This window comes from Heterodontus francisci, chromosome 9 (assembly GCF_036365525.1).
Source record: "Heterodontus francisci isolate sHetFra1 chromosome 9, sHetFra1.hap1, whole genome shotgun sequence".
Taxonomy (NCBI): domain Eukaryota; kingdom Metazoa; phylum Chordata; class Chondrichthyes; order Heterodontiformes; family Heterodontidae; genus Heterodontus; species Heterodontus francisci.
The window spans coordinates 9416582-9560760 of record NC_090379.1 but is presented as its reverse complement, the minus strand read 5'-3'; the positions used below and the strand labels follow the sequence as shown (position 1 = coordinate 9560760).

At 44.2% G+C, this 144179-nt stretch overlaps 2 protein-coding genes across 2 annotated transcripts; both read right to left on the bottom strand.

Moving 5' to 3' along the window:
• Positions 1–42600: 42600 nt before the first annotated feature.
• hhipl1 (HHIP-like 1) lies at positions 42601–94001 on the bottom strand. The gene is made up of 9 exons (XM_068038525.1): positions 93593–94001; positions 77894–78540; positions 72056–72199; positions 66624–66952; positions 52416–52542; positions 49749–49894; positions 46639–46720; positions 45209–45291; positions 42601–43283 (listed from the first exon to the last, which is right to left on the bottom strand). Exons 1-9 carry the CDS (start codon positions 93878–93880, stop codon positions 42673–42675), a joined length of 2457 nt encoding a protein of 818 aa, XP_067894626.1. The 5' UTR covers positions 93881–94001; the 3' UTR covers positions 42601–42672.
• A 35952-nt stretch (positions 94002–129953) lies between these two features.
• Positions 129954–138547, bottom strand: LOC137373304 (G-protein coupled receptor 4-like). Its single transcript, XM_068038126.1, has 2 exons — positions 138460–138547; positions 129954–130921 (listed from the first exon to the last, which is right to left on the bottom strand). The coding sequence occupies exons 1-2, from the start codon at positions 138545–138547 to the stop codon at positions 129954–129956; spliced, it is 1056 nt and encodes a 351-aa protein (XP_067894227.1).
• Between the last annotated feature and the right edge of the window lie 5632 nt (positions 138548–144179).

Sequence of the window (144179 nt, the reverse complement as noted above, 5' to 3'; positions counted from 1 at the left end):
AACGGCCTACTCCTGTTCCCCTCTGTAGGGGTCTACCCAATTTGAGTTCTTGCAGACTTCATGGAAATCATGAAAATATGGGATTGTTGACAAAAATTAACTTCCAAAGTATTATTCAAAATAAAATGTGAAAAACTAATAAAATAGTTTCTTTTAAGACTTCTCAGTAGTGATGCAAAAGCACTTTACTTCCTATTTTATGTGATCATGCAATTTTTGAAAAGGAAATTGAAAAAGTACTCATTCAGGAGTAAGAATTCTTCTGGTCACTGGGTGCAGAGTTAAAGTGGTTTCGTCTTTTGGGTATTTCCACTGTAATCATAGGCATGTTTTAATACAACAAAGGAAGTATTTATGAACATATATATGCAGGATGTAATTCTATTGTGGTTGCAGGAAGAGGGAAATGGCAATAGGAGAGGCACATGGGATTAGGACGTCTTCTCATGTGGAGGATAAGTACCAGCAATATCAGAGAATCAGAACAGGCAGACTCAAAAATGGAAACTTGTGTTGAACTTGTGAGCTTTGCTTTGTAGAATGTTTTAGTGTTTGGTGAGAATGTTAATCCAGTGAAACCTGCGGGATGACAGTTGGCTGAACAGATATTGTAATGTTTTATTGCAATGTTAAGGTACAGTATGTGCTGAGTGTAACAACATTTGCAGCATCTGATTATTATCTTCTATACTTCGTTATCAAATTGCATGAATGCAATAATATGAAAAATATGGAAGAATCTGCAAATTTTGCTAATTATGCCATGACAAGCATGTAAAAAATGTTTAATTTCTCTGCAATTTGAGCAGGCCCACAACGATATGGAGCCAAAGGTTTTCTCTTGCCTGAGATTTTACTATGCTACCGAGGAGATCCAAAGGACCCCAGAGCACTTTTCAAACCTGACTACACTGTACTGCAAACGCAGAATGATTCCTTGAGCTTTGCAATGAATGAAGTGACAGTACAACTGCACCAAAGTGCAGTTTCCTAGCAGATGCTGTGCAAAAAAAACTGAACTAGAATGATACAGCACAGAAGGAGGCTATTCGGCCCATTGTGCCAGTGCCAGCTCTTTGGTAGAGATATCCAATTATTCCTGCTCTTTCCCCATAGCCCTGTAAAAAAAAAAAATCTTTTCAAGTATTTACCAATTCCATTTTGAAAGTTACTATTGAATCTGCTTCCAACACCCTTTCAGGCAGCGCATTCCAGGTCACAACAACTCACTGTGTGAAAACAATGTTCCCTCATGTCGCCTCTGGTTGTTTTGCCAAACACTTTAATCTGTGTCCTCTGGTTATCGACCCTTCTGGGTACTCTATGAAAACCCTTACGTACTCTATGAAAACCCTTCATATTTTGAACACCTCTAGCAAATCTCCTCTTAAGCTTCTCTGCTCTAAGGAGAACAACCCCTGCTTCTCCAGTCTTGTTTGTTATGCAAGTGCTTCCACTTTTTAAAATTTTTTTTTTTTGAGGACTTGTGTTAAAACTGAAAACATTCCATGGATGTGTTTTTTTTGGCAAGTTCCCCACCAGGACTTGAGATGTTGTTTGAAAACCACTGGTTCTGGAAACCATCTGTGATTTGGGCTCAGTAAACAACAGAACCCTTGGTGACCTGGAGAAAAATGGTTACAGAGAAGCCACATGTCAAGGTTTATGGAGGTCAGAAGGTCGACTCTCTGTTCGGGGTTTGAACATTGTTTTAAGTTTATTTGGGGTGTGAACTGTTTGAAGACAGTTGGTGTTTTCCTTCTCTACCTCTTTGAAGAAATCCTACAAAGAACCAGTGAGGGTGAGCAAAAGTCCCTGGTGCTGCATAGCTCCTGAGAAGCTGGAAAAAAATCCTTCGATTCAAGTGTATGCTGGTGGGAAACTCTGATGCCACATTTCTCCTAGAAAGCCGACTAGAATAATTCTCAACATCTGCAGAATGGGCTGCTTCTGAAATGATCCCGGTGATTCATCTCCGTATACCCTGATGCCAGATCAAAGAAGGAACAACTGACTTCCTTCCATATCTTCTTTTTTTTTTGTCAAGAATTAGTAAGTATTTGGCCAAAGTAGTCTTTTTGTGTCTTTTTTGTAACAGACCTCTGCAGAGAGAATTTTTGTATTTTTTCCGGTATGTGTGTGTGAGTACAATTGGGGGGATTTAAAAAGGGACCTTTCATATTTCAATCTGTGTGCTAACGCTTTGCTTTGTTACTGGTTAAGTCTTGTTTTGTAATAAACTGATAATTTTTTTGTTTATTAAAGGAACCTGCTTGGTGTATTTTATTCTATGATAAAAAGTGTACCGGTAACTGGGTAAACATTTAAATATATGTTGTGACCTATGAAGAAGTGGAACTAGAAAAGACAGTGCACTCCTCCCGCCTCAGTCATAACACTTGATATAACTGAAGCCCATCCGTGGTGCCATTCTAGAAAATCCCCTCTCCAAGACCTTGATATCCTTCCTAAAGTGCGATGCTCAGATTGAATGCAATACTCTAGCTGCGGCCAAACCAGTGTTTATAAAGGTATGAACACCCTCTCTTCTCCTGCATCCCCTTTAATATTGTACTGTTGCCTCTCTTCATTCTTCCTTTTATTTATTTATTTATGGGATGTGGGTGTTGCTGGCTTGGCCAGCATTTAGTGCCTATCCCTAATTGCGCTTGAGAAGGTGTTAAATGTATCACTTCACTCGTCTCTATATTAATTTCATCTGCCATTTGTCTGCCCACATCTATGTCCTTCTGAAGCCTTTTAGAATCCTCCTAAGTTTCATGTTATCTGCAAACTTTGGAATTATGTCTTGTATACTGAAGTCCAGGTTATTAATATATATCAAAGAAAGCAACAGTCCTAATACAAACCCCTGGGGAAGACCGCTGTATAGTTCCCTCAGTCTGAAAAATGACCATTCACCAATATTCTCTGCTTTTTTTTTTGTATCCACACGGTCACTCATCCTTTAATCCCATGGGCTTTAATTTTGCTAAAAGATCCATTATGTGGTACTTTGTCAACCTTTTGAAAGTCTGTTTACTGTTGCTTTTTATCTCTTTGCAGCTATCACAAAGAATTATCAGAATCCAGATTCTTTCTTTTCACCTCAAGTCCAAAAGAGGCATTTAAATGCTTCCAAACATGGTGAGTTGAATTCAAGTATGTTAGGAGCAGGATCAGGATGAATGTTGCTCAGTTTGAGAAGATAGAGACTGATCTTGAATTTAGTGCTAATCTGTCAGATTGTCTGCATAAGGTTGTCAAATATTAGATGCTTGGGCTGGGAACATCTGACATCTTGTCCAACTGCCTTGCTTCATGTGTGAAGTTGGACAGTGAGCATCAGAAGGCTGTTTTGAACATGAGAACTAGCATAGCCTCTCCCAGAATCTGTACTCCTGTGCTTTCATGTTACTGGATGCAGATGTTGAGCCCCCACACCCACCACCCAACAACTCCCCAAACATGAAGCACTGCTTCTCCTGCTACCCGGGTTAGATCAGCTCACACAGCACGGAGCATGGGATGGAACCTCGAACTTTCCCAGGCAGAATTGTTCCGTTTCATCATTGATAGCTGTGCATTCATACTAGAGCTATCGGGGGAACTCTGAAACTATGGCATATATTTTCTATTGTTGACACAACCTGAGGTGTGATAACCTAAGCTACTTACTGAGCCGACGGTGGGGTTTGCTCCGACAACGTGGGTCTGTTTACTGGATCCTCGTGACATTGCATGTGGTGAGTTTCCTCGCTGGGTTCAATAGGTCAGTCAACTCCTTCTTTTGATTTAAGGCTGTTTTGTGCCTCCTCTGTGGTTTTGTGTGCGATTGAAGCAGGGCCCATATCAATCTATAAGAAAGGTTTTTAAGTTAGACAAGTGATTGAAAGAAAAGGGGATAAAGGGATATGGGGAAATAAGGAGATATGAGAGCAGAGCAGACGTGTGGAGAACAAACATCAACATGCACTGGTTCAGAAACACGGCCTGCTTTTGTATAGTAATTGTTATGTAAACCTTTTGTGCGGGGAGATGGAGTTAAGGTACAGATCAGTTAAGATGTAATTGAATGGCGGAACAGGCTCGAGGCTGAATAGCCTACTCCTGTTGATATGTTCCTATGTTGAGGGATATTAGTGCTAAGCAATGGAGTGTTTTGCACTTTGCACAACTAGCATCTAGCACCCCTGGTCAGGTTCAGCATGGTAAGATACAGAGTAAAGCTGCCTCAATTCTGCACCAACCTCCTCCCCCCCCACATGCCCGACTCCACCGCTATTTCCCACAATAGTCCTTCTGTGGCCTTTCTCAGGGACTGGATTGAGAGTGTTCAACATCCATTGAATATTACATCGAACAGAGTGGGATCTGTCTGGGCTGGATTTGAACTCAAGGTTCCAGAGGTAAACTGTGACTAACCCCCAACCCTCTTTTATTTCGCTTTGAGCTAAATAATATAATGAAAGAACTGCTCTCACACATGCTGCTGTCACCTAAAATTTATGCACATCAATACATACTCTAGACTTTAAGGAATAAGTCCAAACAAAAGCTATTGTGACCTTTTCTTTTGGTATCTTTAGAATTTGAGTGGGTTCCGAAACATCAGCCTTTCAGCCTGAAAACGGATCATTTAAAACCACAGTCTTTTGTGGCTCCAGCGCGTTTCTTTCCTGTCAGAAAAACAAAGCTTCCCATCATTGACCATGTGCAGAACAGGGACTTGAGGATAGCCAGAAGGGGTAAGAGAAAGTCCGAGGAGTTTGTGCATCACCAAGTAAGATTGTTTCAAGTGTATTAAGCTGTTAATGCCTTAGTTTTTACTTCCTTCATGACCAGGTGGTTATGATTAGTAAAGAGAGAGCGAACTTACATTTATTTAATGCCCCAGGACATCTCAAAGTGCTTCACATCCAAGAAATACTTGTCAGTGTTATGTTGGCAAACATGGCAGCCTACTGCAAACAACAAATAAGAGGAAGTCTTAATCAATGGGGTATAAATTAGTATGTGATGCAGCTATTTTTCAGCCATTAAATGGATGTAGCGCTGACCAATTTAGCACTGGGGCAGCATATGTGTTCGGGCCACTGCTAAATTCATTGGGATCATTTTCTAGGCATCATAGGCAGCTACTTTAAACAGTAGTTTGGCCCCGTAGGATATGTTAACGAGGGGCCTAACGCTTATTTCAAGATCCCTCTGGGAAGTTTGTTTCAGATGAGTGGAGCAGGCGCAGGGCAGGGCCATCTGAATACTCATGGGAACGTAGAAATTGCTATACAATAAAGATCAAGGTCCATTTAGTTTGCCTTTTACCATCCTGGTAGTCACCAGATACAACAATAATGGAATTGTCGACTAATCATAGCAATCATTCTCTATCAATTAGTTTGCAACAGACACTAGGTAAGTGAGCGCACAAATGAGAAATCAGAGTGGGCAGTCGCTGGGTGCCTTGATGGTCACATGGGTGCAATTGATGATGCCCTGCACCTGGGGGAATCCAGCGATAGCAGCGAAACTCAATGCCCTCTATCCCTGTGAGGCCCGTGCTAATCACCGTGTCCTGTGTGTGCACCAAAAGTAAACAGAGTGGACAGATTGTGATGTTTATCAGCGTACAACACTGATTTGACATCCAACCTGCTATTTTGGATCTTTTCTTTCCTGTTAATGTCCTCTGTTAAACATGCACAACTGAATTTTTGTTCAGCTGCAGAAGAGAACCCCCAGCAGTGCTATTCATTGAATCATCATACAATCATAGAAAGAGGCCACTTGGCCCATCATGTCTGTGCCAGCCAAAAAACAATCCATCCATTCCAGCATTTGGTCCATAGCCCTGCAGATTACAGCACTTGAGGTGCATATCCAGACTCCTTTTGAATGAGTTGAGGGTTTCTGCTTCAAGTACCCTTTCAGGCAGTGAGTTCCAGACCATCACCATCCTCTGGATGAAAAAAAAAATTCCTCATCTGCCCTTTAATTTATCTACCAATCACTTTAAATCTATGCCGACTAGACACTGACCTCTGCTAAGGTGACTAGGCCCTTTACCTCCACTCTATCTAGGCCCCTCAAAATTTTGTACATTTCAATCAGATCTCCCATCAGTCTTCTCTGTTCCAAGGAGAACAATCCCAGCCTATCCAATCTTTCCTCATAGCTGCATTTTTCCAGTCCTGGCAACATCCTTGTAAATCTCCTTTGTACCCTCTCTAGAGCAATTACATCCTTTCTGTAATGAGATGACCAGAACTGCACACAGCAATCAAGACATGGCCCAACCATTGAACCACACAGTTCCAGCACAACCTCCTCACTCCCACACTCCACAACTCGGCCAACAAATGAAAGGACTCCACACACCCTGTCAACCACCACATCAACGTGCCTCACCACCACCAGGGATCTGTGGACACCCACTCCAAGGTCCCCCACCTCCTCCACACCTCCCAGCACCCTGCCAGCAATTGTGCATTCTCCTTATTTTTTTAACCAGTCTGCCATGTAGGACTTTGTCAAAAGCTTTGCCGAAATCCATGTAGACCACATCAACTGCACTACCATCCTCCTTGCTACTTGGTCAATCAAGATTCAAACGAGATCCTCTCCTAACAAATCCCTGCTGACCATCCCTGACCAACACATGCCTCTCTAAGTGACAGTCCATCCTGCCTCTCAGAACAGACTCTCAACAACCTGCCCACACCCAGCCAGACTGACCGGCCCGTAACCACTCGGTCTATCCCTCGCTCCCTCTCCAAACAGAGGCACAACATTAGCAGTTCTCCAATCCTCCAGCACCACACCTGTATCTAGTGAGCACTGGAAAATGAAGGTCAGACCTTCCACCATCCCCTGTCCTGCTTCCCCCAACAGTCTTGGGGTACATTTCATCTGGTCCTGATGATCCATCAACCCTCAAGGATGTCAATCCCAACAATACCTCCTCTCTCCTCATGTCCATCACATCCAATACTCCACACCTCCCTCCCCAACACAACATCTGCATCGTAGCCCCCCTGTGAAGACAGACAAAAAGTACTATTAAGAACAACACCAATATCTTCCGCCCCTACACACAGCCTCCCTCTTTGGTCCTCCATGGACCTTACTCTCTCCTCAGCTATCCTCCCACTCTCAAAGCATTGGTTACACATCTTCAAGTCCACCTTGATTCTGCCTGCCAACATTCCTTCATGCCCATTCCCCACCCTCCCAATTTCCCCCTCGATCTCACCCCTCCACCCTCCACACTCCTTTCAGCCCTCTGCAGCACTGAGCTCTCGGTGCTGGACACAAGCCCTCCCCTTCTGCCCCATCCCACCCCGCAAGCTCCCCGACATCCAAGGGGCTCCAGACCCGGCCGTCCCACCCCCCCCTCTTCCCCATGGGAACATGTCCACTCCAACCCCCCCTGAATCTTGCTCCCCCCCCCGAATGCTTCCCACCGCTACAACACCGATCCACCCTCAAGCAGCGGCCTCCAGTCCACCTTCGCTAAATCACTCTCCAGTCCAGTAAAATTGGCCTTGCCTAATTGAGAACTCCACCTCCCGTTCCATCTCTATATCCCTCCATAACCATGTCAAAATTGACTGACTTTTGATCACTGCTTGCAAAATGCACTCCCACCGCCAATCCCTCCACCTTCCCAGCTTCATCCTCCTAAATAAGTGCAAAACTGAACTCTCTCTTGCTGGATCTGCCACACATCGACCAAAAATGTTCTCCTGAATGCACCTTGGGAGTTCTGCTCCCCTAATCCCCCCACACCAAAACCATCCCAATCAATATTGGGGTAATTAAAATCCCCTACTATCACTGCCCTATTGTTCTTGTACCTCTCAGAGATTTGCCTACACATCTACTCTTCCCTCTCCCTCTGACTGGGGCCTGTAGTGCACTCCCAGCAGTGTGATTGCACCTTTTCTGTTCCTTAGCTCAATTCATAGGCCTCATTTGATGAGGCTTCCAAAATATCATCCCCCCTCACAGCTGTAACAGTTTCTTTGACCAAAATTGCCACTCCCCTTCCTTTCTTATCCCCCTATCGCATCTGAAAACCCTGTAACCAGGAACATTGAGCTGCCATTCCTGTCCCTCCTTAAGCCATGTTTCTGTAATAGCTAGGATATCATACTGCCACGTGTCTGTGCCCTCAGCTCATCTGCTTTCTTTGCTATACTATTTAAAGGCATCACCATCCAACTTGCAGATGAGATTCTTTTGACATCTGCTTGCTGTTACAGAGTAAATGGAAGTACTGTGTTTTTGGAAAAGTTGTTTAAGTCAGACGTGCTAGGCATTTGGAAGGAGTTATGTGTTTCTGAAAGGCGTCTGATTACACCACTCACTCTCAGTTATGAGGGCTATAGTTGCTCTTGGGTTCCAGCATCAGAGAGAAGAAGAGGGCTCTCAGCAGGAGGCCTTGCCCACCTAAGGTTTTCAGAGAGCACGTCTCCTACCTGCATCTGAGCCAAGAGCAGTGCATACGGTGGCTGTGCTTCAACAAGGTGGTCACAGACTGCACCACCTCTTGCAACTGGACCTTCAGTCGCAGAGCAGGGTAAGGGCAGTACTGTCAGTAGCCAACAAGGTGACTGTGGCCCTCAATATTTATGCCAGCGGATCCTTCCAGGATGGAACGGGTGGCATCACCAATATATCACAGTTTGCTGTCCATTGCTGTATCCAGGAGGTCACAGAAACCCTGTATGCCAAGAGAGGGGAATTCATTGTTTTCTTTCTAAACAGAAAGAAGCAGAAAAAGTGGGCATGTGGTTTTGTCAAGATAGCGGGCTTCCCTATGGTGCAGGGAACCATTGACTGCACGCAGACTATACGTGGCGCTTGCGGGCACTGCATCTCAACGTGGAGATGTACCAAAACTGTATCAAGTTCCGATGTCATTAACAAAAAAAATCTCCCTGGAGAACTCAGTTTGGGAAGTTTGATGTCCCCATTTCCAGATAATCTTAAATCCTTGGGCCAAGTATAGATTAATGCAAGAGCTCAGTTGATGTTTCTGTAATTACTGCAGTTACTGGTATCTTCCCCGGGCTTGTCAGTTTCTCCTGGACTGATAGATTTCAGACTGTAAGGGGTTGGGTTAATTTCACTCGGGTGCTTTATGTCGGAACTTGCAGCTGTTTCTTTCCCCTCCTTTCCCCCCCAACTCTTGTCACCTCTGATTTCTGTTTGTCCTGATCTCAGTCCACGTCCAGCCCGACACTACTCGACCAGAGCCCGAATTTTGGACCCGGAAGACAGACCCGACCCGACCCGAATCTGACACATATAGTCGGGTCCCGTCAGGTTCGGGTCTGATAGCCATGCTCTAACCTGGATAGTGGGAAAGAAGTTCAATGACCTCACATGAGTGGTCCAGGTCAGTGAATACATCTTCAAATGCCACATCCCAGTAACTGCACCTCCAACCTCATACAATACTGAATGCGCTAGACTCCCATCACTCACGACCCATCAACAATCTCTAACAATCAAGACTCATGTCTAACATTTAAATGCTCCACCTCATTCTTATGTACTTACCACTGCTGCAAGCCTCACATCACATGTTACAGCTGGCTTGAACTCACAGACAGTTTTTCAACCATGACAGGCACATCAGATACTCACAGAGCGCACCATGCTCACTGACAATCGTCTCTCTCTCTCTCTCGCAGGATAAGATGGCCAATAGCAGGAGGCAGCAGCAATGAGGAAGACATACCTTTATTAGCCGAGGCATAGAATATAAGAGCAGGGAGGTTATGATGGAGCTGTATAGAGTGCTGGTTAGGCCACAGCTGGAGTACTGTGTACAGTTCTGGGCACCACACTATAGGAAGGATGTGATTGCACTGCAGAGGGTACAGAGGAGATTCACCAGTATGTTGCCTGGGCTGGAGCATTTCTGCTAAGAGAGACTGGATTGGCTAGGGCTGTTTTCCTTAGTGCAGAGAAGGCTGAGGGGGGCCTGATTGAGGCATACAAAATTATGAGGGGGGTAGATAGGAAGAAACATTTTCCCTTAGCGGAGGTGTCAATAACCAGGAAGCATAGATTTAAGGTAAGGGGCAGGAGGTTTAGAGGGGATTTGAAGAAAATGTTTTCATCCAGAGGGTGGTTGGAATCTGGAACACACTGCCTGAAGGGGTGGTAGAGGCAGGAACCCTCACAACATTTAAGAAGTATTTAGATAAGCATTTGAAACACCATAGCACACAAGGCTAGGGGCCAAGTGCTGGAAAATGGGATTAGAATAGATAGGTGCTTGATGCCTGGCACAAATACGATGGGCCAAAGGGTCTGTTTCTGTGCTGTATGACTCTATGATTCTATGACTACATTGCATGATTTCCTGAAGTGAATACTTTTTTTCCCACGAGTGCTCGGGTTTGCGGCTCCTTCGCTTATTTGAAATCAGTGTTTGTTTTTTTTTAAACTTAATGATGTTAATTGAACACGGGTACATCAACAACTGGCACCTGTACTCGATCACTGGTCTAAAGCCTGGCTACCCGACCAAACCCGCATACAAATGTCGGGTTCGGGTCGTGTTGGGCATTTAAAAAAATTATAGGACTCTGGCTCGGGTCGGGTTTGGGTTGCTGTTGTCGGGTCGGGCCCGGGTCAGGTTTTAGTTTTAGTTTTTAGTTTTAGAGATACAGCACTGAAACAGGCCCTTCGGCCCACCGAGTCTGTGCCGACCATCAACCACCCATTTATACTAATCCTACACTAATTTCATGTTTCTACCACATCCCCACCTGTCCCTATATTTTTCCCTACCACCTACCTATACTAGGGGCAATTGCCAATGGCCAATTTACCTATCAACCTGCAAGTCTTTGGCATATGGGAGGAAACCAGAGCACTTGGAGGAAACCCACGCAGACACAGGGAGAACTTGCAAACTCCACACAGGCAGTACCCGGAATTGAACCCGGGTCGCTGGAGCTGTGAGGCTGCAGTGCTAACCACTGCGCCACTGTGCCGCCCATTAATTTTATACCCGAGCAGGCTTTAATCCAGGTCCTCAGGGCCAGACTCTTGGCATTGACCTCCATGGCTATTTACTCCCACTGCCTTTGCAGTGCATGTTTGGAGGGTTTTCTGCCCCCACTGTGGATAGGTCACCTCTCTCCTTTTTCAACCTCCTCCACTAGGGCCTCCAGCGTTGCATCCAAGATCTAGGAGCCCGCTCACTGGCCTACTGCACCATTACTCAAGTTTCTTCCTGCTCCTAGTGTGTTTCCCAGTCAGTTGAATGAGCTGCTGCAGCCAGAATGCACCTCCTTTTTAAGAGGTGAAGGCTGGCTTTAAGGAGTGCAGGCTAGCTTAATTTGGTGCGAGCCTCACATGAACTTGGGCCCCCTGCTGAGAGCGCTGCCACAACATGGAGATGAGTAGACATCATGAAGTTTGCGTGCTGCCTGCATTACTTCTGACTGTTGCAGGTGAATCACGCATCATAATCCTTTAAAAAAAACAAGAAATGCTGGAACCACTCAGCAGGTCTGGCAGCATCTGTGGAAAGAGAAGCAGAGTTAATGTTTCGGATCAGTGACCCTTCTTCGGAACTGACCCGAAACGTTAACTCTGCTTCTCTTTCCACAGATGCTGCCAGACCTGCTGAGTGGTTCCAGCATTTCTTGTTTTTATTTCAGATTTCCAGCATCCGCAGTATTTTGCTTTTATCATAATCCTTTGTTCGCTATCGAGCGTTATCAAATTTTTAGCCATATGATTCTATGAAAAGAGTAAGACAGAAGCTGAAATAAATCTAGAAGGAATGGTTTGGTTTGGTGAAAGCAGAGTCTTTTTTTACTCATTCATAGAATGTGGGCGTCACTGACAAAGGCAGCATTTATTGCCCATTCCTGATTGCAGATTATCTTCTCAAGGGCATTTAGTAAAATTGATTCAGGGATAAATATTGGCCAAGAAACCACGAAGAACTCCCCTGCTTTTCTTCAAAATAGTGCCATTGGGGTCTTTTACATACACATGAGGGGTCAGACGGCGCCTCGGTTTAATGTCTCATTCTGATAATGCAGCACACCCTCAGAACTGCACTGGTAATAGCAATTTAAATTATGTGCTCAAGTCTCTGGAGTGAAACCTGAACCCATAATCTCATGAGTCAGAGGCAAGAGTGCTACCACTGAGCCTTAGCTGCCAACATAAGCATGCCATTGCTGCTCCTCTGAAATGTGGATACCTGAAAGAGGAGAAAACATTTACTGATTTACAGGTTTTTGTTTTTTTCTAATATAGAATCTTTATATAAAGTTTTTGCTGTACGTCCATCCCTCCTAACATCAGGCAGCTTCAGGTAAGTGGGAACGATTACAGTTTAAATTGCTGGTGTGACTTTCATAGTTATCAGTACAGAAGGGTGGCCACATTGTGCCTATACCACATCAGAATCATGTATCCCACTCCCATGTCCCTTTTCTTTTCCTATTTTATATTTTCTTCTTCAACTGTTGAAGCAATTCCCTTTTAAGCATTTTGATTGAGTCAAAATTCTCAAAATAGAGATTTCACATTCTCTGGGTTACTAGTGCAGCAACAGACCATAACCCTGTGATGATGGGTCTTAAATCCTGGAGTTGAGCTTGAATCTACAGACTTCATGATTCAGAATGCAACCAACTAGGCCAAGCTGATGCTCAGTGTTTTATATATTGTGATTATTCATATGGGCAAGCGAATTTTAAATAGAATTCACAGCACAGAAACAGGCCATTCAATGTAACTGGTCTGTACAGGTGTTTATGCTCCGCACAAGTCTCCTCCCACTCTACTTTATCTCACCCTATCAGCATACACTTCCGCACTTTTCTTCTTCCTCTACCTATCCAACTTCCCTTCAAATGACTGTTTAATGTGTTTATGTACAATATCTTACAGCAGTGAAAACCCTTCAACAATGACTGACTCCCAGTCTGTACTGAATTCAGCTCAGGTGGAGCAAGCATACTTACATGACATGGATCCCAGTCATCAAGAGGAGGTGTGTTTAGTTGAAAACCCGCTCGCGGTCCCAACTTGTTTGGCCAGTAGCAGATTAGGAATTAGGGACAGAAGCTTTCGGCCTTGCTCTGGAAAACAAGGTAATGTCCTTTCCAGTCTGGTGCTTGTGTTTTTTTAGGAATGCTCTTTGTGCAGATGCACACTTTTTTAAGTGGAGTTTTGAGAAATTTAATTTTGATTCATTAATATTAATTAATAAGATGTTATAACATTAGTGAATCATTAATTGTATCATAATTGTAGGCAGGTGGTGGGCAATAACTGGGGATTCACTTGTACCCCTATCAATACACACAGATCACAACTGTGGTTGTTGGGTTAGGAAGTACTTGCATGTAATCTGTAAATATGTAAATAAATGCTGATAAAAGTATAAATATTGGCCCCAGTTATATCCTTCACCAACTGGCTTTCTGGAATACAGTAGCAGAGAATAGTTGCTTAAAGGTGGAGGTTGGAAGCTAAGAAAGAAAGATTCAGACAGAAAACTAGAATCCCAGTAACCATTGTGGAAAATAACAGAAAGCAAGTGTAAATTGTTAGGGTATGATTATCCTCCGATGTGCTCATAGTGTGAATCATATGACCAGTGGAAGAATGAAGTGAATGTGTGGACACAGGTTACGTCCCTACTAAAGAGGAAACAGGTATGGTCTTGGCATTGTTGGTTCTTACAAGAAGTAAGATCAGAAGTAAAGTATTTTGTGAGATGGATACCCATCAGTTGTGGTTGTGGTTGTTGGAAGTCAATCATCTCAGTCCCAGGACATCACTGTGGGAGTTCCTCAGGGTAGTGTCCGAGGCCCAACCATCTTCAACTGCTTCATCAATGACCTCCCCTCTATAATTTGGTCAGAAGTGGGGATGTTCGCTGATGATTGTGCAATGTTCAGGAGTGTGATGTAATACTCTTCACTTGCCTAGATGAGTGCAGCTCCAACAACACTCAAGAAGCCCAACACCATACAGGACAAAATAGCCCGCTTGATTGGCCCCCCCATCCACCACCTTCAACATTCACTCCCTCCACCACTGACGCATAGTGGCAACAGTGTGTACCATCTACTAGATGCACTGCAGCCACGCACCACACCTCCTTCCAAACCTGTGTTCTCTACCACCTAGACAGACAAGGGCAGCAGACGCATGGGAATACCACCACCTGCAACTTCCTCTCCAAGCCACACACACACACCATCCTGACTTGGAACTATATCACTGTTCCTTCACTATTGCTGGGTCAAAATCCTGGAAATCCCTTCCTAACAGCACTGCGGGTGTATCTACTGTAGAGACTGTAGCGCTTCAAGAAGGCGGCTCACCACCACCTCCTCAAGGGCAATTAGGGATGGGCAATAAATGCTGGTCTAGCCAGCGACATCCACATCCCGTGAAAGAATAAAAAGAAAGTTGCATAGTGATGAAGGTTTGGACCTTCTACTAGATTTCTTAGATGAAATTTTGCAAGAAAGATGATCTGCTAAATGCCTATGAGGCATGGTCAGATTTGATAGATTTCAGAAAACATATGGTCATTCTATGGAAGAATATATCATGGACTTTAACAAAGTATATAAAAGATTTGGACGAAATTCAATCTGGGGATCCCTGGATCAGTACTAGTGTATAAATTGATGGATTGTGCTAAGCAGTCTCATATCCTTAGAGTCCTGATTCTACGTGGCGTTATTTTCTTGGAAAGGGGGATACTGTTGGATCAGATGTCTGGGGCCTTGAAAATATTCCTGAGTAAACCTTCATGGAACAAATGGGACATTCCACAGTAGCATAAAGAATAGAGGACTCAATGATTGCCAGATTTTGAAATGGTCCAGATTTGAATGCAGGTGTCAAATCCAAAATGGCATGGTGAGATGCAGGTTATAACTCCCTCTACAGTGCCCTATCAGTACGTTTCAATGTACAGCAGAGCACTATTTATTGCATGTTCAGATGCCAGGTGAGGACCAGATTAGACTCAGCAGTGATAGCCCCTGCATGTGTGAATGCACTACTGACTTTTAACTGCCTAGGTACAAACATCAGACTCAATAGGAAACATTACATTGGGTCACTCTGGTTTTCACTTCAATTTCTGTGACACTTTTTTCTCCTTTCTCAGTTTTCAGTGAGGCACAGGTGGGTACCTTCGATCCGATGTCGAGGATCACAGGGGAAAGAGCAGAGAACCAGGCTGGATCAGATCAAAGGAGTGCATTTATGTATATGTGGCGGGGCATACAATCACACAACAGTCAGTCTACAAGTAAGCAGCTACCAGGAGTTGTCTCCCACACCTTTTCAGCAAATTCCACCAGGTGTAACTTGCCAACAACGACAAAGTATGGACCGGAATTAAAGACCAGCAAAGAGTCAATCACTCAAAACAGGTAAGGGAAATTTCTGGGCACTTCCACTGATCCTCCTATCATTTCTAATCACTATGATACCTATGTGTCGAATCCCAGTTGCTATCCTGGGTCTTGTGTGAACTGCTAGCCACCCATCTAGCACATTTGATTTGCATGTAATCCTTCCCACTGGAAACATCACCATTAGCCAGTCTTCTTGTCTAGTGTTGTCCAATAGTTCGCCACTAGCCACATGTAGCTAATTGGGAATCTGTATATTGCAAATATGAATACCAAATTTAGCAAATAATTTTTTAATCAAAATTATGCATGGGATCTCAATTTGCATGACATATGCTTGTGTAATTTAACCTATGTTTTAATTTTAACTTATGTGTTTGTTGGTAAAATGATAAAATGAGAGCAGTGTATGAATTTTTTTGTCATTGTGATTGTTTCAATTCCTTGGTTACTAAATACTGGCAGATGTTAAGTAAATATACGCACATGAAGTATATTTACCTGTATTACGTGCAAGACATTTTTTTACTAAAATTAATGCATGAGGGTAAAATGGTTTTGCCATAGCCATACCTGTGTCCAGTTAGCGATTTCCATTGGACAACACCGTGAGTCAGTCTATATAAATATGCCTGAGCTTTATCTTCCCACAATTGGTGGCCAGGCCTTCAGCTGCCTGGGCCCTAAGCTCTGGAATTCCTTCTCTAAACCTCTCTACCTCTCTAGTTCTCTCTCTTCCCTTTGGACATTTTATGAAACCTATCACTTCGACCAAGCTTTGATCACCTGTCCTAATATCTTCTTATGTGGCTCGGTGTCAAATTTTGTATAATGACACTCCTGTGAAGTACCTTAGGGCATCTTACTATATTAAAGGTGTGAACACAAAAGTCCGAGTGTATCAAGCCTGTGTCCCCAGTACCTTGCTCTATGGCAGCGAGGCCTGGACAACGTATGTCAGCCAAGAGCGACGCCTCAATTCATTCCATCTTCGCTGCCTCCAGAGAATACTTGGCATCAGGTGGCAGGACTGTATCTCCAACACAGAAGTCCTCGAGGCGGCCAACATCCCCAGTTTATACACACTACTGAGTCAGCGGCGCTTGAGATGGCTTGGCCAAGTGAGCCGCATGGAAGATGGCAGGATCCCCAAAGACACATTGTACAGCGAGCTCGCCACTGGTATCAGACCCATTGGCCGTCCATGTCTCCGCTTTAAAGTTGTCTGCAAACGCGACATGAAATCTTGTGACATTGATCACAAGTCGTGGGAGTCAGTTGCCAGCGTTCGCCAGAGCTGGCAGACAGCCATAAAGGCGGTGCTAAAGTGTGGCGAGTCGAAGAGACTTAGCAGTTGGCAGGAAAAAAGACAGAGGCGCAAGGGAAGAGCAAAATGTGTAACAGCCCCGACAATCAAATTTTTCTGCAGCACCTGTGGAAGAGCCTGTCATTCTAGAATTGGCCTTTATAGCCACTCCAGGCGCTGCTTCACAAACCACTGACCACCTCCAGGCGCTTACCCATTGTCTCTCGAGATAAGGAGGCCAAAGAAGATATAAATGCAGGATGTTATTAATAATGCATCCACAAAGCTAGCTGCCCAACCCTGCAGGCACCTTGATAACTGCATGCTAACCCCACTTGCTGCCCTCCTCACTAGGCACACATCTTCCCTATCCACCCTCTAATCCTGTGTACATGCCCCTGCATGTATATAAACAATGGGATTATAACCAATATAATCATTGGTGTTCCAAAGTATGGCATTATGGCTCAGCAAAGGATTTTGAAGGTATTGATTGGAAGGTACAGGGGCCTAGGTCCTGATTGCTGATTTACATTGGTACCATGGGGTTCTGGTGAATTCTAACTTATCTTGGAGACAGTTATTTACAACTGAACTGAAAAAAAGTGAAAGATACATTGCTGCTTCTTCAAGAAAGCCATTTCCGAATGCAGTTTAACATTGTGATGAATAAGCTGTCTGTCCAAATATTACTCCTTCATGACTTAGATATCCTAGGTATGGAACATGATGTCCTCTGCTTTTATCTCATGTATGAAATTCAGAACTAAGCTGTATGTTGAGTTTGTGGCATAAAGGAGAATTGGCTGCCAGAAGAAAGGATTGTGACCTACATTGACCTCAGCACCCTGGATCAGGCAGTTGATACTCAGTAAGCCTGATGTGCAGCACTGGACTTAGATGCCTAGAGCACCAATGTGTTCATCACATTGCAAGCTGTCCTTGTATATGTCTTTCAACCACACTGAAAACAGATGTCTACTGTAAAGTTGATGAAGAAATTTTAGAAGGATGACAGCTGCTGGTGGGCGTTACCTGGGGTATGAGACTGCACACCCATACATCCTGGGTTCATTGTGATTATGAATGGCCTGTAGACAAGCAAGGAAAATGTTAGAAACTATTATTAAAGACGTTATAGCAGGGCACTTAGAAAAATTAAGGTAATCAGGCGGAGTCGCAAGAACAAGAACACAAGAAATAGGAGCAGAAGTAGACCATATGGCCCATCGAGCCAGCTCCGCCATTCAATATGATCATGGCTGTTCTTTGGCTTAAATTCCACTTTCCTGTCCGCTCCCCGTAACCCTTGATTCCCTGTGAGACCAAAAAACTATCTATCCCAGCCTAAAATGTATTCAACGATGGAGCATCCAGAACCCTCTGGGGTAGAGAATTCCAAAGATTCACAACTCTTTGAGTGAAGTAATTTTTCCTCATCTCAGTCCTGAATGATCGGCCCCTTATCCTGAGACTGTGTCCCCATGTTCTAGATTCCCTGACCAGTGGGAACAATCTCTCAGCTTCTACCCTATCAAGCCCTTTCAGAATCTTATACGTCTCAATTAGATCACCTCTCATTCCTCTAAACTCCAGAGAATATAGGCCTATTTTACTCAGCTTCTCATAATAGGACAACCCCCTTGTCCCAGGGACCAATTTAGTAAATCTTCACTGCATCGCCTCCAGTGCAAGTATATCCTTTCTTAACTGCACAGCACACAGTATTCCAGGTGCGGTCTCACCAAAGCCCTCTACAATTTTAGTAAGACTTCTTTATTCCTGTACTCCAATCCCCTTGCAAGAAAGGCCAACATTCCATGTGTCTTTCGAGTAGCCTGCTGCACCTGCATGTTAATTTTGTGCATTCCTTGTCCGAGTACCCCCAAGTCTCCCTGAACATCAACAATTACCAGTTTTACACCTTTGAAAAAATATTCTGCTTTTCTATTTTTATGACCAAAGTGAACAACTTTACACTTCCCTACATTATACTCCATTTGCCATCTTGTTGCCCACTCACTTAATCTGTCTATATCTCTTTGCAGCCTCTCTACATCCTCCCCGCAGCTTACCTTTCCATCAAGCTTTGTATCATCAGCAGACCTAGATACATTACTCTCTCTCTTTTCATCCAAGTCATTCATATAGAGTGTAAATAGCTGAGGCTCCAGCAGTGATCCTTGCAGCACCCCACTATTCACTGCCTGTCAACTTGAAAATGCCCCATTTATGCCCAGTCTCTGCTTCCTGTCTCCTCTATCCATGCTAATATATTACCCCCAACACCGTGAGCCTTTATCTTGCCTATTAATCTTTTATGTGGCACCTTATCGAATGTCTTTTGGAAATCCAGGTATACTACATCTACTGGTTCCCCTTTATCTACCCGACTAGTTACATCCTCAAAAAACTCTAATAAATTTGTCATATAGGATCTCCCTTTGTTAAAACCATGCTGACTTGTTCTAATCATACTATGCTTTTCCAAATCCATCATTAAGACTTCTTTAATAATAGTTTCCAGCATCTTCCCACCGACTGATGTTAGGCTGACTGGCCTGTAGTTCCCTATTTTTTCTCTACTTCCTCTCTTGAAAAGCGATGTAACATTTGCCAACTTCCAATCTGACAGGAGCATTCCTGAATCTAAGGAATTCTAGAAAATCATAGCCAGTGCATCCATTATCTCTGCAGCGATCTCTTTTAAAACCCTAGTGTGTAGACCATCTGTGCCCAGGGACATGTCAGATTTTAGTTCGTCAAGTTTCTCCAATACTTTTTCTCAGCTGATATCAATCTCCTTAATTTCCTCACTCTTTTTAGCCCCTAGGTTACTGCGTATTTCTGGTATGTAACTCGTGTCTTTTACTGTGAAGACAGATACGTAATAATGCCTCTGCCATTTCCTCATTTCCCATGATGATTTCTCCTGTCTCAGCCTCTAAGGGACCAACATCTACTTTAGCTGCTCTCAGCCTTTTTATGTACTTAGAAAAGCTCTTACAATCTGTTTTTATATTGCTGGCTATTTACTTTCATTCAATGTTTTCACTTTTTATGAACTTTTTGGTGGCCTTTTGCTGGTTTCGAAAACATTCCCAATCCTCAGACTTGCTGCTATTTGTGGGATGTGGGCATCACTGGCTAGGCCAGCATTTATTGCCCATCCCTAATTGCCCTTGAACTGAGTGGCTTGCTAGGCCATTTCAGAGGGCAGTTAAGAGTCAACCACATTGCTGTGGATCTGGAGTCACCTGTAGGCCAGACCAGGTAAGGATGACAGATTTTCTTCCCTAAAGGACATGAGTGAAGCAGATGGGTTTTTACAACAACTAACAATGGTTGCCATTAGACTAGCTTTTTTTAAAATTCCGGATTTATTAATTGAAGTCAAAATTCACCATCTGCCCTGGTGGGATTCGAACCCTTGACCTCAGAGCATTAGCCTGTGCTCTGGATTACTAGTCCAGTGACATTACCACTACACCTCCGCCTCCCCACCTAAGCCTCTTCCTTTCGTCTAATACTCTCCTTAACTTCCTGAGTGAGTCACGGATGGGCCTTTCTTGATGAGTTTTTGTTTTTGAATGGAATGTACTTTTGTTGAATCCTTTAATTGTTCCTTTAAATGTTTCCCACTGTTCATTTACCACCATACCTTCCAGTCTATTTACCCAATTTACCTTCACCAGTTCTCCCCTCATACCTTTGTTAATGGCTGTGTTTAAGTTTAAGATTCTTATTTGTGATTGAAATGTGTCACTTTCCGACTTAACATGAAATTCAATAGTATTATGATCACTATTTCCCAGTGGATCTTTTACTATGACTTTGCTTATTAACCCTGCTTCATTACACAATACGAGATCTAAGGTAGCTTTATCCCTAGTTGGTTCTACAATGTATATCTCCAAGAAACTGTTATGAAAACATTCTACAAACTCATCTTCTCGGCCATTCTTGCTAATTTGATTTTCCCAGTCTATATGCAGATTAAAGTCCCCCATGATTAATTCATTACCTTTTTACATGCTCCAAAAATTTCCTGTTTAATGCTCTGTCCAATAATATAACTACTGTTAGGGGGCCTGTAAACTACTCCTCCCAATGTTTTCTGACTCCTGCTATTCCTAATTTGCACCCAAACTGATTCTACTTCATGATCTTCTGAGGCCAGATCTCTTCTTATTAATGTCCTTATGTCATCCTTTACTGTCAGGGCTACTCCTCCCCCTTTGCCATTCTGTCTGTCTCTCGGAAATATTGTATACCCTGGAATATTCATTTCCCAACCTCGACCTCCTTGTAACCATGTCTCGGTAATGGTAATTAGATCTAGATCATTTACCTCTATTCGTGCTACTAGTTCATCTATCTTATTACAAATGCTTCATGCAGTCAGATAAAGGAACTTCAATTTCATTTTTTTTTACCTCTATTCCCTGCAATGACCTTATTTACCGATGTACAATTTTTGTTAAACTCTGTCCCTTCTTGTCCAATTCTGTTGGCATTTACCCACATCACTATCCTGCTCCTGATCTCTCTCTTTGGATTTCTAAATTTCCTTTTACCCAAATCCTCCCTCTGCCCGCTGTTAGTTTAAAGCCCTGTCCACAGCCCTAGTTATGCGATTGGCCAGGACACTGGTCCCACCCGGTTCAAATGAAGCCCATCCCAACAGAAGAGCTCCCTCTTCCCTGAGTACTGATGCCAGTTCCCAAAGGATCAAAACCCCTTCTTCCCACACCATTCTTTGAGTCACGTGTTTAGTTCTCCAATCTACTTGCCCCTGTGCTAATTTGCGTGTGGCTCAGGTAACAATGCGGAGATTATTACCTTTGATGTTCCATGTTTTACTTTGGACCGTAACTCCTCAAATTCTCTAAGCAAAACATCATTTCTGGTTCTACCTATGTCATTGGTTCCCACATGGACCACGACAACTGGATCCTCCCCCTCCCACTCCAAGTTCCACTCCAGCCATGGCACCAGGCAGGCAACACAGCTGGAGCTCCTGATCACGGCTACAGAGGACAGTATCTATCCCCCTGACTACACTGTCTCCTATCACTACCACATTCCTCTTCACTCCTCCCCACTGGAATGGCATCTTTCTCCATGGTGCCATGGTCAGTCCGCTCATCCACCTTGCAGTCGTCCTCTTCATCCACACAGGTAGCAAGGACCTTAGTTAATAATCAACACAGCTGATGAATTGGAAAATTGCATTCACCTACCTTGGAGTCAAAGGAAAAATCACCAGTGGCTGGAGACTAAAAAAGATACAAAAAGGAGCCCCCCTTTCCCTCTCTGCAATGAATTCCCACATGCACCAAATTTCCAACTTCACTCTGGCAATGTCTCACTCAGGCAGATCTTTTTTTATTTTGAGATACAGCACTGAAACAGGCCCTTTGGCCCACCGAGTCTGTGCCGACCAACAACCACCCATTTATACTAACCCTACAGTAATCCCATATTCCCTACCACCTACCTACACTAGGGGCAATTTACAATGGCCAATTTACCTATCACCTGCAAGTCTTTGGCTGTGGGAGGAAACCGGAGCACCCGACGAAAACCCACGCGGTCACAGGGAGAACTTGCAAACTCCGCACAGGCAGTACCCAGAATCAAACCCGGGTCCCTGGAGCTGTGAGGCTGTGGTGCTAACCACTGCGCCACTGTGCCGCCCCATGTATCCTTACCCTGCATTCAGCTAAGAAACTGGTCTGCTTTCTGTAGAGATTCTGATGACTCAGTAGCTTAGCTTTCTGCTACAATAATTAACACCTATTGAACCTAACTACGTTCAGCTGATTGACAGATAACTGCCACTGCTGGCTGCTTCTTGTTTAACAAGGCTATTTACCTAACCAGGAGATTTAAAGCCTGACTCTTAATCTAAAATTTTAACTTGACAAAAACTTACCAGAACTTACCATGTGTACCAAATTTCCAACTTCACTCTGGCAATGTCTTACTCATGGAGATGTCTCCTCTCACTGCGTCCCCTCACAGACCCTCACAAGATCTTTTTACGGTGAGGGAAGAATTAGACAGGGTCACATGCACCAAATTTCCAATTTCAGTCTGGCAATGTCTCACTCAGGCAGATGTCTCCTCTCACTGCATCCCCTCAACATGGTTTTGTGAAAGGGAAATCATGTTTAACCAATTTATTGGAGTTCTTTGAAAAAGTAACAAGTGCTGTGGATAAAGGAGAACCGGTGCATGTACTGTACTTAGATTTCCAGAAGGCATTTGGTAAGGTGCCACATCAAAGGTTATTGTGGAAAATAAAAGCTCATGATGTAGAGGGTAACATATTGGCATGGATAGAAGATTGGCTGGCCAACAGGAAACAGAGAGTAGGTATAAATGTGTCATTTTCTGGTTGGCAAGATGGAACGAGTGGTGTACCACAGGGATCTGTGCTGGGGCCTCAACTTTTTACAATTTATATAAATCACTTGGATGAAGAGATCGAAGGTATGGTTGCTAAATTTGCTGATGACACAAAGATAGCTAGGAAAGTAAGTTGTGAAGAGGACATAAGGAGGCTACAAAGGAATTTAGATAGGTTAAGTGATTGGGCAAAGATCTGGCAAATGGAGTATAATGTGGGAAAGTGGGAAATTGTCCATTTTGGTGGGAAGAATAAAAAAGAAGCATATTATCTAAATGGTGTGAGATTGCAGAGCTCGGAGATGCAGAGGGATCTGCGTGTCCGAGTGGATGAATTGCAAAACATTAGTATGCAGGTTCAGCAAGTAATTAGGAAAGCTAATCGAATGTTATCATTTATCGTGAGGGGAATTGAATACAAAGGTAGGGAGGTTATGCTTCAGCTATACAGGGCATTGGTGAGATCACATCTGGAGTACTGTGCACAGTATTTGTCTCCTTATTTCAGGAAAGACGTAAATGCATTGGAAGCAGTTCAGAGAAGGTTTACTAGATTAATACCTGGAATGGGTGGAGTTATCTTATGAGGAAAGGTTGAACAGGCTAGGCTTGTATCTGCTGGAGTTTAGAAGAGTAAGAGGCGACTTGATTGAAACATATAAGATCCTGAGTGGTCTTGACAGGACGGATGTGGAAAGGATGTTTCTCCTTGTTGGAGAATCTATAACGAGGAGTCACTGTTCAAAAATAAGGGGTCACCCATTTAGGACAGAGATGAGACGAAATGTTTCCTCTCAGAGGGTCGTGCGTCTTTGGAACTCTTTTCCTCAAAAGACAGTGGAAGCAGAATCTTTGAATATTTTTAAGGCAGAGGTAGATAGATTCTTGATGAGCAAGGGGGTGAAAGATTATTGGGGATAGGCAGAATGTGGAGTTCAGGTTTCAATCAAATCAGCCATGATTTTACTGAATGGCAGAGCAGGCTTGAGGGGCCAAGTGGCCTACTCCTGCTCCTAATTCGTATGTTCGAAAGTAGGTGCTGCTAAAGTTTTGCACCTCCGTCTGGTGGAACCACCACTCAGTGGCTATGATGTGTGCTCGTGCTGTGGTTAGGATGGTGGTAATCATTTACCTGCACATTTCTTGAAAGTTGGGCTGCTCCCTGTGTCAGTTGTGACGAGATCCTGGAACCTGCTGTCCCCGAGCAAGGGCTTGGCACTGCACTTGTTTGTTGTCTAATGGCTAACTGCTGACTATCCACCTTCAAGGAAGGCAACAGGTGTCTCTTGGGGCTGAGGTGGGTCCAAGGTACACCTTACAATGAAATATTGGAGCTGAGTCAAACTTTTGTGGCAGACTTGATAATCCAATTCCTTGAACCAGACAGGTCTGCAGTACTTAGGGGTACTGAAAAGCCAAGCTGGCTCGTTAATGGAACCTGTAGGGATAGACGTTTCATTGCAGGCTAGGGTTCTTCCCAATTGGTTCCAAATAACCATACATGCCAATGACCTTACAGTTTTGTTGGTTCTAATTTGACAAGCAGCCAGGAACACTATCAACATTCTGTGCTGGTAAATGATTTGGTTTTAGCTGGTTGAACTGCAGCAGTACCCATATCCACTTTGCTAATGTGCGTGGGATCAATCCCTATCGCGAGAGTATATCTTCTTCTTCTTCTTTGGCGTCCTTGTCTCGAGAGACAATGGGTAAGCACCTGGAGGTGGTCAGTGGTTTGTGAAGCAGTGCCTGGAGTGGCTATAAAGTCCAATACTAGAGTGACAGACTCTTCCACAGGCACTGCAGATAGAATTGGTTGCCAGGGCTGTTACACAGTTGGCTCTCGCCTTGCGCTTCTATCTTTTTTCCTGTCAACTGCTATGTCTCTTCGACTCGCCACACTTTAGCCCCGCCTTTATGACTGTCCACCCTTTGGCCCACTGAGTCTGTGCTGACCATCAACCACCCATTTATACTAATGCTACAATAGTCCCATATTCCCTACCACATCCCCTCCTACATTAATCCCATATTCCCTACCACCTACCTACACTAGGGACAATTTACAATGGCCAATTTACCTATCAACCTGCAAGTCTTTGGCAGTGGGAGGAAACCAGAGCACCTTGCAGAAACCCACACAGTCACAGGGAGAACTTGCAAACTCCGCACAGGCAGTACCCAGAACCGAACCCGGGTCACTGGAGCTGTGAGGCTGCAGTGCTAACCACTGCGCCACTGTGCCGCCCTTAGAGATTGGTGATGGGTTTCTGTGTCAGTCAGACACCCGGCCAACCAAAATTAAGTAGACACAGATGCTAGCATTTAACTTGCATTCAAAGTATAAACTGCATGTAGATACACAAACTGTACATAACACATAGGGCGGTATTTTGTTTAGGTGATGGGGGTGTCGGGCACTGGCTGAAGAGCTGTCATGAGCCCCACGTTGCCTCTTTTTGGGAAGGCTAACTGCATCATGTGCCATTCAGGCACTTAACTGGGCAGCAGATGGCCTTTCCCAGTATTAAGGACCCTGGCGATGAAAGTCCGCCCGCTGAGAGTTGCCAGCAAATCAGAAGCCAGCAGCTCTTTCACTGAGCCTCCTATCATTGAGTCCCACGCCACAGGTGCGTCATGGCAGGAGGGGTTTCATGAGTGGGGATCGCGGGGGAAGGGGGCATGGGGGTGTCAGCAGTAAGGGCAGAGGGGTGCCTTTGAATGAGGGATCCACCCCTGTCAGGAGCTGGCAAGCAACCTGCAATGGTTTGCTTGTCGTGTTTCCTATGGTAGCAGGCTCACCCGCTGCTGGGCTAATACCGGCGGCAGTGGGATAAGGCCATTAATTGGGAATTAATTGCCCACTTAAGGGCCTCAATTGGCAGAGTGGTGGAGAAAACGTCAACAGACTTAATTGGGGTGGAGTTGGCATGGTCCCCACCCGCACCATCCCGCCAGATTAAATGCTCTCCCCGCCTTTAAAATTGCCGTGGGGGAGGACATAAAATCTAGCAGCCCTTGCCGATAGTATGTATTCCACCGCATCTCTGTGCCATATGGATTAAACTTCCTATGGATCTTTTTTCTAGTTTTTAGCCTGTATGTAAGTTCCTTTGTTGCTACTTATAATGCATTACAACTGCTATAAAGATTTATTGTGCTAAATGTAACATTGAATATTAAAGATTTAATGTGCAATTCACAGAACATCATCAGCTGCTTCCAAACCAGTATTGTGCAACTGTTCAGACTTCTTGGATATCAAATGTGGGAACCAAGAGGAAGCTGCAGGAAAGGAAGGTTCGGTCCTGCCTCAGCAACAACAGTGGGTCATAGGTCTGATGGATAAACAACAAGAACCTTCCAGTTACTCTCTGCAGAATAGGAATGATATACAGCAGCAGAGACAAAGCCTGAAAATGGATCTTGAGGAAAGGCCACACAAATTCCACGTGAAGACAGAGAGTTCCTCATTGGGCCAGAAGAGAAAGCCTCAACTTTCTCAGGGCAGATGGGACTCCATTACATCAAGATACCAGGATTCAGAATTAGTGTTGAACGGAGTCATGGTGAGGCCAACACTCTCTTAAGTATCTATACTGAGGAAGTGGCAGAATCGCCAAAGTCTGCTTTACCGAAATCTCTGGAAAAGGAGCTTGGCATGTTCTCCTTAGTACACAAAAAAGCACTTCAGCTGTCATGACGGACAGCGTCAGGACCTGAGAACTTCTATCTCAAGTACTTCCCTATTGTCTGGCAACTCTGGCGAACGAGGCTGCAGTTCACGAGTCAGGGAAAGGGGATTTGAGTCTCAGGCTTGAGTACAATTAACTGCATCAATAAATAGATTAGTTTAAATAATTAATTGTTCATTTAGCATCCAATTTCTCCAAATATATAAATCTCACTTCAGGTGATTTAGTTCAGCAAACAGCATGTTAACAGCTTACATACACAACAGCAATATAGCCAAAAAATATATATAAGCTCTCCTATTGTCTGCCAAGCAGGTAGCTACAGATCATCAAGAGCTAAGATTCATCTCTTACTAAGTTGAGTATCCATTGAATTAGGACAGTTCCATGGCCTGTTAGATTCAGGTTGTTAGATCTTTAACTAACTGCTTAGATGCACACTCAATAAAAAGCATTTAAAAATAGGAAACTAGGACTGCCTTCATCCTCAACAGAGCACTGTGCCCAAACACATCATGCACCAGGTATACCCCACGCACCCTCTAGGAAGAAGCATGGCTATCAGAGAGGAAATTTCACCTTCCGTGAGAGGTTGAGCCCCTTGAGGTAACTAGTGGGAGGATGAGCAATGGGAAGATTCCGCTTAGTGATGGAAGAGTAATGCAAGTGAGAACCAGGCTGAATGTAGAAGGTTCAGAGGGGAAGTGAAAAAACAAGTAAGAGAAGTAAAGAGAGAGTATAAGAAGAGACTGGTAGCTAATATAAAAGGGAATCCAAAAGTTTTCTATGGCATGTAAATAGTAAAAATGGTGGTAGCACTGTAGGTGTACCTACACCAAAAGGACTGCAGTGGTTCAAGACGGCGGCTGACCACCACCTTCTCAAGTGTAATTAGGGATGGGCAATAAATGCTGGATTAGCCAGTGATGTCCACATCACATGAGCAAATAAAAAATTTTTTAATTTTCTGATGATGATGTGCCAGGGATGGGCAACAAATACTGTCCTTGTCAGCGATGCTGGAGGCAGGGGGCATGTCTGAGGCACTAAATGAGTATGTTGCAGCTGTCTTTTCCAAGGAAGAAGATGCTGTCTAAGTCATAGTGAAAGAGGAGGCAGTTGAGACGCTGGATGGGCTAAAATTGATAAAGAGGAGGTCTTAGATATGTTGATAAGTCACCAGGACTAGATGAGATGCGTCCCAGAATACTGAGGGAAGTAAGGGTGGAAATTGCAGAGGCACTGGCCATTATCTTCCAAACCTTCTTAGATACAGGGATGGTGCCAAAAGACTGGGGCGGCACAGTGGTTAGTACTGCAGCCTCACAGCTTCAGTGACCCGGGTTTGGTCCTGGGTACTGCCTGTGTGGAGTTTGCAAGTTCTTCCTGTGACCGTGTGGGATTCCTCCGGGTGCTCTGGTTTCCTCCCACATGCCAAAGACTTGCGGATTGATAGGTAAATTGGCCATTGTAAAAAATTGCCCCTAGTGTAGGTAGGTGGTAGGAGAATTTAGGGAAGGTGGGGATGTGCGAGGGAAGAATGGGATTAACGTAGGATTAGTATAAATGTTTGGTTGATGGTCAGCACGGACTCAGTGGGCTGAAGGGCCTGTTTCGGTGCTGTATCTCTCTACGACTGGAGAATTGCAATATTATGCCCTGGTTCAGGAAAAGGTATAAGGATAAGCCCAGCAACTACAGACCAGTCAGTGTAATCTCGGTGGTGGGAAAGCTTTCAGAAATGATGATTTGGGACAAAATTAATAGTTACTTGGATAAATGTGGATTAATTAAGGAAAGCCAGCATGGATTTGTCAAGGGCAAATTGTGCTTAACCAACCTGCTTGAGTTTTTTGATGAGGTAACAGAGGGGGTTGATGAGGGTAATGCAGTTGATGTGTAGTTAATTCTTATTATAGAACTGAATGGAGGGCAGAGCCAACTTCTGAATCCTGAACTGGAATTCCATTTGTGGAATAAGAGTCATTAGTGAATTGGCACCAGATAACAGCCAACTCAAGATGAAATCAAAGGATTTTCATTTTAAAATAGTCATCAATATATTTCAATTTGTTTTCAGCAATAAATGTCACCTAAAGGAAAGAAAATGACTCTCTGGGACATTGGATTGTTAGATTCAACCCTCCATTCTCTTTTCTTGCTGTTCATAATTTAATCATGTTTGTGTGTGTGTGTGTGTGCCTGAGGCAGGTCCATTCTGGGTACGAATGGCCCTCCAGATTCTTTCCTTTCTCTTTCCTCTGACCCCATCCCTTCTGCCAATCTCACCACTTGTCGTGTATTCACAATCCCCTCTAACCTTCCGCTCTCTGACACTGTCCTCAGCAAAAGCCTCAGCTTCATCCCCTAACACCCCTCACCTAAATGAATTTCGGGCTCGGTGTGACACTGAGCTTTTCTTCTGTTGCCTTCGACACCATGCCCACTTCTTTGGCCAGAAGTCTTCCTCCTATACAGCAGACCTTTTTACATGTCTTCAAAATTTCCCTTCCACTTGGACCCCTCCTTCTTGCCTCTTACCCTTTCTAGATCTTTTCATTGAAAACTACTGGTGTGACATCAGCCATTTCAATTTCTCTGCTCCCATCACTCACTCTAACCTGTCTCCCTCTGATCTTACTGCACTCCATTCTTTTAGGTCCAACTCTAACACTGTCATCAAACATACTGACAATGGTGGTACTTTGTTTTTTAGCGTACCTAGCAGAGGCCGAACACCAACACTGAAACTTACTCCTACTTTCCCCAGACAATGATCCCACCACTGAACATCAAGCCATTGTTTCCAAGACTATCACTGACCCCATTCCCTTTGGAGATCTTCCCTCCACAGCCTTCCAACTCACCAACTCCTCCCAACCCTGAAAATCTATCTCCTTCCCAAGAGCTATAAAAAGGACTTTTTAAAAAATTTGTTTGGGGAATGTGGGTGTCGCTGGCTAGGCTAGCATTTATTGCCTATCCCTAATTGCCCTTGAGAAGGTGGTAGTAAGCTGCCTCTTGAACTGTTGCAGTCCTATTGGGGTAGGTACACCCACAGTACTGTTAGGAAGGGACGTCCAGGATTTTGACCCAGCGACAGTGAAGCAACGGCAATATAGTTCCAAGTCAGGATGGTGTGTGGCTTCGAGGGGAACTTGCAGGTGGTGGTGTTCCCAGGCATCTGCTGCCCTTGTCCTCTAGATGGTAGAGGTTGTGGGTTTGGAAGGTGCTGTCGAAGGAACCTTGGTAAGTTGCTGCAATGCATCTTGTAGATGCTGCCATTGTATGTCGGTGGTGGAGGGAGTGAATGTTGAAGGTGGTAGATGGGGTGCCGATCAAGCGGGCTGCTTTGTCCTGGATGGTGTCGAGCTTCTTGAGTGTTGTTGGAGCTCCACTCATCAAGGCAAGTGGAGAGTATTCCACCACACTCCTGACTTGTGCCTTGTAGATGGTGGACAGACAATGGGGAGGCAGGAGGTGAGTTGCTCGCCACAGAATTCCCAGCCTCTGACCTGCTGTTGTTGCCACAGTATTTATATGGCTGGTTCAGTTCAGTTTCTGGTCAATGGTGACCCCCCAGGATGTTGATAGTGGGGGATTCAGCTAATGGTAATACCGGGCAATGCCATTGAACATCAAAGGAAGATGGTTAGATTCTCTCTTGATTGAGATGGTCATTGCCTGGCACTTGTGTGGTGCAAATGTTATTTGCCACTTATCAGCCCAAGCCTGGATGTTGCCCAGGCCTTGCTGCATATGGACACAGCCTGTTTCAGTATCTGAGGAGTTGCAAATGGTGCTGAACATTGTGCAATCCTCAGCAAACTTCCACACTTCTGACCTTATGATGGAGGGGAGGTCACTGATGAAGCAGTTGAAGATGGTTGGGCCTCGGGCACTACCCTGAGGAACTCCTGCAGTCGTGTCCTGGGACTGAGGTGATTGACCTCCAACAACCATAACCATCTTCCCTTCCGCTAGGTATGACTCCAACCAGTGGAGAGTTTTCCCCTGATTCCCATTGACTCCAGTTTTGCTCGAGCTCCTTGATGCCATACTCGGTCAAATGCTGCCTTGATGTCAAGGGCAGTCACTCTCACCTCATCTCTGGAGTTCAGCTCTTTTGTCCATGTTTGGACCAAGGCTGTAATGAGGTCACGAGCTGAGTGGCTCTGGCGGAACCCAAACTGAGCATCAGTGAGCAGGTTATTGCTGAGGACTGCCTCATTTCAGCCTGTTCCTGCCCCATTGAACTGATTTCTTCCTTTCCAGACTTTGTTTTTTCTCCCCTTGTCCAGTCTCTTCACATTTACATCTGTTACTCTTCTGATGCCCTCCATCACTTTAACAGTTTCCAGGCCCTAACCATCTTCTTTTCACCGTGGATGTCCAATCTCTCTGCACTTCAATCCCCTACCAGGACAGTCTGTGGGTTCTCTGCTTCTTCTTTGAACAAATCACCACTCTCCTCTGCCTGGCTGAAGCTCTTCTCACATTGAACAACTTCTGCTATAACTCCACTCACTTCCTTCAGATAAAAGGTGTTGCTATGTGAACTTGCATGGGTCCTACTTATGCTTGCCTTTTTGTGGAACATTCTTTGTTCCAGTCCAACTCAGGCCTTCTCCCTCACCTCTTTTTCCAGGACATTGATGACTGTATTGGTGCCATTTCCTGCTCCTGCCCTGAACTGGAAATTTTTATCAAATTTGCTTCCAATTTCCACCCTTCCCTTGCCTTCACATGATCCATCTCCAACTCTTCCCTTCTCTTCCTTGACTTTTCTATTTCCATTTCTTGCGATAGGCTATCAACCAATATTCACTATAAGCCCATTGATTCCCACAGCTACCTTTTACTAGAATTTCTCACACCCTGCTTCTTCTAAGGACTCTATTCCACTCTCCCAGTTTCTCCATTTCCATTGCATCTGTTCTGATGACGCAGCCTTCCATAATAGTGCTTCCAATATGTTTTCCTTTTTCCTCAACTGAGGATCCCCCGCCACCATGGCTGACAGGGTCGTCGACCATGTGCATTCTATTTCCTGTAGTTCTGCTCTCAACCTTGCCTCTTCCTCCCAGAATCATGATAAGATTCCACACCACTAGCCTCCATATTCAATGGATCATCCACCTCCATTTCCGCCACCTCCAGCATGATGCCACCATCAAACACATATTCCCCTCCCCTTCCCTTTCAGCATTTCAAAGGGACTGTTCCCTCCATGACACCCTGGTGCACTCCTTAATCAGTCCCAACACCCAGTCCCCACTGCATTTTTCCATGCAAGTGCAGGAGATGCAACACCTGTCCTTTTACTTCCTCCCTTCTCACTGTTCAAGGACCTAAGCACTCCTAGATGAAACAGCAATTTACTTGTACTTCTTTCAATTTAGTATACTGTATTCGCTGCTCATGATGTGGTCTCCTCTGCGTTGGGCAGACAAATGCAGATTGGTTGACCGCTTTGCAGAGCACCTCCATTCAGTCCAGAAGTGTGACCCCGAGCTTCCAGTGTTTGTCATTTTAATTCACCACCTTGCTCCAACTCTGACCTCTCTGTCCTCAGCCTCCTGCAGTGTTCCAGTAAAGTTTAGCAGAAGCTGCAGGAATAGCACCTCATCTTTTAGATTAGATTAGATTAGAGATACAGCACTGAAACAGGCCCTTCAGCCCACCGAGTCTGTGCCGAACATCAACCACCCATTTATACTAATCCTACACTAATCCCATATTCCTACCAAACATCCCCACCTGTCCCTATATTTCCCTACCACCTACCTACACTAGTGACAATTTATAATGGCCAATTTACCTATCAACCTGCAAGTCTTTTGGCTTGTGGGAGGAAACCGGAGCACCCGGAGAAAACCCACGCAGACACAGGGAGAACTTGCAAACTCCACACAGGCAGTACCTGGAATCGAACCCGGGTCCCTGGAGCTGTGAGGCTGCGGTGCTAACCACTGCGCCACTGCGCCGCCCTATTTTAATTAGGCACTTTACAGCCTTCTGGATTCAATAAAGAGTTTAACAATTTCAGATGGTAATCTCTCCCTCCATTTCTTTCCTTTTGCTTTATTAGTTTTGGTTTTTCTCTAGTTTTCCTTTTTGTTGCTTTCAGGTGGCAACTGTACATGATTCTGCCATTCACACCTCCTCTAGACGCATCTTTTGTTTCTTTACTTGTCGCATTACCACTCCCTTTGGCCTTGCATCATGAAATCTTTTGTCATTTAAAGTCGGGTCTGTGCATGCATGCAGATGTGCCTCAGAGAGTGTGTATATCTAAAACTGATTAATGTGTTTGTTGAGGAATTCCATATGACTGTGGTATCCTATTCCTCGGCAAATGTGATACAGCAAACTCCATGGGCTCCGACAACATCCTGCCTTTGGTGCTGCAAACCTTTGCTCCAGAACTAGCTGCATCCCTCACCAAGCTGTTCCAGTATAGATACAGCACTGTCACCTACCTGACAAAGTGAAACATTTTCCATATATGTCCTGTCCACAAAAAGCAGGACAAATCCGATCCAGCCAATTACCATCCCATCAGTCTACTCTCAAACATCAGCAAAGTAATGGAATGTGTCATTGACAGTGCTATCAAGCAACACTTACAAATGATCTGCTCACCTTGCTCAGTTTTGCTCAGCTCTAGACCTCATCACAGCCTAGGTCCAAACATGGCTTAATTCCAGAGGTGAGGTGAGAGTGACTGCCCTTGACATCAAGGCATCATTTTACCAAGTGTGGCATCAAGCAACCTTAGTTAAACTGAAGTCAATGGGAATAAGGAGGTAATCTCTCCACTGGATGGAGTAGTACCTAGCACAAAGGAAAATGGTTGTGTTTATTGGAAGCAAATCATCTCAGCCCCAGGACATTGCTGTAGGAGTTCCTCAGGGCAGTGTCCTAGACCCAACCATTTTCAGCTGCTTCATCGATGACACTCTTTCCATCATAAGGTCGTAAGAGGGGATGTTCACTGATGATTGCATAGTGTTCAGTACCATTCACAACTCCTTGGATACTGAAGCAGTCAGTGCCTGCATCAGGAAGATCTGGACAACATTCAGGCTTGGGCTGATAAGTGGCAACCAACATTCGCACCAGACAAGTCCCAAGAACAGAGAATCTAACCATATCCTCTTGACAGTCAATGGCATTACCATCATTGAATCTCCCACCATCTACATTCTGGACATCACCATTGATCAAAAACTTAACTGGACCAGACATAAATACTGTGACTCCAAGACCAGGTCAGAGCTTGGGAATTCTACTGTGAGTATCTCACCTCCTGACTCCTCAAAGCCTGTCTACAAGGCACAAGTCAGGAGTGTGATGGAATATTCTCCAAATGCATGGATGAGTGCAGCTCCAACTACATTCGAGAAGCTTGACACCATCTATAACTAAGCAGCCTATTTTATTGGCACCCATCCACCACCTTAAACATTCACTCCCTCTGCCACAGGCAGACCATGGCAGCAGTGTGCACCATAGAATTATAGAATCAATTATAGAATGGTTGCAGAACAGGAGATCACTTGGCCTGTAGCATCTGTGCTGGCTCTCTGCAAGAGCAACTCACCTTGTCCCACTCCCCTACCTTTTCTCCTTAGCCCTGCAATTTTTTTTCTCTTCAGGTAATTATCTCAGGCAGTACATTCCAGATCCTAACCACTCGCTGCATAAAAATGTTTTTCCTCATGTCGCTATTGATACTTTTGCCAATCATATTAAATTGGTATCCTTGGGCTAATGGGAACATTAGCCTGTCTATCTGCTAATCCAGCTTTATCAATGTTGTTCACATTCCTGGGATCAAATAATAAATAAAAAACACTTTAAACATGTAGATCCCATATAAATGGTTGCCAGCTCTGGTTGGAGATATTCCTGGAGGTTTCATCACATGATCTCCTGCGTCCAACCATCCCATCCAGTCAAACTTCCTTTTTTCCCCATCTCAAATATTTTGATAACTAATGAACAAAAATGTTCAAAGAAAATGAAAACAAGTGTACAATTTCTTTTTAATGCTCCCCACCTGGGTTGTTCACAGCAGTGTCCAGGAGATTAACCTTTAATTTCTAGAGACCCCAGGGCAAACTTTGAGGGTCGGCAATCTTACCCATACACTCTGCAACAGTACATAAAAGTAGAACCGATTGGCCTTCTGTGTTCTTCTGATGGTGATGAGGACCCACTTTCTCCAGAAACTCCAGATCGTGCATCTGTATTTGGAATTCCCTTCCCCATTAAAATGTGCTGAGAAGGGCCAGCATGTCATCAAGCACATTGCACCATGACAAATGGAAGCCAGATTCTCTACATTAAAGTAGAAGCAGATGCACAGAATGGTATAAGCGTGCGGGAGTGACACAAGAGGTGGACTTAACAGTGCTCTCCAGTGTAAAAGTAAATTTAGAGGCTTAACTAAATATAAGGAAAATTGTCTTGAAATATATCAAATGTATAATTTAATGTGACTTAATTTAACAGTGTCACACAGACCTCCCCCTGCCAAGAATGAGGCATATTAATTTTGTCATATGAACATTGATTTTAAACTGTTGCTGGAGCACGGAAGTGACTTGTTAAACAGATCAGCCGTGGCTGGAAAAAAACATTTACATACTAACAGGATGATTGTAGAGACAAAGGACTATTCCTTGATACATTCAACCCACAATGGACTTTGATCATCAGACATTGAAGATGAGGAAGCTCACACTCCAGGATGACTGCTAAGATGGCTGAATCCACAAATAGACACAGTCAAACCAGCCAGTCACATGACTAACCTGCTGGGCAACCTGAGTTTTTTTGAATTGTACAAGAGCTTGAGAGTGAAAGACTGTTTGCTCCTGGACTGAGAAGACCCCTCCTGTCTGCTTCCATCTCTTTCTGACAAGCCTCTGGACCCACTGAGGACACGTGAACCTCGACAGAAAAGTCTCCTACATCGAACAAGGTTTAAAACGAATACTGGGCTCCAATGAAAAGCAAGATATCCTACAACCAAGGACTCTACAGCGAGCTCGAAGAACAGTAACTAAAACCATCTTCAGATATTGTCTCAAACTTTTCCACTTTATTTCTTCTGCTCTTTTCTGTCTCTATCTGCATGTGTATATCACATAAGCATGCTGGCGTGGGCGTGCCATGTATCCATAGGCATTAACTGAATTAGAGTTTAAGTTGAATACATTTCAGCCTTTCTCTTTAAACCTAAGAAAATCTGTTTGGCTTATAATTAGAAAGCAGTGAACAAGGATTCAACAAGGGGGAGCTAAAAACACAGTGTGTTTAAAACTAAACCCTGTTACAGTCAGACCAGGTGAAGGCCGAGAGGGAACCCTAGACCTCTTTCTCACCTGGTCATAACAGAATTTTTTTTTAATTCAGTTGTGGGATGTGGGTGCCCTGGCCAGGCCAGCATTTGTTGCCCTTCCATCATTGTCTTTGAACTGAGTGGCTTGTTAGGCCATTTCAGAGGGCATTTTAAGAGTGGCAAGTTCTGGAGCACAGGTCTTCAGTACTGTTGCCGGAATATTATCAGGGCCCATAGCCTTTGCAGAATGCAGTGCCTTCAGTCGTTTCTTGATATCACGTGGAGTGAATTGAATTGGCTGAAGACTGGCATCTGCGATGTTGGGAACTTCAGGAGGAGGCTGAGATGGATCATCAACTCAGTACTTCTGGCTGCAGATTGTTGCAAATGCTTCAGCCTTACCTTTCACACTGATGTGCTGGGCTCCCCCATCATTGAGGATGGGGATACTTGTGGAGCCGCCTCCTCCAGTTAGTTGTTTGATTGTCCACCACCATTCACGACTGGATGTGGCAGGACTGCAGAGCTTAGATCTGATCCATTGCTTATAGGATCACTTAGCTCTGTCTATCGCATGCTGCGTACGCAGTTTGGCACACAAGTAGTCCTGGGTTGTAGCTTCACCAGGTTGACACCTCATTTTGAGGTATGCCTGGTGCTGCTCCTGGCATGCCTACCTGCACTCTTCATTGAACCAGGATTGGTCTCCTGGCTTGATGGTAACGGTAGAGTGGGGAATATCCTGTGCCATGAGGTTACAGATTGTGGTTGAGTACAATTCTGCTGCTGCTGATGGCCCACAGTGCCTCATGGATGCCCAGTTTTGCATTGCTAGATCTGTTTAAAGTCTCTCCCATTTAGCACGGTGGCAGTGTCACACAACACAACGGATGGTATTCTCAATGTGAAGGAGGGACTTTGTCTCCACAAGGACTGTGTGGTGGTCACTCCTGCCAATACTGTCATGGACAGATGCATCTGTGGCAGGCAGATTAGTGAGTACGAGGTCAAGTATGTTTTTCCCTCTTGTTGGTTCCCTCACCACCTGCCGCAGACCCAGTCTAGCAGATATTTCCTTTAGGACTCGGCCAGCTTGATCAGTAGTGGTGCTACCGAGCCACTCTTGGTGATAGACATTGAAGTTCCCCACCCAGAGTACCACCCTCAGTGCTTCCTCCAAGTGCTGTTCAACCTGGAGGAGTACTGATTCATCAGCTGAGGGAGGGTGGTAGGTGGTAATCAGCAGGAGGTTTCCTTGCCCATGTTTAACCTGATGCCATGAGACTTCATGGGGTCCGGAGTCGATGTTGTGGACTCCCAGGACAACTCCCTTCCCACCCTACACCACGGTTCCACCACCTCTGCTGGGTCTGTCCTGCTGGTGGAACAGGACATACCTAGGGATGGAGGGATGGTGATGGCAGTGTCTGGGACATTGTCTGTAATGGTATGATTCCATGAGTATGACTATGTCAGGCTGTTGCTTGACTAGTCTGTGGGACAGCACTACCAACTTTGGCACAAGCCCCCAGATGTTAATAGGGAGGGCTTTGCAGGGTTGACAGAGCTGGGTTTGCCGTTGTCGTTTCTGGTGCCTAGGTCGATGCTGGGTGGTCCGTCCGGTTTTATTCTTTTTTATTGACTTCATAGCGGTTAGATACAACTGAGTTACAACTTGCCAGGCCATTTCAGAGAGCACGTAAGAGTCAACCACATTGCTGTGGGTCTGAAGTCACATGTAGGCCAGACCAGGCAAGGACAGCAGATTTCCTTCCCTAGGACATTAGTGAACCAGAGGTGGTGGGATTCGAACCCATGTCGCCAGAGCAATATGCTGGGTCTCTGGGTTAATAGCCCAGTGACAATATCACTATGCCACCACCTACCCTTACTGCAGTAAGAGTGAGACCCAGGAAGCTCACAGCTGCAAGTGCTGGAAAATTTAATAGGATTCCTGAGGGTTATCAGGGTTTTGTGTCTGAAGGGAGAGTAATTCCATACCCCTCGAGTGGGGCAAGCAAGCCCATAGTAATGCTCAGGGACACAGGCCTGACCTTTCCCCCAGAAAGTGCAATGAACACCAGAATGATGGTGAATAGTATTGGAGGGCAGTGTATGCCTGTACCTGTACACTGAGTGCAGCTAATGGGAACCTAGTTTCGGGACCGGTGACCATAGGGGTTGTCCCTAGTTTGCCTGTGGACGGGGTCGACCTGCTCCTAGGTAATGATCTGGCAGGGGTGAAGGTGATAGCCCCGCACCCAAGTAGTGAAAGAAAGACCGCAGGAGGTCAGAGCAGTGACAGGAGACGGACCCCTGCAGTTTCCCTGAATGTGTAATGAATCAGGCCATGATCAAACCAGCTCCCCCAGAGGAGACTGAATTGGCACTGCAGGCAGATGACTATGAGGTCTGTCTGTCCAAGACTTTCTTTGGAAAGTTAGAAGATCCAGGGAATGATTCAAATCGATTTTCCCTAGCTGAGGCTCAGCGAGCCAACCCAGTATTGCGAGAGTTAGCACAGGCTGCTCAGTCTGAAAGTGAAGCAGAGGGAGTCCCTGATTCCAACTATTTAAAGAATGAGGTACTGATGAGGAAATGGAATTCTCCTCACGGACCTGAGAGCAGGGAGAGGACAGTAGTTCACAGTAGTGGTGCCACAGAGAGGTACCGGAGAGTAATACTAAGAAGGGCTCATGAGACTACAGTGGCTGTACATGCCGGTATATGAAAGAACAAAACCCGCATTAGACTGCAGTTTGACTGGCCAAAACGCCACAAAGATGTGGTGGAGTACTGCAGGAGTTGCCACATATGCCAGGTTGAGGGGAAACCCCAACTTGCAGTGAAACCTGCACCCCGAAGTCCTGTACCGGTGTTTGGAGGACCCTCCAGCAGAGGGCTGGTGAACTGTAAGGGATCCCCGCCGAGAACAAAAGGGGGACAGGCAGGCACAAGGCTGGCAAAAGTTTAGAAAGGGAAGGGGAGAAAGCGACCAAGAGAGCAGGTTAAAGGAAGTCCTGGAGGAATCCCAGATGAGAACCCCTACTTTCCGGACAGCCAACCCCAAAAAATTTAAAAAGTTAGACCCCACATCCTCCTATGTAAATGCAGACACTAGTAACACCTCACCAGAGTTGCTAACAGCATTTACAGGAGCATGCAGAGACAAACAAAGACCTCTAGGGTGCAAAGAATCCATGAGGATGATGCCTCACCCAGTTGAAGTGCCACAGGGAGTGCAGTAGAGTCTGCACAAATACCTGCTGGCAGGTGTGTCCCAGAGGACAAAGGGAAGATTAGTAAAGAATCCTCCCCCACAGTCAGAAAAAAGAGAACCACCCATTCCCTGAAGTCAAAAGCCTCTGCAGGACTCAGCAAAGCACTAAAAGAGAGTTTGCGATAGACCCGCCCACCACTGACTCTCCTGAGGAAAAAGAATTCCAACTTAGGGCTTATTAAATCTACCCCTCCCCCCACCTTTTTCAGACCTCAACAGGAACAAAGACCCTAGGCAGTCATGGAAATGGGAAAACTAAAGAAAAACCTCCCCAAAGAACCACATGTTTATTGGGATGCCAAAAACGGGGTAATTAAAGCAGCACTGGCACCAAGAAAAGACAGGCTGTAATAAGTTTTAGGATTTATGAATGAATGTGAATGAATGTATCTTCTCTCTCGACCCTTTCTAATTGCATTTCATTCCACTGGTCATGCAGACCCCCACCTGCCAAGAATGGGGCATATTAATTTTTTCATATGAACATTGATTTTAAACTTTTGCTGGAGCACGGAAGTGACTTGTGAAACAGATCAACCATGGATGGAAAAAACATTAAAAATTGCCCCTAGTATAGGTAGGTGGTAGGGGAATATAGGGACAGGTGAGGATGTGGTAGAAATATGGGATTAGTGTAGGATTAGTATGGATGGGTGGTTGATGGTCGGCGCGGACTCGGTGGGCCGAAGGGCCTGTTTCAGTGCTGTATCTCTAAATCTAAAAATCATACTAACAGACAGTGCTTGTGGAGACAAAGGATCATTCCCTGACACATTCAACCTACAATGGATTTTGATCACCAGACATTGAAGGTGAGGAAGCTCACATTCCAGGATGACTGCTAAGATGGTCGAATCCACAAACAAACGTGGTCAAATCAGCTAGTCACATGACTAACCTGCTGGGCAACCTGAGTTTTTTTGAATTGTATAAAGAGCTTGCGAGTGAAAGACTGTTTGCTCCTGGACTGAGAAGACCCCTCCTGTCTGCTCCCATCTCTTTCTGACAAGCCTCTGGACCCACTGAGGACACGTGAACCTCAAGAGAGAAAAGTCTGCTACATCGCACAAGGTTTAAGAAGAATACTGGGCCCCAGCAAAAAGCAAGACCTACCTACAACCAAGCACTCTACAGCGAGCTCGAAGAACAGTAACCAAAACCATCTTCAGATATTGCCTCAAACTTTTCCACTTTAATTTTTCTGCTCTTTTCTGTCTCTATCTGCATGTGTATATCGCATATGCATGCTCCCGTGGGCGCATCGTGTATCCGTAGGCATTAACCGAATTAAAGTTGAATAAATTTCAACCTTTCTTCTTTAAACCTAAGAAAACCTGTTTGGCTGGTTTCTTTGCCTTATAGTTGGAAAGCAGCCAACAAGGATTCATCAAGGGGGAGCTAAACACAGTGTGTTTAAAATTAAACCCTGTTATGGTATGACCAGGTGAAGGCTGAGAGGGAATCGTAGACCCCTTTCTCACCTGTTCGTAACAACATACTTGGTGCAATATCCATATAGGTTTTAGAATCCTTTTAGAATGACAGGTTTTGTTTTTATACGGCTGCTTTTTCTCCCCCACCTGTATTGATGGTACTGGCTTTTTGCTGCAATACAGATCCACTATTTTTTGCTGCCCTTTGTACTTTGCCCAATTGATCATTCTTCATCTGTACCCCGACAGCCTGTGTATTCAATCTTGGGCTATCACAGCCAAATTTAATCCTATTGCTGCTGATAGTCACACATTTCCATGTGAGCAGGGGGAGAAGCCTCTGAATGATTTCCTTTTTCTCAGTTCTTAGCCCAAAGGTGCTGAGGCCAATTACTCCGGTGTTAGCTCAGATGCTGCAATCAAACTCAGCACTCAGAAGGGAGCTGCCTGTGTGTATGATTCAGTATTATACCATGCAGAGCATTTATCGGGAATGATATCTTGAGTAAATGCCATTATTCCGTATTTTAATTAAATCCTATCGAGTTCCTTCCCATCCCTGTCCAGTTCCAAGAAACATTGGCTTCATCTCATGGATGAAAGAAAGATTTTGCATTTAAATAGCGCCTTTCACACTCGGGCATGCCAAAGCACTTTAAGTACTTTTGAAGTGCAGTCACTATCATAATGTAGAGAAACAATTTGCACAAAGCAAGGTCTCACAAACAGCAGTGAGATAAATCACCAGACTGTATTTTAATGATGTTGGTTAAGGTATAAATATTGGCCAGGACACTATGAAAATCCCTTGGTCTTCTTTGACTAGTGACGTGGGATCTTTTATATCCACGCAGAGGGCAGATGTGGACTTTTAACAGCTTATCCGGAAAATGGCACCACTGACACTCCAACACTCCCTCAGTACTGCACTGAAGTGTCAGCCTAGATTATATACTCAAGTCTCTGAAGTGGGGCTTAAACCCCGAAGTGAGAGTGCTCCCACTGAACAAAGCTAACACAAGATGGTTTGGAGTGTGCACTATTTCAGACAAATCCTTTTGCCAAGAAAGCTTCCAACATCTGCCAGATACCACCTTGTCTCAGGTCTATATTGAGTTTTCTCTCTCTGTTGGGCACCAGAAGGCCCTGTAGGATTAAATCCACACTATAGGTGGAAGAATCACACTACCTCTGGACCATTCTACTTTTGGTTGAGGTACTATGAGGCAGTCAGCACTTGAGAAATTGTACCCCAGGAACCTTGTGGAGAGAAGGGGAAAAACTAGAAAAATGAAAATTACTCTGGCTCATATTAAAATGAATTCTGGAATTGCCTTTGCTGTTTGGTGTCCAATAATAGTAATCTTATCAATGGCATTGCATAGAAACACTTTTTCAACCTTATGGTGTTCTTCCTTTCACCTTGGTCGTCTTAATACCTGTTGTCCAATTTACCAAGAATACACAAGGACAGATTAAAAATACACTGTTTCATGGTTACAACGTGTTTAAAATATATTATATCAAAAATGATATATGGCCCTCAAAAAGAGTGAAATTTTGATGCAATTATTTATAAGCACCTCGTGCCAATATTTACGAGAGCCTCAAGCTAAAGCTGCTAACTGCAGTAAGCCCTCTTCTTCTGCTTCAACCACCCCTCACCCACCCCCAAGAAATGGGAGTCCGTTTTGGAACAATTGTTCTTGATTTTGGTTTTACAGATGAATTGCATTGCATACTCTTAATGTTCACTATGCACTAGGATTGTCCTGTTACTTCTGGGTCTGTGTAGCCACACATAACACCTGCGTCCTCTTGGTGCAAACAGTTGGTTTCCCCAACTTCTGAGTGGCGACACTGCAAGAGGCTCTTTTCATTCCCTTCACATTCCACATCATCCAGAAGAATTGGTCCGCTTCCTTGTCCAAACTCTGCTCTCCGATATGCCTTAATGGCAAGTGGAAATCCAAGTTGACGACACACAACAGCAGCCGACTGGCTGTTCCACAAGTCATCACAGACTGTCCCCCATACTCCATTGATGTAAATCTCCACCCTGCCACGGTCTGTCCTGGCATGCTCATCCACTAGACGCACTGCTCCGTTTAGAGGGGTATTTTGTGGTCTCCTATTTGCTGGGTCTTGGCCGCTTTGCTTACTGCCAGTATTTGTCTGTGCTTTACCAGGTTTTGGTGCTGAAGTAGCTGCTGGCTGATCAGGAGTAACATCCCACTCTGTTTGTAACATTTCTAAGGTCTTGATGAACTCCTGGAACCAGTCTGGGGTATTTTCCCCTTGTCGTTGGTTGGGTCTTTGCCTTCCTCTGGATTTGTTCTTTGTAGGCTTCTTCCTAGGGTGATGCGTCAGCTCTGTATGCACAAAGAGCACTTCCATTTAAAGATTTAAACAGCACCTTCTCAAGTCTGTTAGAAACATTTCAAAATAATAGGCAGGTGGAGTCTTGGTTTAATGTCTTATTTGGCTTACTGCAATCTCCTACAATGCAGCACTCCATTCACTCCACATCAAAGGAGGGTCAACCTAGATTGTGTGCTCAAGTCCTGGTATCGGACTTGAACCCGCAACCTCAGACTCAGAAATAAAAATGCTACTGAATGACGAAGGTGACTTTACAAAAGTATAATACATAACAGCAAATGTGACAAATATATTTCAATATAGGCAAATGTGAAGTCAGCCACTTTGAACCTAAAATGGATAGAACAGGGTAGTTTCTAAATGGTGAAAAAGCACTGGAGATCCAAAATGACTTCGGGATCCAGGAGCAGAAAATAATCAAAAAGCTTAATGGAATACTGGCCTTTGTATCGAGAGGACTAGAATACAAGAGGGTAGAAGTCATGTTTCAGCTATACAAAACCCTGGGTAGACAACACCTGGAGTACTGAGAGCAGATCTGGACACCACACCTTAGCAAGGATGTATTTGCCTTGGAGGGAGTGCAGCATAGGTTCTCCAGAATGATATCTGGACTCCAAGGGTTAAAAACGAGGAGAGATTAAACAAATTGGGGTCGTATTCCCTGCACTTTAGAAGGTTAAAGGATCATTTGATTGAAGTTTTCAAGATATTAAGGAGAGCAGATAGAGAGAAACTGTTTCTTCTGGTTTGGGAGCCTAAGAGTATGGGGCATAGTCTAAAAATTAGAGCCAGACCTTTCAGGAATCAAATTATAAACCCTTCTGTACACAAAGGGTGGTAGAAATTTGGAACTCTCCTGCACAAAATGCAATTGATGCTCAATCAATTGTAAATTTTAACTCTAAGATTGATATATTTTTGTTAACCAAAGGTATTAAGCGATATGGAGCAAAGGTGGGTATATGGTGTTAAGGTGCAGAGTAACCATGGTCTCAATAAATGGTGGAACAGACTTGAGGGGCTAAATGGCCTACTCTTGTTCCTGTGTAATAGAGCATAGTTATTTCTCTTGACACCCTTCAGTTGTGTTATAACTTTTTAAATCCACTTTCGGTGATGATTTTGAATTCATCAAATGTGGGGAATGTCAGTCTTGGATGAAACATACTAATTTTGTCCAGCTATCAGAATCCAGGGCAGGTACAGCAATGGTTAGCACGGTAAATCTCCTTTTACACTGTCCCATCAAACACTCCCAGGGCAGGTACAGCATGAGTTAGGTACAGAATAAAGCTCCTTCTACACAGTCCTATCAAACAGTCCTGGGTCAGGTACAGTACTGGTTTGATACAAAGTTAATCTCCCTCTACAAGGTCCTGTCAAACACTCCCAGGTCAGGTATTACTATTAGGATACAGAATAAAATGTCCTCTAAACTGTCTTACGAAGCATCTAAAGTCAGATGTAGCACGGATTAGAGGCAGAGTACAACTTCCTTCATGGTCCCATCATGTACTCCTGGGTTAGGTACAGCAAAGAGATACACAGCAAGACTTCCTACATCATGCACTATCAAATACCCCCAGGTGAAATATAGGATGGGATGAATACAAAGTAAAGCTCCATCTACACAGTTGCCTATTTAAACGAACCAATAGAAGTGACACTAGCTGCCCCAGTGTCACTGATAGAAAGCCAACTGCACAAACTGATGAGGTGCCAAAATCTACTTCAAGTGTGCCAGCTACAATACAAGGCTACTACAACAGATAGTGGCTATATTTCTTTTTGTTACAGTTTACGGTACTGTATGTATAAACAGCTATTACAATCATCCAATCCCATTGATGACCATATTGGATAAGTCGCACTGTACTTAAGAAAAAAAACCTGCCAAGAATAGCACACTTACTTGGTTTAGGCACAAAATTGATCAGCCGGCTTTTCACTTTAACTGGTAAGGGGTTGTAATGACATGTTCGGGGCGGCGCCCTCCTGGGGGGCAGAACATGAATTAGTATTTAAATGGTTCCAACCTCCAAGAAAGCATCTAAAGTTTTCTTTCACGTTTAAAAATCTGCTGTAGAATTCAAAACTTGAACAAAACACTTTTTTTTCAATAAACACGCTACCTACTTGACACAAATATCTACCAATACTTTAAATATAATCTTCTCCCAGAATTGAGAATCATTGATTAAATTTTATATTCACAGCATTGGATCTCTACCAAATGATACAGTGGGTTAATGAGCCAAACAGTGTGATGCTAAAGGCCGGGCCGCTCAAAGATTCGATCCCTTGTCTGTGCCAAGTTAGCAGATCTCAGCCGAGAGGATAGTAACCTCAGGATTAGGTCGTTAGAAATATCAGCCAAGGTTCCCACTCCAGGTTGCTACCCAGTGACTCTTGCTGGGGAGTGTACTTGTGTACCTGTCACTTGTGAAGGCAGGACCAGACTTGATCATGATGGCCCTAGCGTTGAATATCCCATTGACACTCACTGTCTCGGTTTACCCACAAAGAAAGGCAAACTCAAGTGAGGAACACCAGAAAGGGTCAGCACTTTTAGCAGAAAGGGGGAGAAATTTAGAAAAGCAACTCCTTTGGCTTTATTGACAGCTCATTTAATTCTAGCCTTGAGAGAAGTACTTGCTCTGTTTATGTTTAGGGTGTAAAGAAAAATTTCTGGTGGCACATTCCATGTCCGGAGCCTCACTTGGCAGGAGTGCGTATCCGGAAATCATGCATATCCATGATTTTCTGTTCATTAAAACGGATGGAAAATCATATGTGCAAGTGCACGGTATACATCCACAGTGATCGAGGCTCCACACAGGAGCACATAATCAAAAAAAATGTAGCCTCAAATTCCCAAATGTTCATAGGTCTCTATGATTTTCTTGAATCGATGTCCTAATTGCTCTTCCTGTTGAGATGCTTTCACATTACAGGAATGAAGCTGAAGGCAATTTTTGACTACAAAAACTGAGGACCCAGAAGTAGAACTGACCCACAAAAATATGGATTGATCTGTCTGGACTAAGAGGGTCACTTTCTGTGAAGTAAGTGTGGCGAGCTGGTGCACTTGTTTTTTTTGGGTTGCTGTGTTACACCGTTAATCCCAGTGCATCTACAAAGATTAGTTCCCAACTCATAGACTAAGAGCAGGAGAGAAGCTTGAAGATGCCATTCTCCTGAAAAAGAGCCATGAAGCAAGCACTTTAAATTATAATGTCCTTGGGTGTGCAGATTATGATCACGCACATTACTTGCACAGCAATCATTAAGGTGCTCCAGTTTTACTTATTTTTATCATATGCATTTGTTACTGTGGCTTACCGTGAAGGGTCAACTATTTTGTAAACCACTCCAGTAGTAGATGTGGCTGTAGGAATCCGCGTAGACATGAAATATATTTCTCCTGGAGAGAAAAATGATTTTGAAGAGACAGCTGTGAATACATTCCAACTTTACTACTGTCTACAGATTCAGATGTTACTGTTCATCTTGAGAAGGCAAAAGCAGATTTCTACTTCATTTGTATTTCTATAGTGTCTCAGAACATTCCAAACTATGTCACATTCAATTAGTTACTTATTGAAGAGTAGTTATTGCTGTTATGTAGGGAAACAGAACAGTCAACTAGAAGATCTGAAATGAAAGGGCAGCTAAACACCTTGTATTCAGGACACCAAAAAAATTCCCTGCTCTTCAAGACACCTAGGGCCTCAGTTTGACATCTCATCTGAAAGACAGCACTGCCCGACAGTGCAGTTCTCCCTCTGCTATCTTAAAGTGACGGCTAAGCTATTCAGGAGTAAAATCAGGAAGTACATTTTCACACAGTGGAAGAGGGAGTGGAAATATGGAACTTTCTCCCTCAAAAGATTGCGGATGCTGCGTCAATTGAAATTTCAAGACTGAGATCAATAGATTATTGTTGAGTAAGGATTGCATGGGATATGGAGTAAACACAAGTAAATGGAGTTGAAGTGCAGTTCGGTCATGGTATGATTGAATGGCAGAGCAGGCTCTGGGGCAGAATGATCTAGTCCTGTTCTCTTGGGTCTTCAGTATATGTCAGCAAAAATCTGGCAGATGGAGTATAATGTGGGAAAATGTAAAGTTGTTCACTTTGGCAGGAAGAATAAAAAAGCAGAGTATTACTTAAACAGAGAACAACTGCAGAACTCCAAGGTGCAGAGGGATTTAGGTGTTCTAGTGCATGAGTCACAAAATGTTTGTATGCAGGTACAGCAAGTAATAAAGAAGGCTAATGGAATGCTATCCTTTATTATGAGAGGAATTGAAAATAAAAGTAAGGATGTTATGCTTCAGTTATACAGAGCATTGGTGAGACCACATCTCGAATACTGTGTGCAGTTTTGGTCATCTTATTTAAGGAAGGATGTAAGTACATTGGAGGCAGTTCAGAGGAGGTTTACGAGATTGATACCTGGAACGAATGGGTTGTCTTATGAAGAAAGGTTGGAGAGACTGGGCTTGTTTTCACTGGAGTTTAGAAGAGTGAGGGGACACTTGATTGAAGTATATAAGATCCTGAATTGTCTTGACAAGGTGGTTGTAGAAAGGATGTTTCCTTTTGTGGGTGAGTCCAGAACTAGAGGGCACTGTTTTAAAATTAGAGATCACTCCTTTAGGACAGAAATGAGGAGAAATATTTTCTCTCAGGTGGTTGTGCGACTTTAGAATTCTCTGCCTCAGAAGGTGGTGGAGGCGGGATCATTGAATATTTTTAAGGCAGAGGTAGATAGATTCTTGTTAGGCAAGGGAATCAAAGATGGGATTGTGGAATTCGAGTCAGAATCAGATCAACCATGATCTTATTGAATGGTGCAGCAGGCTCAAGGGGCCGAATGGCCTACTTCTGCTCCTAATTCGTATGGTCATATAATCTTGGCTCAGTGATAGCACTCTTATGAGCACCTCTGACAGGGTAGCACTTCCTCAGTACTGCACAGAAGAGTCAGCCTGGATTATGTGCTCAAATCTCTAGAGTGGGAGTTGAACCTTCTGACTCGGGGGAAGAGTGCTATCATGGAGCCAAAGCTGACACCATCATGGTTAGTTTTTAAAAGGCTATAGGATGTAGGAGGAGGAAAGACTGAGGGAGATAAACTTCAACAGCTTTGAGGGCCTGGGAAAGGATGAGTTAGAATAGGATTTAATGTGACCTGTTTTGATTTCAGTAATTATGTAGATAGGAGCATGGGAATGTACAACAACAATAGCTTGCCTTTATATAGCACTTTCAACAGAGTAAAATGTCCCAAGGCACTTCACAGAACGTTATCAAGCAAAATTTGTTTGGCAGGCCAGTCAGGACAGCATTGGAATACGAACATATGAGTTAGGAACAGGAGTAGCCCACTTGCCCCTTGAGCCTGCTCTGTCATTCAACAAGATCATGGCTGATCTGATTGTAACCTCAACTCAAATCAATAGTCAAGTCAAGACATAACAAAGACATGGATGAGGGTTTCAGCAGCAGATGAGCTGAGGCAGAGGCGGAGACGGATGATGAAAATAGGTGGTCTTGATGATGGTGTGAATATGTAGTGGATACTCATCTCAGGGTCAAGTACACTAAGTCTGCGTACAGTCTGTTTCAGCCTCAGTGGCCAGGGAGATGGATGGAGTCGGTGAGTAGGAAAAGGAGTTTGTGGGTGGGGGTGCGGGGGGGAACTGAAAACAAGTTTCTGTCTTCCACTATTCAGTTGGATGAAGTTTCTGCTCATCCAGGACTGGATGTCAGACAAACATTGTGACAAATCAGAGACAGTGGAGGGGTTGAGAGAGATTGTGGTGAGGTGGACTTGGGAGTTGTCAGCATACTATGGAACCTAATGTGTTTTTGGATGTTGCCGAGGGGCAGCACATAGATGAGAAATAGGAGGAGGCCAAGGATAGATCCTTGGGGACTCCAGAGGCTACAGTGCAGGAGTTGGAAGAGAGGCCATTGCAGGTGATTCTCTGCCTATAACTGGATAGATAAGATTAGAACCCTCCAACAGGAGTCCCACCCAGCTGAATGACAGAGGAGAGATGTTGAGGAGAGTGGTATGGTCAACTGTGTAAAAGACTGCAAACAGATCAAGAAGAATGATGAGGAATAGTTTGCCATGGTCACAGTCAAATAAGATGTAGTTTGTGACTTTGATAAGGACCTTTTCAGTATTGTGGTGGGGAGGAAACTATTGGAGGGGTTCAAGCATGAAGTAGTGGAAAAGATGGGCATGGAAAGCAGAAAAGACCATAATGCTACATCTGGCTGATCCCAGAATCTGGGAAATATCATAGATAGTGAGGAGAAAAAGTGTGTAAGATGGACTATTCAAAATGAAACATAAAGTCACCAATTTTATGAAGCTGTTATTAAAAATTTAATGGGTACAAATCACGGTATATGTCGGATAGATGAAAGTTACCTGCTTCATCCTCAGCAAAGGAGATAATATACCGATAATATTTATTTAAGAGTCCTGGGAAAAGACATGTCTGACCCTTTCCCATGCAGATCTTATAATCGTGCCACCTTCCTGTTCTAGAATTCTCAGCTAGTGCCATTAGACGTCTGTTTAGGGCGAAAGGCAAAACACGACATAGTAACACTGATGAACAATTAGTTAAAAAAGCAGGTGAAATAGCATGATTGCTATTGAAGAGCATACTTTTGCATGTACATTTTATGTTCAGCTAAGTGAAGGATTATGGAGAGGAAATGGAGCACTTTACTTCCAATATCCAGTGTAAGTACCAGACATTCTCAGGTAATAAAGTTAAGATACTCCTCCTCAGTTCCTGAACAGACAACTCAATTTTATTAGCCCTTAACTCAATTTTATTATTGATAGCATAATTCATTCTCAAAACCTTTGCAATTACATTCTCCAGCACAATCTATTTGGCTGCATCAATTTCTTCACTTATCTGACTGGCCTCCAGCCCACCTCTTATGCAAGTTCTTACCTTTTATCAATTTGCAGCTCTCCTTTGTGATGCCCACTGCATATGCTCACAACACCATACCACTACTAAACTCCCAACCACCTAAATCTCCTTAGCACAGTGCTAACTAGCATTCCTGGCCTATATGATATCCATGATCAAAATGCCTATTTCCACTTTTACTACATTGCTGTCCTCTGCCCTACTACATCACCACTACTGGTTAAACTCTAAAACATGCCTTTGTCACCTTGAGGCTCAACTTCCTCAATGCTTTCCTCATTAGTCTCGTTGGTTCTAATTTATATAACTAACCTCACCCAATGGCCGAGATTTTGTGTGGCTCCTTGAGGCGGGTTCTGAGGCCGGGGGGTAGGGGTGGGATGGGGGGGGGTGGTGCACGCAGTATCGTGACAGGTGGCGGGAGGGGCAGAGGGCCCCTCGCCTTCCTGTCATCAAGTGATCTTCCCGGGGTGGGATAGGCTGATGACGGCCTTCCTGCCCAGCGGCTAATTGAGGCTCTTAAGTGGCCTACTAACGGCCACAGACTTCACCTCCTGACTTCCCAAAGCCTGTTCACCATTTACAAGGCACATGTCAGGAGTGTGATGGAATACTCTCCACTTGCCTGGATGGGTGCAGCTCCAACACTCAAGAAGCTCGACACCATCCAGGACAAAGCAGCCCGCTTGATTGGCACCCCATCTACAAACATTCACTCCCTCCAGCACCGACGCAGTGGCAGCAGTGTGTTCCATCTACAAGATGCACTGCAGCAATGCACCAAGGCTCCTTAGACAGCACCTTCCAACTCCGCGACCTCTACCAACTAGAAGGACAAGGGCAGTAAATACATGGGAACACCACCACCTGCAAGTTCCCCTCCAAGTCACACACCATCCTGACTTGGAACTATATTGCCGTTCCTTCACTGTCGCTGGGTGAAAATCCTGGAACTCCCTTCCTAACAGCACTGTGGGTGTACCTACCCCAAATGGACTGCAGCGGTTCAAGAAGGCAGCTCACCACCACCTTCTCAAGGGCAATTAGGGATGGGCAATAAATGCTGGCCTGGCCAGTGACGCCCACAACCCATGAATGAATAAAAAAATTAAGGGCTACTTCCCACCACCGCTGGGATCTTCCCAGTGACGGGGGTGGGGAGTGGGGGGTGCTCTGCCATGCGGGGAGGTCGCCTTGTAACACGTGGGGGTGGGGGTAACTCTGCTCCACTGGCAATTTGTGGCCACCCACGGAGGATGCTCGCTGCGAACAACTTTACCACCACCCCCCGGGGCTCCCCCTCTGCCTGGACTGCATAACCACATCCCAACCCCCTCTCGCCAGGGCCTTCCGGATTGGCCCCAGCAACCCCGCCTCACCTACCTCTCGTCCAGGGCTCCAGCGCTGGGCCTGGGTCCGAGGTCTGTGCAGTACCTGCAGTGACCACCACTCCCTGAGGTGCCCCCCATACCGCTGAGCTGCCGGCTATACTTTTGACCCCAACTCCACCTCCTTGGTTGCTTGCTCAGTCTGAGCCAAATCTGCTTAACCTAACTCTGCACCTTTGCCCTTATCTTACCACATCATGACTGAAACCCTAACCCAGACCTGACTTCTCTCTAACACCTTCTTTATCGGCCTCCTAAATTCCACTCCACAAAAACTGTAACTCATCAAAACTTTTCTGCCTGTACCCTGTCCTGCATTAAGTCTTACTCATCACCAATCTTTGGCTTCCTGTTCCCAATATGTTAAAATTAATAATGTTACATTAAATTAAGTCAAATGAAGTTAAATTAAAATTCCTTATGCTCCTTTGCAAATTTCTCAATGGTGTCACCTCACTCTATTTCTGTTACCTCCTCTCTTTGAACTTGTCCTGAGACTCTAGTCTCCTATGCATTGACTGACGTCCTACTCCAGCATCAATGTCAGAGCCTTCAACTATCTCGACCTTCAGAAACTCCCTCCTTGTTACCTTTTCTCTTTCCCCATTAGAAACATCATCAAAACTGGAATTTTAGACCATGCGTTGGATTATCTCCTAATATTTCCACCTTTGCTTGACATCCATTTCTCCTCTGTGAAGCCCTTGGATAGTTTATTATGTTAATATAAATACAAGTCAGTTGTTAATGACTTACCCACTCATAAAGTCTCCAAACATGTAGAGTCCATTAAGGTTGGGAGATTCGCAGCCTCTGTAGACATAACCCCCAGTGATAGACTTTCCAACACTATGTGGATAAGCAAATATAGGCAGGACATCATCTGTGAAAGAATAACGGTGTTAAATATCTCAGTCAGTCAGTGAGGAGAAAAACTGAGGAAGGTCATTGTGAATAAAGGGCAAAATTCTATTTAAAATAGCTCAGGTATATTGTGCATGCAGTTTCCTGGTGCCATCCTAATCATATTATCTGGATATACACAAGGTCTGCTATTGTAATAATCATACCTGTCAGTGCTCTACAGCGCTGAATCTGTGGAATTTGTGGGGAATGGGACAAGTATCAAGTGCATCTCTATCATCTGATTTTCATATCGGCTGGAAGCTCTGGTCCCCACCCTGGAGTATAGCATTTGATCTATAAAAATTTACAAAGTGATTCCTGACAACGAAGCCGGCCATTGACGTCATCAGGCTGCGCCATGTTGCGCACATGTGCAGACGGGCTCCTGCTCTCTGCGCGTGCTCTGCGTTCTGACTTGCCAGGACTGGTTAGCACATGTGCCGATGATGTCATCGCTTGACGTTTGCATCTTCGGGCAATGCGCCTGCAGCAATTCAACGCCAACGGATATTCCCCGCTGCTCCACTCCACTCTACTCTTTCGGCTGCTCCCCACCCTCCTCCTCCCATACTCTCTGCTCTCTCCGGCAACTCTGTTCCCCACCCTCGCTGCTCTCCCCGGCCACTCCGCTCTTTCGGCTGCTCCCCACCCTCCTCCCCCCATACTATCCGCTCTCTCCGGCCACTCTGCTCCCCCACCCTCGCTGCTCTCCCCAGCCACTCCGCTCTTTCGGCTGGTCCACTCCCACCAACCACCACCCCCCAACCCCCGTCCCCGGCCTGCTCCACTCTCCACCCCCCTCCACTGGCCCCGGCCCCAGCCCACTCCCCACCGCCCCCCGTTCTTGGCCCACTCGCTCGCTTGCTCCCTCCCTCCTGCCATTGTGTGCTGCCATGTGTTTAGGTTAAGTTGCCTTCGTGTGATTATTTGAGCAGCACCATCTTTAGTCCTGGCAGCTACTTGAAGTCTCAGACTGTGACGTTTTAGTGGCACAGGCTGCATTTGCGCAAGTGCCACTGCAGCACCACTTAGTGGTAGCATTGTCAGCAAACGCAGCCAAAAATGTACACAAACAAATCCTTTGCAAAACCAGGCCACTTCCCTGGACCTGACCAGTGGGGCCTACTGTGTATATTATAGAGAATAGCAGCCACTATATAAATTATAGGGAATAGCAGTCCCTGTTGTCACACTTACGAGAAATGTGATGATGAAAAAATACAGACTCAAACTGAAGAATTATAAAAATTGACTTTACCTTTTTAAACAATGGACAATGCTGCAAACGATGGCTGCATGTGTATTCAAACATTGCCACACTATCTGTTTAGAACAAAGGATGCCTAACAAGGTTGAGAGGTGTCAATTATGCCCATCCTGAAACATTCCTGAATTGAGTGGGTTCCACTGACACAAAGAAGGTAATGAATTGGAAATATCATAACCAGATTATTTTCATCCTGGGCCATTGAGTGATCACCATGTGGAGAGACCAAAGCGTCTCCTACCAGAATCTGATGTGACAAACCTTTTACCTAAGAAGGCAGCCCTTGAAGAGAGAGAGAGAAGAAGACCCAGAAAGAAGCATCACCAACAACTTGTCCAGCTAAAAGCTAGGAGAAAATCTCGCAAGCCAAAGAAGGTGCCTTGCTGTAAATGCTACATTTTTAACTTGTTCAGCAGTGAATTGGAAGTGATCCTTTATCTTCAAACTGAACTTTCAACCAACAAAAAAATCTACAACATCTCAGGCCTGAAACTAATGAGAACTTGACTTCCAAGAGAATTCACCAGGTTCACTGTGAACCCCGAAACCCTACCTCACTTGAAAACCACTTACCCTTTTTCCTTTCTATATGCCTCTTGTGTGTGTGCTTGTGAATGTGTGAGTGGGTATGATTGCAACAATTTCGGGATACGGCATATTGCTCAATAAATAATTAATCTTCTGTTTTAACTTGCCGCTGTCTGTTTGACAAATAAAACACAAGGGGTTAAACCCTAATAACAAAAAACACTTGCTGCAGTCAGGTGGGAGTTGAACAGTGAGATTCACCCACACCCCTCACCACGTGGTCATAACATTGTGTATATTGTAAAGAATGACATTCCCTGTGTATATTATGGAGAATAGATGTCCCTCTGTTTATTATAGAGAACAGTAGTCCCAGTTATACAGAAAAGTAGCCCTTGTGTATATTTTAGGAAAAGTACCCCTGTGTATGTCATGTCTATTACAGGGAATCGCAACTCGTGTGCATATTACAGGGATTAGCAGCCCGTGTATGGTTGGCATCCATCCATTTACAAATGAAAGACAGATGTCAGACATGCAGCAAACAATCCATTTAGGTGGGGTGTCTTCTCTTGGTGTACCTTTGCTGATGGCTGTGAAATCCAATCCTTGAGGCAGGTTCTGTCACAAGTGCCACATGTGAAGCTGCCAAATGACATTGTGAGTTGTTGTTTTTGGCAATAGCACTTATTGCTAAGCTGCTGTAGCCACTGCATGGTAGTGCATGCCAGTCCACAGGATGTGTCCTGTGTACATTACAGGGAATAGCAGCCCCTTGCCCAAAAGTTCTTCGGAAGACCCACTGATCTCCATCTGTAATTCTGATCGGAGATTGGTGAAATCTTGCAAAAGAGTTAAGCCCTGTTTCTGCCAAGTGTCTGCTGTTTTCCAGAATCTCTTCTATCACTTACAAGGTAATTGGCAGCTGAAGGGTAGAGCCAGAGTGGGGACTCGCCATGCTGCAGGTTTCTGCTACTTGGCCTTAAGTGAGATCTGGCAAATCAGTGGAAGCTGAAGTATCCAATAGGGTGGGCAGTGTGCATCCATATTCTGTACTGGTTGTGCGTCATCCTCCCAATATTGGTAAAGGCACACGCATAAGCATCCAGGGCCAGTGTCTGAAACAGGTGTTAGTCCCTTTGTATATATGAAAACGAAAGCCCCTGGGAAGGACAGCATTACCCCTGAAATAATCAAGAGTGCCAAGCCTGCTATACTCTCAGCACTACATGAACTGCTATGCCTGTGCTGGGACGAGGGAGCAGTACCCCAGGACATGCGCGATGCCAACATCATCACCCTCTATAAAAACAAAGGTGACCGCGGTGACTGCAACAACTACCGTGGAATCTCCCTGCTCAGCATAGTGGGGAAAGTCTTTGCTCGAGTCGCTCTGAACAGGCTCCAGAAGCTGGCCGAGCGCGTCTACCCTGAGGCACAGTGTGGCTTTCGTGCAGAGAGATCGACTATTGACATGCTGTTCTCCCTTCGTCAGATACAGGAGAAATGCCGTGAACAACAGATGCCCCTCTACATTGCTTTCATTGATCTCACCAAAGCCTTTGACCTCGTCAGCAGATGTGGTCTCTTCAGACTACTAGAAAAGATCGGATGCTCACCAAAGCTACTAAGTATCATCACCTCATTCCATGACAATATGAAAGGCACAATTCAACATGGTGGCTCCTCATCAGAGCCCTTTCCTATCCTGAGTGGTGTGAAACAGGGCTGTGTTCTCGCACCCACACTTTTTGGGATTTTCTTCTCCCTGCTGCTTTCACATGCGTTCAAATCCTCTGAAGAAGGAATTTTCCTCCACACAAGATCAGGGGGCAGGTTGTTCAACCTTGCCCGTCTAAGAGCGAAGTCCAAAGTACGGAAAGTCCTCATCAGAGAACTCCTCTTTGCTGACGATGCTGCTTTAACATCTCACACTGAAGAATGCCTGCAGAGTCTCATCGACAGGTTTGCGTCTGCCTGCAATGAATTTGGCCTAACCATCAGCCTCAAGAAAACGAACATCATGGGGCAGGATGTCAGAAATGCTCCATCCATCAATATTGGCGACCACGCTCTGGAAGTGGTTCAAGAGTTCACCTACCTAGGCTCAACTATCACCAGTAACCTGTCTCTAGATGCAGAAATCAACAAGCGCATGGGTAAGGCTTCCACTGCTATGTTCAGACTGGCCAAGAGAGTGTGGGAAAATGGCGCACTGACACGGAACACAAAAGTCCGAGTGTATCAGGCCTGTGTCCTCAGTACCTTGCTCTACGGCAGCGAGGCCTGGACAACGTATGCCAGCCAAGAGCGACGTCTCAATTCATTCCATCTTCGCTGCCTTCGGAGAATACTTGGCATCAGGTGGCAGGACTATATCTCCAACACAGAAGTCCTTGAAGCGGCCAACATCCCCAGCTTATACACACTACTGAGTCAGCGGCGCTTGAGATGGCTTGGCCATGTGAGCCGCATGGAAGATGGCAGGATCCCCAAAGACACATTGTACAGCGAGCTCGCCACTGGTATCAGACCCACCGGCCGTCCATGTCTCCGTTATAAAGACGTCTGCAAACGCGACATGAAATCGTGTGACATTGATCACAAGTCGTGGGAGTCAGTTGCCAGCATTCGCCAGAGCTGGCGGGCAGCCATAAAGACAGGGCTAAATTGTGGCGAGTCGAAGAGACTTAGTAGTTGGCAGGAAAAAAGACAGAGGCGCAAGGGGAGAGCCAACTGTGCAACAGCCCCAACAAACAAATTTCTCTGCAGCACCTGTGGAAGAGCCTGTCACTCCAGAATTGGCCTTTATAGCCACTCCAGGCGCTGCTTCACAAACCACTGACCACCTCCAGGCGCGTATCCATTGTCTCTCGAGATAAGGAGGCCCAAAAGAAAGAAAGAATATGAAAACAATAATCGTTAGCAACCAGTCACACAGTACATTGTGCATATTGCAGTCAGTATTCTCAGGTCCTTGGCAAAAGGCTACTTACTGAAAAGTAACTGTAACTCTTCCACTAAGCTTACTTTTTTTTTTATTATTTATTCGTGGGATGTGGGTGTTGCTGGCTAGGCCAGCATTTATTGCCCATCCCAACTGCCCTTGAGAAGGTGGTGGTGGTGAGCTGCCTTCTTGAACCGCTGTAGTCCATGTAGGGTAGGTACACCCACAGTGCTGTTAGGAAGGGAGTTGCAGGATTTTGACCCAGCGACAGTGAAGGAACGGCGATATAGTTCCAAGTCAGGATGCTGTGTGGCTTGGAGGGGAACTTGCAGGTGGTGGTGTTCCCGTGCACCTGTTGCCCTTGTCCTTCTAAGTGTTAGAGGTTGCGGGTTTGGAAGGTGCTGTCTAAAGAGCCTTGGTGCATTTCTGCAGTGCATCTTGTAGATTGTACACACTGCTGCCACTGTGCGTCAGTTGTGGAGGGAGTGAATGTTTGTAGATGGGGTGCCAATCAAGCGGGTGCTTTGTTCTGGATGGTGTCAAGCTTCCTGAGTGTTGTTGAAGCTGCACCCATCCAGGCAAGTGGAGAGTATTCCATCACACTCCTGACTTGTGCCTTGTAGATGGTGGACAGGCTTTGGTCAGTCAGGAAGTTACTCGCTGAAGGATTCCTAGTCTCTGACTTGCTTTTATAGCCACTGTATTTATATTGGCGGGCAGTCATAAAGACGGGGCTAAAGTGTGGCGAGTTGAAGAGACTTAGCAGTTGGCAGGAAAAAAGACAAAAGCGCAAGGGGAGAGCCAACTGTGTAACAGCCCCGACAAACACATTTTTCTGCAGCACCTGTGGAAGAGTCTGTCACTCTAGTATTGGCCTTTATAGCCACTCCAGGCGCTGCTCCACACACCACTGACCACCTCCAGGCACTTACCCATTGTCTCTCGAGATAAGGAGGCCAAAGAAGATTTATATTGTTACTCTAGTTCAGTTTCTGGTCAATGGTAACCCCCAGAATGTGGATAGTGGGGGATTCAGCGATCGTGTTGCATTGAATATCAAGGGGAGATGGTTAGATTCTCTCTTTTTGGAGATGGTCATTGCCTGCACTTGTGTGGCATGAATGTGACTTGTACCTTATCAGCCCAAGCCTAGATATGCACAGGACTTGCTGCATTTCTACACGGACTGCTTCAATATCTGAGGAATCGCGAATGGCGCTGAACATTGTGCAATCATCAGCGAATATCCCCACTTCTGACCTTAGGATTGAGGGAAGGTCATTGATGAAGCAGCTGAAGATGGTTGGGCCTAGGAGACTACCCTGAGGAACTCCTGCAGTGATGTCCTGGAGCGGAGATGATTGACCTCCAACAGCCACAAACATCTTCTTTTGCGCTAGGTATGACTCCAACCAGCGGAGAGTTCTCCCCCTGATTCCCATTGACTCCAGTTTTGCTAGAGCTCCTTGATGCTATACTTGGTAAAATGCTGTCTTGATGTCAAGGGCAATCGCTCTCACTTCACCTCTTTTGTCCATGTTTGAACCAAGGCTGTAATGAGGTCAGGAGCTGAGTGGCCCTGGCGGAACCCAAACTGAGCATCACTGAGCAGGTTATTGCTAAGCAAGTGCTGCTTGATAGCACAGTCGATGACACCTTTCATCACTTTACTGATGATTGAGAGTAGATTGATGGGGCGGTAATTGGCCGGGTTGGACTTATCCTGCTTTTTGTGTACAGGACATACCTAGGCAATTTTCCATATTGCCGGGTAGATGCCAGTGTTGTAGCTGTACTGGAACAGCCTGGCTTGTGGCGCGGCAAGTTCTGGAGCACAGGTCTTCAGTACTACTGCCGGAATAATGCCAGGACCCATAGCTTTTGCAGTATCCTGTGCCTTCAGTCGTTTTTTGATATCACGTGGAGTGAATCGAATTGGCTGAAGTCTGGCATCTGTGATGCCGGGGACTTCAGGAGGAGGCCGAGATGGATCACCCACTTGGCACTTCTGGCTGAAAATTGTTGCAAATGCTTCAGCCTTATCCTCTGCACTGATGTGCTGGGCTCCCCCATCATTGAGGATGGGAATATTTGTGGAGCCACTTCCTCCAGTTAGTTGTGTAATTGTCCACCGCCATTCATGGCTGGACGTGGCAGGACTGCAGAGCTTAGATCTGATCTGTTGGTTATGGGATCGCTTAGCTCTGTCTATTGCATGCTGCTTACGCAGTTTGGCACGCAGATAGTCCTAGGTTGTAGCTTCACCAGGTTGACACCTCATTTTGAGGTATGCCTGGTGCTGCTCCTGCCATGCCCTCGTGCACCCTTTTTGAACCAGGGTTGGTCTCCTGACTTGATGGTAATGGTAGAGTGGGGGATATGCTGGGCCATGTGGTCACAGATTGTGGTTGAGTACAATTCTGCTGCTGCTGATGGCCCACAGCGCCTCATGGATGCCCAGTTTCGCATTTCTCAATCTGTTCGAAATCTATCCCATTTAGCACGGTGATAGTGCCACTCAACACGATGGATGGTATCCTCAATGTGAAGGTGGGACTTCGTCTCCACAAGGACTGTGCGGTGGTCACTCCTACCATTACTGTCATGGACAGATGCATCTGCAACAGGCAGATTGTGAGGAAAAGGTCAAGTATGTTTTTCCCTCGTGTTGGTTCCATCACCACCTGCCGCAGACCCAGTCCAGCAGCTATGTCCTTTAGGACTCGGCCAGCTCGGGCAGTAGTGGTGCTACCGAGCCACTCTTGGTGATGGACATTGAAGTCCCCCACCCAGAGTATATTCTGTGCCCTTGCCAACCTCAGTGCTTCCTCCAAGTGATGTTCAACATGGAGGAGTACCGATTCATTAGCTGAGGGATGGCGGTAGGTGGTAATCAGCAGGAGGTTTCCTTGCCTATGTTTGACCTGATGCCATGAGACTTCTTGGGGTCTTGAGCTGACGTTGAGGACTCCCAGGGCAAACCCCTCTCCACTGTATGCTATTGTGCTGCCGCCCCTGCTGGGTCTGTCCTGCCAGTGGGGACATTCCTTGGGATGGTGGTGGTTGTGTCTGGGACATTGTCTGTAAGGTATGATTCTGTGAGTATGACTATGTCAGGCTGTTGCTTGAGTAGTCTATGGGACAGCTCTCCCAACTTTGGCATGAGCCCCCAGATGTTAGTAAGGAGGACTTTGCAGGGTCAACAGGGCTGGGTTTGCCATTGTCGTTTCTGGTGCCTAGGTCAATGTCCGGTGGTCCGTCCAGTTTCATTCTTTATTGATTTTGTAGCGGTTAGATACAACTGAGAGGCTTGCGAGGCCATTTCAGAGGGCATTTAAGAGTCAACCAAATTGCTGTGGGTCTGGAGTCACAAGTAGGCCATTCCAGGTAAGGACAGCAGATTTCCTTCCCTAAAGGACATTAGTGAACCAGGTGGGCTTTTACAACAATTGGCAATGGTTTCATGGCCATTCTAAGATTAGCTTTTAATTCCAGATTTATTAATTGAATTCAAATTCCACCTTCTGCTATGGTGGGATTCAAACCCATGTCCTCAGAGCAATGCCCTGAGTCTCTGGGTTACTAGTCCAGTAACAATACCACTATGCCATTGCCTCCGCACATTGTAGAGTCGGGAAGAGCAGGAGAGCTCCTTAAGGCTCATCAGTAAATCTACGAGCAATGACTGGCCACTGCTCATACCTACTCTCAACTGACAACTTCTCAGTGCTTACCAGCTTGGTTGGTGCAGGAGCCAGCTGATCTCTGGGGCCACAATCCACCACCTGCAGCTTGTCCATAGCAAACAAATGAGCTCAGCCGAATGATTTCCTGTGGTCCTGCCACCTGATGGCTTCATTTGGTACATGCCGTCTGTGCCGATCCAATTTCTATTCCCTAACAAATAATTAATGCCTGCTATTTCCTCCAATATACAAGGAACTTTTATTCCCCGTGATATCCATAGAGGGTGCTAATATTATAATAAACAAAGCGGGAGATTTTCCAGGCTGGAATGCCTCAGTACAGTGAATATGAGAAAACTAGGTGGTCGGGGTGCACGCATGCAAAGGAATCTGCATGACTTCTTTTCCATTGAAATTAATGGCAGTAAATTTGGGTGGATTCTTTTACACCTGATGATTTACCAATATTAATTGCACCCAGGCATTCCAGTCATTAGAGTGCAGGAAATTAGTCATTAGGATCAGTTAGCACTTATACCATAGAAGGAGTCCGCTGCTCCCCATTGATATAAATGGGGTATGTCATTCCTTATCCTAAACACGGGTCTGCCATTCATCTACCATTCCTTATCCTGAACATGGGTATGACATTCCATATGATAAACAAGGGTCTACCATTCCTTATAATAAACAAGCATTCCTTATAATGTACACAGAGGCTGCCATTCCTATAATAAACACGTGTCAACCATTCTTTATAATAAACACAGGTCTGACTTGCTTGGTAGAAATTGCAGAGATGCTGGCCTCAATCCTCCAGATAGGGAGGGGGATAGAAAAGGGGGTTGCAATATTGGTTAAAGAAACAATTACAGCTGTGAAGAGGGATGGTATGCTAGAAGGATCATCAAATGAGACCATATGGGTTGAACTTTGGAATAAAAAGGGGCAATCATACTGTTGGGTGTATACTAAAGACCCCCAAATAGTCAGAGGGAGATAGCAGAGCAAATATGTCAGTAAATTGCTGAGAAGTGCAGAAACAATGGGCAGTAATAGTAGGGGCTTTCAACTATCCTAATATTAGCTGGGATAAATTCAGTGTAAAAGGTATACAGGGCGCAGAATTCTTAAAATGGCTTAAATTCTTAAAATAACTTTTTTTTTGCCAGTACATAGCAAGCTCAACAAGAGAAGAAAGAGTTCTTGATTTAGGTTTAGGAAATGGAGCTGGGTAGGTGGAGCAGGTGTCAATCGGAGGAATATTTTGGTTTTAGTGATGATAATTCAGCTAGCTTTAGCGCAGTTATGGAAAAAGATAAAGATAGGCCAAGAGTAAAAGTTTTAAATTGGGGAAGGACAATTCTACTAAACTGAAATGTGATTTGGCAAAGGTGGACTGGAAACCGTTACATGAAGGTAAATCAGTGTCAGAGCAGTAGGAGTTATTCAAGGAGGAGAGAGAGAGAGTTCAGAACAATTATGTTCCCAGTAAGCAAAAGGGTGGGACTGTCAAATCTAGACACCCCGGATGTCAAAAAGCATACAGAGTAGTATAAGGCAATACTGAGAGCAGAAAACCGAGAAGAGTATTGAAAGTGCAGGGGTAAAATTAAGAAGAAATTTAGGAAAGCAAACAGGCATGAAAAAATATTAGCAAGGAAAATTCCGGATATATTTTATAAGACATAAAGAGCAAAAGTAAGGAAAGAGTAGGGCCAACTAAAGACCAAAACATTAATTTGCGTGTGACGGGGAAGACATAGGCATGGTTCTTCCTTTACAAAAGTGGGGGATGATGCAGATATTGTAGTTAAGGAGGAAGAGTGTGAAATATTGGATGTGATAAACATAGTGAGGGAGGAAGTATTCGGGGGTTAGCATCTTTGAAAATGGATAAATTGCCAGATCCAGATGAAATGTATCCCAGGATGCCAAGGGAGCAAGCAAAGGCTCTGACCATCTTTTTCCCGTCTTCTCTGGTGACAGGTATGGTACCAGAGGACTGCAGGATTGCTAATGTACCATTATTCAAGAAAGGAGGAAGGGGTAGACTGAGTAATGGCAGACCAGTCAGTCTAATTTTGATGGTGGGTAAATTATTGGAAAAAATTCTGAAGGACAGTATATAATGAGCTCAATATCAACCCTTCATCGATGGGAAACAGTTTTCTTTATTTATTCTATCTAAATCAGACATGATTTTAAACACCTCTATCAAAACTCCCCTGAGCTTTCCTTGCTCCAAGGAAAACAACCCAGCTTCTCTAGTCCATCAATTCAATTGTAATCCCTCATCCCTGGCACAGATTTAAGATGACTGGCAAAGAACCCGAGGTGACATGAAGATTTTTTTGTGCTGCCTGATAGGGTGCTGCATTACAGATTCAATAGTAGGCTTCAAAAGGGAATTAGATAAATACTTGAAGGAGAAAAAAATGCAGCGATAATGGGGAAACAGTAAGGGAGTGGGATTAATTGGGTCGCCCTGCGAAAGAGCTGGTGCAGACTTGATGGGCTGAATAGCCTCCTTCCATTCTGTTCTATTCTGATTTCATAATAAAACATTATAATATCCTTATCATATACATGGATGTACCATTCCTCATATATATAGGGTTGTTATTTCCTAACATTTTCTAATACCAGTTGTGGCCAAACCCTTTGAATTTATTGCCAGAATTTTATGGCCACAGGGGTGGGCTGGTGGCAGGGGTGGGTGCCACAAAATTGAGTGGGAGGTGGGGGTGCTGTTCCCAAAGATTTCCAGCCCGCACTTCAATTTTACAAGCAGCAGCGGTGGCGAGAAACGGCCCACCCTCCCCAGGCCAATCAAGGCCCTTAAATTATTTGCCACTTAACGGCCTCATTCCGCCGCCGCTGGTATTTTATCAGCAGCGGGCGGGTGGCTCAGGCTCCGAGAGGGCTGCCAGGTAAAACCTGGGGACCTCCTTGCCGGTTGGGGCTGGGACTGGGGCCCTCCTGATGGGGCACCCTGTGCCCCATGGAGGTGTGCTCCTCCCCCACCACCTGAAACCCCAAACGCCCCGACTGAAATAAAGTCCACCCCCCCAACCAACCCACTTTGCCTCGCCGGGACCCGGCTGATTGTCCCTGGCGAGGCCCCAAAACTTACCTTTGTTCTGTGGCTGACATCCACGATCCTGCCCATGGGCTGGATGCAGTCCCAGCAGTGGCCACCTCTCCCAGTGGCACTGCTGGGACTAAGAGCTGCTGGCCTGCTGATTAGCCGGGATCCCTAGGAGGCGGGACTTACTGCCTCAAGAAGGTGGAAGTCCCACCCAAGTCCAAATGAGGGCCTGGGGAGCATAAAAGCTTGGCATGGCTCCCCAGGCTTGGCAGAGGCGGGCTTGCCCCTGACTTTTGGGCTGGTAGGTGAGGCTTCCCGCCCGACATAAAATTCTGGCCTATAATTCAAGTTCAATTCGTATATTGAGTTAAGCAAGCACATCCAGCATGATTGGTTAAAGGCAAGTTACGTTTCATTGAAGAACTGGATCGATAAAAGGAATGCAATAATGTGGTGTATATGATTTTTAAAGTCAATTAACTATGTGTCTCACAAGAAACTTATTAGAAAATTCAGGTCTGCAGATGAGAAATGTAGCAGCACAGATAGAAAGCTGGTTGATGCACTTAGGGTTGATGGGTCTTGTTTGGACTGGAAAAGGGTTGGAAATGGTGTATCCCAGGTATTAATGTTGGGCCCCGTTTGGTTCTCAGTATATATAGATGATATAGGGAACATCTGCAATGACAAAAAGCATGGGATTTACAGCAAAAAGGGCTATAAAAGACGTCAAATATATATACAGGTAAGCTGAATCAGCAGGTGGTGTAAATGTGAAGAAAAAAGGCAATAGATTTTTGGAGAAAAATCAAGCAATAACAACATACTTTCAATAGAATGACAATGATGGATGTGGATGAATAGGCAGACCTTGGAATTCAAATATATAATGCCTTGAAAGTGTGGTTGCAGGTAGATTGTGTTTAGGTTTCATAAATAGGGGCACAGAGGACAAGACTAAAGCAGTATTGACGAACATATACTTAACATTGGTTAGGCTGCCGTTAAATTGCTGTGTGTAGTTTTGAACGTACCATTACAGAATGTACAATAAAGGTGTAGATTCATCAGGATGACTTCAGGGATGGGAAACTATAGTTATGAGGATTGAGACTATTTCCATTGGAGGAGAGAAGGCCAAGAGGAGATTTAATAGATGTTTTAAAAATTATTTAGTTTTGGCAAAGTGAATGAGAAAGACTATCTCCTCTTATTGGGAAGTCAGTGTTGAGGGGTAATCAATTCTTCTAAACGCTAGAGAATACAGGCCCAGTCTCCTCAATTTCTCCTCATAGGACAATCTCACCATCCTGGGAATCAGTCTGGTGAACCTTCATTACACTCCCTCTATGGCAAGAATATCCTTCCTTAGGTAAGGGGACCAAAACTGTAAGCAATACTCCAGTTCTCTATACTATAAACAGGGTCTGATATTTCCTGTCCTTTACACGAGGTCACTATACCCTTTAACATATACAGGAACTGCCAGAATTTATAATATCCACAAAGTCTACGATTTTCCTACAATAAGGATATCCAAGATCTTGTCTTCGTGAGTCTTTTCAGTGTGATCAATGGAACTTCAGAAACTACATATAAAACTTACATTTCCGACCTCATAGTTTGTATATATTTCAAATTGCTGATACAGTGCTTGATGTTTTGATTTAGATTTTCCTCACCAATGAGAAAAGAGTTTTAAGAACAACCCTTTTCAACCTTCATGCCTACAAATTTGAAACAGGAACAAACAAATTAATAAGGAAGAATTTATATAGCACTTCTTAGGACCTTAGAATGTCTCATAGCACTTCACAGCAAATGAAGGACTTTGGAAGCACCCTCGCTGTTCTAGGGAAATGTGCAGAGAAATGCGGTACAGAATCTGTGCATAGCAAGATCCCACAGCAGCAGTGAGGTAAATACCAATTGAAAGGTTTTGACGAGGTTGCTTGAGGGATAACTGTTGGCTAGGACACTAGGAGAACTTTTGCGTTCATCAGAGAGTGCCATGGGATCCATTGCATCCATTCTTCTGTACTGTTGGCTGAAATTATACACTCAAGGCCTGATGGGATCCTGCCCCATAATATATATAGGGATGGCTATTCCCTAGAATATTCAGAGGAAATGCTATCCCTCTATAATATATTCACTATAATTTCCTCTGTGAAGCATCTTGGCACATTTTTCTAGTCAAGCAAAACGTTTTCACCCCAAAGGGCAACACAGTTGTGGAATAAATTACCAACAAAGGACAATGAAGGGATAAAATGGAAAAAAAAAGTGTTGAGACAGTCAAATCAAAACAGAAATTGTGGAAATATAAAGCAGGTCTTTCAGTAATGGAAGAGAAAGGTCAGTTTAACATTTGGGCTGTCGACCCTTCAAGAGAACTGAAGGACACAGAGCAGACAGTAGAAATGAGATCACAAAGATTTGGATGAAGGTGCTGAGTACTGTCTGAAAATTTACTGATAATGCAAAGATTTAAATGGGTGTTAGGACCTTATATGAGCATAAAAAAATGGTTTCTCACTTAGGGAGGAATTTGCACAGAGCTTCTTGTCGTAGCATGAAAACCCCTCTCTCGCTTTCCAGCCGTAGTTTTTCCCTTTCTCAATAATATCTACTTCCTCAAATTTGTTCTGTCCTACGTCCCCACAGAAGATTCTTCCTTTCCCGTCCTTTGTTTGAGGGTCACCACGATCCACAGAGCATCGCCACATGTTCCGTACACCATAGGCATAAACCTCTGGTCGTGCATCTGGATCTTGGATGAACGGATTGTCTGGTGGAATCTTATAAAGGGGACCACGATTATTATTGTTGACATCAATCCGAAGCACTTTTCCCAGTAAGGTTGACCTGGAGAGGTGTGAAGACATAGATTAAATTGTAATGCTGACAAGTAACAGTTTGCATTTGAAATCTTACATTTGCTCATTTTGTAATATGCTCTTTATGGTTGGGAAGGTTGAATTTATTGTTAATGTGAATTAATAGGTATCTAAGAGATAAAACAAAAGCAGAGAAAATATTAATTTAAAGAAGGAAAATCCTGGAAGGACCACAGCATTAGTCAACAAGGATGGAAGGCCTAGATAAAAAGACTTGAATAAAAACACAGTACATGTGATTTCCTGAAATATTTAGAATCATAGGGCTGAATTTTGCCAATTCCACATGTGGGAGGTGGTGGCATAGTGGCATTAGAGAGATACAGCACTGAAACAGGCCCTTTGGGTCTGTGCCAACCATCAATCACCTATTTATACTAATCCTACATTAAACGCATATTCCTTACCACATCCTCACCTTCCCTCAATCCTCCTGCCACTGACCTACACTAGGGGCAATTTACAATGGCCAATTTAACTGATCAACCTGTAAGTCTTTGGCTGTGGGAGGAAACCAGAGCACCCGGCGGAAACCCACACTGTCATAGGGAGAACTTGCAAACTCCACACAGGCTGTACCTAGAACTGAACCCGGGTCACTAGAGCTATGAGGCTGCAGTGCTAACCACTGCACCACTGTGCCACCCTCACTGTCACTGGACTAGTAACCCAGGGAATTGCTCTGGGGACACGGGGTGGAACCCATCATGGCAGAAGGTGGAATTTTAATTCAATTAATAAATTGTCCTCTGCAAGCCAACGGACCATGTCCAGTCATTCTGGCTTTTCTTATTTAAACTATAACATGGGGGACAATAGTTCCCTGGTGCATTCTCCATGGCAATGCCTCAACCAATCAGACTTGCCAACCAATCAGCACCCTTTGCTCATGCAGTATAAATTGTTGCTCCCTTTGAAATTTGGCATTCTTGCATTCGTCCTGATCAGGGACAGGTACCAACATGTTACACCAGTGACATTTAATAAAACTATTGACTCAGACACGGACATGGGGGCAGTTAATCTGTATATAAAGTGTATAGCCAAACTAATGTCATCAAAACACAGTCTGATTTAAAAGATATTTCTCCCTATTTATTGAGATACCTGGCATTGTTGTTGCTTGCACAAGTAGTCAATGTCTGCTTGCATACTTGATCTAGCAATGCGGAGAATTCGGACAGATATCCATCAGCCAGGAGTGATCTTGATCTCTTTCTATCCCTTCTCTCTTCCTCTCTGTGACCATCCCTCTCCCCATCTGTGTCCATCTCTCTCCCCTCTCTGTGTACTTCTCTCTCTCTCTCCTCCCTTTCTCTATCCACATTTCTCTACCCACTCTTTGTGTCCATCTCTCTTCTCCCTCTCTGTGTCCATCTCTCTCCCCTCTCTCTGTCCCCTGTCTGTGTCCCTCTCATAGAGTCATAGAGTCGTACTGCATAGAAACAGGCCCTTCGGCCCACCGTGTCCATGCCAACCATAATGCCTATCTATACAAATTCTACCTGCCTGCATTAATTCCATATCCTTCTATGCCTTGCTCATTCAAGCACCTGTCCACTACTGTTCCTGCCTCCACCACCTCCTCAGGCAGCTCATTCCAGATACCCACTATTTTTTGTGTGAAAAATGTACCATTTTGCTCCCCTTTAAACCACCTCCCTCTCACCTTAAATCTATGTTTTAGTCGCCCCTACCATGGGAAACAGACTCTGGCTATTTACCCTATCTATGCCTCTCATAATTTTATATACCTTCATCATGTCCCCTCTCAGCCTCCTTTTCTCCAGGGAAAAGAGACCCAGCCTATCCAATCTCTCTTTATAACTCAAGCCCTCCAAACCAGGCAACATCCTTGTGAATCTTTTCTGCACCCTCTCTATAGCTTAATCACATCTTTCCTGTAGTGCAGTGACCAGAACTGCACACAGTACTCCAAATGCAGCCTAACCAACGTCATGTACAACTGTAACATGACGTCGCAACTCTTGTACTCAATGCCTCGGCCGATGAAGGCAAGCATGCCATTTGCCTTCTTCACCACCCTGTCTACCTGTGTTGCCACTTTCAGGAACTATGTACTTGCACCCCAAGGTCTCTCTGCTCAAGAACACTCCCCAGGGCCCTGCCATTCACTGTTTATGTCCTGCCCTGGTTTAACTTCCCAAAATGCATCACTTCACACTTGTCTGCGTTAAATATCATTTGCCACTCCCTTGCCAACTTTCACAGTTGATCTATATCCTGTTGTAACCTTAGACAACCTTGTTCACCATACCACCAATTTTGGTGTCATCTGCAAACTTACTAATCATGCCCCTTACATTCACATCCAAGTCATTAATATATATAACAAAGAACAGAGGGCCCAGCACCGATCCCTGTGGCACACCACTGGTTACCGGCCTCCAATCTGAAAAACAACCCTCCACTACCACCCTCTGCCTCCTATCACCAAGTCAATTTTGTATCCAATTTGCGAGCTCACCCTGGATCCCATGTGTTCGAACCTTGTGGACCAGCCTACCATGCGGGACCTTGTCAAAGGCCTTGCTGAAGTCCATATAGACAACGTTCATCGTCCTGCCCTCATCAACCCTCTTGGTCACCTCCTCGAAAAACTCAATCAAATTCATGAGACATGATTTCCCACACACAAAGCCATGCTGACTATCCCTAATCAGACCATGCCTTTCCAAATGCATATAAATGCTGTCTCTCAGAATCCCTACCAACAAATCTCCCACCACTGATATAAGGCTCACCAGCCTGTAGTTCCCTGGCTTATCCCTGCAGCCCTTCTTAAATAAAGGCACAGCATTAACTGTCCTCCAGTCTTCCGGTACCTCACCCGTGGCTAACGATGATACAAAAATCTTTGCCAGGGCCCCAGCAATCTCCTCCCTTGCTTCCTATAGCATCCACCTTGTCAGGCTCTGGGGATTTATCCACCTTAATGCGCTTCAAAACCTCCAACACCTCCTCCTTTGTAATGTTGATATGTTCCAGGATATCGGTGTTCCCTCCCTTGAACTCACTAGCTTCCATGACCTTCTCCACAGTAAATACAGAAGAGATTCATTGAAGACCTCGTCCATTTCCCATGGCTCCACACATAGATTACCACACTGATCTTGAAGGGGACCCACTCTCTCCCTAGCTACCCTTTTAATATACTTATAGAATCTTTTAGGATTCTCCTTTATCTTATCTGTCAGGGAAATCTCATGGCCCCTTTTTGCCCTCCTAATTTCCTTCTTAAGTGTAGTCCTACACCCCTCAAGGGATTCACTTGATCCCAGCTGCCTATATCTGACATATGCCTCCTTCTCTGTCCTGACCAGACCCTCAATATCCCTTGTCAACCAAGGTTCCCTAAACTTGCCAGCCTTGCCCTTCCATCTAACAGGAACATGCCAGCCCTGAACTCTTCCTATCTCACTTTATTTAATTAATTTTATTTAGCGACACAGCACTGAAACAGGCCCTTTGGCCCACTGAGTCTGTCCTGGCCATCAACCACCCATTTATACCAATCCTACATTAATCCCACATTCCCTATCACATCCCCACCATTCTCCTACCACCTACCTACACTAGGGGCAATTTATAATGGCCAATTTACCTATCAACCTGCAAGTCTTTGGCTGTGGGAGGAAACCGGGGCACCTGGCAGAAACCCTCACGGTCACAGGGAGAACTTGCAAACTCCGCACAGGCAGTACCCAGAACTAAACCTGGGTCGCTGGAGCTGTGAGGCTGCGGTGCTAACCACTGCGCTGCCATTTTAAAAGCCTCCCACTTGCCAGACGTCCCTTTACCTGTTAACAGCCTCTCCCATTCTAATTTTGAGAGTTCCTGACTGATGCCATCGAAATTAGCCTTCCCCCAATTTAGGACTTCAACCTGAGGACCAGTCCTATCCTTTTCCATAACTATCTTGAAGCTAATAGATTTATGGTTATGGACCCTCTCTATCCCCTTTCTCTCTCTTTCCCATTCTGAGTTCCCTGTCTCCCCCCATTCTTTTTCCTCTCTGTGTCCCTCTCGCCACCTCTGTCTCTCCCCCTCTGAGTCCCCCTTCTTCCCCTCTCTCCCCCCTGTGTCCCTCTCCCCCCCTCTGTGTCCAATACCCCTCTCTCCCTTTGCCCACCATGCACCAGGAGCAGAAACAAATTTCCACTTGGCACCAGCCCTGCACTGAGAGAAACCAGGGCTTTGGAGAGCTGAGAATGTAGACTGTCTCCCTAAAAAAAGCATGTTTGGACTCAAAGCAGTCTTTCCTTTCATTGCTCTCTTGTGCACTATCCTATCTATTCTACTCACACCAACACTGTCCAGTGCTGATTCTGCAGGTTGGACATGGGCAGGGAGCCAGGAAATTGCAGACTCCAGTGCCTGACATCCCATCAGTTTAACTGCATGAACAGAAAATCGGTGGGCTGGTGATGTCTCATCCAGCTCTCCCTGCAAACGCTCCTCTGCACTGGGAGCACCCGACCTCAGAGTTAGTCTGACAATCACCTCCCTCTGCGGCTCCACCAGCAACGCCCCCACCACGGTCCCATTGGTCAGCACCCCCTGATTGACGGCACCAGTCTTCCCAATGAGTCCCACCTCCCCCACCCTCCTATTCAGGCAGGCAAACCATTCGCGCTTTTGATTGGTGGATTGATGGGCCGGATACAAACCATTGGCAGGCTGGATTCTGGCCCATGGGCCGTAGGACCTAGCCCAATGCTCCTGATCCTTTAAAATTACTTTCGCTTCTCTTAATTTTAATGTCTTGTTCCAAGCAAGGTGGGCATTGCTGGCAAGGCCAGCATTTATTGCCCATCCCTAATTGCCCTTGAGAAGGTGGTGGTGAGCCGTCTTCTTGAACTGCTGCAGTCCATGTGGAGTAGGTCCACCCACAGTGCTGTTAGGAAGGGAGTTCCAGGATTTTGACACAGTAACAGTGAAGGAACAGCGATATATTCACTGCTAATATTTCATAAAATAATCCTGACACATGAATCCTTTTAGAAAAATATTGCTGAAACCATAATGAATGAAAGAAATAATACTTTACTTGTTTTGTGCATTTCCATATTTCCCAAAAGGGTCACCAGCCATTCCACCATCTCCAGTGAAAATGTAGAGATAGCCATCGTCTGCAAAAAGGAGCTGTCCTCCATTATGGTTTGATGCTGGCTCATCGACTTCCAAAATAATCCTGTAAAATTAGGATGTCTGGCAATAACTTAGAAAAGAATCAATGTGTTTAGAAACAAAAGTAAGGCTTTTATTGGCTTTGTATGGGGCAAGCTGTGTTGGCATTCCATAATTGGGACTGTGCATGTCTCTTCTCAGTGAAGCTGAGTAGACATTAATCATTTCAACAAAAGAGAGAGGAATAACCAGTGAGCCACTGTTTCAGGTGTGTTTGTCTAGCAGCTGCCCCCTTGTGCCATTCTCAGGGACACACAGCCCTTTCAAGTTGGTGAAGTAGTTCTCAAGTTTTTTCACTTCCTCATCCAAACTGATCTCCAGATAGTCACACAAATAAGGAGTCAGCCCTTTCAAGTGACAGTTTCTGCAGTTCCAGCACAATTTAGCATTCGTCTCAATCTCTAGATCATTGCTTCACTCATCCATGACTTCCCACGCACCATTATTTGTTGGCTTACGAGAGGTATTGGCAGAAGTGTGGAAATAGATTTGCTGCATCCCCTCTTCACCAATGATTTGTACACAGTCCAGGAAAACATAGAGAGGAAGAAGAGGGACTGGATGGGTTTGCATACTGCCTTTTCAATTCAGAGTCAGCCTAAAGTGACTGTAAGGATTCAGTGAATCTGGATAGTTTCAAATCCATTCCTAAGATCTACACCAAATCTGACCACATATTGACATTAAATTAGTTGTCTCACTCAGAGGCACCACTTGGACTGGTGTAAGAAAAATCAATGTCTCAGTGGTGCAACTGAGTTTGCTTTCCTCACATCATAGCAAGGACTACTGGCTATATCTGATCTGACAGTACTTGATCCTGGAAACTAATGCCCAAAATGGAAAGTGTGCCACTTCTTTGAAGATATCCAAAGCATGGGCAAATGCAGGGTCCTTCTACAAATGCCAAATTCAGAAGGAATTCCCTACTGTACCGAAGGGGCATTTTCTAATAAAATAGCAAAATACTCTGGATGCTGAAAATCTGAAATAAAAATAGAAAAAGCTGGCAATACTCAGCAGGCCAGGCAGCATGTGTGGAGAGAAAAACAGAGCTAACGTTTCAGTTCGATGATCTTTCATCAGAACTGGAAAAAGTTAGAAATGTAATAGGTTTTAAGCAAGTGAAAGGCAGGAAAAAGAACAAAAGGGAAGATTTGTGATAAGGTGGAAGACAGGAGAGATAAAATGGTAAAAAACGTTGGTGGTGGAGGATCAAAGGGAGTGGTAATGGGACAAGAGATAAAAGATGTGTCTAGAGGAGGTGTGAATGGCAGACTGATGAACAGCAGCCATCTGAAAGCAAAAACAACAGAAAAATGAGACTAAAACTGAAACCTGCGAAGAAAAAGGAAACAAATGGGGGCAGAGATTACAGTCTTAAATTGTTGAACACATTGTTCAGTCCAGAAGGCTATAGCATGGCTAATCGAGGTGCTGTTCCTTGAACTGTTGCAAAAAATAGTAGCACGTCTGCGGATTGGGAGTGTTTTAGAAACCAGCAAAGGGCCATCAAAAAGCGGAAAAATAGAATATGAGAGTAAACCAGCCAGCATTATAAAAACAGATAGTAAGATCTTTTGCAAGTACATAGAAAGGCAGAGAGTAGCTAAAGTAACCATAGCAACAGAGTCAGGAGAAATCATTGTGGGCAATGAGGAAATGGTAGAGGCATTGAACAAATATTTTGTGTCTGTCTTCACAGTAGAAGACACAAGTTCCATAACAGACATAGGCAGTAACCTAGGGGCTAGAAGAGTGAGGAAATTAAGGAAATTGATACCAGCCGAGAAAAAGTATTGGAGAAACATGAGGGACTAAAATCAGACAAGTCCCTGGGACCAGATGGCCTACACCCTAGGATTCTAAAAGAGATAGCTGCAGAGATAGTGGATGTACTAGCTATAATTTACCAGAGTTCCTTAGATTCAGGAAATGGTCCCGTCATATTGGAAGTTGGCAAATGTTACACTGCTTTTCAAGAAAGGAGGTAGGGAGAAAACTGGAAACTATAGGCCAGTTAGCCTAACATCAGTCACTGGGAAGATTCTGGAAACTATTATTAAAGAAGTCTTAACAATGCACTGGGAAAAGCATAGTATGATTAGAACAAGTCAGCATGCTTTTAATAAAGGGAAATCCTGTTTGACAAATTTATTGGAGTTTTTTGAGGATGTAGCTAGTCGGGTAGATAAAGGGGAACCAGTAGATGTAGTATACCTGGATTTCCAAAAGGCATTTGATAAGGTGCCACATAAAAGATTAATAGGCAAGATAAAGGCTCATGGGGTTGGGGATAATATATTAGCATGGATAGAGAATTGGTCAACAGACAGGAAGCAGAGACTGGGCATAAATGGGGCATTTTCAAGTTGGCAGGCAGTGAATAGTGGGGTGCTGCAAGGATCAGTGCTGGGGCCTCAACAATTTACACTCTGTATTAATGACTTGGATGAAGAGACAGAGAGTAATGTATCTAAGTTTGCTGATGATACAAAATTCGGTGGAAAGATAAGCTGCGGGGAGAATGTAGAGAGGCTGCAAAGAGATATAGACAGATTAAGTGAGTGGGCAACAAGATGGCAAATGGAGTATAATGTAGGGAAGTGTAAAGTTGTTCACTTCGGTTGTAAGAATAGAACAGCAGAATATTTTTTAAAAGGTGTGCAATTGGTAAGTGTTGATGTTCAGAGAGACATGGGGGTACTCGTACAAGGAACGCACAAAGTTAACATGCAAGTGCAGCAGGCTATTAGGGAGGCAAATGGCATGGCGGCCTTTATTGCAAGGGGATTGGAGTACAGGAATAAAGAAGTTTTACTAAAATTGTAGAGGGCTTTGGTGAGACCGTACTTGGAATACTGTGTGCTGTTTTGGTCTCATTTAAGAAAGGATATACTTGTATTGGAGACAGTTCAGCAAAGATTTACTAGATTGGTCCCTGGGCTGAGGGGGTTGTCTTATGATGAGAGGCTGAGTAAATTGGGCCTATATTCTCTGGAGTTTAGAAGAATGAGAGGCGATCTCATTGAGACATACAAGATTCTGAAAGGGCTTGATAGTGTAGAAGTTGAGAGATTGTTCCCACTCGTCAGGGAATCTAGAACACAGGGATACAATCTCAGGATAAGGGATCAATCATTCAGAACTGAGATGAAGAGAAATTACTGCACTCAAAGCGTTGTGAATCTTTGGAATTCTCTACCACAGAGGGTTCTGGATGCTCCATTGTTGAATACATTTAAGGCTGGGGAATGTATATCTTTGGTCTTGCAGGGAATCAAGGGATATGGGGAGCGGGCAGGAAAGTGGAATTGAAGCCCAAGATCAGTCATGATCGTATTGAATGGCGGAGCAGGCTCGATGGGCCATATGGTCTACTTCTGCTCCTATTTCTTGTGTTCTTACATTGAACTGCATTAGAACACTGCAGGAGTCCAAGAGAGAGATCAGCATGAGAGCAAGGTGGAGAATTAAATGAAGCTCGGGATCACACTTGCAGACTGAACGGAGGTGTTCCACAGTCACCCAATCTGCATTGGGTCTCCCAAATGTAGAGCAGACTGCATTGTGAGCAGAGAATACAGTATACTAAACTGAAAGAAGTACACATAAATTGCTGTTTTACCTTGAAGGAATGTTTGGGGCCTTGGATGGTGAGAAGAGAGGAGGTAAAAGGGAAGATGCTGCTTTTCCTCCTCTTGCATGGAAAGATTCCATGAAGGGAGGGGCTGTTAGGGGTGATGGTGGAGTGGACCAGGATGTCACGGAGGGAATGGTCTCTTTGGAATGCAGAAAGGGGAGGGGAGGAAATGATGTGTTTGGTGGTGGCATCACGTTTGAGGTGGCGGAAATGACGGAGGATGATCCATTGAATACGGAGGCTGGTGGGGTGAAAGGTGAGGACAAAGGAAATCCTATCATGGATCTGGGATGGAGGGGAAAGGGTGAAAACAGAATTGTAGGAAATGGGATGGACATGGAAGACATATCAGGCAGGATTTAGTGGAGTCAGTGGGGCTTCCATTGCCAGGCCAAAAAGATGGTGGGAACCCCGCTTCAGCCATTTGAAGCCCCTCCCTGGCTCTATTTGACAGTGCCAGGCCAATTAACAGCCTGGTTCCAGGATACCTGTCCCTTTAAAGACAAGGATCTCACCTCCAACGGCTGCTGGCCAATCAGATGGCTGGCAACTCAGCAGTAAAGGCAGTGCTAACATGAATGGTGAACACTACTGATTCTGCAGGAGCCAGGCCCATCGCTGGAGCTCCAGACCTTGGGTAAGTGAGGCAGGATCGCTGGGATCAGTCCAGGGGGTTCAGGGATGTGGGTTGGTTTCCACTGGGGGCCCTCCGTGGGCCACGGATTGCCCACAGAGGAGCCCCATCAACCAAGCCCACAGGGAGGTCCCCTCCTTTCACTGGGCAACCTCCCCATGTGGCCGAGGCCCCCCATTCCTGGATTAATGCCAGCGGCGACAGGATGAGGCCCTTAAGGGCCCCTTAATTGGTCTGTGGGTGGGAAGGCCGTGTTCGGCCTATCCTGCCCACGATTAAATTGTGGTGTAACAGGAAGACGATGGGCCCTCCACAACTGCCACCACCCCACCATCTCCCGCTGCAATTCTATGTGTCCCCCACCCCACACCTCGCCTCCCATCTATGGGGGCCCATTAAATCCAGCCCATCAGATACGTTGGTATGGAAGGTTGCACCATCAGAACAGATGCAACGAGATGAAGAAACTGGGAGAATGGAATGGAGTCCTTACAGGAAGCATGGTGTAAGGAAGTATCATCATGGTAGCTGTGGAAGTAGAATATTTGTAGATAGCCTATCCCCATAAATGGAGACAGAGAAGTAGAGGAAGGGAAGCGAAGAATGGGAGATGGACCATGTGAAGGCAAGAGAAGGGTAGAAATTGGAAACAACGTTGATGAAATTTTCTAGTTCAGAGCTGGAGCAGAACACTTTCTTTTCTTTTCCTCACCAGACCTCAGTATGCCATCCAAGAGAGCTTATCAAATTTGTGCTAATTTGTACTATAGATTCAAACCAATATATTTCACTGGTAGGAAAATTGACTTTGACTGCATTAGACTGTTTCAATTCAACTTAGATTAAGAGGTGAACAGACAGTGTTCTAACCCAAAATACCATCCAGTCCGCTAAACAGTACAAAGGTATAGAGCAGAAGGAACTTACAGGCAATATTTCTGCTTTTGTACTCTTGCAAACAAATGGGTGCCACTCAGAACATTAACGGTGAAGGAACATGTGACCACTACACAGTCAAGAGATTTTCTGTCTATTAATTTAAATGGACAACAAATTGAGAAAGTGTACCATGCTCTGTCCAATAATCTGACAAGTGCCCATAATGTACAATATTGTGTGCTAGGAACACAGAAATAGAAATTGACCCTATTAGTGTTCCCCATGGTAGGCTATCAATGGACAGTGGACAGGAGTTTGGGGGGTGAAGTTGACAGAACTGACACAAGTCAGAGCCTGCCATCATCAACCCAAGGCTTTCAGTCAGTTTCTTGTTGGACAGAACATGAGAGAAGAAATAATCTGGGTCTTGCAGCTATATATGGACTCTGGATAAAGTAGGTTGGATTGATTGAATGACTTTTCTTTGCTCTGGATTTTATAATGTCCATATGTAGAGTTTAAATATAATTATTTGTACCCACCTCTCTGAACGATGATCCAACACATTCATGTCATTGGAAGAAACTCTAAACTCGCTGATTCTGATCTTCTCCTCAAAATGCACCTCAACAGAGTAATATACGTAGACCTTTCCTGTATGTTTGAACTTAGGGTGAAATACCAGACCCAGAAATCCTCGCTCATCCCCTTCCCAGGGAGAGGTTAAGACTGCCTGAGTAATGTTTAAAAATGGCTTCTCAAGTCTGGCCCGATTGTGCAGATATGCCCACACAATGCCAATCTGTTCTGCGATAAAAAACCGATGAGTTCCATCATTCGCATGTACCATAGCGACAGGATTGCGCAGACCGTTTGCTATTTCCTCTAGGCACAGCTGGAGACAGCCATCAGAGCCAGCCACCACCATCCCAAGGTTTTTAGTCAGATTATTATTGGACAAAACACGGGGGAAACAATAATCTGGATCTTGCAGTTGTAAGACTTCACAGAATTTGTTTCTGTTGGATACGAGCTCCAGAAGCTTTCCTTCCCCAACTAAGGGACGCACTGTTGCCTTGCATTTACTCCAGAATTCAATGCAGTATTTGCCACAAAGACCAGGGAACTGTCTCACTGGGGTTGTTGGATCTTCCGCATCATACAAATGAGCAGAATATGGAGAACATTCCTGCAAAGAAAACAGATCACAGGCAAATAAATACCATGTAAGCAACAACAAATTACATTCATATATATGTTTCATGTAACCAGTCTCCCTAGATGTTTTGCAAGGGATAAAAAGAGAATGAGCAAGTGGCAGAAATGTTAGGAAGTGTGACAGAACACATGATCAAAGAGATAGGCTATATGTAGGCTTTTTTGAGTTGGGTGACGTGCAGGAAAACAACAGCTGAAGGGCTTACTACCAATCCTGGAATGAAGAGAATGGGGTGCACTGTATATAATGAATGGAATGTGCCCCCTTGTTATATAGGTTTGGAGAATATGCAGAAGTAGAGTGGAGCCAGCCTTTGGAGAGATTTGAAAATATGAACAAAGATTTTGAATTTGATACAGCCAAAAGAGAATGGGTGGGTCAGGCTATAGGTGAGTGAAACATAGTGCAGAATACAATAACAGTGGCAGAAGTCTGAATGAATTGGTAGTTATGTAGGGGAAAGCTACATATTAGTTTCCACCTCCTTCATGTTAGCACATTAGTGTTCTTCCGCTGAATCTCCAGTTTATGTGGGCCTTCCTTCTTAGTCACAAATTCATAGTGGCATTCATCTCTCCCTTACAGCAGAATTCATGCAGACAACTTTTCCCAAGCATAATTGTTGGCTCCTGCCTCCTGCTACTGGTCCAAAGGAACACAATTACTGTGTGGGAAGGAATAACTGATCCTGTGAAGTTTCCCAGCCACAGAATGTAGTGATTTTCACATGCAGCATCAGAAGCTAGGAGCCCTGAGCAATGCTGTGTGAAGGGGATTTGCTTACTGGTGTTAAGAGACTATGAAGTGAGTATAGTCTACAGTGTAATAAATGGGATCGTTTATAGAGTGCGCACCTACAGTATGATGTGTATGAAATTGTATGTGTCTGAGAGTGTGTACAATGTGTGTACACATTGTATAGGTGTGCACCGATAGTGCAACGCATGTGGGATTGTGCACACAGTGGATGGATTTCACGATAAGAATAATGGTGAGGCTAACAGCGCTCACTGTTATAGAATCATAGAATGGTGACAGCAGAGAAGGAGGCTATTCAGCCTGTGGTGTCTCTGCTAGTCCCGCCCCTGCCTTTCCCCCATAGCCCTGCAATTTTTTGTGACCTTCAAGGCAATTATTCAAATACCTTTGAAAACCACGATTGAATCTGTCTCCGCAGGCAGTTCATTCCAGATCCTAAACACTCACTGCATAAAAACGTTTTTCCTCATGTGGCTTCTGGTTCTTTTGCCAATTATCTAAGATCTGTGTCCTCTGGTTCTCAACCCTTCCACCAATGGGAACAGTTTCTCCCTGTCTACTCTGTCCAGCCCACTCATGATTTTGAACACCTCTACCAAATCCCCTCTTAACCTTCTATTATCTAAGGCGAAGGACCCAGCTTCACCAATCTATCCAGGGTAACTGAAATCTCTCAACCCCAGAACTGTTCTCATAAATCCTCTCCAATACCTTCATTAACTTCCTAAAGTCTGGTGCCCAGAACTGGACACAATACTCCATTTGAGGCCGAACCAGTGTTTTATAACTTCCTTGCTTTTGCACTCTATGCCTCTATTTATAAAGCCCAGGATCCAGTATGCTTTAGTATCCGCTTTCTCAACCTGCCCTGCCACCTTCACCGATTTGTGCACATATTTAGAATAGTGGGAATGGAGGTTAAGGCAGTTGAATGTTCCTCCTGCAGAATGTGGGAGGTAAGGGTCGCCAAGAGTGTCCCTGCTGACTGCATCTGCGGGAAGTGCACCCAACTCCAGCTCCTCGAGAACCGCGTTAGGGAACTGGAGCTGGAGCTGGATGAACTTCGGATCATTCGGGAGGCAGAGGGGGTTATTGAGAGGAGTTATAGGGAGGTAGTCACACCTCAGGTAAAAGAAGTAGGTAGTTGGGTTACCGTCAGGGGAAGGAGAGGGAACCAGCAGGCAGTGCAGGGATCCCCTGTGGCCGTTTCCCTCAACAACAGGTGTACCGTTTTGGATACTGTTGCGGGGGACGACTTACCAGGGGTAAGCAATGGGGTACAGGTTTCTGGCATAGAGTCTGTCCCTGTTGCTCAGAAGGGAAGGGGGAAGAGGACCATTAGTCATTGGGGACTCCATAGTTAGGGGAACAGATAGGAGGTTCTGTGGGAACGAGAGAGACTCACGGTTGGTGTGTTGCCTCCCAGGTGCCAGGGTTCGTGATGTCTCGGATCGTGTTTTTGGGATCCTTAAGGGGGAGGGGGAGCAGCCCCAAGTCGTGGTCCACATAGGCACCAACGACATAGGTAGGAAGAGAGATGGGGATTTAAGGCAGAAATTCAGGGAGCTAGGGTGGAAGCTTAGAGCGAGAACAAACAGAGTTGTTATCTCTGGGTTGTTGCCCGTGCCACGTGCTAGCGAAGCGAGGAATAGGGAGAGAGAGGAGTTGAACACGTGGCTGCAGGGATGGTGTAGGAGGGAGGGTTTTGGTTTACTGGATAATGGGGGCTCTTTCTGGGGTAGGTGGGACCTCTACAAACAGGATGGTCTTCACCTGAACCAGAGGGGTACCAATATCCTGGGGGGGAGATTTGCTAGTGCTCTTCGGGGGAGTTTAAACTAATTCAGCAGGGGTATGGGAACCTAAATTGTAGTTCCAGTGGACAGGATGTTGAGAGTAGTGAGGTTAGGGATAAGGTTACAAGGACGCAAGAGGGCACTGGCAAGCAAGAGCTTGGTTTAAAGTGTGTCTACTTCAACGCCAGGAGCATCCGGAATAAGGTGGGTGAGCTTGCAGCATGGGTTGGTACCTGGGATCTCGATGTTGTGGCCATTTCGGAGACATGGGTAGAGCAGGGACAGGAATGGATGTTGCAGGTTCCGGGATTTAGATGTTTCAGTAAGAACAGAGAAGATGGTAAAAGAGGGGGGGTGTGGCATTGTTAATCAAGGAGGGTATTACGGCGGCAGAAAGGACATTTGAGGACTCGTCTACTGAGGTAGTATGGGCCGAGGTTAGAAACAGGAGAGGAGAGATCACCCTGTTGGGAGTTTTCTATAGACCTCCGAATAGTTCCAGAGATGTAGAGGAAGGGATAGCGAAGATGATTCTCGACAGGAGCGAGAGTAACAGGGTAGTTGTTATGGGGGACTTTAACTTTCCAAATATTGACTGGAAATACTATAGTTCAAGTACTTTAGATGAGTCAGTTTTTGTCCAGTGTGTGCAGGAGGGTTTTCTGACACAGTATGTAGACAGGCCAACCAGGGGCGATGCCACATTGGATTTGGTACTGGGTAATGAACCCGGCCAGGTGTTAGATTTAGATGTAGGTGAGCACTTTGGTGATAGTGATCACAATTCGGTTAGGTTTACCTTAGCGATGGGCAGGGACAGGTATATACCGCAGGGCAAGAATTATAGCTGGGGGAAAGGAAATTATGATGCGATTAGGCAAGATTTAGGATGCGTAGGATGGGGAAGGAAACTGCAGGGGATGGGCACAATCGAAATGTGGAGCTTATTCAAGGAGTAGCTACTGCGTGTCCTTGATAAGTATGTACCTGTCAGGCAGGGAGGAAGTTGTCGAGCGAGGGAGGCGTGGTTTACTAAAGAAGTTGAAGCGCTTGTCAAGAGGAAGAAGAAGGCTTATGTTAGGATGAGACGTGAAGGCTCAGTTAGGGCGCTTGAGAGTTACAAGCTAGCCAGGAAGGATCTAAAGGGAGAGCTAAGAAGAGCGAGGAGAGGACACGAGAAGTCATTGGCAGATAGGATCAAGGAAAACCCTAAGGCTTTCTATAGGTATATCAGGAATAAAAGAATGATAAGAGTTAGAACAGGGCCAATCAAGGATAGTAGTGGGAAGTTGTGTGTGGAATCAGAGGAGATAGGGGAAGCGTTAAATGAATATCTTTCGTCAGTATTTACAGTAGAGAAAGAAAATGTTGTCGAGGAGAATACTGAGATACAGACTACTAGGCTAAATGGGATTGAGGTTCACAAGGAGGAGGTGTTAGCAATTTTGGAAAGTGTGAAAATAGATAAGTCCCCTGGGCCAGATGGGATTTATCCTAGGATTCTCTGGGAAGCCAGGGAGGATATTGCAGAGCCTTTGTCCTTGATCTTTATGTCGTCATTGTCGACAGGAATAGTGCCGGTAGACTGGAGGATAGCAAATGTTGTCCCCTTGTTCAAGAAGGGGAGTAGAGACAGCCCTGGTAATTATAGACCTGTGAGCCTTACTTCGGTTGTGGGTAAAATGTTGGAAAAGGTTATAAGAGATAGGATTTATAATCATCTTGAAAAGAATAAGTTCATTAGCGATAGTCAGCACGGTTTTGTGAAGGGTAGGTCGTGCCTCACAAACCTTATTGAGTTTTTTGAGAAGGTGACCAAACAGGTGGATGAGGGTAAAGCCGTGGATGTGGTGTATATGGATTTCAGTAAGGCGTTTGATAAGGTTCCCCACGGTAGGCTATTGCAGAAAATACGGAAGTATGGGATTGAAGGTGATTTAGTGCTTTGGATCAGAAATTGGCTAGCTGAAAGAAGACAGAGGGTGGTGGTTGATGGCAAATGTTCATCCTGGAGTTTAGTTACTAGTGGTGTACCGCAAGGATCTGTTTTGGGGCCACTGCTGTTTGTCATTGTAATAAATGACCTGGAAGAGGGTGTAGAAGGGTGGGTTAGTAAATTTGCGGATGACACTAAGGTCGGTGGAGTTGTGGATAGTGCCGAAGGATGTTGTAGGTTACAGAGGGATATAGATAGGCTGCAGAGCTGGGCTGAGAGATGGCAAATGGAGTTTAATGCGGAAAAGTGTGAGGAGATTCACTTTGGAAGGAGTAACAGGAATGCAAAGTACTGGGCTAATGGGAAGATTCTTGGTAGTGTAGATGAACAGAGAGATCTTGGTGTCCAGGTACATAAATCCCTGAAAGTTGCCACCCAGATTAATAGGGCTGTTAAGAAGGCATATGGTGTGTTAGCTTTTATTAGTAGGGGGATCGAGTTTCGGAGCCACGAGGTCATGCTGCAGCTGTACAAAACTCTGGTGAGACCGCACCTGGAGTATTGCGTGCAGTTCTGGTCACCGCATTATAGGAAGGATATGGAAGCTTTGGCAAGGGTGCAGAGGAGATTTACTAGGATGTTGCCTGGTTTGGAGGGAAGGTCTTACGAAGAAAGGCTGAGGGACTTGAGGTTGTTTTCGTTAGAGAGAAGGAGGAGGAGAGGTGACTTAATAGAGACATATAAGATAATCAGAGGGTTAGATAGGGTGGATAGTGAGAGTCTTTTTCCTCGGATGGTGATGGCAAACACGAGGGGACATAGCTTTACGTTGAGGGGTGATAGATATAGGACAGATGTCAGAGGTAGTTTCTTTACTCAGAGAGTAGTAGGGGCGTGGAACGCCCTGCCTGCAACAGTAGTAGACTCGCCAACTTTTAAGGGCATTTAAGTGGTCATTGGATAGACATACGGATGAAAATGGAATAGTGCAGGTCAGATGGTTTCACAGGTCGGCACAACATCGCGGGCCGAAGGGCCTGTACTGCGCTATAATGTTCTATGTTCTATGTTCTATATACCCCCAGGACCCTCTGCTTCTGCACTCGGTTTAGACTTGCATGCCTTATTTTATATTGCATTTCCTCATTCTTCCGACAAAAATGTATCACTTCACATTTCTCTGCGTTAAATTTCATCTGCTACATGTCTGTCCATTCCACCAGCCCATCTACGTCCTCTTGAAGTCTATCTCTATCTTCCTCACACGTCACGATACTTCCAAGTTTTGTCTCACCTGCAAATTTTGAAATTGTGCCCCGTACACCCAAGTCTCGGTCATTATTATAGATTGGCGTCTTTTTTTTGTAAAATATGTTTTCAGGACTTATAGCTGAATTATGGATATTGATTCATCTGGAATCTTGAATAGATGCTGAACTTTGTGTTTTTTTTAAAGAAGTCACCAGAAGGTTTCTGGATTTGGCTTGTAAACAAGTCTTACTGGGAGGCACCTGTCTGTAGATAATCACCCAGCAGAGGTTGTTTTTGCCTTGGAGAGATGTTTACAAAGAAGTGATAGGTCAAGATTGAAAGAGGTCATGAGGCTTGACTTATGGACTGTTTTAGTTTTAGTTTTAATTTGAACTGTTACGACAGTTGGTTTTTGCCTGCCAAAAGAAGAAGACCCATCTCTCTCTCTCTCTCTTGAAAACAAATCCTGCGTACAGTGTGTCAGTTTCCTATTTCCAACTGTATTTGAAGAAACCCTGTGTATCGAATGTGTGGGAACTGAAACCTTGTTGCCACATTTCTGCTGTATGACCTATCTGAAGCCTCTATAACTGCATTTATTGGGAAGCCTACCCTAACTGTTCTTCATCACCTGGAAAGAACTGCTCTAGGAAGATCCCAGTGACAGCCATCTATACGCATTTGGGACGCCAAACCCAAACCAAGGACAAGCATTCCACTTAAGTGTTTCTTTAAATTTTCTTTGTAGCTGCGCTATGACCAATAATCCCTTTTACTTTTACCAGTTAACTGGTGTATGTGTGTGTGGGGCTGAGATAAATAAGGGGCTTTGATAGTTGTGTGTGTATGTTTTACTTCATTATTGGTTAAGACTGGTTTTATAATAAACTGATAATTTTGTTGTTTTATTAAAGAATCCTGGTTGGTGTATTTTATTCTGGGGAAAATAAATATATGTTTCTACCTGTGGAGAAGTGGGACTGGAATAAACAGTGCAGTCCTCCTACCGCAGTCGTAACAAGATCAAAAAAAGCAGTGGTCCTAATACTGACCCCTGGGGAACCCCACCTTCCTCCAGTCCAAAAAGCAACCACTCACTGCTACTCTGTTTCCTGTCACTCAGCTAACTTCATACCTAAGCTGCCACTGTCCCTTTTATTCCATGGGCTTCAACTTTTATCAAATGCCTTTTGAAATTCTATGTACACTACATGAACCGCATTAACCTCATCAACCAACTCTGTTACCTCATCAAAAAACTCAATCAAGTTAGTTAAAAACAATTTGCTTTTAACAAATCCATGATGGCTTTCCTCAATTAATCTAATTTTGAGCCAGACTATCAATCCTAAAGCTTTCCCACCACTGGCCTGTAGTTGCTGGGCTAATCCGTAGACACTTATTTGAACAATTCTCCAGTCCTCTGGCATCACCACTGTATCTAAGGAGAATTGAAAGGTTATGGCCAGTGCCTCCACAATTTCACCCTTACTTTCCTCAGTATCCTCAGACGCATCTGATGTGATCCTGGTGACTTATCAACTTTAAGTACACCCATTAAGAAGTATTTAGATGATCACTTGAAACACCATAGCATACAAGGCTACAGGCCAAGTGCAGGAATATAGGATTAGAATAGTTGGGTGCTTGATGGCCAGCACAGACACGATGGGCCAAAGGGCCTGTTTCTGTGCTGTATAAGTATATGACTCTATCCTTTCTAACACCTCTTTATCAATCTTTAGCCCATCCAGTGGCTCAACTACATTCTCTTTCAATACAACTTTGGCAGCATCTTCTTCCTTGGTAAAGACAGATGAAAAGTAGTCATTTATTATCTCAGCCATGTCCTCTGCTTCTATGCGCAAATCCCCTTTTTGATCCCTAATTGACCCCACTCCTCCTTTTACTATGCTTTTACTATTTATATGCCTATAGAAGACTTTTGGACTCCCTTTTATGTTACTCTGTCTTTGCTGCTTGTATTTCTTTTTTTCACTTGTATTATCAACCTGACATCTGTCATATGAACTTTTTCTGCTTCATCTTACTCTCTATTTCTTTCGTCATCCAGGGAGCTCTGGTTTTGTTGACCTACATTTCCCTCCCGTGAGAATGTACCTCAACTGTACACAAACTTTAAAGGCAGCCCATTGTTCAATTACAATTTTGCCTATCAATCTTTGATTCTAATTTACCTGGGCTCACCCCATTGAAATTATTTTTACTTTGGATTGTTTCTTGTCCTTTTCCATAGCTAACCTAAAAGTTATGGTACTATGATCACTGTCCCCTAAATGTTCTCCTACTGACACTTGATCCACTTGACCCACCTCATTTCCCAAAACCAGATCCAGCAATGTCTCCTTCCTCATTGGACTGGAAACATACTGATGTAGAGAATTCTCCTGAACATACTTTAGAAACTCTACCTCCTATTAGTGCCTCAATCTATACTGGGATAATTGAACCCTTGGCCCAAACATGGACAAAAGAGCAGAACTCCAGAGGTGAGATGAAAGTGACTGCCCTTGACATCAAGGCAGCATTTGACCGAGTATGGCATCAAGAAGCCTGAGCAAAACTGAAGTCAATGGGAATCAAGGAAAACTCTCCACTGATTGGAGTCATACCTAGCACAAAGGAAGGTGGTTGTGGTTGTTGGAGTCAATCATCTCAGTCCCAGGACTCACTGCAGGAATTCCTCAGGGTAGTGTCCTAGGCCCAACCATCTTCAGCTGCTTCATCAATGACCTTCCCTCCATCATAAGGTCAGAAGTGGGGATGTTCGCTGATGAATTCACAATGTTCAGCACCATTCATGACTACTCAGATATTGAAGCAGTCCATGTAGAAATGCAGCAAAACCTGGAAAACGTCCAGGCTTGGGCTGAGAAGTGGCAAGTAACATTTGTGCCACAAGAGTGCCAGGCAATGACCATCTCCAACAAGAGAGAATCTAACCATCTCCCCTTGACATTCAATGGCTTTACCATCACTGAATCCCCCACTATCAACATCCTAGGGGCTACCATTGACCAGAAACTGAACTGGAGTAGCCATATAAATACCGTGGCTACAAGAGCAGGTCAGAGGCTAGGAATCCTGCGGCGAGTAACTCACCTCCTGACTCCCAAAAGCCTGTCCACCATCTACAAGGCACAAGTCAGGAGTGTGATGGAATACTCTCCACTTGCCTGGATGGGTGCAGCTCCAATAACACTCAAGAAGCTCGACACCATCCAGGACAAAGCAGCCCGCTTGATTGGCAGCTCATCCACCAGCTTCAACATTCACTCCCTCCACCACCGACAAACAGTGGCAGCAGTGTGTACTATCTTTTTTTATTTATTTGTGGGATGTGGGTGCCACTGGCAAGGCCAGCATTTATTGCCCATCCCTAATGGCCCTTGAACTGAGTGGCTTGCTAGGCTATTTCAGAGGGCATTTAAGAGTCAACCACATTGCTCTGGGTCTGGAGTCACATGTAGGCCAGACCCGGTAAGGACAGCAGATTTCCTTCCCTAAAGGACATTAATGAACCAGATGGGTTTTTACAACAATCGGCAATGGTTTCATGGTCACCCATTAGACTTGGTTTTTAATTCCAGATTTATTAATTGAATTCAAATTTTACCATCTGCTGTGGAGGGATTCAAACCCATGTCCCTAGACCATAGACCACTAGCCTGGGCCTCTGGATTACTAGCCCAGTGACCTCCCCCCACCCCCGTAGGACATTCTTTCTCTCCAGCACAGTAATATTATTCTTAATCAATACTTCCACCCCTCCTGCTTTCTTTCCTTCCCTATCTTTCCTGCTCAGTGACATCCTTGACTCTGGCACCAGGGAGGTAACACACCATCCTGGATTCATGTCTGTTGGCACAGAAAGGCCTGACTGTTCCCGTAACTATAGAATCCCCCGTCACTACTGTTTTCCCAATCTTCCTCCTGCTGCCCCCGCCCCCCCGTCTCCCACCCCTCTGTACAGCTGAGCCAGTTGTGGTGCCATGGACTTGGCTCTGGCTGCACTTCCCAGAGAAACCATCACTCTCATCACTATCCAGAACTAAAATCAAATCTCCTCTCAACCTTCTCTTCCTTAAGGAGAACCACCCCAGCTCCTCCAATCTATCCATGTGTAACTGATGTCCCTCATCCCTGGATCCGTTCTCATAACACTTTTCTGCACCCGCTCGAAAGCCTTCATGTATTTCCTAAAGTGTGGTGCCCAGAACTGAACCAACACGAGGGAAAAACATGCTTCTGTCCATGACTGTATTGGTAGGAGTGACCACCGCACAGTCCTTGTGGAGACGAAGTCCCGCCTTCACATTGAGGATACCATCCATCGTATTGCGTGGCACTATCACCATGCTAAATGGGATAGATTTTGAACAGATCTAGCAATGCAAAACTGGGCATCCATGAGGCGCTGTGGGCCATCAGCAGCAGCAGAATTGTACTCAAATACAATCTGTAACCTCATGGCAAGGCATATCCCCCACTCTACCATTGCCATCAAGCCAGGAGACCAACCCTGATTCAATGAAGAGTACAGGAGGGCATGCCAGGAGCAGCACTAGGCATACCTCATAATGAGGCGTCAACCTGGTGAAGCTACAACACAGGACTACTTGCATGCCAAACTGCATAAGCAGCATGCAATAGACAGAGCTAAGTGATCCCATAACCAACGGATCAGATCTAAGCTCTGCAGTCCTGCCACATCCAGTCGTGAATGGTGGTGGACACACCATGCACAAACATTCACTCCCTCCACCACCAGCACACAGTGGTAGCAGTGTGTACCATCTACAAGATGCACTGCAGCAACGCACCAATGCTCTTTAGACAGCACCTTCTAAACCCGCGACCTCTACCACCTCGAAGGACAAGAGCAGCAGATCCATTGGAACATCACCACCTGCATGTTCCCTTCCAAATCACACACCATCCTGACTTGGAACCATATCGCTGTTCCTTCACTGTCGCTGGGTCAAAATCCTGGAACTCCCTTCCTAACAGCACTGTGGGTGTACCTACCTCACATGGACTGCAGCGGTTCAAGAAGGCAGCTCACCACCACCTTCTCAAGGGCAATTGGGGATGGGCAATAAATGCTGGCCTTGCCAGTGACGCCCACATCCCAGGAATGAATAAAAAAAAACAATACTCAAGTTGAGGCCAGCTCAGTATTTTATAAAGGTTCACTATAACTTCTTTGCTTTTGTACTCTCTGCCACTATTGTTAAAGTCCAGGATCCCATATGCCTTTTTAATGACTTTCTCAATTGCCCTGCCACCTTCAAAAATTTGTGCACATATACCCCCAAGTCTCTCTGTTCCTGCAGCCCCATGAGAATTGTACCCTTTATTTTATATCGCCTCTCCTCATTCTTAGAACCTTACATTTCTCTGTATTTAATTTTATCTGCCATGTTTCCGCCTACTCCACTAGCCTGTCAATATCCTCTTGAATTTGGGGTAAATCGGATAGCAACCTCTGGCATCTGCACTTGCGCACTTGAACATGAAATCCAGAAGTTGCTGTCAGAGATACCCTGCTCCACCACTGGGGGCATAGTTGCTGCCCTCGTCAGTAGACTCAGCATGGAAATAATTGCAACAGCATCAACTTGGGCTACTTGTCCACTATTTCTGTAGGAAAAAAGTTAGGGTTGGTGCATTCAGGAATAAGTGAGCTTTTTACAATGTGATAAGTGATAATTCATGCCAAACAACCTCTCTGGCTCTGGAAAATTATCTTTACAAGTATGGAGTCTCATTCCTTCGAAAGGTAATTAATGTTGGAGATTTTTTTTACAAATTAAAAAAATTGGTTTATTTTACTTTTTCTGTTTGTCTTTTTATCTTGCTCTGTTAATCCCATCTATACTTCCCAATCTTTATATGCTTTCTGTACATGATTTAAATCTCGTTTATATCTACTGCTTTATACCTCCTGCTTCAGAATCGACATGTCTCAGTGAGGATTTTTTAATCTGATTTGTTGAAGAGCTTTACTGTTTTGTGCCTTGTTCACAGACACCAGAGATCCTCTGTAAAGGGTCCTGCACTGGATCAGATGCTGGATTAGAGTAAATCTCCACTCTTAAAGCCTGCAAAAACTGTGTGGGCAGTTGTCAGCAAGGTGAACGGCAAGTGCAGTTCCTTTGCCGCTGACTGCAAAATCGGGGCGAGTGAGTTACTGAGAGTATGTATATAAGATTATGTACAGAGGGAGTTACATAGAGTATGTTGTGTACGGGATTGTGGATACTCTGTGTGATGTGTATGGGTACACAGTGAGCATCTGTATGGTCATATATGTGCAGTTGTGTACTTAGTGAGTTATCTACAGTGCTTTGTGTGTGGGTAACATGCAAGGATGCATGTGTGTGGTGAATAAACCATAGTCTGCCTTGAATGTATTTTCATCAAGACCTGGCAGAATTTATAGTTAAACGTCAACATTAAAATGATTAATGTTAATAGTCATTATGACAATAATTGCATTATCATGATGATAATGGGCGGCACAGTGGCGCAGTGGTTAGCACCGCAGCCTCACAGCTCCAGTGACCCGGGTTCAATTCTGGGTACTGCCTGTGTGGAGTTTGCAAGTTCTCCCTGTGTCTGCGTGGGTTTCCTCCGGGTGCTCCGGTTTCCTCCCACATGCCAAAGACTTGCAGGTTGATAGGTTAATTGGCCATTATAAATTTCCCCTAGTATAGGTAGGTGGTAGGGAAATATAGGGACAGGTGGGGATGTGGTAGGAATATGGGATTAGTGTAGGATTAGTATAAATGGGTGGTTGGTGGTCGGCACAGACTCGGTGGGCCGAAGGGCCTGTTTCAGTGCTGTATCTCTAAACTAAAAACTAAACATGATGTAATCACAGATGGGAAAGGTCATTGGCAATCTTAATTCATCCATCCCAAGAGGTCCTACATTTCCCCCATTGCAGCATGTAATTGTCTCTAAGTGTTTTGCCTCCACTAGTTTATCCATGAAAGGGTTAATTTTACTATTCCTTGCTGCCAGCATGTGTAGTGAAGCATAGACAACACTCCCTTATCTTCTTAAAATTGTGGATTTTGTCCCTTAGATGCACTATCTGCGAGAGTGGGAGTCATGCGCATACTCCACTCACAGAAATGACTCTGATCAAAACTGCACATGTTGTTTAATACTTAATTACTCTATCAACAAACCACATTCCACAACGATAGGGAGGTGCCTTTAGTGAATCTGTTGGAGTTTCTCAATCTGGGTTTGCTGGGAATGGTTTATTGATGTTGTTATGATTTGCAGGGCCTTGTTTGACAGCACAATTCTCTGTAATATTGATTTTTAAGTTTTTACTTTAACCCTAAGTTCAAAATTGCAAAGGTTGTTTGTTCTAAACATGGAAAAACAATCAAAATTACTTCATTTGATTTTTAAAAACCATCAAACTGAAACTGCAGCTTCTTTCCCTTTCTCATTTCAGAATGTTTTTTATGAGAACAGTTGAAATAAAAATGATCAATTAGTTTCTTTTGGGGTCAGACACTGTCCTTTCATCTTTGAGGCCTCAGTTCAAATCCAGCACAAATGGAGGGAACAAAATCCTATGTCTGATGGGAGGAGGGTAATTCAGTGAGTTAAGAGACCTTTTACCTCTGGAAACTAGGTTAAAATCCAGGCCAGTCAGAAATAAGTGAAAGCCTCACCCTCTGATAGGAATGGGGTGGTTCCATCCCTCCACCTCTGAGATCTAGGTTCATAATCCTAACCAGACTGCACAGATGCATTGTATAAGACAGGGAAAAAGCATTGGGGAGGAAATAACTAAATAATCTTTAAATATGTATATAAAATGTAATTTCTACACTGCCTTTTGGGTTTAATATTGAACCCCATGTAACTACCTAGTGTCACTGGCTTTATCTGTCACATGTTTTATTTTATTTTATTTAGAGATACAGCACTGAAACAGGCCCTTCGGCCCACCGAGTCTGTGCCGACCATCAACCACCCATTAATACTAATCCTACATTAATCCCATTACCCTCTCACATCCCCACCTTCCCTCAATTCCCCTACCACCTACCTATACTAGGGGCAATTTATAATGGCCAATTTACCTATCAACCTGCAAGTTTTTGGCTGTGGGAGGAAACCGGAGCACCCGGAGAAAACCCACGCAGTCACAGGGAGAACTTGCAAACTCCGCACAGGCAGTACCCAGAATTGAACCCGGGTCGCCGGAGCTGTGAGGCTGCGGTGCTAACCACTGCGCCACTGTGGCATGAGAAAACTTGGAGGGGAGAAGTAGGGGACTCTACCTCGCTCAATTAATCTACTTTGAACTCACAGATGAGAATTTGAAATTTGAGGCATTGCTAGACCAAGAGCCAATGTCAGTTAGCAAGGACAAAGGTAATGGGTGAGTTGATTTTGTTGCAAGTTAGGATATGGGCAGTACAGTTTTGGATGACCTCAAGTTTATCAACACTATCAACATCCTAGGGGTTACCATTGACCAGAAACTGAACAGGAGTTCAGTTATACAAATATCGTGGCTACAAGAGCAGGTCAGAGGCTAGGAATCCTGCGGCGAGTAACTCACCTCCTGACTCCCCAAAGCCTGTCCACCATCTACAAGGCACAAGTCAGGAGTGTGATGGAATACTCTCCACTTGCCTGGATGGGTGCAGCTCCAACAACACTCAAGAAGCTCGACACCATCCAGGACAAAGCAGCCCGCTTGATTGGCACCCAATCCACAAACATTCACTCCCTCCACCACCGACGCACAGTGGCAGCAGTGTGTACCATCTACAAGATGCACTGCAGCAACGCACCAAGGCTCCTTAGACAGCACCTTCCAAACAGGTGACCTCTACCAACTAGAAGGACAAGGGCAGCAAATGCGTGGGAACACCACCACCTGCAAATTCCCCTCCAAGTCACACACCATTCTGACTTGGAACTATATCACCGTTCCTTCACTGTCGGTGGGTCAAAATCCTGGAACACCCTTCCTAACAGCACTGTGGGTGTACCTACCTCACATGGACTGCAGCGGTTCAAGAAGGCAGCTCACCACCACCTTCTCAAGGGCAATTAGGGATGGGCAATAAATGCTGGCCTGGCCAGCGTCACCCACATCCCATGAATGAATTTAAAAAAGGGTGGAAAGTGGGAGGCTGGCCATGACAGCATTGGAGCAGTCGAGTGTGGGGGTAACAAAATTGCAAATTAGTAACATCCAATTCAAGTCACTTACCGCACACAGAATATCCTGAATGTACGCAGCACATGTGGCATACAGAGAGTAGTCAAAATTGTCCACGATTCTGTAGAAGCGGTTCATGATTTCCCTATCTTTGTTGGCGTCGCAGCAACCGAACTGGCTGTACATGGCACAGAATGACAGACCATTCACTGGCTGGAAGGGGGGCTTGAAATCCAAGCACTGGGGGTGACATTTCACTAGCAGTGCAGGAAATGTAATGGGAATAAGGAGGGCAAGGAATTGCCACCCCCAGCCATGCCTGTGATAACCACATGCCATAATTGTCTCCAATTCCACCTTGAGTAAAGAGAAACGACTGCTGGTACACAGCCAGGTTCACAGTCTAAACACGGCAAACTGCAACAATGAAAACATAGGTTCTGTAGTGAAGATCTGGACTCTGCACCTTATTCTGCTCATGTGCCAACCTCAGCCTCTCACAGCAGCACGTGATATTGTTAGGTCAGACGATCTTTAAACTCTTTTTATCTGCCAACATGTGCTGCAAAAAACAAACAGAACTCTGCAACAACAAAAAAATTACTGAGTTCCTGATAGTTAAATTGCAGAACTCTGACAAAACATACAGCAATGTTTGACCTGCCTTTGTAATTCCTGTTTTGTTATTCCAGCAGGCTCCTGTTTTCTTTTTAAGTATCTCTCTTTTGATTGTTTAGATACTAGAAACATTTGAAACGTTGCTACTTGTACTGGGATTGGGGATGTTTGGCCCACGCTAGAAAATATGTTGGATCTTCTATGATCCTGGTTGGGGCTAGGGGGGTGGTGGGTGGGGTGAATAACATGGAAAGGTCAGAAATGCTCTACTGGGTGGATAGCACTGTAACACCTTTTCCAGTAAAACAGAAACACAGGCAAAGGAGTCAGAAATAAAGGGAAAAGACAAAGGGATACCACAACAAAAAAGGAAAAGAATAAATGGAAGAGAGACAATCAGAAAAACAGAGAAATACAGAGAGAAGGAAGTGAAGTACAGTGGAGAAAGCAATACAGGGAAGATATCGGGAAAGGAGACAATATTTAAAATAGAAATAGAAGGGGAAAAAATTGCAGGGGAAACAACAAATTGAGGGAAAAGATGCAGACTTTTCAGGAAAAGGATGATAAACGGGACAGCAAAGCAGACATTTAAATAAAAATCTCCCACCCACTGGTCGCACGACTCAAGCTTTGAGCAGGCCTCAAATTTAGCAAGCAGTGCTCCTGCCCAAAATACTGTCGGGTGATAATGCAATTTTCAGATGCTAATGGGCAGAACATGTGCTTATTATTTCTGGACATAGAGTGGATTAACTAGCGGTTCGTCCTTAAAGGTGTACTGCAAGCCGCTCTGAAAGCAGTTCCACTGCTTATTATCCAAAGAAAGCTTCCAGCCTGCTGTCCATTCCTTCCTGCTCCTCCCACCTCCCCTTGATCAGTAAGCTACTTGTCAGTGCTCGTTCAATGCTGGCAGTTCACTAATCAAAATAAAATGAGGCCTGAACATGAAAATGGTTCATGTTTCTCAATAGTGCTGTCAGGCAAATGGTGTGATCACTCTAGCTACTGTCGTCCAATACGCACTATCTCTGAAAATTGACAGTGAAAAAGGGAGAAATATAGTGTAATGACAGAATTACATGGAAAAGTCAGAAATAAATATAGGAAAATCAGACAGACAATACAACAATAACTTGCAATTATATAACACCTTTAATGTAATAAAAGATCTCTTCACAGGAGCATTATCAAACTAAACATGACACCAAATTACATTAGGGCACATTTGGGCGGCACAGTGGCGCAGTGGTTAGCACCGCAGCCTCACAGCTCCAGAGACCCGGGTTCGATTCTGGGTACTGCCTGTGCGGAGTTTGCAAGTTCGCCCTGTGACCGCGTGGGTTTTCTCCGGTTTCCTCCCACAGCCAAAGACTTGCAGGTGATAGGTAAATTGGCCGTTGTAAATTGCCCCTAGTGTAGGTAGGTGGTAGGGAATATGGGATTACTGTAGGGTTAGTATAAATGAGTGGTTGTTGGTCAGCACAGACTCAGTGGGCCGAAGGGCCTGTTTCAGTGCTGTATCTCTGAAATAAAAAATTAGAACAGATGACCAAAAGTTTGATCAAAGAAGTAGGTTTTAAAGGAGGAGAGAGAGGTAGAGAGATATATGGAAAAAACTCCAGAGCCTAATTCCCAGGTCGCTAAAAGCAGAGCTGCCAACACTGGAGCGACTAAAATTGAGTGTGTGCAAGAGGCGAGAATTGGAGGGGCATTGAGACATCAGAGGGTTGAGGTGCTGGAGGAGGTTACAGAGATAGGGAGGGATTTGAAAACAAGGATGTGAATTTTAAAACACAGGAAAAAAAGAGACATACAGGGAAAAGACAGTAATATAGAGAACAGAGACAAACAATACAGACTTACAGTGCTGAATTTTTATAGCTTGCCACTGTTCTTGGCGGCCAGCTTCAAAAAGTGCATGGTGCAAGCACAAGATGTATGCTGCGAAGCCGCCGTAATATTTTGTGTGGTGGCTCATTAACATGGAGGGGGCGGACCACCCATTTAAATTTTAATGGCCGCAGCAGAGAGGCAACAGTTCAAAGCTAGCTTCTCCAGGAGGGCAGGTGGAGGGGAGGGGGGGGGGGTAAGGTCACTTTACAGCTTGAGTGCACAGTAGGAGGACAGAGGACCTCCATTGTTACTGCAGTCAACTCTCATTTGGCTGGTGCCAAACCAGCACTTAGGTGTTATTGGGAGCAACAGCGGAAACTTGGGTGTTGCCGGTTAGAGGAGGCTGGCACCTGCGGGCAAGGGGCAAGAATTTCTAATGTGAGCCCCAGGAGGCACTTCCTTGTTTAAAAAGTTACCTTCAGACCACTTTTTTTTTGAGTAGCCCCTTTTAAAGATCGTTGGATAAAGCTGCTCAACGGCAGTACCAATGGGCAGAGCTGGTCGGCATTTCTCAGAATAGATTCTCAAACCGGTGTCAGGCCCTTTGTTAACAATCTAAGGGTGAGATGTTAAACCGAGGTTCCGTCTGCCCTCTCAGATGGGTGTAAAAGATCCCATGGCCACTATTTCGCAGTAGAGCAAGGGAATTACACCCGGGGACTTGGCCAATATTTATCCCTCAACCTACATCACTAAAACAGATTATCTGATTATGATCACATTGCTGTTTGTGGGACATTGCTGTGCACAGATTGGTTGCCATGTTTGCTATTTTACAAAGTGACTACACTTCAAAAGTACTTCATTGGCTGTGAAGTGCTTCATGACGTCCTGAGGTTGTGAAAGGTTCTGTAGAAATGCAAGTTCTTTTCATTTTCTGATATGATGCTGCCTGTAATGCAGGTATAGATAGGGCATGGAACATTGCCCCCTGAAATTGGTTCTTCCCTGCACCCCCACTCCCATTTTCCAATTGGAAAAGAGGCATAAAGAGGACCAATTTTCTACCACTTTTTTGCTCTGTTTGATATGCTAACATGTTGAAATGCAGTTTTATTGAACATGTGACATTCTCGTCAACAATAAAGAAGGAATGGTCCCAGTTGGTGAGTACACTATGCAAGGGCTGGGTTAGAGGGTTGGTTGACTTGTGGTTTTTGCCTAGGATGGTTGAAGCAGTATTGAGGTCTGAGCTGTAGGTGGCATAGTCTGCCTTGCTATCAAGGGATGCTGCTGTGCAGTTTACAAATTGAGTAGTCACATGGAAACTCGAGCAACATTATCACATTACATTACCAAATGTATGTCAAATTGCCCATGAGATTGCTCATGGAGAATCAGAGGTTTTATAAGAATTGGGGAGTAACGTCAAGTAGTATTACCATGGACACTGCCTTACCTATCAGCATGAGGCTATTTCTGGGGCATAGAAATAGCAGGAAGGAAGCCCAGGGTCTAGTTGTACTGGATTGGGGTCAAGCTGTACTTTAAGAGTTTTTTTTTCCAGAGTCCAGGATCATTGGAAGAGTGTCTCAGTGATCCTCCAACACTGTAGAGTGTGGCTCTGGAACATTGGGGTAGGATCTGAGATCACTGGGAGAGGTTCCTGTATCTGAGAATATTTGGGAGGAAGGTCCCATGATCAGGGAACATTGGGGAGCTTATTCTTGCATCAGAGATACTTGGGAATGTGGCCTAGTAGTTTGTGTGAAATGTGATATTCAGTAGGGAGGAGTCGTGGGAGTGACATAGAGTCCAGCAGAAATGGGAAGGGGGTTTTGGAGCATTGAGGAAGCTGGAGTGTGTGAGCAGGGGGGGCAGGGCAGGATCTTGTGAGGCATTTGGAACAGGGAGAATGGTACTCAGACCATCCTAGACTCCTTTTAATTCATCAAACCCCAACCTGCATATTTGAAGTTGGAGTTGGTGACATTTTTTGAAACATTAAATGAGTGGTTGGAAAATGGTAGAGACTGCCCATCTGAATTTCTGAGTTGTGCCTGTGGCAGACAAGGCTCCTCTTTGGTTCACCTATAAAACCCACAGTTGTGGATAATACGAGATGCGATGTCATTGTTTGAAAGTAGATGGGACCATGTTGTGCAAGAGGCATCATAGCGAGTGAGGGGATGCAGTTGGGGAAGAGACAGTTGCCTGAGTGAGGCGTTTGCCAGAGTAAATTTGGAAATTTGGTACACTATGGAATTCGGTGCAGAGGGGGTTACGAGGGGCTCCTTTCCCTATCCTTTTCAGCCTCCAGCAGTTGGTGAGTCTTCTTCCTCTGACTCCAAGGTAGGTGAGTGGAACTTTCCATTCCTTCAGCTTGAATTATTAACTAATTGACGAAAAAGAGATTGTACAGAGATGGCAGGGCCAGTGCTGCAACTGCAGCATGTGGGAAAGTGTGGAATGCACCGCAATCCCAGATAACCATGTCTGCAGTAAGACCACTGTGTAAGGTCCTCTCACCAAAGTGAACTGAGGGGCTGGACCCATGGGAAACCCCTCGGGCTGTATACACCAAATATGGGTTTGCTGTAAAATGTACATGGCATGTAAAATAGAATGGAAGGATTGTCATTCCTGTATTGAAGAAAACTGATTTCCTTTGAACTTTTTGGAATGTCAACTTGGTGCTGTTTTGAACTGTTTTGTAATGTTTTTTTTTACAGATTTTTATGAATAAAGTATATTTTTGGGACAAAATGTCTGCAGTAAGTGTCTGCAGCTTGCACGACTTCAGCTCAGAATTGCTGAGCTGGAGACTGAGTTGCAGACATTGTGGGGCATTAGGGAGGGGAGAGTTACCTGGACACTTTGTTCCAGGAGGCAGTCACACCCTTTAGAGCAGGGAGGTCATTAGAGATGGCCAATGGTCAGGGACAGGAGGGTGTGACTGCAAGCGAGGCAGGTATGGGGAATCAGCATGTAGTGATGGAGCAGCCTCAGCCCCTGACCTTGTCCAACAGGTACAAGGTCCTTGCTATCTGTGTGGAAGAAGAGAAGGACTGCAAGGTGGATGAGCAGACTGACCACGGTGAAAGATGCCATTCCAGTGTAGGGAGTAAAGAGGAATGTGGTAGTGGTAGGAGACAGTATAGTCAGGGGGATAGATACTGTTCTCTGTAGCCGCAACTGGGAGCTCCAACGGCCGTGTTGCCTGCCCGGTGCCAGAGTTAAAGACATCTCCTCGCGGCTGAAGATGAACTTGGAGTGGGAGGGGGAGGATCCAGTTGTCGTGATCCATGTGGGAACCAATGACATAGGTAGAACCAGCAATGATGTCTGCCTAGAGAATTTGAAGAGTTAGGGTCCAAACGAAAACACAGAACATCAAAGGTAATAATCTCCACATTGTTACCTGAGCCACACGCAAATTGGCATAGGGTCAAACAGATTAGAGAACTAAACACATGGCTCAGAGTGGTGTGGGAAAAAGGGGTTTTGATTCTTGGGGCACTGGCATCAGTACTCAGGGAAGAGGGAGCTGTTCTGTTGGGATGGGCTTCACTTGAACCGGGCTGGACCCAGTGTCCTGGCCAATCGCATAACTAGGGCTGTGGACAGAGCTTTAAACTAACAAGGGAGGGGGAGGGTTTGGGTAAAGGGAAATTTAGAAATACAAACAGTGAGGTCAGGGCATTGGAGCAAGATAGCGATGTGGGTAACTCCCAATAGAATAGGACAGGAAAGGACAGAGAATTAAAAAAAAATGTACATTGCCACTCTCATCAAAATATTGACACACAAAACATCCGATTCTGGTAAGAACAGACTCTGATTCCACTTTACAGAGCAAGACGTCTTCTAAAATGGGGAAAAAATTAAGCATAAAAGAAATTCACACCAAACAAACAATCAGTTACATGTACAACAGCAAAATACTGAGGGTGCTGGACAGGTAATAAGGTAATTGCAGGGAATAGAGGTAAAAAATGAAATTAAAGTTCCTTTATCTGAATGCAGCATCTGCAATAAGATAAAAGAACTATCGGCATGAATAAAGGTAAATGATCTAGACCTAATAGACCTAATTACTATTACTGAGACATGGTTACAAGGAGATTAAGGTTGGGAAATAAATATTCCAGGGTACACAATATGCTGGACAGACAGACAGACAGAATGGCAAAAGAGGAGGGGTAGCCCTGACAGCAAAGGATGGCATAAGGACATTAATAAGAAGCGATCTGGCCTCAGAAGATCATGAAGTAGAATCAATTTGGGTGAAAATTAGGAATAGCAGGAGTCAGAAAACATTGGTGGGAGTAATTTACAGGCCCCCTAACAGTAGTTATATTATAGGACAGAACATTAAGTGGGAAATTTTTGGAGTGTGTAAAAAAGGTAATGTATTAATTGTGGGAGATTTTAATCTACATATTGACTGGGACAATCAAATTAGCAACAGTGGTCCAGAAGATGAATTTGTAGAATGTTTTTGTGACAGTTTCTTGGAGCAATACATTGTAGAAACAACTAGGGATAAAGCTATCTTAGATCTCGTATTGTGTAATGAAGCAGAGTTAATAAGCAATGTCATAGTAAAAGATCCACTGGGAAATAGTGATCATGTTACCATTGAATTTCATGTTAAGTTTGAAAATGATACATTTCAATCACAAACAAAAATCTTAAACTTAAAGCCAGTTATGAAGGTATGAGGGGAGAATGGGCTAAGGTAATTTGGGTAAATAGACTGGAAGGTATGGCGGTAAATGAACAGTGGGAAACATTTAAAGAAACAATTCAAAGGGTTCAACAAAAGTACATTCCGTTCAAAAACAAAAACCCATCCGTGGCTCACTCAGGAAGTTAATGAGAGTATTAGACTAAAAGAAAAGGCTTACAATATTGCAAAAAATAGTGGCAAGTCTGAGGATTGGGAGTGTTTTAGAAAGCAGCAAAGGGCCACCAAAAAGTTGATAAAAATAATAGAATATGAGAGTAAACTAGCCAGCAATATAAAAACAGATAGTAAGAGCTTTCATAAGTACATGAAAAGGAAGAGAGTAGCTAAAGTAGACATTGGTCCCTTAGAGGCAGAGGCAGGAGAAATTATCATGGGCAATGGGGAAATGACAGAGGCATTGAACAAATATTTTACATCTGTCTTCACAGTAGAAGACACAAGTTCCATACCAGAAATAGGCAGTAACCTAGGGGCTAAAAAGATTGAGGATATTAAGGATATTGATATCAGTCGAGAAAAAGTATTGGAGAAACTCGAGGGACTAAAATCTGACAAGTCCCCAGGACCAGATGGCTTACATCCCAGTGTTCTAAAAGAGATGCCTGCAGAGATCGTGGATGTGCTGTCTCTGACTTTCCAGAATTCCTTAGATTCAGGAATGGTCCTGTCAGATTGGAAGTTGGCAAACATTACGCTGCTTTTCAAGAAAGGAGATAGAGAGAAAACGGAACTACAGGCCAGTTAGCCTAACATCCGGCGTTGGGAAGATGCTGGAAACTATTATTAAGGACGTCTTAACATTGCACTTGGAAAAGCATAGTATGATTAGAACAAGACAGTATGGTTTTGACAAAGGGAGATCCTGTTCGACAAATCTATAGAGTTTTTTGAGGATGTAACTAGTAGGGTAGATAAAGGGGAGCCGGGAGATGTAGTATACCTGAATTTTCAAAATGCATTCAATAAGGTGCCACATAAAAGATTAATACGCAAGACAAATGGTATTCGGGGAAATATATTAGCGTGGATAGGGGATTGGTTAACAGACAGAAAGCAGAGACTGAGCATAAATAGGGCATTTTCAAGTTGGCAGGCAGTGAATAGTGAGATGCCACAAGGATCAGTGCTGGGGCCCTGGCTATTTACACTCGATATTAATGACTTGGATGAAGAGACAGAGAGTAATATATCTAAGTTTGCTGATGATACAAAGCTTGGTGGAAAGGTAAGCTGCGGGAAGGATGTAGAGAGGCTTCAAAAAGATATTGACAGGTTAAGTGACTGGGCAACAAGATGGCAAATGGAGTATAATGTAGGGAAGTGTGAAGTTGTTCACTTTGGTCATAAAAATAGAAAAACAGAATATTTTTTAAAAGGTGTGAAACTTGTAAGTGTTGATGTTCAGAGAGATGTGGGGGTACTCGTACGAGGAACGCACAAAGTTAACATGCAAGTGCAGCAGGCTATTAGGAAGGAAATGACATTTTGGCCTTTATTGCAAGGGGATTGGAGTACAGGAATAAAGAAGTCTGACTAAAATTGTCCAGGGCTTTGGGGTGAGACTGCACCTGGAATACTGTGTGCAGTTTTGGTCTCCACATTTAAGAAAGGATATATTTACACAGGAGGCAGTGCAGCAAAGATTTACTGAACTGGTCCCTGGGATGAGGGAGTTTTCCTATGATGAGAGGCTGAGTAAATTGGGCCTATATTCTCTGAAGTTTAGAAGAAGGAGAGACAATCTAACTGAGACATTCAAGATTCTGAAAGGACTTGATAGAGTAGAAGCTGAGAGATTGTTTCTGCTGGTCAGGGAATTTAAAACACGGGGACACAGTCTCAGGATAAGGGGCCAATCATTTAGGACTGAGATGAGGGGAAATTATTTCACTCTAACGGTCGTGAATCTTTGGAATTCTCTACCCCGGAGGGTTGTGGATGCTCCATCATTGAATACATGTAAGGCTGGGATAGATAGATTTTTGGTCCCGCAGGGAAGCAAGGGATATGGGGAGTGGCAGGAAAGTGGAATTGAAGCCCAAGATCAGCCATGATCATATTGAATGGTGGAGCAGGCTCGATGGGCCATATGGTCTACTCGTGCTCCTATTTCTTATGTTCTTGTGTTCTTGTGAATGGTGCTTTCGTTCAGTGTAAGCAAACACTTACATGTTCCTGGCCTAGATTTTCTTTTTGTCTCAGGGCTTTGGACTCCCACTGCTCTTTGTCAGTTTTTTTTACTTACTTTCAGTATATTATTTGTTACAACCAAGGCGGGTGGAGTACACTATTTATTCTAGTTCCAATTCTCCACGTGTCACAACATATATTTAATTTTTTTCCCAGAATAAAACACACTAACCAGGTTTCTTAATAAACAACAAAATTATCAATTCATTATAAAACATGTCTTAACTAATAATGAAGTAAAGCATAAACACACAGATTGAAATATTAAAGTTTCCTTTTTACCTTAGCCCCTCACACTCACACACACAGTGGTTAACTGGAAAAAATAAAGGGATTTGCATTTCAGAGCTCTCTTACAAAAATAACAGACTAAAAAGAAACACTTGGGTTAAATACTTGCTAATTCTTGAAGAAGAAAGAGAAGATATAGAAAAATGTCCTTTGTTTTGGTTTGGCGTCCCTAATGTGTGTTGACGGCTGTCACTGGCATCTTCCTAGAAAGTCTTTTCCGGTGACATTGAAGATCAGTTTGGGTAGGCTTCCAGGAAATGCAGCAACAGATGTTTCAGACATAGGAGGAATGCAGTCGCAGTTTCAATCTGCTTCTGACATTTGCTTTTCAGCTCCTTGAGAGATGGGAAACTGGCAGGCTGTTTCCAAACTGCTGGAACAGACTGAATTGGGGTGGTTTCTTCTTCTTGGTAAGGTTTCTGCAACTGACCCCACAAACCACCATCCACATCTCAACCCACCGTCCAAAACGAAACCATAACCAAAGTTATGGTACCAAAGTAATTAACTAAGTAGAGATGGCTGGGCAGGTGATGTGCTGTAGCTGTATGATGTGGGAGCTGGCTGTCCCCATTGTGAGCGGCAGGGACCACATCTGCAGCAAGTGTTGGTTGCTGGAAGAGCTCCGGCTCAGAGTTGATGATCTGGAATCTAAGCTTCAAACACTGTGGCACATCCGGGAGGGGGAGAGTTACCTGGACGTTTTGTTTCAGGAGGCAGTCACACCTGGTAGATTAAGTAATTCAAATTCAGTTAGTGATCAGGGACAACAGGGTGTGATTGCAAGTGAGGCAGGTAGGGGGATCCTGAGTTCAGGAGTGGAGGAGCCTCAGCCTTTGACCTTATCCAACAGGTATGAGATACTTGCTCCCTGTGTGGATGAGGAAAAGGGCTGCGAGGAGGATGAGCCAACTAACCATGGCACCATGGTGCAGAAGGCCATTCAAGAGGGGGGAGCAAAAAGACAAGTGGTAGTTATAGGGGATTCTATAATTAGGGGGATAGATAGTATCCTTTGCAAGCCGGATCGGGAGTCCCGCATGGTGTGTTGCCTGCCCGGTGCCAGGGTGCAGGACATCTCTGACCGGCTTGAAAGGATATTGGAGCGGGAGGGGGAGGATCCAGTTGTTGTGGTCCATGTTGGGACTAACAACATAGGCAAGGCTAGGATGGAGGACCTGTTTGGGGATTATAAAGCACTAGGATCGAAATTAAGGAACAGGTCCTCGAGGGTCATAATCTCCGGATTACTGCCCGAGCCACGTGCAAATTGGCTTACGGATAAGAATATTAGGGAAGTAAACATGTGGCTAAGGGAGTGGTGTGGGAAAGAGGGGTTCCATTTCATGGGGCATTAGCATCAGTTTTGGAACCGGGGAGATCTGTACCGATGGGACGGTCTCCACCTGAACCGATCTGGAACCAGTGTTCTAGCGAAACGGATAAATAGGGTGGTCTCCAGGACTTTAAACTAGTGACTCGGGGGGAAGGGAAAGGGAAAACTACAGGGAGTATGATGATAAATAAAAAGGTAAGCAGCAGGCTAACGTGTGCAGGAGGGTTTAGGTTCAAGGCAGACGATGAAAGAAGCAGAAAGGAAGGATAACTCAGGAGTTATTATTAGAGATGTTGGGAATCATGAGGGTAAGAAAGCTAGCATAAAGGCACTTTACCTGAATGCTCGTAGCATTCGTAACAACGTTGATGAGTTAACGGCACAAATCCTTGCGAATAAATATGATTTGGTAGCCATTACGGAGACATGGTTACAGGTTGGTCACGACTGGGAGTTAAATATCCAGGGGTACCAGACTATTCGGAAGGACAGACAGGAAGGTAGGGGAGGTGGTGTAGCTCTGATATTCAAGGACGACATCAGGGCGGTGCTGAGAGATGATATAGGTTCTATGGAGAATGAGGTTGAATTCATTTGGGTGGAAATTAGAAACTCTAAGAAGAAAAAGTCATTGATAGGCGTAGTCTATAGGCCACCAAATAATAACATCACATTGGGGCGGGCAATAAACAAAGAAATAACTAATGCCTGTAAAAATGGTACGGCAATTATCATGGGGGATTTTAATCTACATGTAGATTGGTCGAACCAGCTCAGTCAAGGTAGCCTTGAGGAGGAATTCGTTGAGTGTATCCGTGATAGTTTTCTTGAACAGTATGTAATGGAACCGACGAGGGAGCAAGCTATCCTAGATCTAGTACTGTGTAATGAGACAGGAATAATTAATGACCTCATGGTTAGGGATCCTCTTGGAAGGAGTGATCACAGTATGGTTGAATTTAGAATACAGATGGAGAGTGTGAAGATAAAATCCAATACCAGGGTCCTGTGCTTGAACAAGGGGGAACTACAATAGAATGAGGGAGGACTTGGCTAAAGTGGACTGGAAACAAAGATTTTACGGTGGGACAGTTGACGAGCAGCGGAGGACTTTCAAAGCAATTTTTCAAAGTGCTCAGCAAAAGTATATTCCAGTGAAAAGGAAGGACTGGAAGAAAAGGGGTAATCTGCCATGGGTGTCTAAGGAAATAAGGGAGGCTATCAAATTGAAAAAGAAGGCATACAAAGTGGCCAAAAGCAGCATGAAACTAGAAGATTGGGAAAACTTTAAAGGTCAGCAGAAAGCTACAAAAAGAGCTATAAAGAAAAGTAAGATGGAACATGAGAAAAAGCTAGCACAGAATATAAAGACAGATAGCAAAAGTTTCTATAAATATATAAAACGAAAAAGAGTGGCTAAAGTAAACGTTGGTCCTTTAGAGGATGAGAAGGGGAAATTAGTTATGGGATATGATGAAATGGCCGAGGCATTGAACAGGTATTTTGTATCGGTCTTCTCAGTGGAGGACATTAATAACATGCCAGTAATTGACAAAGAGACGAACGTCGGTGAGGACCTGGGAACAATCATTATTACGGAAGAGGTAGTGTTGGGCAAGCTAATGGAGCTAAGGATTGATAAGTCTCCTGGCCCTGATGGAATGCATCCCAGGGTTCTAAAAGAGATGGCGGGAGAAATAGCAGGTGCACTGACGGTAATTTTCCAAAATTCGCTGGACTCTGGGGTAGTCCCAGCAGATTGGAAAACAGCAGATGTGACGCCACTGTTTAAAAAGGGAGGTAGACAAAAGATGGGGAATTATAGACCGATTAGCTTAACCTCTGTAGTGGGGAAGATGCTTCAGTCTATCATCAAGGAAGAAATAGCAGGGCATCTCGATAGAAATTGTCCCGTTGGGCAGACGCAGCATGGGTTCATGAAGGGCAGGTCATGCTTGACAAATCTTTTGGAATTCTATGATGACATTACGAGCAAGGTGGACAATGGGGACCCAGTGGATGTGGTGTACCTAGATTTCCAAAAGGCCTTCGACAAGGTGCCACACAAGAGGCTGCTGCATAAGATAAGGATGCATGGCGTCAGGGGTAAAGTATTAGCATGGATAGAGGATTGGTTGACGAACAGGAAGCAGAGAGTGGGGATAAATGAGTGCTATTCTGGTTGGCAATCAGTCACTAGTGGTGTGCCTCAGGGATCGGTGTTGGGACCGCAATTATTTACAATTTATATGGATGATTTGGAGTTGGGGACCACGTGTAGGGTGTCAAAGTTTGCAGATGACACTAAGATGAGTGGCAGAGCAAAGTGTACAGATGACTGTGAAACTTTGCAGAGGAACATAGATACATTGAGTGAGTGGGCAAAGGTCTGGAAGATGGAATACAATGTTAGTAAATGTGAAGTCATTCATTTCGGTAGGAGTAACAGGAAAAAGGATTATTACTTGAATGGTAAAAAGTTGCAGCATGCTGCTATGCAGAGGGACCTAGGTGTCCTTGTGCATGAATTGCAGAAGGTTGGTCTGCAGGTACAGCAAGTAATTAGGAAGGCAAATGGAATTTTGTCCTTCATTGCTAAAGGGATTGAGTTTAAAAGCAGAGAGGTTATGTTGCAGCTGTATAAGGTACTGGTGAGGCCGCACCTGGAGTACTGTGTGCAGTTTTGGTCTCCTTACTTGAGAAAGGATATACTGGCACTGGAGAGGGTGCAGAGGAGGTTCACTCGGTTGATTCCGGAGTTGAGGGGGTTGGCTTATGAGGAGAGACTGAGTAGATTGGGATTATATTCATGGAGTTCAGAAGAATGAGGGGGGATCTTATAGAAACATATAAAATTATGAAGGGAATAGATCAGATACAAGTAGAGAGGATGTTTCCACTGGCAGGTGAAGCTAGGACAAGAGGGCATAGTCTCAAGATTAGAGGGAGCAGATTTAGGACTGAATTAAGAAGGAACTTCTTCACCCAGAGGGTTGTTAATCTATGGAATTCCTTGCCCAGTGAAGTAGTTGACGCTTCTTCAGTAAACGTCTTTAAAGCTAAGGTAGATATCTTTTTGAACAATAAAGGAATTAAGGGATACGGTGGGAGCGCGGGTAAGTGGATCTGAGTCCACGAAAAGATCAGCCATGATCTTATTGAATGGCGGAGCAGGCTCGAGGGGCCGGACGGCCTACTCCTGCTCCTAGTTCTTATGATCTTATGATAAACAACATCACAAGAGACGAACCTGACCCTCACAAATCCTGACCCGCCACCGCTCCGCAAAAATCCTCCCCAAGTTAAAAACAACCCCTGCTGGGCAACCACTCAAAAACAGATACCCTCCAGCAACTGCCCGTTTTCAAAGTCAGATGTCTCACTGACCCCGGCAAAAACCCATCCATGGAGTCTCCTTCAGTTTTCCCAAAATAAACCATTGTCCAGCTCTAAAATATATGAGTTCTCAAAAAAAACTTAAAAATATAGAAACATTCGTAACACCTCCACCTCCGGAGGAACGAAATGCCATTTTTAAAAGCGTTTCTTTGCAAAGTGTGGAAAAAATAGATGAAAACATTTTAAAACACATTTTCACACTCATACTCATTCACTCTTTACTTGTAGCTAATACAGTTCTGCTTTGTACCATCTTTGCATTCAGATAATTCAAATCAAAGTTAGATTCTAGATAAAGGCATCTTCAGTTACATTATTTTTGCCTGCAATGTGGAAAGAGCTATAATAGTAAACCCCAGCGGAATAGTTTAGCATTCTGGTTTATGAATTTGGCAAAGTTTATTACTGAATCAGCCAACTGCAATTTTCTAAACAGAGCTTCTAGTTGTTCCAAGTGGTCCTTCCAAGTATCACTGTATACCACCACATCATGAAGGTAAACTACACAATTAGGAACACTGGCTACCACTTGGTTCATTAGTCTCTGAAAGGTTGCTGGGGCATTTTTTAGCCCAAATGGCATCACTCAACATTGGAAAAGACTGTCTGGTATGACAAAGGCTGATATTTCTTTAGCTCAGGGTGTTAAAGGAACTTGCCAGTATCCCTTAACAAATCTATTTTTGTAAGAAAAATGGCACTGCCCACTCTGTCAATACAGTCTTCCAAATGAGGAATTGGGTAGGAGTCTGCCTTTGTTACTGCATTACATTTTCTGTAGTCTATACACAGTCAAGTTGACCCATCAGGTTTAGGCACTAATACTACTGGGAAGCTCCACTGCTTTGATTGGGTTCAATTAGGTTGTTTTCCAGCATGTATCAGATTTCTGCTTTTACCTGGGCCTGTCTCTGGACTTAAGTGGTGAGGATGCTGTTTTATAGGAAAGGATTCATCTATATATCATGTGTGGCTGAGGTTGTACATCCTGCCTTATCCCTACAGACTCTTTCAAATGCTGAGTAGCCTTGTTAGGTCTTCTTGACGTTCTGCATCTAAATATGAAAGCATAGTGTCCAAGCTCCCTAACAATTCAGTATTAGCTAACCGGAATAGGGAGTTCAATTTGAGAATTATCTTGGCCTCCTTCTGCCTCATCTTCACTATCCCTTTTATCCTTCTTTGTCCCTATTACCTGACATACCTGAGCTTGCCTATCCTCCTCCCGGCGATAATATTGTTTCAACATATTGATGTGACACAGTCGATTCTTTTTCCGACAATCTGGATGTCAATCAAATAATTTAATTTAGCAATTCTCTTGACTAGTCATTTAGTAGTACAAGCCTGGGTATTGCTGAAAATAGAGACATGTTGTTGAAGCTTTTCGTCTTACACTCATCAGGACAATCGCTAGAATAACCAATGTAAGGGAAAACAACAACTTATACTGCATGAGAAGAGAGTGCTGATTGGTTGGCAAGTGAACTCTGATTGGTCGAGGCTTTGCCATGGAGAATGCACCAGTTTACGGTGACTGACAGTTACCTGCCAAGCTTGACTCTGATTGTTCAAGGCATTGCCCTGAGGAATGAACCAACGAATGGCTGTCACTTATTTTGTACAGCTGAAACAGGAGCAATGTTTGTGCGTATTCTTTCTGTCTGCAAAGAACAGGGCCCTGTGTATTAATATATGTAGCTTCCAGTATGTGCAAATGCGCCACACTGTGAGCCCTACTGACAATCTTAATTTAGTTGACAGCGTAATTCTTAGCACACTGTGGATTATTTAGCAAATGTTGTCCAATCAGGGAGTCACATCTAATGTTGGACCCTATGTTTTGAGTTTTGCAAGCACGGGCTGGTTGGGTACGGTCCGCACTTGCCCATTGCAAATAGTAGAAGGGACATGTTGTTTGATACGATCCGCCAGTCTTTGGGACCTAGCATCACACCGGCATTGAAATTCATATATTACATTTGTGTGATAGGATGTCTTTTTGGCTTGACGGCAGCATCCTGTTAGTGGCAAACACTAAACATATTGCTGCTGCATAGTAGCAGTGTGAAACGGCAAGCTTTACCTGTTGCTCAAATTTTTTGGGATACATTACCCTTCCAAGGTAATTTGAGGTAGACTGGGCATTTTTCAGGGCCTAAAAAGACGGCCTTAGGTTATTCTTGTGATTGTCCTGATGAGTGCAAGATGAAAAGCTTCAACAACATGTCTCTATTTTCAGCAATACTCAATTTCTCTTGATCACTTTATATGGACCACTGAACTGTGCTTTCAGCGGTTCAATGTAAGGGAAGTAATACTAACAGCTCATCCCTTGGTTGAAATGTTCGGGTCTTGGCATGCTTGTATGCCCATTTTTTCATAGTTGTTCGGGAAGCTTTAAGGTGCTCCTGAGCCACTTAGCAAGCTCTCGTAAACTGTTCCCAGAACACAGATACATAATCTAGCACAGAAGATTGGTCCCTATGTTCTAAAAACCTTTCTTTAATTAGTTTTAGAGGACCTTTAATCTCATGTCCATAAACTAATTCAAAGGACTAAAACCAATAGACTCTTTAGGTGAATCCCCCTCGTGGCAAACAAAAGAGATTCCAGCTCATTATCCCGATCATGGGAATATTCATGATAGTATGTCCTGATCATTGTTTTGAAGGTATGATGGTACCTTTTTAAAGCTTCTTGTGTCTGTGGGTGGTATGCTGAAAACTTTAACTGTGTTATACCCAAATTACCCATAACTTCCTGAAAAATTTTATACATAAAATTGGAACCTTGCTCCGACTGAATCTCAATTGGTAATCCATATCTAGTGAAGAACTGGATTAACTTCTCTACCACAACCTGGGCAGAAATTGTTCTCAAGGGAATGGCCTCTGGGAACCAAGTAGCCATATCCATGATAGTGAGTAGATATTGATATGCTGCTTTTGTTTTCAGTAAGGGTCCTACACAGTCCAGCAATACCCTACTAAATGGCACGTATGGCATGTTTTACAAAACTGCACCATGTCCTTGGAAAGAACTGGCCAAGACAATTCCCTACTAAATGACTCCTCAAAAAACTGGTTTGGGAATTAGAGGTGTGGGTTTTATTGGCAGGTTGCAGTTTTCCCACATTCCCACATTCTCTCCTTCTTGGGTTTGTGGAGGTGATGGACAAAGGGTTTGGGCTTGTAAACAAGCTCTTAATCATCAGCAATTTCTGCTGCCTGTCTGGCTGTTGAAACCTTCTGGTTCTCGACATGGGTTCTTACCAACGGAGGGAGTGAATTTTTACATTATTCCAGGAGAATTAGTTCCCTAAGATCTCATGCATGGCCTCTGCCTTTAGTGCCCGCATCCAATGATCAAAATTAATTTGCATTACACTCTCAAATTCTATATAAGTCTGCCCAATCTCCGGACATTCCAAAATCTCTGTCAGTAAGCTTCAGGGAACTCATAAGCAGCGAGAATGGCCTTTTTTGCCATCTCATAATCTGCAGAAACCTCCTCAGAAAGCATGGCATAAATTTCATGAACTCTGCCCATCAATCTGCTTTGCATAAGCAGTGTCCTCCTTTCCTTTGGCCACTTCATCTGTTTGGCTATCTTTTCAAAAGAAATGCAAAATGTCTCTACGTCCCTTTCCTGAAACTTAGGGAGGGCTTGTACAAATTTAAACTGTTCTCTGCTGGGTCCTGGGCTGGAGTCAGATCTTTCCTCACCAGAATTTTCCTTGAAGTCAAGGCCACCCTGTTGTCTTAGTTCCAGCTTTTTAAATTCAAATTCCCTTCCTTCTCTTCTTCTCTTTGATATTCTAGTTTAGGTTTTTTGCATTGTTAATTCTTTTTCAAGCGCAAATTATTTTAATTATTTTTCCTGCTGAAGTTTCTTCATCTGTAACTGAATTTTAGCTAATTCAACTGCACTATCCTCGGGTTTGCTTTCTTCTTCCAATCTCAAATGGTGTGCTATTACTTCAATTATTTCTGCTGTATCAGCTCCTGGTTTTAGTTATAACACCAACAGTTCTGCCAAATCCATCAGTTTAACTAAAGTTAGATTTCTCAAATCACTCAGGAATACATCCTCCTTCCCCAGAAAAATCACAGCAATTGTTAAAGACATTCCTGTAGAGTAAATTTTAACCTACTGCACAAGAAACCTGTTTTTTGCTATCTTTTCAATTATTATTACCCCACTTGCAATTGCACGTTGTTGCCATTGGATTTATCCCGCAAAGAGCCCCCAATTACATGTTACGACCAAGGCAGGAGGAGTGCACTGTTTATTTTAGTTCCACTTCTCCACAAGTCACAACATGCATTTAAATATTTACCCACTTACCGATATGGTGAATCATAGACTCAATTTTTATCCCAGAATAAAACACATCAACCAGATTTCTTTAATAAACAACAAAATTATCAGTTTATTATAAAATAAGTCTTAACCAGTAATGAAGTAAAGCATAAACACACAGATTGAAATATTAAAGTTCCTTTTTACCTTAGCCTGTAACACTCACACACATACACACACATACACTGGTTAAGTGACAAAATAAAGGGGGAGGTGGCAGCATAGTAGTATTATCACTTGGCTAGTAACCCAGAGATCCCTGGGTATTGCTTTACCAACATGGGTTTGAATCCCACCAGAGTAGATTTTTTCTGCACTAAAAAAAAATCTGGAATTAAAATTTAGTCTAATGATGACCATGAAACCATTGTTGATTGTAATAAAAATGTCCTTTAGGGAAAAAAGTCTGCTGTCCTTACATGGTCTGGCCTACATGTGACTCCAGACCCACAACAATGTGGTTGACTCTTAACTGCCCTCTGAAGTGCCTAGCACGCCACTCAGTTGTGCCAAACTGCTAAAAAGTCGAAAAGGAATGAAATTGGACAGACCACCTGGCATCGACCTAGGCACTGGAAACAACTGGGGCGGCACAGTGGCGCAGTGGTTAGCACCGCAGCCTCACAGCTCCAGGGACCCGGGTTCGATTCTGGGTACTGCCTGTGTGGAGTTTGCAAGTTCTCCCTGTGTCTGCGTGGGTTTTCTCCGGGTACTCCGGTTTCCTCCCACAAGCCAAAAGACTTGCAGGTTGTTAGATAAATTGGCCATTATAAATTGTCACTAGTATAGGTAGGTGGTAGGGAAATATAGGGACAGGTGGGGATGTTTGGTAGGAATATGGGATTAGTGTAGGATTAGTATAAAAATGGGTGGTTGATGGTTGGCACAGACTCGGTGGGCCGAAGGGCCTGTTTCAGTGCTGTATCTCTAATCTAAACAATGGCAAACCCAGGCCTGTCAACCCTGCAAAGTCCTCCTTACTAACATCCAGGGGCTTGTGCCAAAGTTTGGAGAGCTGTCCCACAGGCTAGTTAAGCAACAGCCTGACATAGTCATACTCACGGAATCATACCTGACAGACAATGTCCCAGACACTGCCATCACCATCCTCGGGTATGTCCTGTCCCACCGATAGGACAGGCCCAGCAGAGGTAGTGGCATAGTGGTATACAGTTGGGAGTCTTCAACTTCAACTCTAGACCCTATGCAGTTTCATGGCATCAGTTCAAACATGGGCAAGGAAACCTCCTGCTGATTCCCACCTAACGCCGACCCTCACGTGATTGAATAAGTACTCCTCCATGTTGAACACAACTTGGAGGAAGCACTGAGGGTGGAAAGGGCGCAGAATGTACTCTGGGTGGGGGACTTCAATTTTTGTCACCAAGAGTGGCTCAGTAGCACCATTACTGACCAAGCTGGCTGTGTCCTAAAGAACATAGCTACTAGACTGTGTGGTGAGGGAACCAACAAGAGGGAAAAACATACTTGACCTCGTCCTCGCCAATCTGCCTGTCGCAGATACATTAGTCCATGACAGTATTGGTAGGAATGACCACCACACAGTCCTTGTAGAGACTGAAACATCCTCACATTGTGGATACGCTCCATCGTGTTGTGTGGCACTACCACTGTGCTAAATGGGATAGATTTCAACAGATTTAGCAACACAAAACTGAGCATCTATGAGGCGCTGTGGGGCAGCAACAGAATTGTACTCAACCACAATCTGTAACTTCATGGCCCGGCATTTCCCCCACGCTAACATTAACATTTAGCCGGGGGAGCAACCCTGGTTCAATGAAGAGTGCAGGAGGGCATGCCAGGAGCAGCAGGCATACCTCAAAATGGGGTGTCAACCTGGTGAAGCTACAACCCATGATTACTTATGTGCCAAACAGCATAAGCAGCATGCGATAGACAGAGCTAAGCGATTCCACAACCAAGGGATCAGATCTAAGCTCTGTAGCCCTACCACATCCAGTCGTGAATGTTGGTGGACAATTAAACAACTAACGGGAGGAGGTGGTACCACAAGTATCTCCATCCTCAATGATGGGGGAGCCCAGCATATCAGTGCAAAATATAAGGCTGAAGCATTTGCAACAATCTTCAGCCAGAAGTGCCGAGTGGATGATCCATTTCGGCCTCCTCCTGAAGTCCTCAGCATCACAGATGCCAGACTTCAGCCAATTTGAGTCATTCCACATGATATCAAAAAACATCTGAAGGCACTGGACACTGCAAAGGCTATGGGCCCTGACACCATTCTGAAGACTTGTGCTCCAGAACTTACCGCACCCCTCGCCAAGCTATTCCAGTCCAGCTACAACATTGACAACTACCCGGCAATGTGGAAAATTGCCCAGATATGGCCTGTACACAAAAAGGACAAATCCAACCCAGCCAACTACCGCCCCATTAGCCTACTCTCAATCATCAGTAAAGTGATGGAAGGTGTCATCAACAGTGCCATCAAGCAGCACTTGCTTAGCAATACCCTGTTCAGTGACTCACAGTTTGGGTACCACTAGGGCCACTCAGCTCCTGACCTTATTACAGCCTTGGTTCAAACATAGACAAAAGTGCTGAACTCCAGAGGGGAGGTGAGAATGACTAGCCTTGACATCAAGGCAGCATTTGACCGAGTATGGCATGAAGCAGCCCTAGCAAATCTGATGTCAATGGGAATCAGGGGGAAACTCTCCATTGGTTGGAGTCAAACCTTACACAAAGGAAGATGGTTGTGGTTGTCAGAGGTCAATCACCTGAGATCTGGGACATCACTGCAGGAGTTCCTCAGGGTAGTGTCCTAGGGCAAACCATCTTCAGCTGCTTCATCAATGACCTTCCTTCAATCATAAGGTCAGAATTGGGGATGTTCGCTGATGATTGCAAAATGTTCAACACCATTCACGACTCCTGGGATACTGAAGCAGTTCATGTAAAAATGCAGCAAAACCTGAACAATATCCAGGCTTGGGCTGATAAGTGGCAAGTAACTTTCACACCACACAAGTGCCAGGCAATGACTATCTCCAACAAGAGAGCATCTAACCATCTCCCCATGACATTCAATGGCATTACAATCACTGAATCCGCCACTATCAACATCCTGGGGGTTACCATTGACCAGAAACTGAACTGGAATAGCAATATAAATACCGTGGCTACAAGAGCAGGCCAGAGGCTAGGAATTCTGCAGCGAGTAACTTACTTACTGACTGCCCAAAGCCTGTCTATCTACAAGGCACAAGTCAGGAGTGTGATGGAACACTGTCCACTTGTCTGGATGGGTGCAGCTCCAAAAACACTGAAGAACTCAACCACACCATACAGGACAAAGCAGCTCACTTGATTTTTCACCCCATCCACAAACATTCACTCACTCCACCACCAACACACAGTCGCAGCAGTGTGTACCATCTACAAGATGCACTGCAGCAATGCACCAAGGCTCTTTAGACAGCACCTTCCAAACCCGCAACCTCTACCATCTAGAAGGTCAAAGGCAGCAGATGCATGGGAACACCATCACCTGCAAGTTCCCTTCCAAGCCACGCAGCATCCTGACTTGGAATTATATTGCTGTTCCTTTACTGTCGCTGGGTCAAAATCCTGGAACTCCCTTCCTGACAGCATTGTTGGTGTACCTACCCCTCATGGACTGCAGGGGTTCAAGAAGGTGACTCACCACCACCTGCTCAAGGACAATTAGGGATGTGCAATTGTTACGGCACGACTGCTCAAGATAAAGCCCCCATTCAAAATATATGATTCTGATTGCGGTGGTAGCAATGCACTGTCAGTTCAGTCCCATCACGTCGCAGATTGCCTAACATATCACTTTAAACTTTCCAAATTAAAGAAAACCACAGCCGAACTGAACCATCTATTAACCCCCAAATGAGGCAAAACAGACCAGGTGACTTTAAATCAACAAATTCACTGTTTAATTAGAAAAACTAAATTCTTAAATGCTATGAAGATATAAACAACATTTAAAATAGAAAAAAATGAAAGTCCTTGCAAATTTACGCTCCTGCTGGAGGTGAAAAAAGTCCAAGGTTGCTTGAAGTCTTCACAGCCGTCTGATGGGGAGATAAAAGATTCTTCAACAGTAGAACAGTCCTAGTCTAATTCCAGCAGTAAGTGATGCTTTCCTTCTCCAGCGATGGATTTCAACAATTAACGACTTGCAAACACTTTAAAAATGAATCAATTTGGCTTCAGAATTTTTGAGGGATAAAAGATTGTCACAGTCTAACTTCCCTTTCTTCTGTTTAAATTATCAGAGATCTCTGTTTTGGCTTGACATTTTTTTTAGAATTTTGAAAGATAATAATAAATAGACTAAATTCTCTTCCTTTAGTTGAAATGGTCTGAGAGCTGTTCTTTCGGGTGCTAACACATAGCTGTCTGTCTGTATCCCCTGTTAGAACAGGCTGTTTGCACTATAAAGACAGTTCAAAATTAAATTGTAACAAATGCATCTCTCGATGTTCAGTCTGAGTGGCTGTATCCAAGGCAACGAGAATGCACCCTTTGAATTGCAGTCTTTGAATGGATGTATCCAAGGCAACGAGAATGCACTCTTTGACTCAGTCTTTAGAGCTTGCTGCCTTAAAGCAGTACGGCTCTTTCTCCAGCCTTAAAGGCACACTGCATTCTTCCCGGGAAAAAAAAACTACAGAATCATAACAATCTAAAGATTCTAGCATTTTGATTCTCAAACTTTTCCACAAATGTTAATGGGTTACGGTCAATGTATATTAATATCTCTATAGTCCTTAGGGACATATACCTCAAAATGTTTGAGAGCCAGTAAAAGTCCCAAGGATTCTTTTTCCACAGTGGAATAGCTTTTCTGATGACAATTTAGTTTTCTGGAAAAATGCCCTACTGGCTTCTCTATGCCCAATTTGTCATCTTGCAATAGGACTGCACCAACCACCAGGTCGCCAGCATCGATCGCTAATTTAAAGGGTTTAGCGAAATTTGGAGCTTCCAATACTGGTTCATTAATTAGGATTGCCTTTAGCTTTTCTAAAGCTGCTTGGCATTCATCTGACCATACCATTTTGGTTTTTTTGTAGCAAGTCGGTTAACGGAGCAGCCACAGTACTAAAGTTTCCTACAAATTTCTGGTAAATACTGTACATCCCAAAAAATCTCATTATTTCCCATTTAGATTTATGGATAGGGAACTCTATTAATTCTTGTACCTTTGCCGTTTTTGGCCATACCTGACCTTGCCCCACTATGTGTCCGAGGTAAGTTACTCTTGCCTTTCCAAATTCACTTTTTCCAAATTTTCCACTAAGCCTGGGGCTTGTAACTTTTTAAACAAATGTTTTAATTGGTTTAAGTGTTCTTGCCAAGTGTTACTGTATATTAGTACATCATCGAGATACACTACACAGTTGGGAACACTGGCTACCACCTGATTCATTAATCTTTGAAAAGTGGCTGGGGCATTTTTTAGCCCAAATGGCATCACCCGGCACTGATAAAGACCGTCAGGTGTTACAAAAGCTGATATCTCTTTGGCTTGAGGAGTCAGAGGAACTTGCCAGTACCCCTTTAACAAGTCAATCTTGCTAAGAAATGTAGCGCTGCCCACTCTGTCGATGCAGTCTTCTAAACGCGAAATTGGCTAGGCGTCTGCCTTTGTTACAGCATTGACTTTTCTATAATCTACACAAAAATCAGGTTGACCCATCAGGTTTAGGTACTAAAACTACTGGCGAACTCCAGCTACTTTGACTAGGTTCGATCAAATTGTTTCCCAGCATGTACTGGATCTCTGCTTTTACTTGGGCCTGTCCGTCTGGATTCAAGCAGTAAGGATGTTGTTTTAAAAGAATGGTTCCCCTATATCCACATCATGTGCGGCTAAAGTTGTACATCCTGGCTTATCCCTACAAACTAAACGTTGTGAAAAGCCTGGTTAGATCTTCACGCTGTTTTGCCTCTAAGTGCAAAAGCATTTGTTTAATTTCCTAGCCATTCTTTATTCGCTAATCGGATCGGTGGAGGTTTGATCTGATAATTTCCTAGGCCTGCTTCTGGCTCATCCTCACTATCATTTTCCTTCTCAACGGTCCCAATTACCTGATATTCCTGTACTGGCTTATCCTCCTCCCTGCAGTAATATTGTTTGAGCTGGCGATCAGGGGTGTCAATCAAGTAATCTACATTACCCACTCTTTTGATCACTCTATATGGGCCACTGAACCATGCTTTTAATGATTCTCCCTGTAATGGTAACAACACCAATACTTCATCCCCAGGTTGAAAATCAGGGGCTTTTGCATTCTCGTCTGCCCAAATTTTCATATTGGCTTGGGATGCTTTAAAGTGTTCCTGAGCCACACCACAAGCTTTTGTGAGCCTTTCCGGGAACACAGATACATAGTCTAATAGCGAAGATTCATTCTTTTGTTCCAAGAATCTGTCCTTTATAAGTTTTAGAGGATCTCTTACTTCATGTCCATAAACCAATTCGAAAGGACTGAAGCCTGTAGACTCGTTCGGGGAGTCTCTGGTGGCAAATAAAAGAAAGTCTAGTCCTTTATCCCTCTCATGAGGATATTTGTGACAGTATGTTCTAATCATTGCTTTGAGTGTCTGGTGAAATATCTCTAAAGCTCCCTGTGACTGTGGGTGATATGCTGAAGATTTCAAGTGTCTGATCCCCAAATTGCCCATAACGTCTTGAAATATCCTAGACATGAAATTAGAACCTTGATCTGATTGAACTTCAAGTGGCAACCCATATCTTGAAAAGAATTGGGTTAACTTTTCTCCCACTACTCTAGGAATGACCTCTGGAAATCGAGTGGCCATATCCATGATAGTAAGTGTGTACTGATGCCCCACTTTTGTTTTTGACAAGGGTCCTACACAGTCTACCAATACCCAGCTAAATAGTTCCTCAATCACTGGTATGGGAATTAGTGGTACTAGTTTTATGATAGGTTGTGGTTTTCCTATCATTTGACAGGTATGGCATGTCCTACAAAATTGTCTCACATCCTTTGTAAGACCTGGCCAGTAATAATGTTGGCTCATGTATGATTTGGTCTTCTGAATTCCCCTATGTCCTGCAAAAGGAATGTTGTGTGCTAACCTTAATAATCCTTGGCGATATTTAAATGGTACCACTATCTGTTCAAAAACTGTCCAGTCTTCGTCGGCAGGTCTATGAGGCAATCTCCATTGCCTTCTCAAAACCCCGTTTGCCATATAATAACCTTCCAGAACTCCTTTCGCCTTAGCTTCTGACGGAGCCATCTATTTGGTATATCTCTGGATCAGCTTGCTGTGATGCAATAATAGATGATCTGTTAAACATCTCATTTGGATTATCAAAATCACCAAAAAAGGTTTCAGATACTTGGCTATCTATTTGTGGTACCCCTTTTACTTCTGACAATGGATCTTGTATAGCTATTCTTTGGGTGAGTACACAGGCAGGAAATATTCCTGGAACTTGTTCCTGTAATGGCTCCATTTCCTTAATTTCACTTGATTCCTCTGTAACTATAGGAGAAACTGATACTTTTGATCCAGTCAAATTATTTCCTAGGAGTAGGTCAATTCCCTCTACTGGCAAACTGTGGACAACATCTACAGTTACTATCCCAGATATTAAGTCACTCTCCAGGCGTACTTTATACAAAGGTACAGGTATATACTCCCCGCCAATTCCATTAACTAAAACTTTAGCATTCAAGGTGCTCTCTGGTGGAAACCTTATATCTTTCTCCCCAGCAAGGATTTTTGGGTTGCTCCTGTGTCCCTGAGTATAATGATAGGTTTTCCTGCCTCACTTACAGGACATGGAGTTACTCTCCCCTTTAACAGAAATTCATTATAATTCTCAGGTGTTTTATTCTTAACCTCTACACTCCTTTTAGTTTTAGTATCTGGTTTCACGGCTGTCGTTAAAGCTATAGACTTGTCTGCTATACTCTCAGTCAGAGTCTCTTCCTCTGTACTAGCTTTGTGTACCCCAACAAGTCCTATGGGTTTACCTTGCAATTTCCAGCACTCTAAACAAAGATGACGCATTTTGTTGCAATGATAACACTTTGGCTTACTGACCTCACTTCTACCCTCAGCACCTTTCTTTCTGAGCTGAGGAGGTGATCCTGGGGCATTCCCAGCTGTTCCTTCTCGTCCCCGGCTACTTGCCTTCCTTTCACTCTCCGACTTTCTATCCTTCTTGGGTTTATGTGGGCGATGAACAAAAGTCATCTACAATTTCCGCTGCTTGCCTAGCTTTCAAAACTTTCAGGTTATTTATATGAGTTCTCACTACTGAAGGAATGGAGTTTTTAAACTCTTCTCAGAGAATCAGTTCTTGAAGGTTCTCGTATGTGGTTTCTATCTTATTGCCCGTATCCAACGGTCAAAAGTAATTTGCTTCACCCTCTCAAATTCTATATATGTCTGCGCAGCCAATCTCCTTAAGTTCCTAAACTTCTGACGGTAAGCTTCAGGGACTAACTCATACACAGCAATAATAGCCTTTTTTGCCATCTCATAATCTGCAGAAGCTTCTTCAGGAAACATGGCATAAACTTCATGAACTCTACCTACCAACCTGTTCTGCATAAGCAGTGTCCAGCTTTCCTTTTACCATTTCATCTGTTTGGCTATTTTTTCAAAATATATGAAAAATGCCTCTACGTCCCTTTCCTCGAACTTAGGAAGAGCCTATATAAATTTAAATAGCTTTTCGCTGGGTCCTGAGCTAAATTCATATTCTTCCTGACCCAAATTTTCCCTGGATTCAAGACTACCCCTTTGTCTTAGTTCCAGCTCTTTTATCTTAAATTCCCTCTCTTTCTCCCTTTCCTCTTTCTGGAATTCAAGCTTAAGCCTTTCCAATGCTATTTCTGTTTCTTTCCCTCATTCAATTTTTATTAATCCCTTTTCAGCCTCAAGTTCTTTTGTTTCTAACTGAATCCTAGCCAATACCACTGCATCACTCTCTAACCTACTACTTCCTTGTTCCTCATATTCCCCTTTATCATCTTCGTCTTCTCCTAATTCCAGATGTTGGGCTATTATGCGAATCATCTCTAAAATAAAAGCAAAATACTGCGGATGCTGGAAATCTGAAATAAAAACAAGAAATGCTGGAACCTCAGCAGGTCTGGCAGCATCTGTGGAAAGTGAAGCAGAGATAACGCTTCGGGTCAGTGACCCTTCATCGGAACTGACAAATATTAGAAAAGTCACAGGTTATAAGCAAGTGAGGTGGGGGTGGGGCAAGAGATAACAAAGGAGGTCTAGATTGGACCAGGCCGCATAGCTGACCAAAAGGTCACGGAGCAAAGGCAAACAATATGATAATGGTGTGTTGAAAGACAAAGCATTAGTACAGATTAGGTGTAAATACACTGAATATTGAACAGCAGCAAGTGCAAACCTGAAAAAAAACAGTGGGTAAGCAAACTGAACAAATTAAGATGAAATGAAATAAATGCAAAAAAAAAAAGATTGTAAAAAAAAGAATGGAAAAAAAAGGAAGAAAAAATAACTAAAAATGAAAGTAAAATGGGGGGCTGTCATGCTCTGAAATTATTGAACTCAATGTTCAGTCCGGCAGGCTGTATTGTGCGTAATCGGTAAATGAGATGCTGTTCCTCGAGCTTGCGTTGATGTTCACTGGAACACTGCAGCAATCCCAGGACAGAGATGTGAGCATGAGAGCAGGGGGGAGTGTTGAAATGGCAAGCAACCGGAAGCTCAGGGTCCTGCTTGCGGACTGGGCGGAGATGTTCCGCAAAGCGGTCACCCAGTCTGCGCTTGGTCTCCCCAATGTAGAGGAGACCACATTGTGAGCAGCGAATACAGTATACTACATTGAAAGAAGTACACGTAAATCGCTGCTTCACCTGAAAGGAGTGTTTGGGGCCTGGGATAGTGAGGAGAGAGGAGGTAAATGGGCAGGTATTACACCTCCTGCGATTGCAGGGGAAGGTGCACTGGGACGGGGACGAGGTGGTGGGGGTAATGGAGGAGTGGACCAGGGTGTCGCGGAGGGAATGATCCCTTCGGAATGCTGACAGGGGAAGGGAGGGGAATATGCGACTGGCAGTGGCATCACGCTGGAGGTGGCGGAAATTGCGGAGGATTATCCTTTGGATATGGAGGCTGGTGGGGTGAAAAGTGAGGACAAGGGGAACCCTGTCATGGTTCTGGGAGGGAGGGGAAGGGGTGAGGGTAGAGGTGCGGGGAATGGGTCGGACACGGTTGAAGGCCCTGTCAACCACAGTGGGGGGAAATCCTCGGTTGAGGAAAAAGGTCATATCAGAAGCACCGTCATGGAAGGTAGCATCATCAGAGCAGATGCGTCGGAGACGGAGAAACTGGGAGAATGGAATGGAGTCCTTACAGGAGGTAGGGTGTGAAGAAGTGTAGTTGAGGTAGCTGTGGGAGTCGGTGGGCTTATAATGGATATTAGTGGACAACCTATCCCCAGAGATGGAGACAGAGAAGTCGAGGAAGGGAAGGGAAGTGTCAGAGATGGACCATGTAAAGGTGAGAGAAGGGTGGAAATTGGAAGCAAAGTTGATAAAGTTTTCCAGTTCGGGGCAGGAGCAGGAAACGGCACCGATACAGTTATCAATGTACCGGAAAAAGAGTTGGGGGAGGGGGCCTGAGTAGGACTGGAACAAAGAATGCTCGACATATCCCACAAAAAGACAGGCATAACTAGGACCCATGCGGGTACCCATAGCGACACCTTTTACTTGAAGGAAGTGCATGGAGTTGAAGGAGAAGTTGTTCAATGTGAGAACAAGTTCAGCCAGGCGGAGGAGGGTGGTGGTGGATGGGGACTGGTTGGGCCTCTGTTCCAGGAAGAAGCGGAGAGCCCTCAAACCATCCTGATGGGGGATGGAGGTGTAGAGCGATTGGATGTCCATAGTGAAGAGGAGGCAGTTGGGACCAGGAAACTGGAAATTGTCAAAATGACGTAGGGCGTCAGAAGAGTCACGGATGTAGGTGGGAAGAGACTGGACCAGCGGAGAAAAGATAGAGTCCAGATAGGATCAGCAAATTAACTGTTTATTAGAAAAAACTAAATTCTTAAACACCACTACGATAAATACATTTAAAATAGAAAAATTAGTGTCCTTGCAGATTAACACTTCCCGATGAACAATCGCCTGATGAAAGTCCACTCACAATCTTCCAAGGTCTGATGAGGAAATGAAAACAGTCTGACATCCGAAGCTTCAAACTTCTCTTTCTTCCAGCGATGACTACAGGAAATCAGCAACTCGCAACCACTTTCAATAGAATCAATCTGACTTTAGAATTTTGAAGGATAATTTTAAAAATCAGTTTAAATTAACAGAACTCCCTGTTTCGTTCATGCTGGCCCAACTGTCTATCTTTTAGAACAGTCTGTCTCAGATAAAAAGCCAGTTTAAAAGTTAGTTGCAACATTGTATATTGATCCTCAGTCTCTGAGTGGTGTATCCAAGGAAACCATGATGCACCTTCTGAAATTGGTTCGTTCCCTCTCTGTATGGTTGTATCCAATGGCAACTAAAATGCAACTTCTCGGTAACTCCTGAGGCTTGCTTGTTCTTAAAGCCGTACTGATCCTTTGCTGTCTTAAAGATACACCGCATATTTCCCGGAAAAAAAAGACAGGATCATGACACAATAAATGCTGTCCTAGCCAGTGATGCCCACATCCCATAAACAAATTTAAAAAAACAGGACTTAGGAGCGGGAGTAGGCCATTCAGCCCTTCAAGCTTGCTCCGCCATTTGGTAACATCATGATTGATCTGGTTGTGGTCTGAACTCCACTTTCCTGTCTGCCCCCTTAACCCTTGACTCCCTTGTCTATCAAAAATCTATCCAACTCACCCTTGAATAAATTCAATGACCCAGCCTCCACTGCTTTCGGGGGAAGAGAATTCCGCAGACTAACGACCCTTTGAGAAAAAAACATTCTCCTCATCACTGTCTTAAAAGGGAGACCTCTTATTCTTAAACTGTGTCCCCTAGTTCTAGTCTCCCTCACAGAAGGGAACATCATCCCGTTATCCACTCTATCAAGTCCTCTCAGAATCTTATATGTTTCAATAAGATCACCTCTCATTCTTCTGAACCCCAATGGCTATCGGCCCAACCTGTTCAACCTTTCTTCATAAGATAAGCCCTTCATCCCTGGAATTAGTTGCGTGAACCTTCTTTGAACTGCTTCTAACGCACTTATATCCTTTTTCAAATATGGAGACCAAAACTATACACAGTACTCCAGATGTGGTCTCACCAGGATCCTCTACAGCCACAGTAAAACTTCCCTAACTTTATACTCGATTCCTCTCGCAATAAACACCAACATTCCATTTGTCTTCCTAATCACTTGCTGTACCTGCATACTAACCTTTTGTGATTCATGGACCAGGCCATCCAAATCCCTCTGTACCACTGAGTTCTGCAATCTCTCTCCATTTAAATAGTATACAGCTTTTCTATTCTTCTTGCCAAAGTGGAAAAGTTCACATTGTAGCATATTATACTCCATCTGCCAAATTTTTGCCCACTTACCTAACCTATCTATATCCTTTTGTAGATGCTTTACTTCCTCTTGACAACTTACTTTCCTTCCTATCTTGGTATCACTGGCAAATTTAGCACCATACATTTGGCCCCTTCATCCAAGTTATTGATATAAATTGTAAATAGCTGAGGCCCCAGCACTGATCCCTGGAGCACTCCCCTAATTACAGCTAGCCAACCCAAATAAGACCCATTTATACCTACTCTCTGATTCCTGTTAGCTAACCAGTCCTCTATGCTAATATGTATCCCTCACATTATATGCTCTTATCTTGTGTAGTAACATTTGATGTGGCACCTTATTAAATGCCTTTTGGAAATCTAAGTACTCCACATCTACAGGTACCCTTTTATCCACCTTGCTTGTTATCTCCTCGGAGAACTCTAATCAATTTCTCTTTCACAAAACCATGTTGACTCTATTTGATTCCATTATGATTTTCTAAATATCCTGCTATAATCTCCTTAATAATGGATTCTAGTAATTTCCCTATGGCAGATGTTAGGCTAACTGGCCTACAGTTTCCTGCTTTCTGTCTCTCTCTTTTCTTGAAGTAAAGCTGTTACATTTGCTATTTTCCAATCTGCTGGGACCCTTCCAGAATCTAAGGAATTTTGGAAGATTATAACCAAGCCTCTACTCTCTCTCTAGCCACTTCTTCTAAGATCCTAGGATGCAGGCCATTTGGCCCTGGGGACTTGTCAGCCTTTAGGTCTAATAGTTTTCCCAGAACCTGGTGACAGTGATTGTTTTAACTTCCTCCCTCCCTTTCACCTCGATTATATCTCTCTTTTAATCCCATCTTCCTTTCCCTCTCTATTTTGCTTTCTGCACGTGATTTTGCAATGAATTTAAATATTCTAATTTATACTTCCTGGTTTAGACTCTGTGAGGATCTCAATGAGGAATCTTCAATCTGATTGGTTGAAGAGACATGTTGTCCTGCTCACACATGCCACAAATCCCATGTCGAGGGCACCATGCTGTAAAGGATCTCTAATACCTGTAAATTGTAGCTGAAAAGTCCATAAAGGCAGCTTTAAATGTGTTGAACAGTGAGTGCCTTTCCTCCAGTGCTGACCATAAATTCCTGCCAATGCATCTCCCCTGGGTCAGGCAACTCATTCACCAAGTAATGAAAACTTAGGGAGCAACATGCTGTTTAGCAGAATGACTGACTCCAAATTATACAGTAAGATTTGCAGGAAATTTTATTCCTTGTTTACCCAATTCTATCACAGTAAATTAACATTTGGGTACTATGTCTTCGTAGTTGTGTTACTGGACTAGTAATCTAGCGGCCTGTATTTATAATCCAGAGCACGAGTTCAAATCCACCATATTTGAGAATTTGAATATAATTTAAAAATAAAATTGACCTTGAAACAGTCAGATTTTTGTACAAATCCTTTTTTTTTTATAGTCTCATACAGGGAAGAAAACCTGTCAACCTTACCTGGTTTGGGCTTATATGTGACTCCAATCACAAAGCCCACGTAATTGACTCTGAAGTGGCCTAGCAAACAACTCAGTTGTATCAAACCACTTGAAAGAAAAACAAGAATCAAACCAGATGAATCCACAGAACTCCCTGCTCTTGTTTGAATTGGCATTGTGATTGGACGCTTGTAATTTCTCCAGGGGTTCTCCAATAGGAGATAGGTGGAAAAAAAGGCACCAATGGCTAAAAGCAGCCTTTTAATGCCACCATTTCTTTCAGGATCCTACCACACTTCTGATGCTGCAGCGCCGACAAATTTCTCAGCCAGTGTCTTCTGTTCATTCAGTGCATTCTGACTCTCACCTGATGGGCTGGATTTTACGTTGGGCAGATGGGAGTTGGCCACCGACGCAGAAGTCGGTGGTTAACCCGCTTCCACCCAGCCCGGGAATCCGTCCCGCATTTTACGGGTCCCTGGGCATTAATTGTTCTGAGGTGGGACTTTCAGCCACTTGAGGGAGGAAGTCCTGCCTCATTGAGCTGACAGCCAATCATTGGGCCGGCAGCTCATTGTCCCAGCAGCACCACCAGGAGTGGTGGCCACTGCTGGGACTGCAGCCCAGTCGAGGACATGGAGCCAAGAGTGCACATCAGTTAGGATTGCCTCGCCGGGGTAATCAGTCGCGCCCGGCGAGGCAAGGATTGTTGTTTGGGGGGAAGGGGGTCGTCTCGGGTCCTGGGGGTGGTTGGAGAAGTGGCAGCAGCCCTCAATTGGGCACCCTGTGCCCATTTGTCCGGGACACTGCCCCCCCCCCCCCCCCCCCACCGCCCCGGTGCGCTGAGAGGCTGCCCAGTGAAACTGGGCAGCCTTCCACGTCTCCTGTAGGCCTGCTTGCCATGAGTAAAATCTCTGTGGAGGTGGGCGAAGGCCGTTTAGTGGCCACTTAGGGCCTGGATTGGCCAGGGGCAGGTGGCCCGTTTCTTGCCTCCCTCTGGCCCACGTAAAGTGTAGTGGAGGCAGGAGCAGGTCGGGAAGGCCTCCCGGAGCCTCCTGCTCAATTTTACTCCACCCCGCCCCCACCCCGCCACCATCCGGCTCGCTGGGGTGGCGTAAAACTCCGGCTGATATGTTTGCAGCCGTCACCAAATTTGAGTAAATATAACATTCATGTGATTTATATCTCTCAATGTTTAAATAGTGCTTTCCATTCAAAGGCCTGGAACCCTTTGGGGCTGATATTGCAGTGCTGGCATGTGACCTGCACTCTTCATGCTGACAGAATATGCAGCGCTGGGGGAAGCCACTCATTTCCCCATGGCACTAAGAATTATTTGAGTCTCTGCCAGGAGAAGTGGAGGGGTAAGAAACGTGGAACTCCACAGCTCCTTACCAACAATCAGCACCATGTCTACATAAGGGGTGAGTGGAGAACTAGGAAATTATTAAAATCTGTTAGCCTATCACTGAGGAAACTATCAGCCTGTGAATTCCCTCCCCAAGACCACATCCTGTGATGCAGGGGACCATGTTTTAGGCAGATGGGTGTTCTGCCCCAAGCAAAGCCCTATGGAATTTGCAGATGGTATTTGGCATGCCTGGGTTTCATCCTACTTTGTGGGCATTTTAGTCATGCTCACACTCCAGCCTGATTTATGATGGGAAAGTACCAGAAGGGCCACCTATGTTTGGAGCCAAAGTCTTTTAGGGAAGTGGTTCTGAGTTTGAAAGTGTGAACGCATTAAGAGTTTCTTTTTAACTTCTTAATAGGTCAATAGGTTTGTATGTGTAAATGTACAAAATGAGGGGTGGGGGGCAGTGCCAGATTACAGTGGTACTTGTTCCATTCTGTTTATCTATCTTTCTATTTCTAATTTTACATATATGTCTGTCTTTCATTTTATATATACATTTTTCTTTATGTCTTGCTCTGTGTGTGTCTCGCATTCTTAATCTGTATATGTCTCTCTAAATCATTCCGTGTGTATATCTCGCTAATGTAATAAAACATCCCAAGCCAGATAACAAGACCATTAGCAATGAAAAAAATTGACGCCGAGCCACAGAAAGAGATATCGGTCAGATAACCCAAAGTTTTGTCAAAGTGGTAGGTTTCAGGAGCATCTTAAAGGACGAGAGAGAGGTGGAGAGGTTTGGAGAGGGAATTGCAGAGCGTAGGGCCAAGTCAGCTGAAAACAAGGCAGCCAATACTGGAGTGATTAAAATCAGCAATGCATAAGATGCCAGAATTAGAAGAGTGCAGCGATTTCAAAGGGCTTATAGTACTGGAGGAGGTTACAGAGAACGGGAGATGAGAGGGATATAAAAACAAGGATGAGGACTTTAAATAAAAACAAGAAATGCTGGAAACACTCAGCAGGTCTGGCAGCATCTGTGGGAAGAGAAGCAAAGTTAATGTTTCAGGTCAGTGACCCTTCATCAGAACTGGTAAAGGTTAGAAATGTAATAGCTTTTAAGCAAATAAAGTGGGGGTGGGGCAAGAGATAACAAAAGGGAAGGTGTTAATAGGACAGAGGGTCACAGAGAATAACTGACCAGAAGGTCGTGGGGCAAAGGCAGAGGGTGTGTTAATGGCGTGGCGAAAGATAAAGTGCAGAGAGGGCAAGGACGCTTTGCTCAGTTAAACTGGTTAGGATGACAAGGGCACAAAAGGTGAATTTAAACTTTGTTTTGTGTATCACAATGGGCAATCTTGACTCCCTCCCCCACAACGGAAATGGGGCAGCTGTTGGCACTGTGGTGGTCCTACAGCCCCACTTGTACTTAGTTCCCACCCACTGCCAGGTTTGAAGATTTGAAGGGCACTCCAAGCAGCCACCTGAATCATTTCTTTTTGCAAATTGGGGTCCTGTGACATACATAAGACTCTAGTGCAATGTCACAGGATAGCTGACCTTGAATGCTCCGTTCAGTTTTATTGGATGGTGAAGAGCAAGAGGTCCCAAACGGTCAGGTTTTTGATGCACAGCACACCGGCAGAATTATTCTTCCAACTCTGGTCTCATGCATATTCCATCTACGCCCCACCATTGGCGGCCATGCTTTCAACTGCCTAAGCCCTAAAGTCATAGTCATAGAAAGTCATAGAGAGATACAGCACCGAAACAGGTCCTTCGGCCCACCGAGTCTGTGCTGACCACCAACCAACCACCCATTTATACTAATCCTACATTAATCCCATATTCCCTACCACATCCCCACCATCCCTCAATTTTCCTACCACCTACCTACACGAGGGGCAATTTACAATGACCAATTTACCTATCAACCTGCAAGTCTTTGGCTGTGGGAGGAAACTGGAGCACTGGAATTCCCTCCTAAAACCTCTACCTCTCTTTGCCTCTTTCTCCTCCTTAAAGATGCTCCTTAAAACCTGATTCTTTGACCAAGTTTTTGGTCACCTGCCCTAATATTTCCCAATGTTGCTCAGTGTCAAATGTTTTCTGATAATGCTCCGATTAATGGCAACTATTGTTGCAATGAGCCTGTTCCTCAAAATGGACTGAATGAAGTCCAGCCCACAGGCTCCTTGGACTATCCACCCAAAGGTTAATATTTGACATACTATCTCTTCAGGTAGTGCCTCATCATCATGACCAAGTTAGTAATGTCTTGTTTGGCAGCGTCACAGAGCAAGCAGTAGATAATAGGGTCAGCTGCGCAGTTAAGGCCAGTCAGTGCAAAGGACACTTTGTAAAAGATGTACATTTTCTGGGCAAAATTGCAGTTTCCTGGTTCAGCAAGACTGCGGATCAGCAGTATGATCTGATACGGCCCAAAACTGATGACATAAACTAGAAGCAGCTGAAGCAAAAGTTTTGCAATCTTCTTCTTCTCGCTGCACACAGTGGCAGTGCTGCCTGCAATTGCCTTGAAAATACGCTGAGAGCAAAAGAGGAGCAGGGTCAGTGGCAAGCAAAATCCAACAGCGAATCGGGTAAGATATTCAACAATCAAGGTTGGTTTCATCGGATAAGCCTCTTCATACACCAGTGAGGAAGTAAAGGTGGAGAAAAAATCCTGTTTGTGGAGCAGCAATGCATGACATGCCAACTGAATGAGCCAGCAGACTGTACTGGCCACGATGGCTGCCTGCACTGTCCGGAGCCCAAAATATCTCAGTGGATGGGCTATAGCTAGGTAGCGATCCATGGAGATGCAGCAGAGGAATGCAGGGCTTAAGTACATGGTGCTGTACATCACAACGATGAGCAGATTATACAGACCCTTGCTGGTGTGGGAGCTGAAGTAATCAATGAACCAGTAAGGCAGTGTGAGTGTGTACAAGATATCAACAAAGGACAGGTTAAGTAGGTAGATACCAATCTCATTATCGCGCTTCACATGTAAGCATGCCACATAGATGGATAGACAGTTCCCAGGCAGGCTGACAAGAAATGCAGCCACGTACATGATGGGGACCAAGACAGACTCCACGCTGGCGTCGACAGTGCAGTTGGAATTACCCTGTGTCGTGTTGTCCATCATTTTGACCTGCACTGATTCCAGTGGCTTAAAGCCTATTTCTTTACCTGTGATGAAAACAAAAATGGATGTTTTAGATCTCTCAGTCCTGGAGTGCTGATTGCTTGTTTTGACTCATTGTACTCCAGAAGTACAAAGTGATCAGGCTACGGAAGTATGTATTACAGTTAATAGATGGAGAATTGCAGGTTGGGAATGTGCAATTATGAAATCTGTGTTCTTGGAGCAAACAAAGTGTGGGCATATTAGCGAGATTGCTGTCGTTGTTCAAGAGGACTAGAGGTATAGAGGGGATAACAGTAATGGATGCAATAGTGTACAATAGTGTACAGAGGAGTTAGATTGTAATTTAGGTAGCACTTGTGCCTCTGAGTCAGAAGGCTGTGAGTTTAAGTCTCACTCCAGAGACTCAAGCACATAATCTAGGCTCACACTTCAGTGCCATACTGATGGAGAGTTGCATTGTCGGAGGTGCCTTCTTTAAGATGAGACATTGACACGAGGCCCTGTCTGCACTTTCAGGTGGATATAAAAGATCCTGCGGTACTACTTCAAAGAAGTGCAGGGGAGATCCCCCTTGTGTCCTGACCAATATTTATCCCTCAACCAACATCACTAAAATGGATTATCGGGCCATTATCTCATTACTGTTTGTGGGATCTTACTGCACATAATTTGGCTGCTACTTTTCTAAATTACAACAGTGACTACATTTCAAAATGCTGTAAAGCACTTTGGGATATCCTGAGATCACGAGCTCCTTCTATCTTCCTCCTTCTAATTCCAAAAATTACATGTAAATACTGAAAAAAAAATTAAAAACCTTTTTGTTATAAGTGCAAATGTTTTTTGAATCAAGAATGATTTAATGATAAGTTTTTTTTTGAGTATGAACAGTTAGAAAGGTTCCCTTAAGCATCGACATTAAAATTACATAAAGATCAGTCATTCCAATGACCTGCTTTGTGCACTATTCCTTCTTCAACTGCTTCAACCTGTTGGTAGCATTTAACACGGTTGACCACGTCATCTTCCTCCAACACCTCAGTGAGACTGCCATTGCTTGGTTCCACTCTTAACATTTACAATCCTAGCAAAAGCATTTCCAACTAAATGTTTTGTATAACTCCTCAGATACGTGCTACGCCAAAGCCTGAAACCCATGTAATACATATTCCTCAGCCCATGTTATATCGACTTCTCAGCCCCATTATACACATTCCTCCCTCCCATGTTATATACATTCCTCAGCCCCATCTTATACAACTCCTCAGTCCTTTTTTAATCCCCTGTTGTACAGACACACAGCCCCATGTTATACAAACTCCTTGGCCGGGATTTTACCCTTGGTGGATGGGTCCGTCCACCGACTGAAAAGTTGGTGGCGAACCCGCTTCCGCCTGGCCTGGGAATCCGACCTGTATTTTGCGGGCCCCTGGGCTTTAATTGGTCTGAGGCTGGACTTACACCCACTTGAGGTAGGAAGTCCCGCCTAATAGAGCTGCCGGTCAGTCAGCGGGCAAGCAGCTCTCTGTCCCAGCATCGCACCCCCCACCCCCCTCCCCCTCCCCCAACACCAGGATGTCAGAGAGCTGTCTGTTTTTAACAGGCGGCTTTTCTTGGGCTTGGCAAAATCCCCGTGGAGGTGGGCAGAGGCCCTTAAGTGGCTGTTAAGTGACCACTTAAGGGCCTTGATTGGCCTGGGGCAGGCAGGCCATTTTTAGATGCCGTCGCCCTGCATAAAGTGGCAGCGGAGACAGGATTGGCTCTGGAAGTGCCCATCCTGAGCCTCCCGCTCAATTTTACCCTCCCGCCACTTTCCCGCTCATGGGGGGCGGAGTGGTAAAATTCCGGCCCTCAACGTAGTGTTATACAAACTTCTCAGTTCCTTGTTATACAAACTCCACAGCCCATGTTTTATAAACTCCTCAGTCTCATGTTATACAGACTCCTCAGCCCCATGTTGTACAAATTTAGTTACATGTTATAGAAACTCCGTATTGACATGTTACATCAGTGCCTCAAATCCAAGTTATAATAACACCTTAATCCCATTGAAACAAACTCCTCAATCCCATGTTACATAAACGTCTCAGTCCCATGTTGTACAAATTTAAGTACATGTTATAGAAACTCCGTATTGACATGTTACATCAGTGTCTCAAACCCAAGTTATAATAACGCCTTAATCCCATTGAACACAAATGCCTCAGCCTCATATTGCAAATAACAACTATCTACATAGAACTTTTAACAGAATGCCACAGGGAACTTAGCAACAGTGAAAGATGGTGCTTTGGCAAATGAAGAGCAATCAAAATGAAGAACAAAATGAATGGCATCATTCATGGGATTTGGAAAGCTGACCTTCAGCCAAGAGTATCTAACATTCCCATGTCAGCTCTGGTAGAGCTCTTGTCACCATGTCATGAGGTTCTGAGTTCATGTCCCACTTAAGCATACAAATCAAGGTTGATATGCCAGTGCTGTACAGTTGGAGCTGCTGTCTTTTGTATGAAATCTTAAACTGAGACCCTGTCTGTCCTCTCAGATGGATGTAAAAGATCCCACGGCACTATTTTGAAGAAGAGCGGGGATGTTATCCCTGGTGTCCTTATCAAAATTCATCCCTCAATATCATCACTAAAACACATTATTGGGTCATTATCACATTGTTGTTTGTGGGAGCTTGCTGTGTGCAATTTAACTTCCTCATTTCCTACATTACAACTGTGACTATACTTCAAAAGTACCTCATTGGCTGTAAATCGCTTTGAGATTGTCTGGAATTCTCTACCCCAGAGTGTTGTGGAGGCCAGATCACTGAAAGTATTTAAAGAGGAGGTAGATAGATTTTTGAAATATCGGGGAGTTGAGGGCTATGAAGAGCTGGCATGAAAGAGGAGTTGAGGTCTGGGGCAGATCAGCCATGATCTTATTGAATGGTGGAGCAGGCTTGAGGGGCCGAATGGCCTACTCCTGCTCCTATTTCTTATGTTCTTATGAGACATCCAGTGGTCATGAAAAATGCTATATAAATGCAAGTCTTTCTTTTTTTCTTAATGTTCAACTCCATTAACTTTCAAAATCAGATTGAAGGAGCTCTTTTGAGGGTTTTATTGTTTAAGTGTTCATGTAGATGAACCAGTTTCATAAGTTTCATTTATGCTTTATGCTAAATTAATTAATCACAGCTGGGGCAGCAGCAAGGGAACAAATTTCTCATGGGCTAAGAAGGGTAAAAACCAGCTAAGTTTCCTATTCCCGATTACTATCTATTGTCAGTTTTAGAAAAGAAATATGATACATAAAGAGATAGATGTTCATACCTGAGTAACAAAAGTATCAGTGGAATTTTTTCAGATGGACCCAGTTTGAGATTCCCTAATTTTCTATTTGTAGTTCTCTGCTGAAGACTCTCTCCGATTCTAGAGCTTTTGTCTGCTGCCTGAAAACCATCACCACTGAAATGGTATAACAGCAGAGACAATACTTCCACACACTACAGTAGTTAAATGTAATCAAATCATCTTTGGTACAATGGAAAATTAATTTAAATATTAATACTGATGTAACATGTCAATACGGAGTTTCTATAACATGTACCTAAATTTGTATAACATGGGACTGAGACGTTTATGTAAAATGGGATTGAGGAGTTTGTATAACACGGCGTTTTTTTCAATGGGATTAGGGCGTTATTATAACTTGGGTTTCAGGTGTCCTGGCATATCGTATAACTAGGGTTGTAGATAGTACTTGAAACTAATTAGTGGGGGGGAGGGTTCAATTGAAGGGAAATTTTAAAAATCGAAAAGAAACGAGAGGTGCAGGGTAGTGAAGAGGCGAATGGTAATCAAAGTGTGACAGGATGGGGCAGAATATATAAGCAGAAGAGTGCAGCAGAAATTAGAACCAGAATGAATAATAATGGTAAAAAGTCAAAGCTTAAGGCTCTTTATCTGAATACCTGCAACATTTGTAACAAGATAGATGAGTTGACAGCGCAAATAGAAATAAATAAATATGACTTGATAGCTATTACAGAGACATGGTTGCAGGGTGACCAAGATTGGGGACTCAATATTTGAGAGTATTCGACCTTCTGGAAAAATAGGCAAAAAGGAAAAGGAGGTGGGGTAGCTTTGTTAATAAAGGAAGGTATCAGTGCGTTGATGAGTAGTGATATAGATGCAATAGATCGTAATGTGGAATCAGTTTGGGTGGAAATAAGGAATAGCAAGAAGTCACGGGTGGGAGTCGTCTATAGGCCCCCGAAGAGTTGCCTCACTGTAGGACAAAGTATAAATAGGGAAATAACGCGTAAGAAGGGCACTACAATAGTCATGGGTGATTTTAATCTGCATATTGACAGGAGAAATCAGATTGGCAGAGGTAGTATAGAAGACGAATTTGAAGAGTGCATGAAGGATTGTTACGTTGCTGAACCTACCTGGGAACAGGCTATTTTAGATCTAGTAATGTGTAATGAGGTAGGATTAATAAGAGATATTGTAGTTAAGGATCCTCTAGGGGGTAGCAATCACAACATGGTAGAATTTCAAATTCAGTTTGAGGGTGAGTAACTCAGGTCTCAAACCAGTGTCCTCAACTTAAACAAGGGCAATTACAGAGGTATGAAGAAAGAGTTGTCTAAAGCGGGCTGGGAAAATAGACTAAGGGGAAGGCTGTGGATGAGCAGTGGCAGACATTTAAGCAGATATTTCATAATGCTCAGCAAAAATTTATCCCAGTCAAAAAGAAGGACTCGATGAGTAGGATGAACCACCAGTGGCTAACAAGGCGGTCAAGGAGAGTATCCAATCAAAAACTAAGGCATACAAAGCGGCGAAAACTAGTGGTAGGCCAGAGGATTGGGAATTTTTTAAGAACTAGCAGCGGATGACTAAAAAGCTAATAAAGAGGGAGAAAAATGATTATGAAAGTAAATTGGCAAAAAATATAAAAACAAACAGCAAGTGCTTCTACGGGTATATAAAAAGAGAGTAGCTAAAGTGAGCGTGGGACCCTTGAAGGATGCGACTGGAGAATTTATAACGAGGAACAGGGAAATGGCAGATAATCTAAACCAATATTTTGTGTCGGTCTTCATCCCACAGATATCAGACAAGCAAGGAGCTAATGGGAGGAAAGTTCTTGTAACAGTCTCTATCATGAGGGACAAAGTATTTGATAAACTAATGGGACTAAAGGCAGACAAATCACCAGGATCTGATGGCCTGCATCCAAAGGTTTTAAAGGAAGTGGCTGCAGAGATAGTGGAGGCATTGGTCGAAATATTCCAGAACTGACTGGATTCCGGGAGGGTCCTAGCAGATTGGAAAACCTCTAATGTGATGCCCCTGTTCAAGAAGGGAGGGAGACAAAAAGCAGGAAACGAAAGGCCTTTCAGCCTAACATTGGTCATTGGGAAAATGCTAGAGTCCATTATTAAGGAAGAAAATAGCAGGACACTTAGAAAAGCTTAATGCAATCAAACAGAGTCAACATGGTTTTGTGAAAGGGAAATCATGTGTGACAAATTTGCTAGAGTTCTTTGAGGATATAACAAGCAGAGTTGATAAAGGGGAACCGGTAGATGTAGTATATTTGGATTTCCAGAAGGCATTCGATAAGGTGCCACATAAAAGATTATTGCACAAATTTGGAGCTCACAGTATTGGGGGTAATGTATTAGCATGGATTGAGGATTGGTTAACTCACAGAAGACAGAGAGTCTGGATTAATGGGTCTTTTTCAGGTTGGAAAGACAAAACTAGTGGAGTGCCACAAGGATCAGTCCTAGGGCCTCAATTATGTACTATCTATATTAATGACTTGGAAGAAGGGGCAGAATGTAATATATCCAAATTTGATGACAATACAAAAATAGGTGGGAGGGCATGTTGTGATGAGGACATAAGGAATCTACAAGGGGATATAGATAGATTGAGTGAGTGGGAAAAAACTTGGCAGATGGAGTTTAATGTAGGAAAGTGTTTTTTTCTTTTCTTTTGGGCCTCCTTATCTCGAGAGACAATGGATACGCGCCTGGAGGTGGTCAGTGGTTTGTGAAGCAGCGCCTGGAGTGGCTATAAAGGCCAATTCTGGAGTGACAGGCTCTTCCACAGGTGCTGCAGAGAAATTTGTTTGTCGGGGCTGTTGCACAGTTGGCTCTCCCCTTGCGCCTCTGTCTTTTTTCCTGCCAACTACTAAGTCTCTTCGATTCGCCACAATTTAGCCCTGTCTTTATGGCTGCCCGCCAGCTCTGGCGAATGCTGGCAACTGACTCCCACGACTTGTGATCAATGTCACACGATTTCATGTCGCGTTTGCAGACGTCTTTATAGCGGAGACATGGACGGCCGGTCGGTCTGATACCAGTGGCGAGCTCGCTGTACAATGTGTCTTTGGGGATCCTGCCATCTTCCATGCGGCTCACATGGCCAAGCCATCTCAAGCGCCGCTGACTCAGTAGTGTGTATAAGCTGGGGGTGTTGGCCGCTTCAAGGACTTCTGTGTTGGAGATATAGTCCTGCCACCTGATGCCAAGTATTCTCCGAAGGCAGCGAAGATGGAATGAATTGAGACGTCGCTCTTGGCTGGCATACGTTGTCCAGGCCTCGCTGCCGTAGAGCAAGTGTAAGGTCATGCATTTTGGTAGGAAGAATCAAAAGGCAGACTATTATTTCAATGGAGAGAGACTCCAAAAAAAGTGCAGCACAGAGGGATCTGGGTGTTCTTGTGCATGAAACACAAAAAGTTAGCATGCAGGTGCAGCAAGTAATTAAGAAGGAAAATGGAATTTTGGCCTTAATTGCTAGGGGGTTGGAGTTTAAAAATAGGGAAGTCTTGTTACGACTGTACAGGGTGTTGGTGAGGTAACACCTGGAGTACTGTGTACAGTTTTGGTCCCCGTATTTAAGAAAGGATATACTGGCATTGGAGGCAATTCAAAAGAAATTCACTAGGCTGATTCCTGGGATGAAGGGGTTGACTTATCAAGAACAGCTAAACAGGTTAGGCCTTTATTCATTAGAGTTTAGAAGAATGAGGGGTGATCTGATTGAAAAGCATAAGATTCTGAGGGGGCTTGACAGGATAGATGTTGAGTAGATGCTTCCACTAGTGGGGGAATCTCGAACTAGGGGACATAGTTACAGAATAAGGGGACACTCATTTAAAACTGAGATGCGAAGGAATTTCTTCTCTCAGAGGGTAGTGAATGTCTGGAATTCTCTACCGCAGAGAGTTGTGGAGACTAGATCACTGAAAGTATTTAAAGAGGAGGTAGATAGATTTTTGAAATATCGGGGAGTTGAGAACTATGAGGAGCTGGCACGAAAGAGGAATTGAGGTCTGGGTCAGATCAGCCATGATCTTATTGAATGGTGGGGCATACTTGGGGGGCCAAATGGCCTACTCCTCTTCCTATTTCTTATGTTCTTATGAATTATATACTCTCTGTAGTTAGCTGGTGCTGCACATGAAACAGTGGGATATATGATAATGACTCACTCACAGCCAGAGTGTCTTTTTTTGCTGATGAATTGACAGTGGGACCATTACATAAATCAAAACTTGCCTCTGTAGGGTGCCTTGTCACATTTCTCAGTTACATCTCCAAGTGTTTTCAAATACAGTGAATTACTTTGAAGTGCACTGACTGTCATTACGTAATCAAATATAGTAGTCCTGTCATGCAAGGTAAGATCCCACTGTCATGAAGACCCCCACCTGCCAAGAATGAGGGCATATTAATTTTGTCATTATGAACATTAATGTTAAACTGTTGCTGGAGTGAAGAAATTACTTGTTTTACAAGAGATCACCAGACACTTGGCTGGAGGACATTTACATACTAAGAGAGAGTGCTTGGAGAGACAAAAGAATTGCTCACTGATTCAATTAATGGAGATTGGTCTGGGCAATGGTGATCCATATTCTTGTTAGTGTAAGAGACAGCACTACACCACCCCCACCCCCCACCTACCCCCACCGAGAGTTTTGAGATCCACAAACGCAAGGGTGTGTTGAAAAAACATAGCCACATGACTAACCTGCTGGCCAACTTGGAGGTATGAATTGTACTCACGGGACAGTTTTGAACACAAGCTGCAGAGTGCAACTGAACCTGGAACAAGAGAGCGTCTCTCCTGGCTGGCTCTCTCTCACTTTCTCACAAGCCTCCAGACCCACTGAAGAGATGTAAACATCAAGAGAGAAAAGACTCCTACATCGAAACAATATCCAAGTTGTTTATATATCAAAAAGGCAGTGGTCCTAACATTGACCTTTGGGGAACACCACTGTATACCAACCTCCAGTCCGAAAAATATTTACCGCAACCTGCTGTTTTCTGTCCTTGAGCCAATATTTTATTCAAGCTGACACCCTCCTATTCCATGAGCTTCAGTTTTGTTAACCAGCCTTTTAAGTGGCACTTTGTCAAACGTTTTCTTAAAATTCATATAGAAACCATCCACTGGAGTCCCTTCATCAACCTTTTCTGTTACATCATCAAAAAATTCAATTAGTCAAGCATGATCTGCCTGAAACAAATCTGTTCTGGCACTCCTTAATTAATTCAAAACTCTCCATGTGCCTGTTGATTTTTTCCCTTGATTATTGTTTCTAAAACCTTCCCCAAAACTGATATTAAATTGATCAGTCTACAGTTAATAGGAATGTCATTACACCCTTTCTTGAGCAAAGGTGTCACATTTGCCACTCTATAACCCACTGACACCTGCCCTCTATCTAGGGAAGATTGGAAGATTATGGCCAGCCCTTCTGCTACATCCATCCCTACTTCCATTAGCAACCTGGGATGCAAGCATCTGGACCAGTTGACTTATCCACTCTAAGCATAGCCAGCCTTTTTAGTACATCTTTCCTATCAATTTTCACCCCATCCATTACCTCTACCATCTCTGCTTCTACTGATATTTTGTCAGCATCCTCTTCCTTAGAGGTACTCATTAGATATTCAAGTTACTCATTAGGTATTCTAGCCTTGCCCTGCATCTCTAAGCATATATCACCTTCTTTGTCCCTAATAGGCATACCCCGCCTCTTACCACCCAGTTATTATTTACATGGTAGAAGATTTTTGGGTTACCTTTTATGTTAACTACTAGTCTATTGTCAGGTTCTCTCTTTGCCAGTCTTATTTTGTTCTTCACTTCCACTCTCAACTTTATTGTATTTGCCATGGTTTGTGTTTGAAGAATTCACCTGATATTCATCATACATTTTTTTGTTTCATCATATTCTCTATCTCCTTCATCATCCAAGGAGACCTGGCTTTGGTTTCTCTGCCTTTCCCAGATCACCCATTGTTCCATTACAGTTTTTCCTGTCAAACTTTGGTTCCATTTTACCCTGGCTAGATCCCTTCTCATACCATTGAAGTTAGTCAAGGAGGTTCTTCTGAACACATTTCAGAAGTTTCTCCTCCTTCGTTCCCTTTACTCCCTCCATCACCGGTGTACTGTACCTACAGTGTGTACCATCTTTAAAATGTACAGCAGCAACTCATCAAGGCTTCTTCAACACCACTTCCTAAACTCATAATCTGTACTGTTCTTTGTTCTTTGTTCTAAAGGGCAGAGCAGGAGGCACATGGGAGCACCACAAGGGAGGTGGAAATGGAGACGATCAATAATTTCAAAAGGAAATTGAATGGCCACTTGAAGTAAATAAACTTACAGGGCTACAGGGATCGGGCAGGGCAGTGAGACTGACTAGATTGCTCAGTGCAGAGGTGGCATGGACCCGATGGGCCGAATGGCCTCTTTCTGTGCCATTCCAGGTCATTCCCACCCACTGTGTAAAAATGTTCTTCCTCAAATTCCCCCTGCATCTCTTGCCCAAAACCTTCAATCTGTGTCTCCTTGTCCTTGAACCATTAGTTAATGGGAACAGTTCTGCCTATGCCTGTCATAATCTTGTACACCTTCATCAAATTTCCTATGAATCTCCTTTGCTCTAAGGAGAACCAGTCCCAGATTTTCCAAACTTACCTTGTAATTAAAATTCCCTGATCCCTGGAACCATTCTGGTGAGTCTCCCCTACACCCTCTCAAGGACCCTCACACCCTTCCTAAAGAGTGGTGGCCAGAACTGGATGCAATGCTTCCATTGGGGCCTAACCAGAGCTTTATAAAAGTTCAGCATAACTTCCCTGCTTTTGTACTCAACGCCTCTATTTATGAAACCCAAGATCCATATGCTTTACAAAACATTCTCTCAATATATCCTGCCACCTTCAAAGATCGATGCACAGGAACCCCCAGGTCCCTCTGTTCCTGCACACCTTTTTGAACTGTGCTATTAAGTATATATTGCCTCTCCCGATTACTTCTGCCAAAATGCTTGTCAGTATTAAACTCCACCTGTTATCTGTCTTTCCATTCTGTTATCCTATCTGTGTCTTGTTGCAGTTGGTTCATATCATCCTTACTATTTGACACACCTCCAATTTAGTGTCATTGCAAATTTTGAGATTCTATTCTGTATTCCAAGATTCAAGTCATTTATATATAGAAAAAAAAGCAGTGGTCCCGGCACTGACCCTTGGGGAATACCACTGTGTCCCATCCTCCAGTCGGAAAACCAACTATTTACCATGACTCACTGCTTTCTGTCCTTAAGCTAATTTTTAAAAATCTAATTGGACACCGACCCTCCTATTCCATGAGCTGCAATTTTGTTAACCAGCCTTCAATGAGGTACTTTATCAAACACTTTCTTAAAATCCATATAAACATCATTCACCACATCCGCTTCATCAACTTCATCAAAAAACTCAATTAGATTAGTCAAGCATAATCTCCCTTTTACAAATCCATGCTGGCTATCCTTAATAACTCAAACCTCTCCAAATGTCTGTTCATTTTTTTCCCTGATTATTGTTTCTAAAACCTTACCCACCATTGATGTTAAATTAGCTTGCCTGTAGTTGCTAGGACTGTCCTTACACCCTTTCTTAAATATGGGCATCACATTTGCCACTCTCCAATCCTTTGGCACCCCCACCCCACCCCTTCCCTATATCTAGGGAAGATTGGAAGATTATAGCAAATCCTTCTGCTATCTCTACCCCACTTCCTTTAGCAACAGGGGATGCAAGCCATCCAGACTAGGTGATTTATCTTCTCTAAGCGTTACCAGCCTTTTTAGTACCTCCCCTCTTCAATTTTTACCCTATTTATTGTGTCAGATTCCTCTTCCTTACTGTACACTGATACAAAGTAGTCATTAAGTATATTAGCCTTGCCCTGCACCCCTAAGCATCTATTACCCTCTTTGTCCCTAATAGACCCCACTCCGCGTCTTCCTACCTGCTTACTATTTACATGCTGGTAGAAGATTTTTGGGTTCTCTTTTATGTTGACTGCCATTTTTTTCTCATGTTCTCTCTTTGCCAGTCTTATTTTCCTCTTTACCTCCCCTCTCAACTTAATGTATTTGGCCGGATTCTCACTTGAAGAATTCAGCAGCATGCATCATATGCCTTTTTTTCTTTCATCATAATCTCTATCGCCCTCGTCTTCCAAGGAGCCCTGTTTTTGGTTTCCTTACCTTTCGTCCTGTTGGAAAGTACCTGGCCTGTACCTGAAGCTTCTTTTCCTTAAAGATAACCCATTGTTCCGTTATAGTTTTTCCAGTCAGTCTTTGGTTGCACTTTATCCTGGCTAGATCCCTTTTCATCGTGTTGAAATTAGCAATCTAGACATGATACCTTATATCATTCCTTTCTTTTCTGCAGTATTAGTCAAAACTTTATGATACGATGATCGCCAGCAAACACTTGATACACTTGGCCCACCTCATTTTCCCAGCACCAGATCCAGCAATGCCTCCTTTCTAGTTGGGCTGAGAACATACTGGTCAAGGAAGTTCTTCTGAACACATTTCAGAAATTCCTCCCCCTCCTTACCCTTTACTCTAACATTATCCGAATCGATATTAAGGAAAAAGGAGACATGCTATCGAAGCTTTTCTTCTTGCACTCATCAGGACAGGCTCAAGAATGCCAAACTTCAAAGGGAGAAACAATTTATACTGCTTGAGAAAATGGTGCTGATTGGTTGGAAAGTCGACTCTGATTGGTTGAGGTGCTGCTATGGAGAATGTACCAGGGAACTATTGTTCCCCCGTGCTTTTGTTTAATTAAAAAAAGGTGCAATGCCTGGGTATGTTCTTTTTCCCTGCAGAGGACAGGTCCCTGTATTTGAATATATGTAGCTGCTAGCAAACATAAGTGAGCCACATTGTGAGCCCGACTAATTATTTTAAATTGGTTGTTAGTGTAATTCTTGGCACACTCTGTAAGTGCTGTCCAATTGCGAAATCACTTCCAAAGTTAGACATTGTGTTCTGAGATTTGCAAGTATGGGCTGGTTGAGTACGGTCAGTACTCTGCCTATTGTGAACAGGAGAAGGGATGTGCTGTTTGATGCAATCCACCAGTCATTGCAACCTATGGTCTATGTACCTGGCATCACATTGGCACTGGAATTCATATACCACATTACTAATTTGTGTGGTAGACAGAACATCTTTTTGCTTAATGGCAACAATCCGTTAGTGGAAAATACCACTTTTGTTGCTACTGCATGGTAGCAGTGTGAAATAACTAGCTTTGCCTGTTGCTCAAATTTTTGAGTTGCATTACCCTTCCCGGGTAATTTGAGGTAGACTGGGCACTTTTCAGGCCTTAGACCCATTCTTAAGTATGTGCGGCAAACAATGAGCAATGATCCGACCTGGGTCGCCAATATCCCACAGGATAGCTTTGATGCGCCCTATTTCATTGTCAATCTTGTACAGCGATCAAACAGCACGTTCCTTCGGCTGTTCACAAGAGGCAGAGTACTGACCATCTGCAAGATGCACTGCAACAACTCACCAAGACTCCTTCGAAAGCACCTTCCAAACCCACAACCTTTACCACCTCAAAGGACAAAGGCAGCAGATGCATGGGAATTCCACCACCTGCAAGTTTCCTTCCAAGTCACACATCATCCTGACTTGGAAACATGAATGAGCTAAGAAAGGATTCTGGAAACAGACTGACTCACAGCCCAAGCCAAGATGAATAGGTGTGAAGTAGCACTGTATTACCAGAATTGTCCCCATTCAGACATCAATTGATAGCCATGGTTATAATATCCTGGCCTATTGTGTGGTAACACCAGATAAAAGGGCCATGTGTTTCTGAACAGACACTCTAATGTGATGGATTTTTACCTTAAAAGCTAGCCTTCTGGAGAGAAAAAGGGGTGATCATGCCAACAC

Excerpts from the sequence above, each read along its gene's own strand:
- hhipl1 (XM_068038525.1), bottom strand. The coding sequence starts at position 93,880 with ATGGCATGTGGTTATCACAGGCATGGCTGGGGGTGGCAATTCCTTGCC. Across the intron at positions 49,895-52,415 it reads TTTGGAGACTTTATGAGTGG|ACGTCTAATGGCACTAGCTG; the intron begins GTAAGTCATTAA and ends CGCCCTAAACAG. Across the intron at positions 43,284-45,208 it reads CAATTTTGTGCCTAAACCAA|AGCTGACGCATCACCCTAGG; the intron begins GTAAGTGTGCTA and ends TTGTGCATACAG.
- LOC137373304 (XM_068038126.1), bottom strand. The coding sequence starts at position 138,547 with ATGACAGTCAGTGCACTTCAAAGTAATTCACTGTATTTGAAAACACTT. Across the intron at positions 130,922-138,459 it reads TGACAAGGCACCCTACAGAG|GTAAAGAAATAGGCTTTAAG; the intron begins GCAAGTTTTGAT and ends TTTTCATCACAG.